Source organism: Dromaius novaehollandiae, chromosome 5, assembly GCF_036370855.1.
Source record: "Dromaius novaehollandiae isolate bDroNov1 chromosome 5, bDroNov1.hap1, whole genome shotgun sequence".
NCBI lineage: Eukaryota > Metazoa > Chordata > Aves > Casuariiformes > Dromaiidae > Dromaius > Dromaius novaehollandiae.
Window position 1 is genome coordinate 54,345,299 of NC_088102.1, and position 123,024 is coordinate 54,468,322.

General features: G+C 38.4%; 1 protein-coding gene and 2 long non-coding RNA genes across 10 annotated transcripts; 1 reads left to right on the plus strand and 2 right to left on the minus strand.

Annotated features, from left to right (window-relative positions):
• Positions 1-19,778: 19,778 nt before the first annotated feature.
• On the minus strand, positions 19,779-30,415 carry LOC112979962 (uncharacterized). Its single transcript, XR_010389445.1, has 3 exons — positions 30,166-30,415; positions 25,767-25,955; positions 19,779-22,757 (listed from the first exon to the last, which is right to left on the minus strand). It is a non-coding gene; the product is annotated as an uncharacterized LOC112979962 (long non-coding RNA).
• Positions 30,416-39,801: 9,386 nt separating this feature from the next.
• On the minus strand, positions 39,802-55,351 carry LOC135328659 (uncharacterized). Its single transcript, XR_010389620.1, has 3 exons — positions 55,161-55,351; positions 53,385-53,545; positions 39,802-41,686 (listed from the first exon to the last, which is right to left on the minus strand). It is a non-coding gene; the product is annotated as an uncharacterized LOC135328659 (long non-coding RNA).
• Positions 55,352-55,541: 190 nt separating this feature from the next.
• On the plus strand, positions 55,542-115,025 carry ANO5 (anoctamin 5). 8 transcript variants are annotated; one of them, XM_064512853.1, is made up of 22 exons: positions 55,542-55,802; positions 65,956-66,000; positions 68,189-68,259; positions 75,605-75,652; positions 82,491-82,604; positions 88,887-88,955; positions 90,170-90,454; positions 90,804-90,917; positions 92,100-92,215; positions 93,089-93,223; positions 94,582-94,687; positions 94,775-94,835; positions 96,527-96,678; positions 100,800-100,874; positions 101,530-101,752; positions 104,211-104,380; positions 105,511-105,608; positions 105,881-106,011; positions 107,692-107,897; positions 109,092-109,273; positions 110,360-110,465; positions 111,326-115,025. In XM_064512853.1, exons 1-22 carry the CDS (start codon positions 55,742-55,744, stop codon positions 111,545-111,547), a joined length of 2,790 nt encoding a protein of 929 aa, XP_064368923.1. In that variant the 5' UTR covers positions 55,542-55,741; the 3' UTR covers positions 111,548-115,025. The 8 variants fall into 8 exon arrangements, with proteins under 8 accessions (XP_064368923.1, XP_064368924.1, XP_064368926.1 ...); XM_064512854.1 differs by lacking the exon at positions 75,605-75,652 and adding an exon at positions 81,252-81,296; XM_064512856.1 differs by lacking the exon at positions 75,605-75,652.
• The last annotated feature ends 7,999 nt before the right edge of the window (positions 115,026-123,024 follow it).

The following is a 123,024-nucleotide window of genomic DNA, read 5'->3' on the forward strand; positions in this document are numbered from 1 at the left end:
AAACTAAATATAAGGGTTGCTAGCATTCCCTATAATAAAGTTCCATGAGGATCAATATTACTTTGCAAAGAAGAAGAATACCTGAAACAAGCTGAATTTTGAACAAAATTGTACAATTTTAACAATATGAATAGTTGTTTTGCGTTTACATTCCACAAACAAAGCTTCATTCTTTTCATTCCAGAGAAGTTACAATTCTTTACAAACCTAAAAAGAATAACTACAGTACAGTACCAAAAAAGATGCTGACAACAAATATGAACTGCTCAATGCAGCTGCTCTTTTATAATAAATATTGTGTCACGATCATGCTACATCCAACCCACGGAAATCTGGATGAGTTTCAAGCTGGTATAGACGAACACTAAAAAAGCAGGGGGGAAGTCCCAGAAAAGTCTGGAATTGTTTTCATTATGAAAGTTTCCACTTTACACTTCTGGAACATGACCTTGTAAGACAGAGGAGGTACCTTGCAGGTCTGGGCTAGAAATGCACAATATTATATATTGCTTTGCCTGCAATAATGGATTTCTATGGTAACTCCAATAATTGCAGCAGAGATAGTCCATTTTTACAATTGCCTGTAGTGTGGCAAGTGGCATTTCTTCATTAACTATCACTTTTTTAAAAAGCTTATTGCTTCTGCAATTCAGTTGAGCTGATCACAACAACATGGTCCTCTACACTGAATAATATAGGATGTAAGAAATGATTTGGAGAAGTAGATACTTGTCAAACAGGTTACTAAAATGGACAAGCTGAAATTAGATCATTTTCCCCACATGCAGATAGCTTTGAAAGCTTTTTTTCTAATCTAGATTGCCTCAGTCAATCTGTTCTTCACAGTCTTTCAGAATCATAGTTATTAAAAGTCAGTTTCCCTCCCAAAGGCTAGATCTGTAGAACACAACATATTTTTGTAAGCCTGGCTATGTAGCTGGCTGCTTTTCACTCCTATTTTTCCCTGCAGAAAAACGCTGCAAATCACTGTCTCTCTTTGCCACCTAGTGGGAAGCTTGATTTTACAATTGTCTGAGCTACTTCCCATTAAAAATATGATCATGGAATCCTATGTCAATGTAGATCTTGGAAATGGAAAAGATCTTTGATGGGCCTTCTGGAAGGATGGTTAATATATGAAATATGGCTATGGTCTACATTGTAGGGAAAGTTAGACAAAGAAGGCTTTGAGTTATTGCATTTTCCAGGCTATTGTTGCTCCAAGGGTAAATGTAGCCTTTGAAATAAATCATGGGATCTTCCAAACCCTTACAAAGCACACAGTGCCAAAGCGTGATCCATCTCTGAAAGAATCATAGCATGGTCCTGGCATACTTGTTAGCATTGTTACTGAATGTTTGGTTATTGCTTCCCTCTTCCGAAGTTATTCTGGAATACCCTCAAGACTGTCCATCTTAGAATTTTATTTGCATGCAAAACTGGATATGAATAAAGATGAGGAAAGTTGTCAGAATTCAAATTAAATTTCTTGGCCATATTAGCAATATGGAAATTACAATGCTTGCTGATCTACCTATTTAAAGAAAACAAAACCTAATTCAATTCTTTCCATGTATCTGTAAATTGAAGTCTTTAAAGAAAGCTAAACTTCTATCTAAGGTCTGAAAACACTCGGCCAACACTTGAGACCAAATCCTGGCAACACCCCACAGTGTTGTGAGGATGCAAACAGTCAGAACTCAAGTCCTGAGCACTTGTGTTTCCTGTCTGCTTTGTTCAGGCACAAGTCAGTCACGCCAAAGGCCATTTCTGTTTCTCATATGCAGCAAATTAAACTTCTTGCAAAAAGTCCAGCCTCGCACCAGCTGAATCCATGTTTTTATCAGTGCTACAGACTTTTTTCCTTATTTTTTAAAGCTTTTCCTATACATGCTATCTTTTTTAAGATGTTACCAAATTATTGTGGAGCTAGAAATACAGACTGTTAACAGCGGAGCATCTCCTTCTAGATGGGCTAAACGTACAACGCAACATGAGATAGGGACACAGACTTGTGAAGCTTAGCACTGGAGGTTGGCCTCAATTGCTTCAAGACATATGTGTACTAGCTTGGCCAATAAGGACGTGCGAATGCAGCAGAACAGCAGGAAGTTGCTTCATGTGAGCTACAGATCCAAAACTACAAACATCAATAGAGTGAGGAGATCTTTTTTGGGCCAGAGGATATAACTACTGGAAGAGGTTGACTGACTTCAGGGATAAGAAAAAGTATTAATCAGAAACTGTAAGATTTGCAAATAGTCCTTGACCCTGCAGTATATCAGTAAAGAACAACTTTAGATATTTACAGGAACTCTCCAGTACACAAAACATATAATCCTAGTTTGTGCAAAAGTTTACAGATACAAGCTGAATAAAAGCAACCACCTACTGTCAAGTGGTGAATATCCAATGGAGCCTAAGTTAAATGCCTTATATATTTTTACTCCCTACTATTCATAAGAAATGTCAAAACCTTAGCCATTTGTAACCAGTCTCCTTAAATCAAGTCAATAGAGTTTGGCATATTCTGTAAGACATATTCATATGTGCTGTGTTATTGCTTGTACTATTAACAGGGTAAACAGGATGACACAGCTCTCTCATCTGCTAGCTAACATGAAGCATCATGACATTTTTCAGGCTGTTAAACAGAAAGAAAATTACTCATGTCCTTGTGTCCCCCTCCTACAGAACAGATTTACTAAAACAGAAGTCTCTTCTCCAAGTTTCCATCCTGACTCACTATCCTTCTGAAGCTGCATTTTCTCTAGAAGGAGGATTCAAGCAGTCATCATTAATTCTTAAAATTTGATAGAGATAGAAAGGGTGATTCATTAGTTTGTCAGCTCTGTATCAGCTCTTCTTTTTGGTCTCTTTCCAGTGTTTCAGTGAAGTTAAAAACAAGGGAAATCAAAGAAAGTCCTTAATCATGTTCCAGAATATCACAGTTATTCTCAGCTTGGCATTCATTGAAATATTACTGGCATGAAGTCATTGCCTGAAGATGCAACTTGCAAGTGAAAATGGGTCAAGGAAGGCCCACACTTGATTTGCCAAAGGACTGCTTTGATGAAAAGGCAGAAAATGCGTTTGATTCAACTTTCATTTCCCCAATGTCAATTCAAGTCACAGAGTTACATAAAGGTGAGCAATTAGAAAAAAAGCCCTAACAGCTTTCTGTGTTTCTGCTGAGCTCAAGACATGTCTGTACTCCACATTATGGTACTAAATTTTGGAGAGTTTCCATCCACTGAAGACTGTGTTTCAAAAGCTCTTTGACACTTGTAATAATTTTGCCATTCCCTAGCTTGTTTCCATTCTTCAGGCAGATACCTAGAAAAAATGCTGCACTAGAAAAGCATTTTCCATATTTAGTTTACGCATACCATAAAATATAGCAATCAAAATGTGGACTCAAATGTGATTTTTAAAAATGCTAAGCAAATACTTTTTTTGATCTCTGCAACATTGTCCTATACCATTTTTATGGAACATGTCAGCTTCCAATTACATAAAGCAAATTCTAACTATGGACAAGGAGGAACTATGCAGTTGTTAGTGCGATTTATGATGGACGCCTCCAAATAATAACAACTCAGCTATGTCAGTTAAATACGAGGCTTATTATCACAAGTGGCAAACTGGGATAACATGAATAAGGAGGCTGCTATAAGACAATCAGGCTAAGCCTACATCTACATAATAGAGGCTCTCATCATTGCCTGCAATGTAATCATCAAATTAGTGCTACTATGAAATTATATAAAGTCATCTTCTTCTCTTCTTTTTTTTTTTTAACTTCTCCATCAGGCAAACAGTTTTACATATGTGCCTCAGTAATTAATTTCTACATGCCAACTACCATTTCTGTATTAAGTCTTTTAACTGTTTATGGCCATTTCCATACCATACATGACAACTTCTTATGCAGCCCTGAAGGAAGAGGTGGTAGACTGTCAGAATGAAATTGCAACTGCTGGCAGTTAGGCTAAGGCCTAATGAAATAACAACAAACTGGTGAAGGAAGTCCTGAGGACATCATGGCCTCCATAGTTCCTAATAGATTTTGTCCAGTGGGCTAAGCCTTAAAGGCTTCCTTGCTTAAGCATGTCATATTATAAGTTTCCAGAAGAAGTGAACCTGTTAGATTCATGGCCCTGTTTCTAATGTACCTTAGTTTCTACACTATGCTTTCTGGTGTTTACTAACAGCTGAGTAATGAAAGTCAGAAATGAGGAGCCTCATGAGTTTTATCATCTATTTCCTCACCACTAGACTAGATCATAGTCTAAAGAACCACTTTCAGTTTAGTTTTCCAAACTATTCAAAGGACTGGTGTGCCAGTCACTGCAATCTATCAAAGCTAAAGCAAAAAAAGAATACTTCTTCCAAAAGACAAGCTTTATACCCTTGAGTGACAAAAAGCTATCTGGAATGTAGTTTGGAACTGACAAATTGTTAAATAGATCTTGAATGCATTAATGTAAGAATATCAAGAAATGACAAGACCGTAAAGAAAACAGTAATTGAATGGACAAATCATGATAATAAACAAAGATACTCAATGGCACAACCTTGACCTAGCCATAAAATTCAAATGTATTTTCAATTTATTCTTGTGTTCAACAGATTATTGATGATAAATTTGTATCCACAACAATAAAAAGTTCTTAAGAAACTGGGATCAATGCGGAACATATAATCATAACATTCAAGAATTTCAGGACTAATGATAACATTGCCAAAAAAGAACAGTTGCCACTGAGGTCAAGAATTGAAATCATGACAAAGAATGGACAGCCACACCAGAACTTTAAAAAGCTATAATGTTGTAACATTATCTTGTAGCAAATTTAAAAAACATTATTCTTACAGTTATGTTTATGTTTTGGAATCAGACAGCTCCTGTTCCCCTGTAATTCAGCATCTCAGCTAATATAGATTCAGTACCCTGCTACTATTACTCATTCAGACACTCAGAAAGCCTAGCAGATATTATCACCTATACAAAAAGAATTCTAAAAGACAGTAAAATGAGGTATATATCTCGCAAAAATTTCCCCAATAAGCAACTAGCAACATATATGACCGGAGTTCCTACACTAAATCATAACGGACCATTTTCTTGAAGAGCCTCCACTTACATTTTCTTTTCTGTTTGTGCAACAATTAGAGAGCCAACATATGCCATTTCAGACTTTCAAGTTTTATCTCCACAGCAAGCACTAAACGTGAATGCTGAAAACATGCACGTAAACTTACCACAAGCACTACCATAATAAATGACAAGCAGAATGGAACCACAACAGAAGTTACACTTAAAGCTAGTATGGTATAATAGAGAAAGAATACTTACAAAGTAATAATGAAAAATACCCACAGATTATTAGAGTACATTATTGTTGATGAGGAACAGGGACAAAGCATTGGTTTTGAAAGGCAAGAAAAAAAAGTGGGCTGAAGGAAGCTGACCAGCAGATTTTTTCATGTATTATCAACTTAAATGTCAGCTGCCAGAAGGAAGCAGCAGGCATGGAAGGAACTAGATTTGATAAGGAGTCTAATACAGGGAGAAATAGTCAATACAGAGCAGGAGGGCAATAACATTTGGAATGGCTTGAATTGACTTGAAGCATGGGCAGACTAACCAGTTCAGTGTTGAGAAACACAAGGTAATGAGCCTGTGGGGAAAAAAATTGGATGAGAAATTTTTTCTTAATGGCCATATGCTCTAAAACTTCGAGCAGGAGTGGAATGTAGCATGGTGGTGGATAAAACTAAAAACTCTTGGCACAGTGCTTTAGACTGCTAAGAAGAATATTGAAAGAAATACACAAGATCAAATTTCAGATGATACTGGAGCAAATTCAGATCTGGAATGAAATGGTGAAACTTCCCCTAGGAATAGTTCTCTAGTACAACAGAACATAATGCAGCTAAATATAGGCCTAAGAAGATTTAGGAAACATTTCAGGACCTTTGAGAGGCTGGAATGTTATACAAATTACCCGCATGTGTCTATATAAAGATTGTGATTTTCACCATTTTACTCATGATTTAGTGCTATTCATCAAGATTTCATGGGAAATTCTTGGCCTAGACCGGGCAATTCATTAATTCACTGATCACATAACTTACGCATAGGTTTCCATTTTCTAACTAGAACATAATTTTTAGAATCAAGTGTTAAAAACCTGCCTTCAGTGAGCTTTTAATGTGCTTTTCGCAGTTCCAAAATTGTCTCCATGACTATTTGTACCAATGGGCTTACTATTTAATGAAAACATTTTTTTTTTTTAAAGGAGAGAGTCTTGGCTGTTTTTCACGTACAGACCTTTCATACTCCCTCGTATAAATCCTACAAGGCCTGAAGATGGAACAGGAGGTTTAGGAAAGCACTAGTTTTATTCTTTCTTTCCTTTTCTCCTTCTTTTGGAACCTAGAAAAATCGATTCCCATATGGCATTTTAAAAGAATGTTGGTGGCCCTGTTCTACATCTAGCTCAGATATACCAATGGGAGGTGTCAATTTAATTTAATCCGGCCTGCCTCTTTTCACCTCCGTCCTCCATGGCTGCAGCTATATGGTTCTAAGTATCAGAAGTTTACAACTGGTCAAAGGACAAGATGTGCTCCTGTTGCTTCTGTTATCGCTATTACTTTGGTAGCAGTGTGGGCCCTGATCTTTAAAATATTCAACCTTAGTTATTATTTTGGCTGCTGCCACAATCTTCTTGAGAGGTATAGGCAAGAAAAAGAAATAGGCATTTCTAATAATCAGTAACACAGCAAAACTGCCACGGAATTCCATGTGACAATATAAAAGGCACATCTTTATTTCTGCAGTACTACCCCTATTAGGTTTCGAAGAGCCGACATAAATAAAGGTAACAAAGCTTACCAAAGGGATCGCAACAGTCATTATAATGGAAGTAACAGGATAACTAAATAAGATCCGCTACCAACTTCCATATTTTATATCATATCATTTTGTTTATATTTCCTTTTACACACTGCCAATAGTAATTAGATTTTTATCTAACACTAGCCCCAAATAATACTCCTATTTAATTTAATGGAGCATATGGTCATTACAGATATACAGAACTTTCTTAGCTTTGTTCTGCATTTTCCTCAGTTTCTTTTATATGCTGTAAATATCTGAATACAAAGACATTAAACTGAGACTACAATAACAAATCAGAGTTCTTGTTATTGTTTCTAAGCCTCATTGCCACTTTATTTAATTTCTATTCTGTTTTAGGTAACAAAGATTCTATATGGGACCATTTGTGAATATTGTAATAAAGTAACATCAAAGAAACGGTTGAGATTTTCTTCTGATATAAGATTTTCTGTATTTTAAGTAATAAAAATACTACACATTGACACAATGCATCATACTTTGGAGCACTCTGAATGTCTCACAGCAATAAAAGGTATTATGCATTTTCCCATGAGGAATGGCAAGCACAAAGTTGGTAATGTAATAGTATTTACCGAATCTACAAATAAATCACCATATACAAGCTCTCAGGACAAAGTGATGTCTTTATCACATGTGCCCCTATACTGAATAATATGAAATGGGATATTATCGTTTAAATAATAATGAATATAGACAAAAGGCAAATGCCAGATATTCCTGGAGAAGTCTTTGCTACTATTCAAATGGAGATTATAAAAGTCCAAAATGAAAAAAATATGAGATTTATAAAGTTAGGATAAATGGCCATCCTCTTTGCATTTCTCCATATTAAGAAAAATGTATCATAGGGCAAACAGAACACCTTTTTTACAAATTTTCATAGAAGAAACACAATAGGACAATTTCTACTATGAACTGTGGATACTGGAAGAGTTCCACTGAAATATTGTGGATTTTGGCTTAACCATTTTGATGGATTTAGAGATTACTGAAATAGAAATATATTCAAACCCCAAAGTTTCAGTTTAAGACAACCTGAATGAATCTAAAAGTACAGAAATGATAATTTTGATTATTTGAAATATATTTAAAATCCACTACTTTTAAAGTGAATTTTCACTTATTGATCATAAGTAATCAAATATCGCCAATAGAATCTGCTGTTTACAGGGAGCTTATCTCTTTGGATAAATTAGCAACATTTGGGTAGATTTTAGGCTGATGTAACTTATATCTATCTGATCTATGTTTTTGTTGCTCATTTCATCCATTTATTTTGTACACGAGTATTATTATATTCACCTCAACGAAGCGCACAGGAGATTCAGAGAGTTGTCCATTCACCACATCTTGTCTTAATCTTGTGGTGCTCATTTTATCCTTCTAGACACTTCTTCCTTAAAAGTTAATGTAGGGATGCTCTCCAATTCGCTCACCTATCTTACGAGCTTATTTCATTATTGAAAGAGGTTTCCCCTGTCTTTTTTTTTTATTTCTTTTTTTGCCAGGGAATAGAGGAGAGAAGACTATCTGGTAGCCTAATTTACATGCACTGGAAAATGAGCAAGTCAGGTTTTTCAGTAACCTTCTATTTCATTATTAAGATGAGCTACATTTTAACTCATTATCAGACATGGTTCCCTAACTGCCCTTTTATATCCACATACAGCTTCCTTATTTTTCCCCATTTTCATACCTTATGCTGCTTCTACTTATTATGCCCTTTCTTTTCCTAAGCTTATGCTAATTCTGAGCCACAATTCAGTTTTATACCTCTGCCATGACTGTTAATTCAAACTATATAGAAAAATACAGACTTTGTAGTTCCCTTGTATATTCTTGAATGGAATCATTTGCAAATGCTAGTCATGCTTTTTTTTTTCTTTTTTAATACATATATAGCACCACATTTGTTTTCATTGATTAGTTAGTAAGGTACATTGACTTATTGTAAACATCGATTTAAAATAACCCTAGGGTAAACATAATCTTTTGCTGATTAAGAAGGTTGCAAGTTTCCTTTGAGGTGAAGGGTACATCAAACTAGATACATTGTTCACTGATGATTTCATAAAATGTGATATAATAGTTTGTTAATAACAATAAATAATACATAACGTTCTGGGCTACTCACGCATTTCTTCTGAAAATGCTGCACAAATACTATAGTACTTTGCTCAACAAAATCTTTTCTGTAGTTAGCACTGTTGTACCAAAGGTGTTTAGGTCCATGTTTTCAAAATGATTTTTTCATGTCTTGGGTGCAATCTGAAGTGTGTTTACACTACCTTTCAGGAATAATTGGTGTGAACAGATCCATTTAAAGACAATGAATGTCAATGAATGGCAGTTATCAAAAACTTACGTCCCTAGAGTATTCTAATAAGAGATGCCGAATACTTACTTGTCCAAATACGACCCAATAAAGGACTACATGCCTGAAAACATGTCTGCTTTCCAACTCTATCAGTTAGTCTGTTGAAAATACTACATTTTCTTAAACATTTTGCCACTCTAAAACAGCTTATGTTGCCTATAGTAATTACCTTATAAGAAAGAGATCTTCAACACTAAAATAGAGGCTTCTACTCATAAAGCAAAAGAGATAGTAGCTTTTTATGTACCAGCTTTACGCCAAACTGGTGAGGTTCCACTGAGGAGAAAGATTTAACACACAGGGTACCTCTACACTAGCATTTTAGTGCAGATCAGACTATATTTGATGTCAATCTGATGTCAAATAAAACTTCCTGAAATTCATACAGCATGGACATCAGCTCCTTCATTCCACAGAGCTGCTCACTGTAGTCTGCTCTGCTTGCTAAGTAGACATAGCCATAGTAAACAAATGGTTATTTTTAATACTTCTGAAAATCTTATAATCCTATAAGACTCTTGTTAGGTGTCCAGCAGCAGAAGACATTTAAAAACTTCGTCTTAAATGGTTTGACTTAAATGTCTGTAGAAAAGCTGGAATAGATCTGTACAATCATCTTTCCCAGTAATATACTCTACCTATTGAGTAGCATCTCACTTCATATTTGAAGACAGCAAAAACTAATTGCCAGTGCCAAATTTTGAGAAAAATATAGCCATTCTTCAACAGCATTATCAGCAGGGAAAAATCACTACTATTAATGAACGAGTGATCAAAACAAGTCCTGTTTACTGAAGTAAAGCAGCATAGGGAGGTCATAGTGAAAGAAGCAATGAAGTCATAATGTCCCATCCTTTCCTCCAGGCATTGTTTGTGAATTATTGCTATAGAATATACTCCAGGTAATAGCCATGATTCAAGATAATTAAAAAACATTCAGTTTCTTCCCTCAAATTAATTTTAATCAAGCTAAAGCATGATGTAGAGGAAGAACTGGCTGAATATATGTAATCATTATATTTTGAAATACTTTATTAAGGAGGAGGCTTTCAATCTATTAATTAGTGTATTGTCACAAGCAATTGGAAAGCACAGGTCTTAATCCAAACGGAGTAATATACAAATGGAGAAATACTGGATTATCATTTGCGCAGACATTTTGATGTTGACTGACGGTATTGTTTCCTAAATTCAATGATGTATTGGAAGAAACTACTATTTGAAAATTAAAATGAACATATTTCATTATAATGTGATACTGATGCTCCCTTTGACAGAGACATTATTGGTAATAGCCTCGAGCCAGTATTTGGCTGTTATCTTATTTGTACAAGGCTGCACTTGAAAATCAGAAACAATAGCTCTGAAAGCATTATTTTATTCAGTTTAATCATTTTGGTTCCTTCTCCAACATTGGATTTGTGCAGTGGATGCTCGATATGCTTACTGTGGAATTCACAAGGCCAATATAACAACGTAAATCCCATTAAGCCTTTGCATTGGGACTTCAGTGGTGCATCAGCCTTTTACACATGAGCAACTTTCACCTTAAATAATGACCCTTTCGGAACAAGGTTTTCAACTCTAATTAGAAAACATTTTTGTCACAGTCCAAGTGAAAAGCTTCACAGTGTCTCAGTGGTATATCCTTTTCTCTGCCCAGGACGGCAGTGGCTCTGAAGCATGGACACCTGGTTTCAGCCACATTGTAGAGATGGATTGAGATATAATACACGGTACATTTTAAGGTCCTCACTTGAAGAAAGAAATGCATGTTGTTTATCATTTGCATGGACAATATTCTATCAAAGGCATTTTTTTTCTTGTACCAGGCAAGCTTCACTGTAAGCTGTGTAAGTGTTTATGAGACTGGCTGATTTTTCAGCATCTGTTTTCTGTGCTTCATCCATTCTTAGTGGCTTTGCCCCCATATTCACTTTTCAGGATAATCTCTACATTATGTTCATTCTCTCTCACTTCAAATCAATTGGCAAGACTAAGGGGACATTTTAAGAAATTTTAAGCTTTACTTGGCATTTGGCTTATAACAGGAAAAGCCCAAGAGTCTACATGGCATTCCTGGACCTGCTTGATGACCAGCTCCCTGACTGAGAAAGATTAGCCTTTCACTTACATAGTCGAAATGAACTCTGTATAAGCCTCTTCTAGCAAAGCTATAATATCCTTTTCCAGCCACCCCAACCGCCCTCTGTACCAAGTGCTGTAAAAGAGCAAGCAATTATATTGGAAATGAACCAGTAATATATTGAGAAATTCAATCCAAGAAAGCATGTAGACATGTAGGTAGCACATATACAGCAACTGAATAATCACAATGTTTGAAGCCTTACCAGTTTCTTGTACTTCTGTCTCAACTTTAGGCCTCCAAACTGCAAAGGAACAAGAGTAGGAATAATTTTAAATTAGGAGGCCAGTTTTTCTAGGTGAGGAGTAATTTATCCTTAGGCAGCTATGTGTAAATAGAAGGAATGATGATGACACCATGTAGTGTGCCTATAATTGAAGCGAAAGGCATATTCTTGCTACAAAACTTCAGCTTCTGGTCTTTATTAGATTACATTTCTTGTTTATTGTGAAATTCAGATATATACTCTTCAACACAGGGGAATTCTGGAGAAATTCTTAGAAAGCTGGAGTAGCAACTAACTGCTGCTTTTTTTGGTCAAGATTTCTATTCCAACAGACCTTTAAAATTACTAGTACAATTGCCAGATTTCCAGCTTGTCCCAGCTTGTTTGGGGCTGGACAAGGGGCTCTCTGCAGGAGTAATAACTCTGCATTTCTGGAGAGAATTATTTAATAAGCAGAATTTTTTTCATGTGACAGGAACACCTTTCGCTATAAAGTTCTTCTCTGTTTGCACTTGACCCTTGACTTTCAGCAACGCAGAGATAAGTAAGTTCAACATTTATGTCTTCTCTACTTTTGCTCTGCATAGCTTACTATATGCATTTCCTTAAGCAACAATTCAAAAAAATAAGATCTATGTATATGAAGCAGAAGAAATTCAATGCTTCTGTTTTGGAACCCTTCTCATTCAAGTCTTTGTCTTCTAAACAGGCCTTTCAGACTCTGTCCAGGGTTACATGATGTACATGAAAGGAACTGAAAGGTTCATTGAAAAAGAGGGTAGAGAGTAGGGTGAGCAGAATCAGCCTAAAAAATCTACTGTTCTCATAAAAAAGGGCAAAATTACTCTATTACAACGAAAAAAGCTACAAGATTTCAGTCTATAAAATAAGGAGAGATTGTTACCATGGTACCAGCAAAATTTCTCCTTCACTTATATGCACACACATGAACCTTTCCTGTCAGAAGAAAATTATAAATACACAAGGTTAAATATTTTCTATTACATTCTTCATAATATTTTTAAATGGATGCTTGCACTATATTTAGATTAAATCCTACAGGTAATCATCTCTTGCAGATCTCTACCAAAGCAAGGCAACAAATATTGTGTTGACAGGGAAACATATGCCTTCAGCAGCCGCTAACTCAAGGCATTCAGAAAGGTGTATGTTAACTTTTGAGCTATTCTCCAACAAATACAGCTTTCTTAGGAATGTGAAAGTCTTTTAACGTGGTCAAAGTCATATTGAATAAGATCCAATTGGCTTCAAGTTGTTTCCTGGGATGACTGGAGTCAGGTTCTTTGGGTTCTGTTCCTAATGTTCCTAACCCTTACTTCGTGGCCTAAAATAGCTCATAATTCTATGTTCCAGTTTATTTGTCTTTATAGCACATATCATAATTTTGCCCATTTTCCCAAGAGTTCTCAGCACTCAGCTGAAGAAAAACATTATTACCTGATAGGTGGGACCATGGTAGACAGATTTTGGAGAAATACTGGTTTTGCTTAAAAATTTCTACAGATAGCTATTCATTGGCCTAATGTGAAATGGCATTGATAGATTTTAATTACATTTAAATAAGTTGGTGTCTATTTCACATACAAAAATTTCACACTAGTCCTTAATGTCAGTGCAAGCACTGATTTTGCACAATGTTATACCATATTGCACCTACAACTGGTCCTTGCAGATAACAAGTATAGTAAATTTACAGCCAGAAATTTTGAATGGGGACCACCTATTAGCACTCAAAATCCTCTATGTTCTTCCATAACACATGCCATGAGATTGTCCCTTATGCTAATTTCTGGCTAAGGAAGAAATGCATATTTTCAAAAAGATCACTGATTCATTAAAGATCTCAGTTCACTAGAGAATCACCAATCCTTGAATAAGTTTTTTCAGTATTTTTTTTTTGAGGTTTATAAACTCATTTACAAATGTGAATGTAATTTCTACCTGAGTTTTGTCTGACATCAAATTCTAGCCATTAGATTGTGCTGCATTTGCAATCACCTAAAGTCTTCTTCCCACGTAACACACAGAAGTGATCAAGTCACCTTTTAATCTTCTCTTTGATAGATAGACTGTGCTTCTTCAGGTTTCACTGAAGCAATTTTTGCATCCTTCTGAGCAGCAGAAATGGACATAATAAATACTCTAGCAGTAATTTCACTAATGCCATACACACAGGTTACAGCATTTCCTAATTCCCAAAGGAAAGTTCCTTCTTCAGAAACCCTCCAAACACAGTAGTTCTCATACCAGAGCTTTGCAAAGCTGTTCACGGGTCGTTGATTATCCAGCATGACCTGAAAGTCTTTTCCAGAGGCAATATTCTCTTGAACACAGTCCCTCAGCCTGACAATTTGACCTACGTTTTCTGTTCCTAGACATATAATGTTGCATTTGGTTACACTGAGGTTGAAGTTGGACTTATCCGAATGGCAAACCAAAGCAGATTATTCTGTATAACTGGCCTGTCCTTGTGTTGGCAATATTTGAAGCTTTACATTCCCTCTGCAGGATCTGTAGTCAGTGGATAAAGAAAGGCTTCATCCTCCGTTGCCCTCTACTTGGCATTTTTCATGAGCATGACACTCTTACAAAATGTAATGAGGGGGGAAAAAAGACTGCAACTGCCAATAGTGATATGCTGAACACTTTGTTTTGTCAGCTGTCAATCCACACCCCTCCCTTTCATCTCCCCAGGACTAAAGCTGCCCACTTTGCATGTATGAATCATGCTGAACACAGACCTAGAACACACATTCACTGCAGTGCCCTTCCCCTTTTTCTTCCAAGTATCTGTGTGCTCTTAATGCAGGGACAACTGTAAGAAGCAACAGTGAAAACAGATGTAGTATTGTGCCTTGCTGCTTTCTTTTCAAAGATGCTGTATGTTTCAAGCTGGCAAGAAAGCTTATAAATAGAACAGAGCTTCTTTCTCATTACAGTGATTGTAATGAGAATGATAAATGAGTTCAAATAAAACCATTCAGGCTCCAGTGATAAGATTGCTATCTCTTCCAATGCTGTATCTAACCCAATTTCATGATGTCATTATCTTCTCTGAAATGTAATGGAATTTATGGCAATTTAAAGGATCAATCCTAGTATATTTTCTATATGCTGCAATTTCCCTGGCACAGGAAAACTCCCCTCACTTGATCTTGATTATGTGACTATACTTGCAGGTGTTTATGCTCACAATGGTAAAATAGCTAGCTATGGATTAACACGCACGTTGATCTGTGCACACTTAAGAAACTGTTGCCACTTGGTTGCTGTTACTCCTGAAAGACCAGAGATCATCTGTATGACTTGTATGGAGATGAGTAATGTAATTAAACAACACCCAGGAGAGAGAGAAAAAAAAATGCGTGAAGAACAAACTCATTTGTTTTTCAGATTTGTTTTTTTGATAAAAGACCGCCAAACTCACTACCTCAGAAAAAGCACATGTCAGTGACACAGAGCTTGCAAGTGATAAATAGATAAATAAACCTGAAATTGTATCATGAAAATTTTTCTATCAGCAGCTTAGAGAGAGCTAGAAGTTCACGAAGTTACGTTATTAATACAGAGAAGGCATAAATCAAGGTAAAGAATAGCAGGTTAAACTTCAGTGATGACAAGGTCAAGGCAAGGATTTTTGCCACAATAAGATTAAAAGTTATTGTTCATTTTCATCATCCTCCTAGAAACTGTCTGTGTTGCTTTACATTTTTGTTGGTCCCAAGTAAGAGAAGAGGTATGGTAGATCTGCAAGACTATGTTGTCATGTTTAATAACCACAGTATTCATAAATCTTTGAGAATTCTTGAGATTATCATGATATTTGCTGTATTTGATGTTTTCACTCACAGCTCCCAGTGCAAATTCTTATTTGAGAATGTATAAGCACTCTGAGAAGTCACAAAATATATCTTATTTTTTATGCCACTTTCAGGGAGCCTGATTCATGATTCTTTCTTAAACAGGCTGGCTATGCTGTATGGCTGCTATAATGTTGTTTCACAGAGGATTCGTACAGCACCCTTGCAGTCTTGGTAAATGCCAGCACTTGCACAGAAAGTAAACAGAGCCTTCCAGAATTTGATTGAAACTAGCAGTGAATAAATGCTACTGCTATCAACAAAATCATCTCAGTATTTTACTTAGAAAGTTCTGTGTCATCACTAAAGCCTAATAAGGGAGCTAGAATATCTTTTTGTCCTCTCCTTCTCTCTTCCTGTGTGGTTTTTTGAGGCTTTAAATTTTCCTGCTGAAAATCTTAAATTGGTTTAAGGTGACGTAAGTATATTGTTTCTTGTTGTATACACGGAAGATTGGAGGACAAACCGGACCTTCCCAGACGTACCATCTTATCTACTGTTGCCTGTTATTAGAGACAAGGAGACTCAGCAACATAGTTGTCTCCGTAGTCCTCTATTCTTTTGATCATATGAGCTACTAGGGCTCTCAAACCTTGAACTAATCATTGTATCTTAACTCTCATGTGACAGTAAAGTTTTCCAGCACTACTGCAGCTCTGTGTACTAACACTTGAGATGACTTTGACATACTAATGACTGACATACACTTTGTATTCCTCCATTCTTCTTCCTGTTCAGTTTGTAAATCTCTCATTAGTCAAAACACACAGGATGACATACAGTAATACATGCCCATTTTCTCTGGTCTTGTGAGCTAAATGCTAGTTGAGCTTTTATGGAAACATAGCCTGAATGTTTACTGCAATATTTACACAGCTCTTCATGCTTTTCAGAATGATGAAGTTGGTACTGTGCAGAATGACTTTTGGATGAGAATCCCCCCCACTGACTTTTCTAAATATAAAATAAGAAAATAAACAGCACTAACAAAACCCTACCGATCTGAGCCTCCGTTAAGCACCAGGTTGTCAAAAGCCCTCCCTTTAAGTCAAAAATGTCAGAGCCTTTTTCTGAAAGGGCTGAAATTATGGAATGAAAATATCTCCTCTTCTCTGCACTCCAGGAAGGCCCTCAATCACCTCTCCATTCCAGAAATGGCTAATAACTCCTGCATGCATCGTGTATTCATGAAAGTGCTTCAGGATGAAAAGTGCTATATAAATGAAAGCTGCTATTAATTATGGCACTCGAAGGAACATTCAGATAGCTTAGTTTTCAAACTGAACCTATATTAAAGTTGCTGTATGTTCTAAATTTAATTTTTTCAACACCTTTTAATTTGCTACTCTGTCATCAAAGAATCCGACACACCTCTAAACCTGGATATACTCTCCTGCTGATTCAACTGAGCAACGGACTAATAAATATTACTCCTTGAGCTCAGCTGAGACTGATGTGAGGCAAAGATGCAGAAAGGAAAAAGAGAAAAAACTTTTATATGTGTGTATATATAAATATATACATACATATATATATATATTACAACACAGGAGCAAGAGTAGAGAGGAGAAAGAACAAGACTGAAGTTGCTATACAGAGGTTTTGCTCAGGTTTTCAAGAGATTACACTGAAATGTAGCAATTAAAAGGGAAGCAGAAGATGATACGGATTATAATCAAACTTTGTTTTTCTGTAATGTCTTTAATCCAGCGATCTCAAAGCCCTTCATCAAAGAATCACATTTTACATGACATGACATAAGGTTGCTAAGGAACAGAAATGGGTTTTCCCAAATCACCAGGATGATCACCACACTAACAGTTAAACACTGTAAATAAATAAATACTCAGTTACCACGGGACAATAAAAAATACTGAGAAGTCAGTCTTTGGAAAAAATTAAAGGCAAGAATTCATTAATAGGATTGAACTGGCCAAGGCAGCAGTCCCAACATCCCTAGTGCTGTAGTAAGTGCCATGGGGCTTTTACCCAAAAGAGGTGACAAAAGTCATATTAGCCCCTTTGAGTGCAGGAGAATATGGACCTGATTAGTTTCTAAAATGCACAGCGGAGAAATGATTTTGACTTTTGACAATCATAATGTAGCAGTATCCTCATCATTTGATGGCCTACATCTCTCTCTGACATTGTAAATTCTCTCTTTGCATGCAGCTCTTATCACTCTCATGTTCAAAATTAGGTTACTGAAATATATTTAGTATGGGACTATCCTTTAAGCCCTTTGTAGGCAAATCTGAACAAGAACTCAATTTATTACCTTGAGCATCTTGCTAGAAGCATGTGACCACTATGAACATTTATATGACCTACAACCATACCGAGTATAAACATCTTTATGCCAAATTTCCATTCAGCAGGAAACCTGTTCAATCTGGACTTACATGTCACAAACAGCGGGCTGCTGGCAGAAAGTTTTTTTGCAAGACCTCGCTCCCTTCTTGAACTGGGCCAAGTGAAAATTGTATCAGGTCAGAAGGCTTTCAGACTGCATAGATTCTTCTCACACGCTGAGAAAAGAAGCAATTTTGTATATGGTTGAATGATTGATTACATTGATGCTTCAGAGATTTAAATTGCATAGTTAAAGTGCATCACCGTGTTAGGAATCCTGGCTGAGGAAATTTTCAATTACCTCTGCGGTCAGGATCCACTTGCCCCCTAAGAAGCTCTTCCACACAGTGTTTATCTCAGAGAGGTAAGAAAGAGAGAAGAAGGAAATCATCACCTATTGAATTAACAGTGGCATACCCCACTACCTGCAGGTCTTGCTGTCTTCACTCTGAATAAGGAAGCAATCTGATTTTCTCAGATCGAAAGATACGACAGGCTTCTAAAGCAAGGTGCTATGGTGGAAATCACACAGTCTCTGTAACTCACTCTTCCACATCAAATGCTGGGGAAGATGCCTTGGTATACAAAATTTCTGGGTTTAAATGTTTTGTATTAAAGGACACCAAAATATCTCTATGAAGATGAACAGAACAGTTAAAATGAGTGAATGCGCAGTCACAGGCTACCTGTAAAATTACCTACAGAGACTGGAAGTATCAAAACACAGAATCCCACGTGATGTCTCTTTACTAGATAACAGTGGCATATTGGGACTCCTTTAAGCCCCATTTGCCACCCCCTGGTCAAAAAGAGAGAGAAAAGTGTTTCATTTCAGAGCCGACAAAACAGTGAGGATTGTGTTGCAACAACCCAGAGCTGCCCTTTCAGAATGCGAGTCTGAAGGTAAATATAAAGCACCCTGAAATCACAAAAGCACACAGACACACAGAGATAAGCTGGAGAACCGCCGGGAGAGTCCTGGAGGGTGGCAGAGGGTAGAGAGTTGATTCCCTCCTGTGCATATTACCTAAAGCGAACTATCCGAGGAATTACACCCAGCTTTCTTCTCAGGCAGTTACTTTGCCTGAGAGTGAACAACAAACAGGACATGTAGGCCATTAGGACTAGGAGCAAACTAGGATCCACATTATTGACACTAGAAATACTCAAAGTCCTTACCTGGGGCAGGATCTGTAAGTACACAGGGCTTCTCCAGCACAGAGAAAAGCACTGGATAGGGGCAGGGCAGACCATCATGGAGCAAACATCTCTCAACTTCTCTGAGAACTACTGCTTCTCTGGCAATTCCCTTTTCTAAAATGGATGGGAATGCCTCCCCTCTTCTACACATCTTTTTGGAGAAGGCACCTCATGCAACTACAGACTTTCCTTCCTAATACGTATCAAGGCAATGCAAGAGAAAACAATGGGAAAGTATTTTGTATCTCATACCAGTTCAGTGGAATCATGATGTCCTTCATGATCTTTTCAAAACAAATGGACCCCTCTCCTTCCTTCCTTGTTTTGTGTTGCTGCTACAATGACTGAACTGTTATTTTTCATATTATTACAGTGACTGTTACGTGTTATTTTTCATGTGCTGTCTTACAAGTTACACCTTGGTTTTAGATTGATGGATATTTCATTCTACGAAAGAAAGGAATTTCAAACTGGCAATTTGAAACCAAATGCTGGCAAGGCCATACAGGTCCAACTTCTGGACCAACCCCTGCCCAGCAGAGTCACATGCCTGCCCACTGCCATTGCCCACAAGTCGCCCCTGCCCAAGCCCCATCCCAGCGGCTGAGAGCATGTGCCTGCCCTTTAAACATTTGGCATTGGAATTGCAGGGTACAGAGGGAAAGAACCAACAAATCCATTGCTTGTGATTTAACAAATGGCAAATGTTTCTTTTTTAATTTTTGTCCTCTAATATTTTCCAAATTCACTTGAAGCAAATCAAAAATTCACATTAATTATTGGCCTCCAGATTCTCTTATTTTCAACTAATACAAAATGCAGAGAGAATATTATTGACTCATAATTATTTCTTAATGGGATGAAAAACAGTGGACTTCTGAAAGTATAGCAGTATAGAAAGTATAGTTCAGAAAATTTCTTCCCTGAACACTTATGTTAAGAATAAATGATTTCCTTCAGGTTTCTGTTTGGCAAAAGAAAGAATTTATTACTATTGTCAATTCTCACTCATCCAGAAATATTTACGGGGCAATTCATTTTGAAACCTAAACTAGTAGGCCTTTTAATTTGCTTGGTAGCAGCCTATGCTTTTACAGCCAGAGTATGTGCTTCATTTCTTCCCTTTTGGCCAATATTGGTGAAGCAAGAAAATCACCTTCTTATCTGTGTAAATCCGCTCTCACACAAAATTATGATTTAGGCATGTACAGCATTGTCTAGATGAAAAGCTTCTGCAAGTCGGGATGTAGTCTGTTCCTCTTGACAGACAGAAGACATTGTGTACTCACTTAATCTAAATAACATAGGTGATTCAGGTCCAGTTCTGATTAGAGCTGTGGATTGGAAGCTGTAGATAAAGACTAGGAAACAGAGGTAAAAACTGAGTTTTACTATGTGCATAGTGTGTGTGGTCACAGCTGTTAAATAACTTAGCAAAAGTCTGACAGTGAGTGAGGAACAGTTGTAGTCCAGAGGAACTCCCATAATAACAGTTCTATAGTATAATTGTTGGCCAAGTCTTACCTAAACCTGAATTATGCCACCCAAATCTGTGGCTCTTTGTTGTTCTACCAGTAGCTGCTGCATTAAACAGTATAATTCCATCATACTGGCATTCCCTGCTTTAATTTGCATAGGATTAGATTGTTTTTTCTTCCTAGAACTCTCACTGATTTTATAGGGCTTTAATGGGTAACTAAAAAGGATGCAGACTTGGTAAGCCTCTGACAGATGTTGTTTAATAATATCATCATTCTTAGTCTTTTCAGAGACTAGACGATTGGGATTATATTTTGTGTTCTGCTACGTGATCTTTTTAAAAATTGAACTATATCATTAGTTTGCCTTATGAAGATGCCATGCTGACAGCAGCTATTCCAACTTAACTGTTGCTGATTATTTTTTTCATTCCTTCCATATTTACAAACATATCCACACTGGGTGTATCCAGCATATCACCTGTGTTTACTTTTTAAGGAGATAATAAGGCTTACAGAACAGTCCTGATAATACTTGTCATTTTGTAGATGATATGCTGTCACCCAGTAGGCGTTTATAGTTGTATACACTTCGCTAACATAATGTCCTTTGGATATATCAACTATCTTCACTTCTTTTTCCTTCACACTAGCATATTGTTTTGTTATCTGCTCAGAAATAGGATTAATTTCTTTTTCTGATGGCACAAGTATCACATCCAGTTCTATCTCACAAGGATGTGTATATAAATTTGGGGAGGAAGTGTGGCAGAAAAGGTAAGAGAAACATGGTAGACCCAAGCATGCCAGGGTGGAAAAGGTGAAAAGGCATCTCACTAGATAGCCTACTCTGATATTTTTAACAGAATCCCAAATCTCTTTTCACAGGAAGAAAACCAATGCGTTTGAGATTGCTTTAAGGAAATGAAGACAGTGTAAATACCTAAAGTTCTCTTCCTGCCAGGCAAAGTAACCAAACACTCTGGCCACACTTGGAGTAACTCATGTAAATCACAGAGCCCTACCAGCTGGACACAAAATGGATCCTTTAGCGTGAGCTAAACTTCAGATATTAACTCCAGTTGTCTAGGTACTGACTTTGCTGGCTCCTAGAACTAACAGCATTATGGCATGTTTCAAAAAAAAAGTGATTTGCAGACAGCAGAGTAAAGTTATCTAGTAGATAAATGCTCTATAATGCTATTAGCTGAAGTACCCCATGTTGCTTACCTGACCACATAGATTCCTTGGCAATTGCTTGTAAAGGTGTCTCTCACATCACTGCCCTTGCATCCCAGATCTCTTACAGATTTCCTTCTCTAGAGTCCCCTGGGTTTTTTTGCATTCTGAATAGTGAAAATTTTTCTCTAATAGCAGTTAAGAATTTTTTGAAAAAATTAACGTCCCTTTGTTCAGCTACGTTAGCAAAGTTAAATGAGCCATAAAACTTTAATTACTGATAAACAGAGCTCATCTGACATACTTCGTTTAAGTAGTTTACTGAAATGCCTAGTGTTTTGTTTGCTTTTAATGTTTTCATTAAAGCTCAATACTAACTTTCCAGCCAGTTTTTGCAATATTTGCAGTTGACTCAAAGCTATTCCTTTTAAGGTCCACCAGGAGGCTATTTCCCATCTCAGAATCCAGTCGGGTTTTCTCATTAATTAAACTGCTTGAGAGCTGGATGTTTCCTGTTTCCTAATTACATCTGCAAATGCTGCAACAGGAAACCTTTTTTGCCAGCTCCAGCCACTTCTTCTCTGAAGTGCAATGAAAACAGCAATATTTAATGATGTATTCTTTACAGGGTTTAAGTTCAGTTTCATGGAAGGACAAAATAGATTGTCTTCCTACTTCCCTTTGTATTTATATTTCTCTCTCTTCTCCCTGTTCTTCTGAGGTGGTCATATAACCACGTCCTTAACCATGTCTTTAACTTCCTCAGTCAGCGGCATTTGTTCCACTAAGTGTTATTTGTTTCTTATTTCCATATTTTTCTGCCATCTTTCATTTTCTTTTCTTTCTTTCTTTCTTTCCTCCTCCTCAGGTTTCTTCATTCCTCCTCCTCAGGTTTCTTCAGTAGAGATGAATGAGGTAGAAGAGTGCCAAAGCTCAGTCTAAGGCTATGTTTACATTTACAAGCCGTGCAACACAATAGTAATAGATCTGTAGAGTGAAACAAATGGAGAGAAATGGTGATGGAGAACCAACATCCACACTACAAAAGTTTCAGGAGTTTTACTTCAGAGTTACTCTAACCTCAATGCCCAGCCCTCAGTGGCTGGAATACATTAGATGCAATACTTGAATACATCTATCAGTTTAGTCTCATCTGAAAGGGAATGTAGTCTGTGTGCTCAAAGACTACCCCATGATTCACACGGCATCGTAAAAGAAGGGATGATTGGGAGGACTGCTTTAGAAACAGACTCCTGAGCCAAGTTATCCATGTAAACGTACCCTAAGTCACCAGCAGGCACATGAAAAATATACTTAACCACATGGACAGTACTGAATCCAAAGTAATGCAAATCAAGAAGTTACAATTGTCAAAAAGCCAACTTCATGTAAAAGATAGTGGACCCCAGTTTTTGAATAATACCATAGAGCATTTACCCAGGACATAAGAAACCTGAGTACACTGGCCACTTCAATAGGAGGGACTTAGATCCATATTTACTGGCTCACATACTCATAATCACTATGTAAAGCAGCATGAAAGGAGAAAGTACACTTGACCCCTTGTATACATGCTGGACTACTATGCAGCCAAAAATGCAAGATTCTGACAGGTCAGTCAGCTAGGAAGAAAATCAAAAGGCTTGCATTTTTTTTCCACAATGGATTATACACTTTACATTGCCCAGTCACCACATAAAGAAAACACAAAGCCTACTGTGAGCAAGCCCACACTCGAGTAAAGTATACAATTCCCTGTCTGACATAAAGTAATGAGCTGTATGCCAGACTTCAAGCAAACCTGCACTGAAAGGACACTTAGGCATGCTACTCAGAGTCTTAAGACCGAATCTAGGCATTTCTGCGCCTTGCCTTGGGAACACAGCAGAGCAAACCAGACTGCTGCAAACATATAGATGTTTATGTTCAAAACCCTCAGGAATGCTGCACTTCAAAAAGTAGGTATTTCTAGAGTTTTACAGGTACTGGAAAATGAGCTGTACGGACTGCTTCCTGGACCTGGCTTCGAACTAGCTGCTGGTGGTAATGGAATATGGAGCTATCCTTTGTTGTGCTATTTCAGACTTGAACTAGAAGGCAAGAGACTGAAAATAGTTTGGGTTTTTTTGACTTTCTGTGGTCTGTGTGAGTGGAGTTTGAGTTCTCCTTTAATATGGGAGAAAATCCGGTGAAGTATCACCATCTGCCCTATCTTTTATACTCTCCCCTGGATATCCATTGTTGGCTACTGTCAGAGACAAAATACTGTGCCAGATGGATCTGACAGTGGCTGCTCTTAAGTTCTTATCCATGTTTGAGGTTTTCGTGGATCATAGCTACCTCTTGTTACACATTCACCCTTAAATTATATCTTTGGTTTGTCTCGGTAGAAAGGCCAAAGCCCAGTCTTCTTCCCCCCATAAACAATGTAATTTTTCTTGTTGGTTTAAATGAAAGTTGCATTAGGTTTTAACTCAGCAAATGGGAGAGAACCTGAAGTGTCTTCTCTGCCTGCAAGGTTATCTTTTGGATCACATTGAGACTTTTCAGAATACAATAATCTCCTTTTGTTTTCAATGACCCAAGAGGAACAGAAAAAAAAATGGTGCTAGTCATATGAGCAACAATTCCTCATGTAACAATATTATTCCTGAGAGAGTGGCACAGAGACTACACATAGCTTCTAGGTCTGCTACACTACCCTAAGACATGGGCATCTAAAAGACCTCCAGGAATACATATGTTGTGTAAGAAAAAAGTATCTTGAATCATCTCTTATCCTTAGATCTATATACAGAAATTATATTGCCATCAGTGAGACTTATGCATATAGATCCAAGGGAAGAATATAGATGCTCATGTTTTTCTATAGGAGTTGTAATTATTCACACTGTTTTTCTCAAAATAATTTTAAATTAATATTCTGTAAAACTGTTTAGTGAATAGGGTAAGTTCTACTTTCCAGCTGGAACAATTCCAGACTCAGATGTATCTGGATGAATACGTACGCTACCTTTTGAATCAATGAAACTATGACATGATGTTGAAATACCATTCCAGAGTCTTGTGGACAGCACACAGAGGAAATGCAACGGGTTATTTGCTTGGTGTTCAATATTCTTTTGTTATAGAGCAGTCATTTTGTATTGCTTTCCAATTAGAGGGAAAGGTTCACACGAAGTCCAATCTGTGTTTAAATTACATCAGCTACATGTTCTCAGGCATTTTTTGCCATTTATGATATTAATTGCAGATGTCAAGGATCCAAGGCTCTGTCGTTCATTGTGAGTCAGCACACAAGAGACTAGTTTCTAAACTCAGCTGAACAGTACAAATCCACAGGCATACTGCTACCTTTCTCAAAAGCAAAACTTTTCCATAATACGGAATCAGACACTGTTCAATGGTCTTTCACAGAAATCTGTTAATCTAGGGCTCAAAATGATCAGCTGGTGGAAACCTGAATAAATCCAGTGGTGTACACAAAATATCAGCTGGGGTTGGGGCAAATCCTGGTCTTAATGAAATTAATGGCAGACTTCCCACTGAATGCAATTGGACCTAAGACAGAAAGTGACAGCTGCATATGAACTGGGGCAGACTGGTAACAGCCTTTCAGCTCATTGTACTTCTTTGGAAACACACAGAGGCTTTCATAAGTCCTTTTGTCCACTCCAGCAACTCAAAGGAGACTTAAAATTACCTTGAAGCTCAGGCTGAGCAGTGCAGAAACAACTGATTTTTACTTCACTGCAGTGTAAGAAAAATAAAAATGAAATATTGTTTCAGGACCATCTCAGATGAACATTTCATTAACTTTTCATATAAATAAAAATTGCAAAAATTCCTAATCAGGTAAAAATTTGTTCAAATTAAAATGTTTTCTGCTGCAGTTTAAAAATAAAGAAAAATAATATTTTGCTTATTCACTTAAACAAAAAAGTAATTCTGATTTTAAAAATAAAGTATTTCAGGTTTTTTTATAAAAGCACTTACCTTAATTTTAGCACGAGCTAATTGGAACAATACTTAAAAATTGCTGAAATTTCACTTCCTCCAAAATAGTGTTGGTCAAAAAATCCTAGCTCATTTGTTGAAGATTTGACCTTCAGATGGTATGAGGCTAGCAGAATGGGTCACAAGCTGCTTCTGGACCCCTTCCCAAAAGAAGTGGCTTGCAGTAGTCTAAAAACACGTCAAGACAAAAGAGAAGCAGGTTTAGTAATCCTGGTTGACAGAATTGCTCCTACTGTCATATGGCTATTCTACTCAAAACTGAGGGGCCGTTCAGTCTCCTGGCTGTCCCAGGAGAGGCAAAGTGGACTTTCTTTCCTTTACCTAGATTTGTTAAGTGCTCACTCCTCTATTGCACTTGCAATAGAGCAAAGTTCACAATTTCCTCCTTGTCCTTTGATTTGCTCTCCTAACAAACTGTTTGATAATGCTGTACTGAGCATTATTATGTACTGAGCCACCTACTCTGTAGGTTTACCTGATTATGCCTAGGAAAAATGCATTTTACCTTCTCCTTCTCCTACTGTGTCTGTGCCTTTATACTTTACATCATTGAAGTGTTTATTCAGCAAGAAGAATACAGCCAGGGTCTTCTATTTTTCTTTGAAGAGCAGAGCACAAAGCTTTCCTGTTTTTCTCTTGAGTTGGTGACCTATTCCGTGAGGAAAGCTCTCACAGAGGTTATCACTATTATTTTTTCTTTCAGTTGTTACTCGGGGGCATTGTATTGTCTGTTCCAAATATGCCCCCAGGCAGTATTGGCCTGCTGAGATCTTTTTTGACACCCTGAGAACCACTGATGAGTTTTCATACCCCTGCGGCAATGCAACCTGTCTCCTTGGCAGATAAAAATGACTCTGCGCTGGTTGGACTGCTCTCAGGCACGGTTCATGTATTCTTTTCTTGGCACATAATTTTCAACAGGTGTAATCATGCTCTAAGAGGCTCATGGTACCAGCCTGTACTACAGTAATTGCTTAAAGGAGCTGTTCTTTTAGAAGAAACGACACTTGCATTGTTATGCAGGCTGCTGATCGTTGCCTGCCATCTCTGTCCTCAAGGCAAGAGTCCAAACAACTTGTGAGAAGGCACTTTGCCATCTCAGCAGATGGACATGAGCATAAGCAGCTTAGGGACTATGTCTGTGCATCAAGCATAGGCATTGAGGGCATGATTCCTAGCCAAGAATGCTGCAACTGCTGTTTATCTTCTGCTTACCAACCAAGAGTTGTTTATCTTCTGCTTACCAACCAAGAGTTCAGGGAATACGTCATTGCTAATTAAGACCCGGGCTGGATTCACTTTCAAAAGTATAAAATATGACAGTGCAAGTCAAGTGTCTATCTGGCTTGAATCAGAAAAAGTCCTAAGAGGGGCCAAGGGAGTTGTCAGGATGAAATCTGCACTGGAGCTGACCAAATTGTTCTGCCCAGGAAACAATGCCAGAAAAGGCTGCCATTTCATCAGATTCGGGAAAAGACTAGGAGATGGACAAACAGTGAAATCAGTGTTATTATGTGGGTGAATTTATTTTTACTCAGAAGAAAAAGGGAAACTTGGCAGAATGCAGGTATGTAATTGAAATGGGTAAAAATTTAGGTTCAATATGAGAAAAAAATCTGACCATAAGTTGCATGAATTTATGGAATAATCTCTGAAAGGAAGCATTAGAAGCATTTTTGCTCGGCAATTCTAATGCTTAAAAGACTTCTTGTAAGGAAGAAAGCAATACTGTATTCACTGTGAGAAAAGACAGATGACCTAATGCATCTTTTCCTCTCTCAATTTCGTGAGTCAGGTAAGATGACATTCACCTTATGTACAGTGGTACTACAAGTCCTATAGTAGTTTTGAAAGACTGAGTTAGAATTAAGTGCTTCAGAGGCCTTGTCCTTGCGCAGGAAGAAAATGAAGTAGAGGATCAGACAATAAATTATCTAAACTATGATGTGACATGCTTCTGCTGATTGGAGCCAACTGCATTATCAAAGCACAGGATCAAGGACATGCTGAGTTCATATTGGGAATCTCTTAAAACTAGATTCTGATCTTGCTATTGTGATCTGAAGTTCAGGCCAAATATTCATGAAGTACAGTAAAATCTGGCACTCCCTTTACCATTTTAGTACCAAAAATGGTTAGTAAATAGGGTAAGAAAAGAGGCCAAGTATTTCCCTTTCTGATACAAAAAGGAATTATAAATAGACAGAAGGAAATCAAGTGAATAAATGATATCTGCAAAACTAAAACTGAATGGGTTTCACTGTGTGATATTTTAGTGAATAATTGAAACACAGCATCCTAATAGAAAAAATGGCCTCAAGTAAAAAGACAGATAAATAAATAAAGTCATGACCTGGCATAGTAGATTGCAGAGCTGATGTTCTCTCACTTAGGAGATTATCCATGCAGTATAAATGTTAGGACTATGTATTTAACATGGTTTCACTTCATATATTTTTATTTATGTAGATGAAGCTATATTCATCAAGCCGAATTTGGAAGACTGTTCCCTGTTCAAAGACAGGGACACAGGAAACTCAAATTCTCCTCAAATCTTTACAAATACGTATATTCAGAGAGCGAAGTTTCTGCATAGTGTGTCCCTAAACTGTGTACAGATACTAAGGACTTGGTACGTCTAGCTTTTTTTCCCACCGTCCTTCCCTTTTCCTTCCCTCCAATATAGTGGCAAGAACCTACAAGGGAGCAAAACTGAGGACAAGCACAACTCCCTCAAACCTATGCAACATGTGCCAGCACCCTTCTCTACTTACACAGCTAGAAAAATTACATTGCTTCAGACTGTTCTCCATCCATAGGCCAAAAGGAAGGCAGGAGTTAGCTGTCACTACCAAAGTGTCTTTCCAGAGTTCTATCAGTTTTCAAAGACAGCACAGTCTACTTTGGCATCACCACTTTGACATCACCACACTTGTATCTATAGCAATATTTGAATGTATATATTTATACTTCTATGCAAGGATCAAAACCTTCATATATAAGAAGGAAATTTATCAAACAATATTTTTGGTGGTATAAGAAAAATATTTCAAGGCCATCACATGCCCTTGCATTGTTTTGTGTGATAAAGCATGTATTTTAGGATAACAAAGTAAATTAGAAGAAACATGCAGTTCTGCCCTTCACTGTTGGTTACTGTACCACTTTTCCTGCCATTAATATTTAAAGTCTAACACAAAGCACAGTGAAGTTAGAATATCCTCACTGAAATAACCTTTTTTTATTTATCACACTTCAAGTCATTCAGCTTTCATTTGAATATCCTAATCACCTTCACAGTCACACATGTATGTCAGTTGAACTGGTAAAACTCATTTTCTCAGAGTGCTTTGTGGTGTAGCCAGAGCCCCTCAACACACTTACAAGGTCAATTAAATTGATATTCTCTGTTTACTTACACATTGTAGGTCAGCCATAGGGTTGAAGCTGATGCGTTAGCCTTATCCTCTCTGCTTGCTGGCAGAATGTCTGATTTAGAGGGGGAAGATTTGGAAGAATGTAGAAAAAAGATGCTCTCCTTCATCTAACACAACTACAAGGTAGTGTGACTGGGTTTTGTAAGGCTGGAGGGTAAGCACTGAGCAGCACTTGACGAGCATCAGAGAAAATGAGTATCTGAAGAAAGTAACCAGTAGCTCAACAGCAACTCGTACTAGATGGCACACAGACAATGACAATGTGCATTAACAAAGCTGGGAAGGGCTTTTGTTTTACCTTTAGCTTATCAAAGCCAAGGCTAAAAAGGAGAGCAAGCATCTGCAAGTCAGGCACTCCACAGTCAAACTTGCACTTACAAGTGTCCAGCTTTCCAGAAGGAATCCAGATACCTGCCATCGCTCTACACACAGTGCACAGGGAGTGTAAAGTACCTCAAAACAAGTATCCAGAGAAGCTTAAAATGTGTAGGTGGTACTAAAGCTAGACACTAGGCTTCTGGTGGTTCTCAAGGTACTTCAGCCCTAAAGTAAAATACTTCTTGTTTTCTTCAGAAATGTTCCACTGTCCACCCTCTCACGAACTCACACGTTTCCCCTCTGAGGCTTGCTGCAGCTATCCACCTCATCTTCCATTCCACTAGCTGTCCTCCAGCATACCCATCCAGACCCTCTATTTTCCTTCCTGCATAAAAATCCTTACACCTCCTCCTTCAGTTGAGCAGATCTTGCACCGAGCTTTCATCTGGGAGATGCATGCCTGCCTAGGGATTAAGGGAGCTAAATCCCTGCCAAACTTGCACTAAAGAGGACTAGTATGGCCTCCCATCACCCACCTCAGTCCTTGCGTCCCCATCCACACAGAGCTGTCTTGGAAAACTGCCTTTCTGTTCTCTCACAGCCCAGCTTCATTGCAATCTTACCTTAACCAGTGAGCTCAGACCTGCTGGTGGTGCTGATGCTGCCAGTGCACAGACAGACAGACCGGAGAGGGGCAGGAGAGATGCCTGCACTCACCCAACTGCTGCACGGGTAGAGCATGCTGAAGCCTTGGGTCCTGCTCATGCCCTGTTCCTCCAGAATGATTAGCCCTCAGTGAATAGTATATGCTTTTCACATGGTTGCCATGGGAAAAGACAGAGGAAAAAGGGAAAAGAAGAGTCAGTGATCGGATGGTCTTTCCCCAGGCCTTCTCACATTCCCGAGAATATATTTCAAGAATTTATTCTGTCCTAGGGGGGAAGGAGAGGGAGGAAGCGCTTTTTGAAAGCTGCTGTTTCAGGAAACACCAAGCACAATGATGTGTTTGAAAGGTGACCCTGACCTATTCTGTGCTTCACATTTTGCAGGAAAATGCTTTTATCTACAGCAGATCCACAGCTTTTCACCCTTTCCTGAAAGAAGGGGTCTATGACCTGTCTTCAAAACAGCTAAGCAGGGACCATTCTTTTTTCTTTTAAAATACAGCTGAAAGGGGAGATGATGAAACAGCACTGAATAAAATATGAATCCTTAGAGCAGAACTCAAGCTATCCATCTATCATGTAGTGCCCTACCCATGAAACTACATTCATATTCCTATTATCTTACTGGCCCAGTGAATCTTGAATTCATTTCTGTAGAACAGTGCAGATTAAACAGGACGGCTGGACAGCACTGCCTATGCATATACCCAGGTTAACCACAGGCAAGAAAACTGGGCCAGGAAATGCAAGATGTGGGTTTGAATTCAGTAAGAGAGGGAGTGGTGGAGAACAGGTGAACCTAGCTCTTTTACAATTATAGGCTATTACATATAAGAGAAAGGGTAGAGTGAAACTACCTTCCTTTTTAAGGATAGTGACATCGCCTACTGCATTTTGTCCAATATTTCCCATTCTCAAGACCCTTACCAGATGGAATCCCTTTTGAGATTTAATCACAGGATCACCTAAATTCTGAATGTTGAATGTAAAGCCCATGAAACCGAAGTTATCAACCCATTGTTACTTTAGCTTGGTATGTGGGCAAGGCTGACTAAATCTGAACTCTAGAAAAAGGGAACAGAAACATACTGAAGCACAATCAGTTGCAGCTACCTTCCGAAAGCCAACAGCAGCCAAGGGGCCAGTGTTCAGACCCTGAAACACAGAAGGAAAAGTAAAGAAGCTCATGGCATATTTAAGCTCACCAAAAAAAGGGAACTGAAAAAGGGAAAATACATAATAGAAATGGCATGAGTAGCAAACTTCTAAATTTCCTATTAAATAAGTGTGATCCAGCAAAGCAAGTATAATCTGAAGTACTGGTTCACTAGTTAATATGTTAGGTAAATCTTGGCTCAAAATTCTGCTGGGAAAAATAGTCATTAGGCACTCTCACCTACTGTAGATGGTTATGAAGGATCTTAATAGAGAAAGAAGCTATTAAACATTTTATCTTAATAATACCTACCTGCTGTCTCATGGTCTACAAAAAGAGACACATGATAAATGTATTTCATAGAAAATGAAGAACTGCTGCTTGCTACAGACTTTTGGCTGAATTTTTCCACTTGTCTTCCCTGCCATTTCACTCCATATGCTCTGGAAGCATTTGCTGCTGAAGGAGAGAAAAGTGTTCTTTTCTGAACCAAACCAGCAATTCATGTAGTTTTATGTCCTACCCTTGCTAGCGGTCAATGAGTTAGTTCTCACACAATCGGATGGATGAGGTACAAGAAATTCTAGTAACAAAAGTTCTGAATAGCAGGATCAGTAAAAAAAATTCTTCTCCAAACTTAGGATTAATACACCTTGAAACATCATGATTTATAATCTTTTAAATATTGTACTCCATTAATATTTGTCAGTTCTTTCTAATTTTAGTTCTAGTAGTTTGATAATACTGGGACCATTTCAATTCACATATTTCTAAGCAACATTTCACTCCTGCGTTGCTCTCTCCCAGCTCATCAGCATCTGACACACACATGCCCAGCACATGTTTTGCTTGGGAAACAGGCTCTCTTTCCATCTGCTACCAACAAATGTAATCTAATACATTAATTATATTAAAAATTATCCAAACTATCATCAAAGAGGTTTCTTTAAAAAAGAGCTGGAGAACCATTATCATCAATTTTTCGAGTTAAACATATTTTGTCTAATATTCCAAACCACAGTAACTACAGTCTACATTCAAAGAGCAAGTTGTTGGCTTTCAGTTTAACACCTGTCTGTCCTTCTTGATTTTGATCCCCAAAGTCAGATGCAAATCCCTTGCATTGCCTCCTTTCCTCTTCGCTGTTCTGCTCAGATAAATTCCCTCACCCCCCCATTACGCTTTCTAAAGCAGAAATGAAGCACGGATTTGCAACATAAGTAGTAGGTCTTCTTACTGGTTAGCCAAACATAGTCATGCAAATGAATTTTTGCATCTTGTCCAACATTAGTTTTTTGGAGAACTGATTTCTCTCCACACTTACTTCCATTCTTTTGGAACTGTGAAATCACTGGCCTTGATTAGCTGTTTTGTCAAATAGATTTTGATGAGATGAGTAGCTGGAAGGATATTTGACTAGTTCTGCATCTGTGCTCTTCAGCAGAAACAGCTCATCAGTTTAGCTGATATATTTCAGCAGAAAGAGCAGGAGGAAATGCCATGAGGCTGTACTGGATTACTTGAAAGGTTTCCTGACCTAATTCACCTTAATTTTCCTTCCCCCCTGCCGCCTAGTGCAGTATGCCTCAGTAAACCTAATATCTGACTTCCATAACTATTTTGAAAATTATAAATATCTCTTTTATGAAGCACTATGAAAATTCATGGTATCACAAGCCTTATAAAGAGATGTTTGAAAAAAATCTTTCATTAAAAGTGTGTTAGGTGCTAAATGAATCCACAAAACCACACTCACAGATCCATCTATTGCCCGTATGGGGAATAAGACATATAAAGTTTGTGGCTGGCAATCTGTTATTTAAATGGAACATTAATGTAATAGAAAGCATTTGCTTGTATCAGCAAGACTACCATCATAAACTTTGCAGAGTAATCTCTTGCTGTTAATAGCATTTCACAGGAATCACTACAGACAGCACTATAGTGCTACAGTATAGCAATATACAGCAATATCCAACAGACAGTCCTTTCTCTTCAAGAAATTTGATGCGAAATTAGAGAGGGGATTTTTTTTTAATTTCAAAATCCGAATCTGATTCTGGATCTTAGATCTTCAAAATATGAGTGTAGTGTACCAATCTGATTCAGGTTTTTGATTTTATCTACAAAAAATAGAGAACTCACTGACATTGAAATCTGGTGCTAGATTACAAGGAATGAAGAAATGTGCTCAGGCGTGGAGTTTGGTTTCTCCCCTTTATGTTAATGATATAGAACTTCAATTATACTGAATGGATTCAAGTGTGTAAATTCATGTCTCAAGCCAAATTCTTAACTGGTAAAACTCATACAACACCACTCTAACAATATGAGCTCCCAGTGAATAAAAACAATCACAGTGAGAAAGAACAAATAACTTAACTATGTCATTTCACTGAATAAATAAAATACCAAGTTCCAAGAATTTTAGCAATCACAAGGCTTCAAGTGGCATTTAGCAAGCCGTTTCTTCAAAAAATACTATTTTTATTCTCTTACATTCTGGCATAATTAAACATTCTCTGTCTTGACGCTTTGTTTCATTTTCTATCACTGCAACTGAAAAAATATGAGATGTCTAAAGGTTGGACTCCATTTAGACTTGACAAAGAAATGGCACATGGAGGCTTTCCTGACCTCTCTGACGTTGGAATTCCTTTCCACTTTCCTGTTTCTATGTTCCAGTACAATTCTATGATACTTCATGCTTAAAAACCACTGTGATTCACAGCACTGACATTCACATTTCTTTCTCACTGATAGAGCCTAAAGGATATGTTCTGAGCATGTTCAACTCCATACGAAAGAGAGGAGAAGCACTCTCTATAAACCTGTTAAAAGATGCATTTGGGTATTGGAAAATCCAGCTTAAAAAACTTCATCACATTAGAACACTTTAACCTGTCAACCATACTGGTAGGACAGTAACCCACTGGAAACTGCAAGACAAGCAGTTCTCAGTCCTTCCTTGTGAAGCTCTTTCTTTTGCATAGAAAAAATAAGTAATTGTCATTAGTTTGAGACAGATGCTTGGAATTCATATAGGATAAAGGCAAAATGAATTGGAGTCCCTGAGAAAAATAATATTTCTTAAAAGGTAGGGCAGTTTTGCCAGGGAAGCTAAGGAGGGCTATGAGAGACAGGGAGTTCACCAAAGGCACTGACAAGAAATTTAAGTCTGGGCACTCCACTCTACTAGCCTTTCCCAATCAGCTAGTTGTTCTGCTGTTTCTGCATGCTGACTTTTATAAAACCTATTTTTAGGTGAATATTAGATCCAAGCATTGGATGACAGAATTTATATATTTACTTCAGGGCTGTGAATTCCTCTAGCCCTCTGGGTATGAAGAGTTCAGAATTATGTAGGTTAGTACTGCACTGATGGGAATCCCCTTGAGAATCTACCCTCAATGTCTCAGCTATGTGTTGCCTGAAGAAGGGTATAGAGGTCAGGTTATTCTACAGGACAAAATATTGTAATAAAAACAGGGGTTTTTGTGATTTAAATTACCATTGCCTGAGACAAGAAGCAAACTGTAATCTCTAATTGCAGGCTGTCAGAACCAAGTATTTTTCACAGTTCAACGTAATTGGGAACAGTACCGCCAAACTGATCCCACTGCTAAAAATATGACTTACTGTCTCCTTTTTCTGACTTTGAAAAATACTGAAAAGCTTTTGGCTTATTAATAGGGCATATTTTTCTTTCTAGAATTACAAACTACATATTTTTCAGAATATTTCTATATTAAATTCCAGGACAGTTATAAATCCACCTTAGAAAACACTTTGACTAGCAGTTAAGCTATGATTATATGGAATGTCTCAGAGTAATATTTATCAGATTATGCTGCAAAATTTTAAAGGCTAAAATCAAATGTAATATAATCAAATGTAATTTAACTGAACTTCCTGGAGGAAAAGATACACAGGTGGTCCACTTCTACGACATCTTTAATTTTTCCAGGATTTTCAGATATATGGATGCAACTTAGAGACACTCACATTCCAGAACCACTGAGCTCCTGGAAAAGCCATTTACAGTAAAATTTTAATGAGCACATTAATGACTTAGGAACATAAATTTCCTTTTCAAAAATGAGGTAGGCGCTTACAAGCTTAATTCTTCTAAAATATATATGTACCTCAACATAGTAAATCTCCAATTCTCATGCACAAAACCAAGGTAAATTAAGCTTTTTTATTAGAAACAAAAAAACACAGAATTCTTGGAAATGGAACCATTTTTCTGCTGGTATTCAAGTGAATAAAGAGACTACATATATTTCTACAAACTATATTTTTATGTTATCTAATTTATGAATATAAATTACACAAAATTAATCTTTAGGACTGAAATTATATCTGCTCGGAGTTTGATAGAAGGCAGCTGTTTTTCCCTCTTATTTAGAATAATTTGAGCAAGGTCATTTCCACTGCCATGGGCAGTTTGCAGTAGACTTTTCAAAGAGCATCAAAAATCATCCAGAAAATACAAATCTGTATTTGAAAAATGTTTCTATTTAGAATATGGGAAAATAGTTAAAAAATGTGAACTATTTCCACAGGAAGGGATTGCCAGCAAAGGAGGAAAGTGGAAATACCTGTGTTCTCACCCTCCAGCTGGCTGGGAAAGAAAGAATGGTAAGTTCAGTTTCTTCCTACAGAACCTTGGTAGTTTGGCAAAATCTTAGCATACAAGCCCCACTCCCTTTCTGCCAGGTAACAGGCTGCAAGGGAAGCGGAGAGCCAACGCACTCAATCAAAAACCCTTCCTTCCTTCCCTTGCCCTGCTGCTCAGAAAGAGGCCAGACTCACTGCTTCCTCGGCCTGAACGTAGGGGCTTTCCTTTCTATTCTGCTCTTCCCTTGCAGCCAGAAGTATCTTCAGTGCCTTGAATTTCTCCTCTAGAAAAGAGGATTTTCCATCAGCTAACCATTCCGAAAAATGTTCCCAGACATCTTCTAACATTCAGCAATCTGCTGAGTTCTGGAGCAGATGATTGCTTATCTGAGCAGAGACTTTCTTTTGCTTTCGTACAGCACAATAGGGGTCTAATTACATTAATGGTCCCTTGACTCTGAAGTCTGGAGCTTTAAAATGTCATTTCAGAGACTTGGGCATTTCCATCTGTACCGAGTCTTTAACAACCTGTTATTCTGAAAAAATCCTCCACAGCAGAACAGGATTTAAGGATCTAGCAGATCCCTAAAGATCCAGTTGACACAATAATACAAATGTATTAGCTCACAGAAAGTGACACCAATCTGGTTCTATGAATTCATAACTTTATTTTCAAATAGTATTGGGTTCCTCATCTAAGTGAGCTGCACTCATCTAATCTGTTGAAGAACCACCTTTCCCCATTTCATATAATGAATATATTGTGATAAACTAATACCACGAATCATATCTGAATTTGGAAAACAGAAACTTAGGACACAATGTTTGCAAATCCAGCAGGATCACTTAAAGCATTAAGTAACGCACCCACGCATAAAAATACACATTATGGGATCCTGAGCTTGCAAATGTATCTTATTGAAGAATACTCCCAAGAGTACATGTGAAAACAACTGATTGCCAACAGTACAGTTTAAATCAATAAGCACTGCTGCGGTATTGGAACTTAATGATGCTTGTACCCTTTCTGACATTACAGCATACGCCCTCCCTGCTTTGTCTGATCAGAGCGTGTAAGCTTCGCTGTTGCTATTTCTCAAGCTGTTGATGAAGACTGGAAATACCTCTTTGAAATGCACAGCAAGATTTCTCAAAAATAAACAAAACTTAACAAAACTCTGCTGCAGGACCAAAAGCAAGAGAACACCGTGAGATTACAAACATAAATATATTTTAAAATCTGGGAAATGCTCAGATATGATTAAAATGGGGGCCAAATAATTGCCTAACAAAAATCATCAGATACGGACAGGAGAGGCAAGAACCTCTGCACAGGTATAGGATTCCCCCAACTAAACGTAAATATTTGTCCTTGATTACTTTCTTTTTCCCCTCATATGTGTCTAGCTTCTACAATAAGAGAAGAGCAATTAACCCTGATTCTTTGCCCTTTTCTACATTAGGAGATCTAGGAGTCACTTTAACTTGTTCTAATAGCAGAGAATCACTTGGTTATATTACACTGAGAAATTTTTTTCAGCCAAAGGCTAGAGTTTAGAGGAACAGAAACTGATGAGCACCTATAGCTGATGATTTCATGGGAAGGAGACAAACAGGAGGTCTTCAGCAGCATCATGCTGCTTGAAAATTAGGACATTCTTTCGCACAAGCTTTTGCTGATATTTGATTACTGGTGATATTTGTATAAAGATGCTGCAGGCAAAAGAGGGAGTACTGTACTATAGAGTCTGTCAGGAGAAGCCATTCCAACCAGTGTTGATGCTGTTTTAAAGCTAACAGCATAGGAGTAAAAGACTAAGAAGAAACCCATTGTCTCCTTTGCTACATTCAGAATTTCCATTATAGAAATTTCTTGCCAAGAACAGTGCTCTAGAAGAAGTGTTTTTGCTCTTTTTATTTTTGCTACACCTGTGAAAGAAGATGGCTACCAGCATGCAGAAATCAGTACAACTTTGTAAAACAGATGATAAAACAAAGCTGCTTGTAGCTGGATGTAGCTGGGACCAATGATGTAGGAACTCTTCTCCAGTCCTGCATTCCTGTAAAGGGTCACAGTGTATTCAGAAAGGAAGCCTGTCATTTAACTCTTTTACTTACTTTTACATTCACCTAAACAGAAGCTCTTTAAAGTTTCAAGCCTTGTAAGCACTATCAAGAAAGCCTTCAATAATGAAACAGTGGAAGAACTTGTACATCCTGAAAGACTTATATCACTAGTAGTAAATTACAGCTTACCGCCTCAGGGTAATGTTGTGCAAAGACAGTATTTTGTCAGTGATACCTACAGACAAACTGAACAACAAAGCACCTGCGACAGTACCTGCAACACACCGCTCTGAGAGCTGGCAGTTACCCGGGGACATAGCGCTTTTGGCAAGAAGACACTTGTAAGCTCACTGTGGCCGAGACCATCTTCTTGTTCTGCATGTGATTATTATGCAACACGGAACAGAAAGCAGTCTTGCTTCGTGATTGAGACTCTGGGTTTCTGTGGGGCGAATATTAACAAAACAAAAATGAACACAGCTCTGACATTTCTCATAGTTTTCTTCCCCTGGAAAGAATAATCAACTCTGCAGATGATTATCAATGTTCAGTCTTTCTACAGACAGTCTGAGAAATCACGTGGCAGGATTAGAGGGTTTCTGTTTGAATCAGAAGTAGTCATACGCCTTGAGCCGCCTCGAGCCTCTGAGAAAATGTTAAATGAATGGCAGTGTTTAGTTCTGCCTTGCAAAGCATAAACATTACATGCACCGCATTAACACCTAAAAATGACCCGCAATCTAATGGTTAACAAGTACGGGGTAATGTTGAAGTGCATTCGTCTGAAACTGGGGCTGCTGCTGCGGCGGGGGCTGCTGCTGCGGCGGCGGCGGGGGCTGCGGGCGCCTCCTCCCGCCCGGCCGTGTGCGGGCGGCGGGGGCGAGCGCGGGCTGCCGGCGCCCCCTGCTGCCCCCGCGCCGCTGCGCCAGGAAGGAGCCCGGTGCACCAAGGTTTCCATGGGTGTGCGTATACGTACACGGTGTGTCGGCCTCGGGTATGCACAGCCGCCTATGCTGGCACATGTTCTACGGTTCCTAAATATTCACCGGCCAGAAGAGCCCTGCTGGTGCGGCGTGCCTGTCAGTCGGTGCCTGCATTAACGGGATAATCTGTAAGAGCAACCGTAACCGGTGCTCGAGAGACCCCGGTTAATTCCCAGATGCTACCGACATCCCTGCAGATTTACAGCGTGTCCTTGCTCCAGTCTGCTGCCTCTGAAACGGGGGCTCTAACCGCTGCCTGCCCCAGCTGCAGCGGGCACTGGGCACATGGCGAGGCCGCTGCACCCTCCCGAGCTCTTTGCTGTCGTTTTAGCAGCGCAATCTGCTTGGAGGCTGCAGGCGCGTGGACATCCCGGTGAGAGGACGCACTCCGCAGATATGTGCGTGCAGGCCGCTGCGCGCACACAGGTCACGGCCTCTGCCCCGCACCGCAGTGTGCCGCATGAGTACATGGAGTAGGCATGCAACTGGGACTTTGGGAAATAGTCCCTTAGTTACGTTATAAGGGTATCAAGTACCTGAGAAATACTACACTCAACAAAACAGAGATCAAAGGCATGGGAAGCTTTGGGCTCTGGCAGGACCACTTTCACGTATTATAACTGAACAAATTTCCCACAATGTTTAATGCCAGTACTTGCAGTTCCACTTCCACAACAGTAAGAGGAAAAAGTTGCCTAAAGCCCAAAAATGACATGTCACAAAAAAAATCTGTGCTAAAAAGGATGAAAAGAACATCTAGTACAATTTATTCACAGAGATGCCTTTAATAGACTAAATTTACACCATAAAAGCCGTATTCTATCCAGTCCGTATAATAGAGAAAATTGTATTATTGATACTAATACTATCCTAAACACAGGGATACATTTCTGTTACATGCTAGGGACTGTACCAGCCATCTGAGAAAGCCTTATCTGCACATTTATCACTGTCATCTAACTCCTATTTAAGGGCATCACTAAAATCAGTAGCTGAGATTTAGAAGGTGCAGAAATAACTCAGACCACCAGAGCACTGTTTTGTGCACAGCCCATGGGAAACAGCCCTTTCTGCAGATCAGAAACTGTTGCGGCAGGCAGACAGCAGCAGACTGAACGCAAGTAGCAGCCATCTTCCCAGAGCAGCACTTGAAATTTCAGTTGAGGAGGCACGCAGCAGAGTCAACAAAATTAACGTTTGCACCATTATTGACACTCCAAGATTTATTACTCCCTGTTCAATTTAAAAAGATTCCCTAGGGAAATTTTTAGGGGGTGCTTGCTTTATTAGTTGTTATTGAGTTGGACCATTTGACGGCTTCGGTGGAATGTGTGAATAACAAAATCCTTGCTAGGAAGAGATCAAGTGACCCCTGGTGACTGATATGGAGGACACTGATTTGATTGTAGCTTGATGCATTTAGTTTCCATTGAATTGTATACACAAAGGAGTCTGTCTTGAGCTGCTGCTGGAACCTATAGTCTCATAGTGCATATGGCTGTCACCCCCAGGAGGCACTACATTTCAGTAAGATTACTATATAGAGCTGGATTATTTATTAGAGCTCGATTACCACGGGGAGGAAGCATCATGCCTGGACCCTAAAAACTCTGTTTGATATTTGTAATATTACTCCATCAATGTATTATTGTGCCCGTGGGGAGGGGGGAGAAGGAGAGGCAGGAGAGGAAGAGTTTTGTCTTCTTAAAGCTAATGAATGTAAGAGATATCTTTCTTCCAGGACAAATACAAAGAAACCATGAAACATTCTTGTATAAGCAGGACATTCAAACAATAGAAGCACTACTGAGAATACAAACACAGGATGAATTAGTCATGCAGCTATGCAGTCTAAGAGGCATTCTTGGGACTAAAGTACAAAACACAAGGCTACCTAACAAGTAACAAAACACAAGGTTAAGCAGTGATAAGATTGTAATTGTGTTTTCTGGGTGATTATGAGAAAAAACAGAAACAGACTAGGAAAGCTGAGAGAGGAGAGACCACAGGTCTAATGAATTCATCCAGACACCAAAGCACTTACAGAACTATGTGCAAGGACACAAGATTCCTCTAGTATTCTGGTGAAAAGAACTTTTTACACTACTGTTAGAAAAGCAGGAGTGCGTCAAGTTTATCTGTTTACATCACCAACATCTTTTGCTAATTGCAGGAATCCATAAATCCCCCATTTTAGATAGTCACCGTAGTGTAAAGTAGTATTCCTGGTATCAGACTGGCATCCAGTCTCCAAAGAAAGGGTTTGCTAGGATCTGTAAAGCCAGTACCGAAGAGAGAAATGGCTGGTGAATATTCCTGTTAAACCAAAAAACTGTAAGTAGTGGAGGGATGTAATGAACTCAAAAATCAACTTAACCCAAAAGCTTAAAGCAAAAGCTGAAGATTTTGTAAAAGCAATTAAAACATGTCCTTAAAAAAACTACCTCAGAAAGTCTGAGGTGTTTCAATCACAGATGATGTCTCTGCTGGAGGGGCACCACTGCACAGATTCTAGAGCAGGAAACTCCCCCACGGTTCCAAGCTTGCCAGAAATTCCCGAGCTGCACATATTTATCCTCCTGCCCCTCAGCAAATGTGTCGTCTTAGTGAGCTGCTTGATCATTGCTACTGGGACCACTGAAAAATTACCCTGTGAAGGAAACAAACAGCTTTATTCAGTCTGTGAGCATTTTGGGGCATATCAGATCTGAATTGCCTTACGTTAGAGCTCATTCAAGGCTCAGTTTAAATTTATCATGATTAGTATTAACCCCACATCTGTGCTACATACTGGCCTTTGGCAAAACAGTAACTGAGGTTAGGAAAACATTCAGATTATACAAACCAAAGGAAGCCTGGAATCTCTTTCTCCAAGCAAACCAAGGTTACCCAGCAGGAATAGCTGTTGCCCCACTATTTTCCTACCAGTCTATACTTTGCTGTGTACAGCTACCATAATTATACTCAATCCTCTCTGTGTTATATATGCTAATGTAATTTTCTGTACTGTGGCTGAGTCATCCATAATTCATGCTTTCCTTTCTAACGGCATTATGCCTGTGGGGCTGGAATGTAGAACTGGTTTTCCAATATGCCAGATGACTGCCCAAAATGGTGGAGTACAGTCAGTTTCCTTCTCCTTGACTGTGCCATCAATAAGTCTGTAAAATTAAACAGTTTTAATAGTAAGAGAGTCCATGGGATGGGAGAAAGTCACAAGCAATAGCTCTAAGTCATGTTTCTCCATTGCCCAGTTAGTATCCTGATCACTGGCCTATTCAACTACATTGTGGTAATTTTCTCTTATTTTGACCAGAACCAGAGAAATCTTTCTAGAACAAAAGAAGTCATAAGAATCACAAATTTTTTGATAAAATCATTAGTTTTAAATGTTTAACAGTTGCTGAAGAAAATCAACATTCAAATCTCCTTGTCCAATTTGAGTGATATGCCTGTGGTGCCAGATATGAGACCAAAATATCAGCGAGTGACTGTGAATCTCTAAAAGGTAACTAAAATAGGCAGACACATTATTGCAGTTTGCTCCCCAAATGAGAGCTTTGCACATCTTCCTAACAAAACCCGTGGCTAGTCCACTTACAGGAAGAAAAATTCAAGAGACTTCCTTGGGGTAATGCAATGCAATTACACTATTCTGTTCATTACACAGTACAATACCTGTGTGAAGGAGAGACAAAGCAGGGATACTTCTTGAAAAACATTTAACAATGAAGCAAGGGAAAAACACACTTCTTCCAATTAAGCCGAATCAAAATACTGTGTTCAAGAACCTAGCTACAGATGACTACATCCAGCAAACTGGATAATCATATTATGGAAAGCTACAGTCACGGGTATCACACAGCAAGAAGTATTCTGAACCCAAAAAGCAGCACATAAGATCACCCTCACTGAAAGAATGATTGATTGCAAGCAAAGAAGAAAGAAATTACACAGGATAGCTTTTCTGAGGACAGTATTCTCACTTGTGCTTTTTAAACCCAAGACAAAGCCCCTGGGAATGTAAGATACTAATTTAAAAGAAATGAAAATGATTTCTAACTTGCCATATCAAAACCTTATATAAAAGCATTTTCATTCACTGTGTAGTGCCTGTAATGCCTAAAAACCTTCTCAATTATATTTGTTTTCTGGTTGATTCTCCTTTCTCACTGAAGAAAGAGAAATATTGCTATCTAAAAATGAATGATATTATAACAGCAAAAATCCTGAGCCATTAACTTTAATAGGAATTTTTAAATGGACAAACTAATCATTTCAGGATTAGGTCCATAGAAATAAACCATCGTTAGATTCAAGGAGTTAAATATTTATTCACTGTGAATGATATCTTAATATTTCCAAAAGGACTGTTCTGGGAACAAAGGACAGCAAAATCACAAACCGGCCCATAATAGTCTGATGCTGAAACACTTTATATATTCCAATGTAAAATGTCAAAATACTTGTAGACAAATAGACAAGGATGCATTCAAAGGTGACATAAGCTATTTGCTACCCAAGGGTAACTGCTGGACACCAGGAGAGCACCTACCCCTTGAACCAGAAATCTTCAGCTTCAGATAGTAGAAAATTGACTTTTGCTAAGAAGAGGGAAGGAGAATATGTGGCTATGGAGGAGAAGCATAAGGCCAGCCATGGAAGCAGGAAGTATTTCTACTATCCATAATCTTTCATATTATACAATATTTCTACCTTGCTCTTTGATCCCCTTGTTTGGCTGTATGTGAGTCTTCCTACACAATTACAGCAGCCTGAGAAAATTGTTTGGAACATTGTGAAATATGTTTTCATGTGTTTTTCCTGTTCTTTTTGATCAACTTTTTGCAATTTGTAAAAATCCCATTACCCCTGCTATTAATAACTGTTAATTAGAAGCAGCTGTGAATGTAGATTTGTGATATAAAGCAAAATTTTCAAACTTCTAGCACAGAGGTATCCTGGCTCAGGACTGTGGTTCTAATGTACTACCGCTATTCATGTTATGTGTGGCTATTACTACTACTAATGCTGCAATGAAAATTGATGAAACTCAGCTTCTGCACAGCTGTATTTGCTTCAGAAAGTGGGCTTTATGTCTTGAATTCTGTGGGAAATTAAAAAGAGTATGTTAGGTTCCTGCCTTAGTATTATTTTACAAATGAACGTTCTGTTAATAGATGACAACACCTATTTCTCTCAAAGTATCACAGCACTATGGAAAGCCTGTGCATAACTTGAACTTGGATTCATCTACCTTCAGTTAGCTGTCTAGAGCTGTTTTATGCAAATACATCTTGCTCTGTGATTTGTCTTACCTGTTCCTTCTCCTTCTTCCAACTACTCCTTCAACATCTAAATCTATATTTTAGATGTATATGCCTAATGATCCCTAACTATTGAGTATACCTGTCATGTATATAAGACCCACCTCCCTGCCAACTCTGGTATCTAAGTCTCACTCAGGCTGTGTACTGGGAGATGTCTAAATATCACTTACCACCAGAAAAGCTCTTATTTCTAGTCATGCCTGCAACACAGCAGGTCCACTGGAAGGTAGGCTGCAATTAAAGCTCCCAAAGGGACAAGGCTCACTAAGCCATAAAAAAAGCACTGTCTTTTGGATTAGCATGAGTGGAAAATCACAAAAGAATTAGCAAGAGAATAGGTTAGGTTTTTATATATGGCAATCATGAGATTGTACATGAGGCAGTTCAGGTTTCAGGATATTCTAGATAGGTATGAGCTGACAGATAAATGTAGAAATTTAGGTAGGAGAGAGGAACCAAGCTGCAGTCCGGTTACTCTGACAGCAGAAACTACAGTGCTACTATGGATCGTAACACTGACGCAGTTGTGAACCCCATTACCTCCTTGTGATTCCCGATGGTTACTTTCCGTTTTGAAATAGTAGAACTGGGCTCCAGCCAAGCCATTTGTTTGGATTTAGCTCAGATATGTTTATGTTCTGCTGAACCAACCCATTTCACTGGCAAATTGGCAGTATCTCAAAATGAAACCTATCACTGGAAAATATTAGTAATACATTGCTCAAAGCCAAGTTCAGTTGACATCCCTTAGTATAGGTGTGATAGAACTAAGGAAAGTCCCTGTCATATTTCTCCTGCAACTCACACAGGACCCTGCTTCCTGACGCACCAGTTAACTGCTAGCTAAACAACTTCTGAGCTGTATAGTGTAAAAACATGGAGCAATGTTCCTGATGTTAATAATTTTATCATTCAAACTTTAGCTTGAATCCAGAAACAGATTATCACTGGGCTGTTTCTATGAAAAGTAATGATTAGCTAGCGACAAGGAGAACTGTTTTTGCACACCACTGAAGAGAGTGCTTATGCCATCACTGTCTGGGCCCATTTTTGATCTGAATGAAAATTGGCAGTGAAATGGGCAGTTTGGGATCCACGCATGGAAAGTTTCAAATCCAGTTTCTCATATAGTATGCAGTCATGGTGGTCATATTCAATGCACCACATAATCATGGTGGGACACCTAATTGTCTCTTAGTATTTCTTATGAGAGAAAAGCAATAGAAAGAATCAGAGCATTGTTCGTCCCAGCTCCAAGAGCAATGGATGACACCAAAAGGAAAAATTAGTGAATGCTTATGAGAGAGATGTGAAACAGGTTTGTCAGCCTCTCGTAACCCAGAAGAAGAGCTCACAGGCAGTTATGGAACGCTGACTATACTGGACGCTGAGGTAAATTTCAGGAAAGAACTGTATAGAAGTTGCCGGTCTTCGGGGGAGGAAGTTTTAAGAATTTGCTAAGAAGTACCACGGCAAATAAATTCTTTACTATCAGAAACATCACCAGACAGGTTAGCATTAAAGACAGTAAGTAAGATTGATTAAAGCAAGTGCTATAACTGATTTTGACCCTGACAATACATGTAATCGTGCTGAATTAGAGAGTATGACCACCAATTTAGTGACAAAGCATGATCTTGAAAATGAATCCAGAACAAGGATTATTAGATACCTGGATGACAACATGATAACAGAAGAATAGTGTGAGATTTTCAGCATGAATCCTGTGGTATGCAGAGAGAAAAACAATGATGGACTCTTAGAACATTAGCATTTCTTAATACTAAATACTGAACCATAAGCAGACATTCAGAAATATTAAAAAAAAAATAGTGTGGATGCTTATAAGTGCAAGGAAAAGAGAAATGCCCTACCTGTTTCAGTTTTAGTTTGAGCATGACAGGAAGAATGTGAGGAGGTTATCAATTTTACAAACAGAAATGGAGGGATGAAGCTTAATACATTGAAAGAGGTGATTAAAAATACAAAGGAAATGAAGAAAAGAGCTGCTGCAGGCCAAGCCCAAGTTAGCTGATACAGATAGTGCCTCACAGGCTAATGACTGAAAAGAGCAGTGATTACTGACAGTTTTAAAAATTGTCATTCTATTTTAATTCTCAAGATGTTAGATGCAGAAAAATTAAATCACATCAGAAACCACAGACCTATTACTAAATGGCCAAGTTTTATTAAACTTTTTCTCCAGAATTTTAACAGAGGCATTAACTAAAGCTGCCTCTGTTAGCTTGAGACAGACTAGTTTTATCATAATGTTGGGCAAAAATGGACTAAGAACTGTTGTATTTACAGATACTGCACATGTATTTGATTCTCTTTCCAAAGATCACTTGGAAATTAAAAAGTAAAGGACCTTGATATTCATGTTAATAAAATCATTGAAGACGGCTATTGAAACATGCAGATGTGCTCTGAACTGAAGAAGGAAGTAGCATCACTTGACTTAATTAATGTAGGAAGGGATCAGGGAAAGCCAATGCTACCCCTCCTATATAAAGTCAAATCCACTCCTCTAATGTGCAAATTAGAACTGATGGGGCAGGGTATGAGGCAATTCAAAGAAAGATCACTACACTGGCATGTGCTGATCATGCAGCTTCCTTCAGTAACTCGTGGAAAGGCATGAAGGAAAATATTATGATCAGTGAGTCTTTGTGTAATTGACTGGCTTGAAAAGGCAGGTCAAAAAGTGCCATGGATTTTATACTAGCCCAGTTCTTGATTCATGCACAATTTAAAATTGTTATGCGTGGACTGTGCCTCTGAAAAGCTAAGTATGATTGTGCTGGAAAAGCATGAGAAAATCTAGGATCAGGTTTGATCTATCAAATAGAAAGGTTATTCCAGACTTAAAGGTCTGGTTTGAAAAAAACATGGGAGTTCTTAAAATATTTTAAAAATAGATCTACTAATATATATTTGCAGTGCCTAAATATATATATCAGATAACAAATATTAAGCAATCTATTTTTCTCTCCCTGACTCTGAAATACAGAGAGCTATCAATGAATGGCTTCATTTCCCTCTTTTATGTTTGATGACTTGCTCAGAATAAAAATAGTGGTCTTTTTGGCCTGTGGTTTCCCACTGATTCAGGTAAAGCAAGTGAGTACTATCAAAATTATGAAAGGATTCTTCAGAGCTTTTGGGACAGGGACACTGAATAATAATTCAGGAAACAATATATGACAGTTTCCCAATATTTTCATGCATTTTACAGATATGCTATTATCAGGCATCTTAGAGGACCTAACTTGAAGACCTAACTTTAAGGGAATCATCCAAAACTACATGTTGTACATTGATTAATAAGAGAAGTAATGAATTTAAAAATTGGGAAAAATGTTCACAATTAAGACAGTAAGTTTTGTGGATTTTATAAGCGATCTGATTAGTAATTACCAGAGAAGTAATATCTTCTTGCCTCTTTTCAAGTTTGAGCTAATGTATGAAACAGCAGAATTTTTCAAGTGAGGAAAACAAGAAATGACAGATGAGACTCCCCCTCATATATTAGATACTCGGTTGGTTATCCAAGAGGCTATAGGTAGAAGGCACAACTATTTTGTCTTCTGATAAACCATGCAATATACGATTTATAAGAAGACCTATATTATAGACAACAGCAATGATCTCAAGAAAACATATTTGATTTTTTGTTAAAGATGGCATTGCTCCTGTTATGAATTTAACAGTTTGACAAGAAAGTAAAAGGAACAGTCTTAGAGGTAGCCACAGAAAGTGTTCAAATACCAGATTTACTGTACAGAAATTACAGAATTAGGCCCTGGCCTATTTGTGTTACACTTTGGTTTTCCCACTTGGAACCAGAGGTAAATGGCACGAAAAAGAATTTGTATTGCTGGCACTCCTATGCCTCTTTGAAGCCAGATGAAACAAAGTAGCAACTGGCAGTCTGAGGGCTTTCCTCCATTCCACTGGAATTTTATATATACTTTCCAGGCAAGGAAAGTTTTAATTAGATATTACATTTTTCATATTTATTGTTTCTAACTTTTTTTTCACTTCTTTCCCTCACAGGCTTTGATTTTTCCTGCTTAGAATGTGTATATATTTTATTAGTTTATATAGATTTCATTGTACTATTTATACTTCTATCTTATTTATACATTACTGATTTTTAGATACATCTTTTCTGCTTAAATTTCTCAATTTACTTTTTACCTGATCCTCCCAATTATGTTCGATGTGGCTGAGGGTGCCCATGTGTTTCACCAGTCCTGCTTCTCCCAGATGCTTATCATGTTCACAGAGCTCACACAACTGATCTATCACTGATCTAGTACGAACAGTGACGGGGATGGACAGGCCAGTTGCGGCAACCCTGACAATTTTACACAAGGTTCCTGTGCAGGGGAAGGCAAGTTAATTATTTAGACAGGAACTTGGGATCAACTAGGGCTGGAAAATGGGAATGGTAAACACAGACTGGGGAAAGTCTGGAAACATTTTGCCATACTATCACTATATCTCACACAGTCTCATGGAACAGCTGCGAAAATGGGTCCAAAAGGAAACTGAAGGGCTCCTACAACCAAGAACTATCAGCTCACTTTCCACTTTTATTAGAATTAAAAATATGGCAGTATCCATTAGCACTGGATCAATGCTGGTGTCATCTGCTATTTAATTCATCTCTTTTGAGAAAGGCTCCCTTCCAGCATATATTAATGTACATCCATCAGGGTACGGGCCAGCACAGACATCAACATCTCCTGCCAACAGCAGCTTCAAACACACAGTTGGGTTGTGAGATAGTATCAGGCAGCCCAGAGCTCTAGGAATCTGGGAAAACCTGTGTGCGCTTGGGTATGGTTGGTTATTGCACAAACACCCTGGAGCAACCTTCTTTCCCGTCTACAGCCATCACACAGGCATCTTTCCTAAGGCAGACAGCCCTACACACCCTCATCTGGCTTGCTCCTGTAAACGCTAGTTTCTAACTTCTTCTTGTTCTCTCCTGCCTTTTCTATCTTGATGGGAAACTACGTGTTTTATTCTTTCTGGGCCCATCTGTCTTCACTCATTTCTGCTTAGAAGTGCTGCCTCCAGCTCTACACCTAGACCACTAGGTAAGATAGTATGCCTTTGCAGCTATCTCTATCCACTTTTGCAGGGAAGGTGGAAAATGAGATTGCTGGCAAAGAAGGGCACAGTAGGAAGCTGGATGATCTTGTGAAGGATGGAAATCCTCAGCCAAGGCATTGGAACTAACCTGCAGAGCCTACCCAAGGAGATGGGCTGAAAAGGATGATGCGGGTTGATGATCTGATGTCAGAGAAGCCGACATCCAAAGATGCTTCCTTTGTATCAGCTGTTTCTAGGGGTGCTGTGCATGCGCACTGCACTGAATGGAAGTGTGAGGCTACTAAATGGGCAGAATCAATGATATTTTATAATAATGAATGTGAAATGTTTCTTAATGCTCTATTATAACAACTGTTATTCTTCATTAAGAATCTTATAAACAGCAGAGAGCACATTCAACAGTATGCAAAGGACTAGATAATCACTTGTGTTATTATCATTCTCACCAGCCTGTCAGCTAAATAAATTGTGCTTGAACCTCTTGCCTTATTAGTACGTGTATTGAAGGTTTTATATTTTTCTAGATTTTCTTGACAAAGCTACTAATCTTTTTATATCATTTTAATACTCTGCAATAAAATAGGTAACGAGGACAGTTACAAATCTTCATGTACAAGAGATGAACATGTCATTAAAAAGGTGTGTACAAAGTTTTGTGGGAGGCTACACTTTATCTCATACATAGCTATACTGTTTTGCTCTCTTGTAGCTTTACAGTGTCCCTTTTAAGTTCAGTTCTGCTCTACTGTCTAAGCTGATTAATACACACACTGAAGTTTTTTATATTTTTGTTAGAGCTATTTACCACCCCACATCATTGTAATGCTCTGGCTTTCACACACCAGCCTCATTTACTCACTCCATAGCCCTCTGTGTTTAAAAACCCAATATAATGCCACTTTATTTTATCCATTTATCACTCTGGGATAATCAACAGATACAGGTTAAAAATACAAAGCATGATGTGTCAGCATGACCTAGTTTCACTATTACCACCAGAGGGCACTAAGCCCTGACAAACTAAATTGTCTATAAAAGGAGAACTGAGAAAATGGATGATTGTACTAGAAAGCCTGGGCAGCAGACGAATTTACTAAAATAGTGCAACTTCTTATCTTAAGATGGCATTTTCCATCGTCTTTTAAGTGCCAGAACTGATGAAGTAGCCTTTCCCCATCCCTACTGCATTAAGCAGCCTTTTATGAGAATGTAACTATCAGTGCACTACCTCTCAGAGTTAAATACCAATCTTCACTCATACTATTTAGGGACAGTTTAGAGAAATCATATCCATGGAGACATGATGAGAGAGAATAATCATGACTCAGTCATAGTTAGTTAAAGATTTTGTATATAAATTTGTCCTAATTAAGGTATTTAAGAATTTCTCTAGCAGGGTGGAAGAGGCAGATTCTCTCAGCTCCTGATACATACCAAAATCATTTTTTCTTGTGGTCTTTCTTGTGGTTTCTTCAGATTCTTTTAAGAAGGCTTTGATGACAGCTGTAAACTTGGAAATCCAGCTATTGGAGTGTAACTGCAGGACTACAGAACTAAAACGTATGCTTGGGTTTGAAAAGAGATACAGGCTTCTGTTAAGATTAACTTGATCTCTAGCAGGTTTTTCAAAGCCTGTTACTCACACCGAAGAAACAAAACTGATGTTTCTGTCTTGTGCTTTCTTCCTCTAGCAGTCAGTACCCTACAGAGGTGTGGTTCAGTTTAGCTGGGACCACCCCCATGTAGTTTCCTTGCCCTAGGGAAGAGTGCAAACCAGGATGTTGATTTTAGCTCTACTGTTGTAAATCTGTAGTAACTAGGGCCAAGAAAAAAGCAGACTATAATCTGTAAAATCATCTGTTTAAGTGTCATAGGTATTCTTTTTGCCCAGACCACTTACTGAAAACAGCAGATAAACTGAAAAGTGATGCTGTAGAAAAAAACGCAGTGAATAATTACGAGCTTTTACCTACTAAGTAAAACTTTTTACTTCCTTTGAGAATGGTTTGCATTCTGCCACCTCGTTACACCGGAACTGTTTATGGCACTCTGTCATCATTTTCATTTCCTGTAGGTTTTAGGACTGTACAGCAGTACTGAAATAGAATCAGCTCTCTTAATATACAAATTCAAATGCCCATCCCATCAACGAGCATTGCTGTACACCTTAGGTGCTTGATCCTAGGGTGGTATTTGAGTAGCTATGTCTAGCCATTTTAACTCTATAGCGCAAGCGGAGAGTCAGATGTCAAACAGTTGCAGAGTAAAATTGAGAAACAGTTTAGGGAGCCCAGACTGAATCTCCAGGCAGTTATAATCTCCCTCGGGCTTTCTCTCTGATCAGTGGCTATTACCTTCTTTTCTTTACAGTAGCGACTTTAACAAGCAAGTGCGCAGTACTTCCCCTGTCATGCCCTGTCTCCTCATTCATTCACTGTACCCAGCACTGCGTAAAGGTTGCAGGTTACAGCGTTACATTGGGAGAGGCTGAATTCCCTTCAGTCGCAATCACTGGTCTTGGATCTCCCACATTCCAGACGAGTGTTTAAACTTCAGTTGATGTTATTGCCTGAGAAACAGATACTGCGCTTCCTTGCTGGTCTGCATTTTAAAAACGCCTGTGGAAGTTCCAAGATTATGTGGTAACTGAATGGATTTTGAGTATCGTGTTAGACTTAGGCACATAACTTCCACATGAGTCCCGCTTCAGCTTTTTAAGCCTGTTTAGTATCTAGCTCTACTGGTCTCTAAATGATTATTTTCTTTCCAAATTATTATTTATATTCTAAAGAGCTAATTCAAAGACAGAGAAAGAAACTGATCAGCTCTTCAGCTGGAAAGCCTCAACGACCTTTAACCAGTTGATAAGAACACCCTCACAAAGTGGTGCGAGGCAGCAACATTTGCTTCTGGGCTCCAGTTATGTCCCCTGAAATCTCACAGCAAAGCAACCATCTGCGTGGCTGTTTAGCCACCAAGGAAAAAAAAAACAGAGACTGAAAAGGAGATCCACTGTTCTCCCTTCGTTACATCTACATCCATTTCAAACTTGTGCTCACAGTCAGATTTGAAAACTTACTGTAACTGTGAACATATATACTGAAAGAGTGATTAAGCAAATTATTCCTTAGAGGAAACAAATGAAGTCCAAACTGTTTTTTTAAAGGAAAGGGGTATACATATACACATATTTTCAAGAGCAGAAGGTACCTGCTTCTTCTGAGACTATGACAAGGATGTAATAGCTGATATAGGCACAGTGTATGGAATCCTGAACGCGTATGTGTCTTAACTGCTTACAGGTCCCCAAGTGGTAAATGCAGAAGCTGCACATACTAGATCCCTTCCCAGTGGATAGATAGATAAATAACGGAGAATTAAATTCTCCAAAGCATCTAAATGATACACACATAAGCTCAATTTTCAACATGATTTAGGACTTGTAATCCTATTTTCAAAGATGCTTCGGTGCCTAAAGATGCAGACAGTCCTCTGACGGGATTTCCAAAAGTTCAGGATCTTGGAACATAAGCTGCAATTTTTTGAACAGATCATAGTGTGCCTATCAGAGACACAGATGGGTGCAGAGGTATCTTTGAAATCTGGCTCCCAAACTCCACCAATTTTCTGTGCTTAAATAATTTTTGAAAATATGACGGCTACTAAATCACTTCCATGCTTTTTAAAATGCCCATTAACAGAGAATAAGACCTTATTAGGGCTACCAACTATCTGTTCTTTAACACACATGAAGATTATGTTTTGCTTATGTTTTGTTGCTGCCCTAAGTATAATTACTGCTAGTAATTCCTGGTGATGCCATTACCTACACCTACAACCTTTTAGGTACTTTAACTTTTTAAAAATAAATGTATACACTGCATTAGATACCGTGTTTGAACTCCAGGCCACTAGAAGCAGAAAAACACCAGCATTCCAGGTTGTTGTATAGGTACTTAAGCAATAAAATGATCCTGCCCTTCCTTCCACTCCACGTTCCCCGTTCCCTTCTTTGTTTTGGCAGTAGCTGTTGCTTGCAGTCAGTCATGGAACTGAAAATCCAGGAAAAAAAATTATCAGTCTGTTTAAAAGGTTGACCTCAGTCACTGTACAGCTTTATGATCACCAACAAAAAGACAAGGTAGGAGGAAGAAAGGTTTGTGCCTTTTAAAGGAAGCATGGTCCTGGATCGCTTAAGCACATTGTGAAACCGCAGCATGAGACAATAGCTGTTTAAACTCTGAATATACAAGAAACCGAAAAGCTGGGTTATGTGTGCCTGCTAAGGGCACAAGGCCTTCATGGCTCTTTCTGGGAGAGCAGATTTCTGTCCTGTCTCTAACATTGGCTGGTGTGTAATTTACACAAATTCAGTGCCTCGACAAACCATGAGCCTGTCCAATTACAGAGATTTGCAAAAGCATCTTTGGCAGTCTAGATATAGTACTTACAGCTTTAGATATGGTCAACTTCCCTGCTACACATGCAGGGTGGAGCTGGGAAGGGCGAGCATGTAATTAGAAGGCAAAACCCAGCCTTGGCCACTGAAATCCTTGCTATTCCTGGCTCTTACTGAATACTGGCTGCTAACTGCATCTTCTATGGGCATAAAAGCTTTTATCCTATAATATAAAGCTGTGATAAAATTAAAGGCTTAGAAAATGCAGCTTTTAAAGTAATCATTGTGACCAAGTGAATTGTATGCACTTTCAAGTTCTTAAATGATTCCTTTGGTATGTCATTTCTGTACTTTTTGTTCCCACTAACCTGTATCTTCGGATTAAAATCCAAGCTAAGCATTTCAGACTTTGGAAAGCAACCAAATATGTTGTTAGTCTCGCTTTTGACTAAAAATACATTTCTAGAAGCAGTTACATGATGCATGAAAAATAAAGGCCTAATACTACATGTAGACCTGAACACAACCCCAAAGTAACTTTGACTCACTGTACTTTACTTCGTGCTTGAGAAATCCCATCATGATACTGCTGTTGTGCATCAGGTGCCCAGGTAGCAGGACTGCAAATCAGCTTGTTGCATGAAGCTGTTTTTTAGTCAGTAAAAGGTGCACATGCAAAGCTGATCTGAGAAAAGGCCTCAGGGTCTGCCCTGAAATGATGTTAGCGAACAGAACGTATGTGAAATAAATGGAGAGAGTATTGGAAACGACCCCTAGCTGCTGAAGATGATGATGATAAAGTGAGGCTGCTTCACGCATGGAAAAGCTGCCATCAGGACAGCTAATAGCAACTTCCCACTTTGCCTGACACCTGCACAAATCAGCCCTCGGAGCATGCGAGAGGCCTGTGCGCTGCGCCGGTCGTCCTCGCAGTGCGATCAAAGCAAGCTCAAGTTGGTCCTCAGTAAAGAAAAGTGAGACTAACGAAGGGAATATTATTCTCTCCCACTTCCTTAACTTCTTCTCTTTGCTCTATTATTACAAAAACCCCGCCCAAAAGCAAGACAACCCCTTCGCTGCAGCCAGCGGGACCAGTAACGCTGCCAAAGGGGGCTGCTCTGCTGAAACTCTTAGGCAGTGCTGAAAGTCTCATTTTTAAAACCGGGGTTCTGTGTAACATTCGGGTTTCAGATGCTTCCCCAGCTTGTTTTTGGTAGTTATTTCAGTGTCCTCAGTACAAACCTAACAGTTTTTAACAGAGTCCTTACCCAGCGACTGCATCAACCAAAAAGTCCTCGAGACTCTGGACAACACGAAACCGCAGAGACACGGATCGTCTCGACACAACTCTGCTTAGGGGGGGCATTTTCCTTCAGAAAGGCACAAAAACGGTACGAGAGGGGCACAGAAGGGCCCTCGGTGCTGCAGCCCCGCTCGGCTCCCGCCCAGGGCCCCGCGGCTCCCCGTGCCGTTGGCGGCACCGCCCCCCCCGCCCATCCGCGGGGCCAAGCGGCCGGGAGGAGGCTCCCCCCAACCCGCCCCCCCGGCCGCCCCTCACGCCGCGCCGCACCGCCCCGCCTGAGGCGCAACGGCGCCACCCCGCTTCCCGCCGCGCCAACGGCCGCGCGACGGGGCGGGGCGGGGCGGGGCGGGGCTGGGCGGCGGCCGCCCCCACCGCCGCCGGGGCGGGCAGTGCGCATGCACGCGCGGGTGCCCAGCGCCGCCGTGGAGGCGCGCGGCCCCTCAGTCGCCCCCCCGCGCCGCCGCTTAAGGAGGGGCAGCCGCGTCGCGTCGCGCCGCGCCGGGCTGAGCCGAGCCGAGGCCGCCGGGGGAGGGGGCGGCAGCCGCCATGAGCCGCCTGGGCAGGAAGGCGGACGAGACCCTCATAGAGATGGCGCTGACCTCCGACGGTAGGTGCCGCCGGGGGCGGCTGGGCGCGGCGCGGGGGCCGCGGGGCCCGGCGCGGCGCCGCTTCCCGCCCGGCGGTGGCGGCGGGGCTTTCGGCACCGTGGCGCGGGGCCGGCGGCGGTCAGCGGAGCGGTTTGAAGCAGGGTCTGTTGGTCGTCGCCTCCGGAGCGGGTGGCCGCGGCCGCCCTGGCCAGGCTGGCGCAGCCCCCGCCGGCGGGGCGGTGTTAGGCGGGGCTCTGTGCGTGCGGGGCGCCGCGGGGCCTGCGCTTGGCGGTAGCCGCGGTGGCTTCCAGCCCGCGTCGCTGCCTAACGTAATTTTTGATAATTAATGAGGTAACGTTATGATTTCGTAAAGTGAGTTGGCGTAAATGCCGGGCGTGCGTTGCCTGGCGATGCAAAACAACGGTCGGATATGAGACTGTACATGGATATTTTTGGACAGATCCTTCAGTCTTTACAAAAAGAAAACGGGAGAGGAAAACATCGAGCTGGAAAAACTTCCTTGCGTCATGCTTCTTCACATCAGTCCTAGAAGTAAAGGCTCAAAACGAGGGAAGGGACCGCCAGCAGCATCTAGAGAGGTGTCTTGGGTTCACAGGCTCCTGATTTTCCCTCACAAGCCTGATTGCTGTGTCTTTTAGAAAAATACATATTGCTATTTTAAACACTCTAAGCAGTAGCATAAAGTCGTGTTTTTTCAAAGTATTTGACAGTATTGTTTTAGAGAAATAGGACTGCAAGTAATGCCTGTGAAAACTATCCAAAGGAAGCTATTTGCAATGACAAGCACAAGCGTAGCATAGTGCAGCTCCTCGAGAGGCAGGAGGTCGCAGCTGGTGTCAGACAGACATTTGCTGTCTCCGTGAAAGCATCTTGCAGTTGGCAGACTGAACTGAAGCAGATGGGGATATTACAGCCTCTTGGCCAGCAACGCGTTTCCAAAGCCTTGTGGGGAGACCTGAGTCATTGCCCTTCCCACTGCACATAAGCACAGAAATGTGCTTAAAACTGTCTCACTGTCCTAAGCAGTAGTTGTTTTCTTCTGAAGTAGCTTGAGGCTAAATATTCGTCATGATTAACAGGAAATTAAATGTTTGCAAAATATACAATAACCATTCAGGGAACGGTGTTGGGAAGTCAGGTTTGTAAACATGATTCCCTAACATCCAGTTTTCCCATGTAAATTTTGTGGTTCATTAGTCATAAACATTGAACATAAGGAGGTTTGAGGGGTTTCAGTGAACAAGGATGATTTATTAGATTTTACAGTACCATAACACATTACTGTGTGTGCAAAATCTTCTTCTTTTTTTTTTTTTTTTTTTTTTTATCTTATCACTTTGCTGAAGCAGAAATTGGACTGTAGTAGATAGAGGAGAAAACGTCTATGTTAATATGTTGTTCAAGAATTTCTTAGGGTAAAAAAGTCTTTGATTAAATAATCTTCCATCAGTAGCGGTCTATGAAAGTTAACAATATGCACATAAGATCTCCACTAGGACTTCTAGTAGATCTAAACACGTGCTTTGTGCTTCTGAGAAAAACGTAGCCTCTTAAGGAGACTCAACGCTGTAGATATCTGACGTGCAGAAGGAGGGTCTGTGTGAGTCGGTAGGAACAAGGCAGGAGGAAGGGCAACTGCTGCATATTTTCCTTAAAGACATGCTCTTATTTGGCGAGTGAACGTGCATTTAATTCTGTTTTACTACTGCATTTCAATAGTAAATCCTGAAGAATAGGTTATGTAAATGAAAACCTACCTACCAGCAGCAGAAAGTTCAGCTTGCGGTCTGCACGTAGAGGCCATATGCCGAGCCTTCTACCTTGAAGGAAGCTTTCTTGCTTCCTGTTGAATTATAGCAGAATGAGGTAATAGTTTCCATTTGCATTTGTGTGGTTTCGCTTTTTGTTGAAGATGTGATATTTACCTAAATATTAAAAACTAAGAAAAATGAACTTGTGAAATCTGAATATAAATATCACAGGAAGAAGACCATAATATGTTGTTAGGCGTATTTCCTTAGGTCTGTGCTGTCTTTCAGTGTTATTACAAATTTTTTTTTTTTTTTAGCCTGAAATATTAGTACTACACTAGCTGTGTTGTGGGATATGTCCTGAGGCTGTGAATCTTCCGGAAACTAGTAATTGGCTCAGTGTCATGTTTTGAAATGGGCCACCTGTGTATTGGGGGTTCTTTTTGCAAAACTTCTGAAAGTGTGGTTTGAACCCAGCGTATTGTAGCAGATGGTAAGAGATTATACAGCATTTGCCTTCAGTAGCAGGAGACTGGTCTCTGCTATGGATCGTGTTTCTAAGATTTACCTTGATTGCTCTAATTTCAAATGCTGGCTTCTGTTGTTTGGCATCTTGCTCATCTTCCATCATCTGAGAAAGTAGGTAGCAAAATATCAAGAAAAGCTGATGTGGTGACTTCTGAACAGCATTTATTCCAGTTTATTGCATTCTAATAATGCATCAGCATTCTGGGCCAAATTTTAATATCATTTGATAGTGTTACTGCACATACATAATTGGAACTATTATGATTAATACCAATAATAAAAATTAAATATGGGGCTCTTTTCAAAGCCACATCTGTCATTAATTATTGAAGAAATGTATGTAATAATTTCTGGTCCATTTGTAGAAATGGAGATATAATGTAGAATGGGATATCATGTTCCCACAGGACTAAACTGGAAGATTTGTGAACCAGAAAACAATTTGAAAGACTATTCCTAGACAATGAAATAAAAACTGCAACAAATGTAAACACATATTCAGAATATGAAAGATAAGTGAGAAACTGTTCCATTAGATTAACCAACATGTAACTCCTGAACGGAATTTCTTTACTGGCTGAGATGCATCACTGTCCAGGCACAGTTCAGGTATGTGCTGGTTATCCAAAAGGTAAACCTTGTTTTAACAGAAAACTGCAGTTTGTGGTAGGAAAGTGTGTGTTTTGGAACTGATTCTTACAGCTTGGCATAATAGTGCTTTATATCTCTGCCATGCATATGCTGTGGTGTTTTTAATGAAAAACTGAAAACTTCAACCCCATTCCACCGCACTTCTTAAATATGAATTCTATCCAAAGACTGTGTCAATAAAAAAATAAAAAAGGCCCTAGATTGGTGACTGAGACCTATAATACTTTTAGATGAGGACCCTGCATATGAGGTTAAAGTCACTCTTACATACTCTCTCCGCAGCCCAGTGACTAGCAAAGTAGTGCAGCTCCAAAGAGGAAATTTAAGAGTTTCACACATGCCTTATCCCACATAATTGCTATTGGGTTAATGTTTAGGCCACTCTTCTGAGAGCTCGGAAATAGAGCTGAATCCCTCAGGTAGAATAAAGAACAGAACAGCCATCTCTCACAGCTCAGGTGAATGCTGTCTAGCCTGTGTCTTGAGAAAGGGTTTTACAATCTCACCTTTTTGCTCATAAATTAGAAGAAAAAACTCCACCATTATTTCTCCCTTGCACCAGTCCTTAAAGGAAGGGTTTCCAACCTTCAGGCAACGATTTCAGATTTTGAATTGTTTCAGATTAGATTTTTTTTTAAGTATACATGGATCACTCATTCACCAACGGTAAGATATAAGCACTTCATTGTTTCATCTTGTGTGTTTGTAGATCTTCTGGTACAGTCAGAACCGTTGTTCTCTGGTTATTGGTGACAACCAGTAGAGACAGTGGAGTTAGATGTTCCAAGTGCACTTTTTTAGCAGGAGAGAATATTTTTCAGTAAAGTACAGTTTAAAACTGGAAATCTTGTGTGATCATCTTCTCCTTAGCAGGCTCCCAAGGGTAAATGTGAAACCGGGCCTTTGGCAAGATAACAGAACACAGCAGGCCCTGTGGGTAGGGCTCAGGATCCCAACAGTTGGTCTTTAATTTTCTGCCCTGGCCCTAAATTACAAAGGGCCGTGTGGTTTGTTATTCCAAAGGGATTTTCTTAGCTCTTGGGTAGGAAATCATAAAGCCTATGTTTGCCTAATTTGTGGTGTGCTAGAAATACATCATGCTGATGAGTAATGACTAGCAGACATGCATTTTTGAGGCTGTTGGCAAGTTAGATACCTTTCTTTATATCAGCCCTGTTAACAAACTGGTGCTCACATCAGAAATGAAGTGATGGGAGCCATGGCCCCATTTTCTTGATTGATGGGAAACATTTCTCTCCGGGGCTTATATTTGACTTCTGCGGTTACTCCATCTTTTCTTAAAGTAATTTGGACAGAAAAAGTTAGTCTTGCAAACTTGTAGTTCAGGAAATTTTTTTTTGTTTGTTTTTTTTCTGGGATTCATTTGAAGTCTTTTTATGTTGGTATACTCTTATGTTGTTTAACATAAGAAAATAAAATCTTTATTCTGTGGAATATGGTAGCAAAATTCTCAGTGACCCCAGTAGTGCAGGCATTGCTCCCACATTTCACTGGAAGCAAAACCAAAATAATTTTGAACTAGAGCATGAGGACGAGAAAACAAAAAATTGCAGGTGAAATTGGCCATCTGAAATTAAATGTCCTGGTAACATGAAATTCAGGACTATTACCAGTGGACAGTAAATGCAAGGTGTGGTTCTCCATATAGTGCTTGTCACTGTCTTAAGAAGAGTACAAGTCACGTATTTTCTTAGCTTATGCTACAGCCCTGCTGCTCCCCCCTCCTTTTTTTTTTCTTTGGTGCTTTTTCCTCATCTTCTTATTTCGCTGTTCATATATTGCTTTTCTCTTGCAGTGTCTAGAGAAAACATGTCATACACAGATGGATCTTTTATCTATGTCCCTTGAATGAATAGTACATTGGGTCTCCCAGTATTCCGAAGAACTAATGCAACACAAATACAAATGGTGAAGAATAATAAAATGGGAGATTGTGTTGCATCAGTGTTTTCAGAGGAAGCTGGAGAAATGCATTAATGAATAATGGGCTTCAGCGAACACTAGGAAGAGAAGTCTGTATTACACTTTTTGAAGTACTTGTAATTCCCTTGAGCTGTGAAATAGTTCCCCTTTCTTCCACTTTTCGTACATGATATTTGAATACACCTGGCATTTTTATAAATGTGCAAGGAAAATGAATTGCTTGGGCTGTTTTGTCTGCTTCTGCGGTCATATAACGCTGATTGCAGTCTGGCCCTGAGCATGTGAATAGTCTAAGTGAAAGCCATCATGGCCATACTGCTTCATAAATTGTCAGGATTATTTCTGAACTCTGGTATTTACCATCCTGCTTTTCTGAGATTTATTTGCCATCCTATTCCCCTTTACTTACACACGCTTAAATGTTACACAATTTAAGATTTCCTCAGTTTCTATGATATCGTTGATTTGGGTTTTCTTTTTTTATTTGTTTGTACCTGTTACATGTGTCACTCTGTAAAATGATGGTACCTGAAAGGTATAAATGCTGACTTCAGTGCCCACAGTAAATTGTAGCACACGCTGTGTCCCAGGGTAGACAAGACTGACAATATGGTCGTGGTTATTGCCTAAACCACATTAAAATGCTGTTCAAGTTATATGTTAGAAAACTCTGCCTGTGGTTTTTTTGCTAAGAACAGATTTACGCAATTTCTTTTTTTAGACCCAGTGCCCCCTAATCAAAATGGGAAGTTTTATGATTCTTTAAAAGGAAGGCAGCTAGAAGCAAAGCACAAATTCTGGGTTTAAGCTACCCATTTACTGTACTAGAGATTAAAAGTGAGTAAAAATTAGGTCAGTATGTTGTACGTGGTTGGCACTCTGTAAGGTGATAACACTCACTGATTCCTCCTTTCTGACTTGTTACCCTAGATGATGTTTTAGCATGTAGGAGCTATCCTTCCTATCTTTTGTAAATAGTAAATGAGACTTTCTTTATTGCTAGGACTAGATTTCTCTCCCATATATTTGTCTGTTAAAATACGAGGTTTTCTTCATTTACTTTCTATATATTGATAAATTCCTGTTCTCTGGAGTCACTTATTTAATAATAAAGCACATGTTATAAATTAATGTCTGTGAAGCAGATTAATGCATTCAGTTTTAACTTAATTCTGATTTCTGGAGATGGAGGTGCACAGAATTCACAGGGTATATAAATAGCTATGCTTATGTAAACTGTTTTAGTGAGCACATGGCAACTTGTTCATATGTGCTCAGAAGTTTCTAGCTAGAACAGGTTTGTATATGCGCCTTAACATCTTCAGATGAGAAGTATGAGATCATTCAGCTTTCTATAGCAAGTTTTATTTATTGCTACTCATTTGGAATATTACACTTTCTTTGTATAAATAAAAGTCAAAATGAAAATTCAGCCTGTTATGAGAACAGAGTTTTCTCAGGTGACTGAGAAATGTTAAGTCTCTGCAAATTCTGAAGAGAGATTATGAAAATAAGAGTAGTATTTGCTTCCAAAGAAATCTGTTGTTTCTGCACGTTAATATCCTAAACATAGAAAAGAAGTTATACTGGGGGTTTTGTATCTGTTAATTTGAAGATGTGTCCCTCCCTTTCAGTAATACTGATTGTTGCTAGATTGTGTGCAGTGTCTAGTAAAAAAAAAAAAAAAAGAAAAGTCAGCTTTTCTAAATCTTTTGATGTGTGGTAGATTTTATGTCTCTCTTCTTTGTGTCCATGTGTATGTGTAATGGAATTAAAAATGCACAACTAGCTTGGTATGACTTGTTAACGTCAGTATGATTAGTTCTTAAAGTGAGTCATAAAGTACTTTTAAAAAGTTCCTACTAAGTTATCTTGGATTTACTGGAAACTTAATGTTTTAATTGCTAAGGAATAGATTTAAATTTTTAGCAGCTCTGAATGTGTGTAAACCACCACTTCAGGAATAATCTTGAGATTGAATCTTTGGTTGAGGAGTACAGACGCTACTCTTGCTACTTCTCCTGGCGTCATTGCAACTGTACTGATAAGAAGTAGTAACATGTACTGGCTCAGGAGCCAGTGTACTAGGTGGGTCCTCAGTTTCCCCAGGCAACCTAGTCATCCAGGGCAGGAATTTAGTCAGTGTACCGTGGTTCCCTTCCGGTCCCAGGAAGCAATCCCAGGAAACCAGGGCGCAGCAACTTGTATCACTGTGGAGCAGGGGTGTGTACATTATGTGAGTTGGGAGGTTATGATCAATAGGCATATAAATAGAGTTAATAAGTCATTTTAAAGTCATATTTTTTTAGATATGCAAGCACTTAAAATGCTAACTTTTAAAGATTACTTGGAATTAGTGGCTTTATTCTGGAGAAGTATTTGTTGAGTATGCATTTTTGTTAATGACTCAGTGCTGAATTGAACTCCTAGATCAGAGATAGTAATCAGTAAGTACCCGTTGATAAGTACAAACTGCAATCCTACAGTGATAATTTTTTTTCACTGCTTCCTAATGACAAATATTAGCAAATGTCATTGTAGTATGAAGCAGCTGCTTCATAATAGCTGGAATATAAATTTGATTTTGTTAGTTTTGTTTCACCTGAAACATCAAAACATTGGGTGTGTGTATATATATATAATGTGCATAAACTGATGTGCCAGAAGTGTCTGATGAATGCAGAGCAATCTGACAAGTCCAAAAGTTTTTTTTTTTTTCCTGCTAGTTTTTGTTGACTGAAAGGGACGTTGTGGCTATGTGTGGAAAAAATCATGGAAGTATATAGAAGCAATATTTTTGAAATAATACTAAAAATAATAATGGTGCTAGTAATAATGCTGTCTTCTGCTAAGCAATAAACAATTTGTTAGCTTCTGTCTAAGAATTCTGGCTCTGACTTTTCCTTTAGGATAGATCTACTAGCCGTCCTAAGTGTGCAAGTGTAGATGACATTCTCATTTTAGCAGCAAAATGGAAAGTTTGATCCTTAAAGTATCTGTTTGACTGCCACTGGGCCCTGGAAGCACCTAATATGTTTACATTTTTACTGGTAGAAGCATACCCAGCATCTGCCAGTATGTTCCTCAATGTGGCTATCAGTAACGCTTTAGTCTTACCTGCCTTGTCTTCTGAATTGCCGGGGCATTTCAACTGCATTATTTATTTCACGCTCTGATATTCATTCTGACCGTTATAGGTGCTCCTGAGTAAAGGTTGATTGAGCCACAGTGAGTGTGTACCCTTACTTCCATGTGTAAGGTGTTGGTGTTGGAAGGGAGAGACCTGGGAGCTGTCACTGTTCCAGTGTCTGTTTAAGGCATCTGTGAATACTGAGTGAAAGAGCTTTGCTTTTCCCTGCCAGGGAGGGGGGGAAGGATGATGCAAGACACTTCCGCCCTCAGCGTTTTGGCTTGCTGCCTTAATTGGCTTTCTGCTCGTTTGCTGTCTTCTGCAAATTCGGTTCTAAATATCGGACTGTGCGTGCATTGTCTAGGCCCTGTCTCAGAGCTCAGGCCTCTGCTTTGGTAGAAGATGGCAAAAAATTGCTGAAGAAAGCATGAGGATTCATTTAAAAAATTGAGGCCTAGTGGAAGATAGGGAAGTTTCTAAAAATCCTGGCAGGTTTCCTATTGTACCAGAGGGAGGTATAAACCTTTTAAGGACTCATTACAATAGGGGGAGTGAGATGCAGCTGTGAGAGTTTTTAGCTGATTTGTCATCTGTGCAAGAGCTCTACTTGGTGTGGATGAGTCAGGGCGCTAGAAGTTGAAAGAAAGAGAAACTTTAAAATGCCTAATCTTACTCTGTATTCTGACACAGAGTTGCTCTAAACTATGCCAGACTGCAGTAACTACATACCAGCTGCTCAGCACCCAAGTGTATTTTGAGTGTAGCATCGTTGGCCATGCTTTTTTTTCCCTCCCATCGGCCCCTATACCCCAGCTCTCCCTGAGGATGCTGGAGTGTCACAGATCATCATTGTCCAGGGAAATTGCCAGTTGGGTGCTGTTAAAGATGTTAGAGTCTTACTGGCTGGGCTGGATGTGCAATTAAATTCCTGTTATCACTTTTGCCATGCTGAAAAAGAAGTATTTTTCAGGAAAAGTGGTTCACGCAGTTAGAACAAACTTACTAGTCTAGAATGCCTAATCATTGCATTACACAAGAAGCCTTGTTTTTTGTGCTTGTTACACAAATCATAAGACTGTACTAGTAAAAGTACCTTTTTGTGTGGAGGAAATGACATGTATTCTGAAAGACCCAATCAGTCCCGATTATCTTTGCCAGTCTTCCATTCTGAATGTTGATTTCTCTGAACTGGTTTGGATCACTGTTGCTCTCATCTTCCAGGTCTGTAATTGAAAGAGAAAAGTTCTGTAATCCTTGTGGGTGACATACTGAATGTTTATAAGTAGGTTGCCCTTTAGTAGGATGTAGTTTGGGGCAATGAGGGTTAATAATACTACAGAATCATAGGCCATGTGAAGCTCAGTCATTGCCAATAGTGTGCAAACTTCCAAGATTCCTGTATTTAAGGAATTACAGATAGCTTTGTGCAGAACTGTAAGGCTGCTGGAGGTAATGGCTACATTGGGAAAGAGGTGCTTTTTTACTCATATGACATGTGTATGCCTATGAAAGGGCAATAACTTGAAACAAAATTATTTATACTTGAAGCTACTTAAATGGATTCTGATAGTTACAGTGTTGTTCTGTGCTTAATTTTGAACAAAAAAAGTCACAGGAAGTGACTGCAACTTTTGTGCAAATGAATTTTGCATTGAAGGGCCATTTATGTTCAGTGGATGTCCTCATTCATTCTTCTTTGGTGTGCAGACATTTTTAGAACATCTTACATACTATAAAGCACGTAGTGTAGAAGAGCAAGGTGGTTCCCTTAACTATGATGATTAACTAACTCTCTCTAGACATGAAGATGGAATTTCTTGAAGTGTTTTTTAAAAGCGTTTTCTTGGCTAGCGGAAACCTCTACAGCCCTCCCTGCTGTTGTATGGGCAAATGACATCCTTGTGTATGTTGCTGAATATGGTGCCTTACAGTACCTGGACAGAAAGGTGAATGTTGTTATTTCAAGGGGAACCTGCACCATGCTTTTTGTGTAGCTCGTAATCTTTGGGTTTAATGCTTGTTCTTTTTTTTGGATATAGTGGTCTTATAGTAAAGGAGAGAGGAAATTTATTTAATGGGTTAATGTTCAAAGTGGACTTTGCTTCAGAAGACTTTTGGTTTTTACTGAAGTATTTTTTTCCTTTCAAGATGACATTGTGACTCTCACCAACTTCAAGCCGTGGCGGTCAGAAGGTATTGTACTAACTAGTTTTCGTCTGTCTTGTGTGTCCTCTGTTAGTTTCTGTTTGCTGACAGCCTCTGGGAATCAGGCTTTAGCTTGAGTCCTTCATATTGCATACAATCAAGGTTTTTTGCAGTGTAATTTACAGTCAGTTCTTATTTATCTGTGGGCTGCTGTCATGGTTAAGAACTTACCAGGCATCTCTGTTGCTGGTGCGGTACATGTTGTGATTCTGTGTTGTGGCTCCTTTACACCCTCCCACATGACATGGACATACATTTCTTATACTCCTGCTGTTTAGGAACATGTTTATGTGCTTTTCAAGGAGTGAACCTTTTGAGTATGTTGTACTTCTCATTTATTATATGTTTCATGTTCTCTTTTTTGTCATCTTGTGTGCTTTACTTGGATTGTTCTGTTTTATTCCCCTAGATCAGAGGTGCCAGGAAAGCAGTAATGGATTTCTTTTCACAGGTTGCATAAGTTATCAACTTTCTTATTGAAGAGCGTTAAAGTAAAACTCTGAATTGTGCTTGTTCCTGAAGTTAAAATTTCTGGATTACCATTCCTACAGTTATCAAAATAATATAAGACTGAAGGCTGCTGTTCTAGGCTGCAGAGTCTTAGTTCCCTCAGCAGCATAGGCAAAATTGAGTATTTCTGCCCCAGAAATGAAGTGTCAGGCTGTTTCTGGCACAGAGGATTATGTGACAGAACTTTTGATGAAGATCCCCAGAACCTGAGGTTATGGCTCCTGGGCCCTGGGCTTGCTACCTTCTCTAAAGCAGCAGCAAGTAACCTGATTTCCAGCAGTACAGGGCAAGTAGGCATTGAGCGTGAACTTTATGCTTCTTCTCTTTCATCAGCCAGCAGTCTGCTGTCCTAGGCAACTGCCTAGTTGGCTTATGTTTAGAGCCAGCCTTGTCTGAAGGTACAGCCTCTTGCAGGAATGTTCTTGCACAAACAGTTTCTGAAGTAAATTAATTTGAATATTTTGATAGTCATTTTTCAGGTAGACTTCCATGTTCTTATTGTGATACTCTCCTGTTACGTGCCATTCGTTTATCTTGGATATTAAATGTTTGTGTTGGGGGGGGGGGGGGGCGGGCGGGCCGTGAACTGAATTCTGTTCCATGCTGCAGCTTTCTCTTTAAACCTTTTCAGTGTTTGGTGTTCTGTTTTAGAAAGGGCATAGTCCCTGAAGCTGTCACGGTATTGTTGGGTAGGAAGAATGAGCCTAAATCAGTTACTTCTGCACTAACTCTTTAGAGATGACTTAACACGAGTCTCCACATGTGTATCAGCATGTGCAAATACCTTTCTACAGGTGCATAAATAAAACTTCTGTGTTCAAATTGTGAGATATCTAATACAGACTTCTGCAGGCATATTTTGCTTTGACAGAATAACATGCAACAACTTTAAACATGCTATAATGAAGGTGCTTCTGAATGCTGTATTATATCATTGACCAGTTTCTTTTGGCATCAGATGGACACTTTTAAATTACAAGGACCATTGCTCAATGTGATTTCCCGTGTAATGTTAACATTTAGTATTTGGTGGACTAACTCTTTGTGGGGAAGTCATTCCAGAAATAGTGCTGCTGTTAAAATTAAGGACTTTGTTTTAAACAGTGGGAAGCCTAGTAATTTAAGCTGATGTTACTGTTCTTGATTCTCTTGTCGTACCTCCATTACATGGGCATCTATAATATGTAGGGCCCCAGTGTGACCTCTCACGGTTATACACCGTTGATCCCTTAGCCACAAAAAAGGTGACTTCGCTTTCTGGCAAACAACCCCAGAGATAATTGAACTTTCAGAATTCAGGCAACGAAGTTCCCAGTGTGTGACTCTTGTATATATTAATCAATTAGACATTTGAAGCAAGAAAAAACATTATCTTCTCAAATACATGATACTAATATATTTTGTTTGACTGTCAGAGTTAAAAATTTGTTTCTATGACTGCAAGGTTACAACTAGCCTGGGCAGATTGCAGATATTGTGTCTCACAGCATTCTTTTTCCCTTCAAAGATTCATTCTTTAAGACTTTGTGTCTGAGTATTATTTTCCAGCTGTTGCTTTTGGTTGGTTGTTGTATGGTGCCTTGAACTTTTACGTCATTTTTCAAATACAAGAATATTTTAAAAGGAGGAATGTATGCATATGATTTTTTCTTTCAATGTTCTCTAGGAGAAGAATGCAATGGACCTCTATGTGAAACTGTTTCAACAACAGGATCTGAAATCCCAAGCAGCTCTGAGGTAAGGTATAGCGCACTCAGTGTTAACATTGCAAATCTGTAAATACTAATGGTAGAAAGAGGAATGATGCTATGAAAGACAGTATTAGTTCTGAAAAACATTTCTTTTAGATTCTCTGGTACATACATATTTATCTGTGTACAAGTTTTCTTTCTCTAGTGTTTTTAAGGAGCGAAGTCATGGAAGTAACACTGCTACACAGTCTCTTACAAAAGACTTTACAGAGCATCAGTACTGTCAATAGTGGAAAACAGCATGGGCTTAGCAGTATTTCTAATACCAAGCTGAGTAAGAATCACATGATAATACAATGTTTTGGCAACTGGAAAAACATAATGCTCCTGCACAAACTCAACACTTCTTTTTATGCTGTGTGTTACATTACTGGCTTGATGGGGAAATCAGGGCACTGTTGCATGCCTTTGCTCTAGGAACTTTTTAAGAGTGCAGCAAGATTTATGAGAAGCTAAATGAAGGTGTGGTTGTAGGAATTACATATGCAATCTAAAAAACATAATCAGCCATTCATTTCTCATGGTACCTCATTGCTTAATACACACAGTACACTATCTTAGATGGAGGTATATGTTTACTATATGTTTCAGTTAAAAACAGATATGAACATAGCATGGAAATATACATGGTCTTGAAATCAGTGTTTTATTTTAATGTCTTCATTATCATATAATTTTGTTATTATGGTTATTATGTTTTTAGAGGAAGATAGGGAAGGTTGCTCCATTGACATGCAGTCTTGTACTGTGAGTGCTCTGTTGAACTGAGTGTTGGCAAACTGGTTGCTCTGTTGAACTTTTTAAGTGTAAGACGTTTCATCACCTACCTCTAGGAAGCAAAAGGAGAGGTGGTCCTGTGAAACTCAGAAGTGTTTCCTAGATTACACAGATCTATGTCTTGCTATCGCATGCAACCAAATCATATAAATATTTTTATAGGTCTACCAAATTCTATCTTTAAAAATACTTAGTATTTTGATTTTGCTACTTCTCAGTCTATTGGAGGACTCTAGTACTAATCTTTTTCTTAGGGAAAACTTTCACTAAGCAGCCATATCAAATGCTTCACTGAAACCTGGGCAGATAAGATCTCAAATTATGACATGAAGCATCATACCATGATATGCAGCAGAGTCTCAAGCTGATTCTGAGTTCCTTTTGAGCATCTATGTGCAGGTGGAGATGACCTATTTCACCAAAATCTGAAAGGATTCATGTGAGAAGAGAGGGAGCATAGGAAAAAGGATGTGAGGCATGTCTTATATCTGTGGAGGCATAGGATTTGGACCTTGTTTAAGGGTGGAAGATGCATGATGGAGCAGAAAAGGAGGAGATGCTTTGATCTTCTCAGCACTTTCTTGTCTGGGAAATGAGCCTCCTTATGAAAAGTACATCTGGTTGTCTTTGCACAATTTATCTTTGGTAAATTTGTGCTGCTTTTTCTCTCATTTTCTACTGGGTATGTTCCTTATTTTTTTCTTTTTAATTTGTTGTGAGGTAGCACAAAGTATTGTCACATTGGTACGTCTGTAGTTGACCAGATGACTGATTTCATGCCTTCCCCACCAGGAAGACATAGCACGTTTGTTCTACTAATTTTTTCAGTATTCCGAAATGGAGCTTATTTAGTTATCCCTCTAGAGTTCAGTAAGCGGTTGAGTCTTGTTTCCATCTCAATTATGGTAATTTCAGTTTCTAAAAAATGATTCTCTGCTATCTTGCATTTGTATCTTTGTTTTGCCTAATGAAAGACAAAACAAAGTATTTGTGGGATCTGTGGCTTAGGTTTAGAACACACCTTGTTTTGAACACATTGTCATCGCATGTCAGCCTCCAGTCCTTTTGCTTTTTGTGCTCTTTTTATTTATAAAATTAAAGGACCTTTTGATATTTCTTTTAGTTCTACTTATATTTGGCAGTTTCTCCTTTCTAGCAAACTTAGCTTCAGTTTTCTGGGACTTTAGCTTTCTCTTTTATATATATATTTTTTTAACCATATAGATACTCTGATTTTTGTTTTCCTTTTAAAATCATATTTCTCTCAATAATTCTTTTCCAGTAAAGATTGCTCTTCTAGCATGTTTGTGGTACCTGTTTGGTTTCACTTTCTGCACACACAGTTCAGTTTTCTCTGTTTGGTAGCCCAGACTGCAACTGAGGTCTTTCTCTTGGACCTGACCCAAATTTCTAATGGCTTTACATACAGTTTGTTTCTCCAGCTGAGCTGGTTATCTAATGCTTGCTTACATTTGAGTTAGTACTGTCTCCTGTGCTCTGCATCATCCTACCCCATATCCCTTGCAATGGTCTCATTTACCTGATTTTTCACTTCCTGTGCATTAACCAGACATAGAAGTTACATAGCTTCTTTTAATCTTCTTTCCCAGTTTAACGTTCTTATCAGCTGAGAAAGCCTTGGCTCTAGGAGATTTATGTCCTAGATATTCAGGTGAAATCAGTGAAGTCTGTCTTCATGAATTCGTTCCAACAGTAACATAGTCCAAATGTTTTGTATAATGCTAATCCTTTTTCTTCATCTTTTGTCACAAATTCAATTTAATTCTCTACAAACCAGAAGAGTCTCCTTTATTTCAGTTCTTCCCTAGCCTGCCTTCATCATCCTTAATGCACTACAGGGAGGTTTAGTAGGGTAAACACTCCTGGCATAGAAGTCAGTCTGTGGCTTTTCCTCTTTCCACCAAGACCCTTTTGAGCCCAGGTCAACATATTGTGTTCTTGTTCTTGGCAGATAGTGTATTTCTCTGTTTATGAATGTACGTCTGTGATGGGCCTGTTAATAGGGCTTGCCAAGGAGTCTGTAGTCATATACACCTAACTTGTTCTTATGTACCATTTTCTTTGGTACTTCACTGAAAACTATGCTGCAGTAGAAAAATGTTAACACTTAAAGTCTTAAGACCATTTAATTAATTAACTAAAGGAATTTAAAAACAGAAATTTAATTGATTAATAAAAGGGACAGTCGCAGGACTTAAGTGAATTTACATGTCACAGCTTCATTATGTTTGGCCTGTCTTTTCTTTTGAAAAAGAAAAAAAACATGTAAAACAATAGCATGCTTCTCAGCAGTAGGGAGAACAAGTTATGGCTTGTACTGTTGATTTAGCAAAGGAGGGAAAGAAGATTCTGGATTTAAATACAGGGAACAGAAAGCATTACCTAGCTGTAAATCAGTGCAATACTTTTTCAACTTTGCTTTCATTTGACTTAAATCATTCCTTGTTCAGAAACATTATACAAATTACAAAAGGAAAAATTAAGTGAAGTGTGCCAGAAATATATACAAAACAGCAGTCAGACGAACTCTGGTCCTAAAAAAGCAATAGTGGTTACCATGAGTGATGCATTTGGTCCTTCCTCATGGTTTTGTATTTGTGCCTTCATCTTGTTTCCTATTTTTTACCTTCTTGTTTTCTTTTATCTGCTTCTTGTTGAGTCTCTGTATTTTACTTCAGTCAGTCTCCCAGAAGGATAAAAGAAACAGGATTACTTAGAGTTCAGCAGACCTTCATATTAGAAGCTTTAAATCATGAGTCATCTCATGCTTTTGTTGTAGGGAGGCATGGAGAGCTTTTCAGCAAACAGGAGAGGAAAGAGAGGAGTTACGATAGGGATACTTTTAAATAGAAGCTACAAAGGGGACTGTGCTTCAAATTATGACTGTTAAAGCAGTGGTTCATGGACAACCACCCCTAACAGGGATAGGCAGCCCTCCTAATTGATTCTGTAAAGAATCTAGCGGAACTGGGTTTTATGGAGTTCCTGTTTCAAGGAATATATAAATGCCTCTGATAGTCTTCTTGAGCAGTTTTGAAAATGAATGAAATAAAAGCTGAGAATCTAATTTTCTACTGTACTTTCTGTTTATGCGGAGATAGAGCTAGAAAATATATAATGGTACAAATATATTTTGATAGCATGTTGCATCTTTTTTCAGTGATCTAATTAGTTGATGAAGTTTCCAAGTAAGTGAGAATGATGGCTACTGACAAAACAGAGTTCCAGTTCTCAGGAGGGAAGAAGCTTAATTAAGTGTTTTGTTTAAGGATTAGAAGAAAGGTTAAAAATTAGAATTCATATGTAATTTCCTGACAGTAAAATTTTAGGCCTTTCAAGTGGGATAATCTCAAGACTACTCAGATATTGTGGGAGATTGAGTCACTAACTAGTTTGTAATTTCTCAACTTCTGTAAGATGCATATACTTAGGAATATTTATCTGTCTCCTATTCCAATTAAGAAGTTTAAAATCACTTACAGTATTTGCTGTGTATATCTGCTGCATATATCTTAAGTTTGTCAGCCTCATAAAGGGCAGTCGCACTGTTCTCTGAGTGAAGCTGCAGGATTGTGCCCCATTCTAGCTGTGAGAAACTAAAATTGTTTTTTGCAGAATAATGTATTAAACTTTCACCTTTTGTAGTAATTTCCCACCAAAGAAATGCTCACTGGAAGTTTGTTAAATCAGTATTTCTGTTAATGGGGATTTTCCTGTATTGTGGCATCGACTTGAGTCTGAGAAGAGCTGAGAACCAGCAGCCTTTACTTAAACGAGGCTGTGGGCAGAAGTAAGTTGTTGTAGCTCCGTCAAATGTATAAAGCAATGCATTTTACCAACATTAGCAGTATGGGCCATCAGTTTTTTATGAGAGCAAGCAGGTGCTCAAGATCTTTACCTCTCTATCTCAAATGAATTGTTTTCTTCTCTCTGAAAAAACACTGTCATAATGCTCATTACTTTCTTGCTTGTTCATGTTTCAATTTAGAGCAGTGTTTTCATGTAGAAAGGAACATAAAACACAATATTGTGAAAACAGACCAAATTAATTTCAGCATCTAGAAAGAAATAGGAAAAGGCTTTAAGTGTAACAATGAAACATAGCCTGAGGCGTATTTAGTAGGGTAAACACTCTTGGCATAGAAGTCAGTCAAAGGTGTAGGAGCTAGGATTCCAAGTGCTAAGGACCAGCTGAACTCTGCTGCCGCCAGTGCCAAACTTCTCTTCTTGACTTTCATCTAAACGAAGTTAGACTATCTGAGTGTTTCTGAAAGGACTGTTCAGTTTTCATTTCGGGGTTGTGTTTTATCAGGATTGAAGTCTGCTGTGCTGTACACGCTTTGTCGTATAATCAAAAAGTGGCATCACTGCAAAAGTTTTCACATTTTAAATGTTCGGGAAAAGGTATGTTGGATATCAGCAGTTCTACAGTACTTAAACCTTGTGGCTTTAGTTAATTAATTGCAGAGCAGGGTAAGTTCCCTGGATTCACAGGAAAGCATTTTACAGAAAGCATAGGAATGCACAAAGGGTTTTCCATAGCTAGACTGTGCCTGCTGTATGTCTTCACCCCTCACTTTAGATTTTTGCTGAATGTATTAAAATACCATCTCCAAGTGGAGCAGTGTGGGTAGCATCTGAAGGCCAGTAGGTGGCTAAAGCCTATATTTACATCTATCTAATCGTGGATATGGAAAGCTGTGAGTGGAAGGAGTATGAGGAGGAGACTTGGCAGCAGGGGAGAAGAGGAGAGAGAAGGGTGTCAGCTTGCACAGGGAGGGCCTGTGTGAAATGGAGAGGTCATTAATCCTCTGGGGAACAAGGAAAAGTGAGACTGCACTCTGTTCACAAATTTGTACAGTACTTTACAGGGCAGATATTTTCAGAATATAGTTGGGGAAAACTTCCCACTTAAGTGTCTCAACCTCTATTTCTCCACAAATAGCACAGGTTTTTCCATTAGCATCAGTGACAAGAGGGTTAGTGAGTTCAGACTACCCTGGGATAAGAGCACAATGTGATTATTTGTGCTTGCAGTGCTTCTCTTCTCTGTGTGGATTCCCTGGAAAAAGACAGGTAGATTGATCTTCCTGTGTTTGACTAAATTATGAAAAAGACTCTTTTTATTATTTAAATAAGCAAACATTCAAATGGCCTCATCAGCAAAGAATGGAGAGACATATATTTGTTCCCTCACAGTGTAAGCAGGAACAAAAATAGCATGTTTGTTTTACAAAACTATGCAAATGAACTGTTGTGGTTTCTCTAAAGTAAAACTTTAATAGAAGAGAAAAAGTGAGCAGGATTGAATAAAAAAGAAAATTTGTCATTTAATTTTAATTTTGAAATTAATGCACAATATTTTGTGAAAAGTGGATTTTGGGAAATGGTCTTTTTGAAGTACTACAGCCCCAATCCAATAAATAATGGTACAGTCATGCAGTGATGTCAGTGTTCTGTTACTGCTGAAGGTTAGTTCCATTGCATAGAGAATCGCTGTATTTTCTTACCGCGTTCCTGCTGTTCAGTTGCACTGCCTACACCTGTCTGTCTCAAGTCATTTTCAGAAGCAGATATGAAACAACGCTGTGAGAAATTACTAACTAATAGAATTAGATATTGCAAACCATTATCCTTTCTATTAGTAAAGCTTGATGCCAAAATCCCTTGTTCATGCAACTAATCCTAGAGTGGTAGGGCGAGCACCCCAAATAGTTAACAGATGCGTGTTCACAGGATAGCTCTGCTTTGCAGAGTTCCCTGATGTGCTGGTTGCCCACGCATCCAGTTGTGGAATCCGGCCGGAGGACGTTGCAGCTCCCCCCAGGCCCACACTCACCAAAATAACGTGCACCCAGATCTTGTACGGTTAAAGTCAGGCTAGGGCCTCGCCTGGCATGCATCGGAATTAGAAGCTGGGAAGTGCTCCCAAGTCTCATTAGGCATGACCAATATAAAGACTGATAAGAATTTGCCCTGTCTACGTTAGGAGACTAATTTCATCATATTTGTTCCCATTCAGTGTGCGTGGTATAATTTCCATTTGCTTTGAAAAGATAGCTAAATAAGTGGCATCACACATGTACTGAGTGCAACCACAACAGTCCTTGCTCTGTATGTTTTCTCTTTTGAAATTAAAACACACAAAATATTTTTGATCAGTTGTTCTTTAGCATCTTGTAAACTTGTAATCTGTGCCAAGTTGTTTACAGGCTGTAACATTCGTAATGGAAATGCTGAGGAATACTGTATAGCTTGTCTTAAAAGTTGTTCTTGATCATTAAAATTCAATATGGGCCATGTAAAAGTCAGTGGCAGTAGTTTGGAGAGCCAGTTGATCTGTGAGGAGGGAGAGATTTGTTTAAACTTATATCTGGGCTGCAAATCCAACTAAGAAGAGCTTTTCACCAACTTAAACCAGAAGCTACATTGTTTCTTCTGAAATAGCTTTTTTTCCTTTTTTTAAAAAAAATAAAAACATTCTTTGAGTCATCACTAACAACATTATGTTTTTCCTGCAATAACACTGGCAGGGCCTAAACAGCACTGAGACTACTTTACTCATCCCTGATCATCAAGTGGTAAGCAGTAAAAAAATATTCATGCTTCCTTGCATGAATTTGTGTGGCGTCTTCTATTACTGTGTGCCAAAAGGTCCCTTACCAAAAAATTTTCCAGTTTTGAGGCCGTCCTTCTAAAAATAATTGTGTTTTTCAAGCAGATAAAAATGAATGTGGTTTTAAAGTTTATTCCTAGTAAATGGCCCCATGAGCACATAACGTGATGGCTTAATTGATAAACTCAAGCAAATTGAAAGGGTTCACGCAGCAAATAGGCAAAATTGAGAAATTAACTATTGGTGGAAAAAACTGGAAAGTTTTGCTTTTTTATTATTGTTTTGGTTTGATGGGATATAGAATATATTCTGCTTATGGTGTTATTAACGTATGCAGGATTCCTTTTTTTATAATAATCTGCAGGTCTCAGTCAGCATGATACTTTAAAAAGTTTCAAAGAGAAGAAATAAACACTGATATTATTTGATATGTGATACATTTCTTATTTCAGTAAATAATAAGGAAAGGCTTAAAATATCCTCTCACTGAAATTATCAAACATGGTAATTGTATTAATTACCATATATACCAGAAAACTTAAATACCCATTATTCTTTCGTGGGGGGGGGGGGGAAATAAAAAAAAAAAATTAAAATAACTGGAGAAGTACATGCTGAGGTAGATTAAAGTTGTCTGCTTGCTTACATTGGGCTCTGGTGTCTTACATTAACACATTCTCTTAGCATAGTTTTTATTTTTTCTTCTTTGGTTCTTTTTTAATGTCTTTTATCCAGAGAGATTTCCTCTGCGCATTTAAATTTTAGTGCGAACATCTTGGTATCTTAAGAAAACAGCCTCAAAATGCATGTTTCCAAGCTTTTGGATTTTAATGTAGTTCAAAGTTGTAAGACAAATGTAGCGAAGGTGCAAAAATACTTATAAAATTCAGCTCCAACCAACTCACGTTTTCTTTTTTAATGGAATATTTTTTGTCTATAACTTTGTAGCCTGCATGAAGCATAACTGGAAATTGGGACATGTATGGTGTTAAGAGTTGTTTTATGCACTTCTTTGAAGTGCATAAGCATTTCAGTTACATGGACTCCTCTAAGGAAGAATATTGACGGAAACAAATGGATCTCCGGTATAATAAGAACTGAAGTTCTTGTTGATAAACAAGAGTGGAATTTGCCTGTTCGATTTTCAGTGGCATGCCTATATATTTGCATATGTTGTATGAATACATTTATGGGAGTGTTTTTTGCTCTTGGAAATAAATTTTATTGAACGGTACATTTAGCACAGCAGAACTTTAATCAGTGTTTCATTCGGTGTAAAGATTTATGTAATACTCTGTGCAAACTTGGAATCTGATGGATGATGATAACTCTGTTTTTAAGTCATGGAGTATTTCTTGTCCTTTCAATTATTTGGATATTTTATTTTGATTCAGCTTTCAAACCCCTTACATTTTCATGCATTTCAGTATTCTGGAAATATTTCTGCAGTGGATTGTTAATTTATGAAGAATTAACTAATTGCTTTGTAATACAGTCATTTTTGGTTTGTCACCTTGTCTGTAACAAAAACAAATTAGCGCTGTGATTATCGAAGGTAATTAAAAGTAAGTAAATATTTGGTTTGTAAACCGTACCAGGTAAGCATGCAAAATTTTGCAGAATGATTTTTTTTTTCCTCTTTTTTTGTAACTTAAGCGACTTTTCACTTTTCTGGCATTGTAGAGCTATGATTGTAGACTTCTTAGATGTGCTGATGGGGATAATATTATTGATATAACCCTCTAGCCTACCAGTTATACTAATTATACTTATAGCTAGAGATTCTTCATTATGCTATAACTCTACTGAATGTAATTTATCAGGTTCCTTGGTCTTAGGTTAGTATTGGTTACTGCTTTAAAGGATCTTTTCACTCTGAGATGGAAAAAGCAGCAGCTGAAGGAAGCTGACTGCTGAACCTGCAGTCCCAGTTATGCAGGGTTGGATGTTTGTGTCATTTTACACTCTGGAGGGAGAGAATTGAATTTGGGAAGTGTTTTTCTGAATGCAGTCCCCTAAGAACCTTGCAGTTTTCTGATTGAACGCTAATCTGGAAAGTATTGCTCCAAGCAAAAATGCTCTGTCTTCTAACATGCAGGCATGGAGATGGCTAGGATACTTGGTAGCAAGGTGAGTTTGGAGGAAACTTGGTTGCCTGCAAGGAGAGAGCTGTGCTAAGCAGTGTGTGAGGTTATGTGGATGGCCAGAAATAGCTTTTCTTTGAATCCTGTGAGAAGGTACAGGATTAAATCATTCATACCTGATATAATGGCACCTGCAAAATATATTTGCTGTTCAGGTACTCTCCTGCAGTCAGACCCCTGAAGGATAGCTGGCTGAATTAACCAAGGTCAGACGTCTGTGCATTCTGGTGGGCGAGTGAGGCTAAGGAAATGTTTACCACAGTCTGTCACTCAGCAGCAATCCAAAGTCATTTCTCTGAAGCACTTTCTGTTACGATGTTTAGTGGTTGATGCCACATCCAGCAGTTTGCTTTCCCCACTCCCGCTAGTGGTGACTGGCTTGTTTGCTTTGGATCTGGAGAAGCATAGTTAAAGCCCCTGTGGGGATGAGGTGGTGAAGACCTGTTCATAAAGTATTTAGTGGTGTGACAGAGTTTAAAGGATTGGATTTTTGAGTGCAGGTAAAGGGTGGCAACCACTGGCCACCACTTACTTTACCCAAATCAGTTTGGGCAAAACTGAACATGGTGTGTTGGAACTTTTACTTTGTCTTGGACTAGGCTTTATTTATTTTGATACTGATATTTTAGTCTTTCTTGTAGCCTCTCTCCTGGTCAGACATTCCTACCTGGGACTTCAGTTTGTATCTATTATGAGGATTGCAGTACACTTGCTTTTAGTGGTATTTGGATTGCTGCTTAGCTGAACATAGTCCAACATGCTAAGCTCAGGTGGATGTCTAGGTAGAAGTTAACAATATGGGATAAACTGTGAATGTTAATGTAACTTCATATGAATCCAGTAAGTTTGCACTTATGTAACTACATAAAAGGAAAATTCAGCCGTGTACGGTAGGTAGTTGCAGGGTTCAGTTAGCCGATCTGTCCAGATGCTATGAAGTCACTTAGTTCTTGCAGAGATGATTAGACTTTTAAAACTGGTGTTACTACAGGAAAATAGGAGGACACTTTCCATTTTTTTGAAAATGTTTTTTGAACATGTTTTTGAACTATAAATTTACTTTGTAGCAGATGGATTTGTAGAACTCTTGGAAGCACTGGTAAATATTGAACACATGCAGTATTATCCTTTCATAGAATCGTATAATAACTTAGGTTGGAAGGGAGCTCTGGAGGTCCTTTAGTCCAACCTCCTGCTCAAGGCCAGGCTGACCTCACAGTTCGATCAGCTTGCTGAGGACCTTGCTTGGTCAAGTTTTGAAAATCTCTAAGCATGGAGATGCCACTGTCTTCTTGGGAAGCCTATTCCACCTGTTCAACCGCTCCCTTTTATCGAGCAGGAATATCCCTTGTTGGGACTTGTGACCGTTGCCTCTTCTCTTTTTGCTGTGTGCCTCTGAAGAGTCTGGCTTCACCTTTGCTGTAATTCCTCATTGGGTAGTTGAGGACAGCAATTATTCAAAAGCTTCTACTTGCTGTATGTATCACTTTGGGAAATTTTAATTCAGATACTTGTATTCTAGAAGATACACAAGTAACATAACGGGGTATCTGCTAACTGTGGTGAGGTGTGGCTTAATACCTGTAGGTTGTCTTAAGGTCAGGTATTCTGATCACAGTTCTGTGAAAAGCTATTAAAAAGTAAAATTTAATAATCCATCATGTTTTATGGCTCAGCTATGCAACTAGTGCAACTTACCAATGTTTTTTATATATATACATTTTTAGGCCTATAAGTTCACATTTATGCGCAAAATTGCATGAATATGCAAGACTGATCTTGTTGTGAAATCCAAGAGCAGCAAAATGGGAAGGAATAATTTATGAGTTTAATAACTAGGCCTGTCACTTTTCTGTGATGAATAATTATGTTTAGAAGGAGAAAGATTTGAGGAGTACTCTCCTTCTCAAATCAGTTCCAAAGATAACTATTGTATCTTCACATACCTAAATTAATAATCAAAACTTCAATGACAGCAAACTTGATTGTGATACATTTTTAGAAAACCAGCAGACTTTTACAGTAAAGAGAAAATATTACTTTAACTGTATGGAATGAGCTAATTATAACTATGCTACCTGAAGAATTTGGGAAACTTGACTTTGGCAGGAGCTTTAAGTAAATATTGCTGAACTCATTTTATTTTTCTTTGTGTTTATGGCTTTTGATAGTTCACTAGGACAAAGCCTTTGTCCTCTTAAGTTGGTGGTTGTGTTGGTGTGATTTTTAGGCAGATTCCCAATTTTATAAGTTGCTGCATAAAGTGCATTTTAACATTTAAATAACTGAACCCTAATTACAGTACTACTAGTGCTGTGTAGATTTCTGTGTGGTTCTATATACTAACCAAATTCACATCTAAACAATTGCAAGTTGTCTGTCAGTTAGTTGTACAAACAGAACTGTAGGCATAAAATAAAAAGAACTTAGAAAATGTTAACTTTCTCTTCTTTCCATGGATTCCATTATTTTTGTGAGCCTCTTAATTGTACATGATCATGTACTGTATAGGGAAGCAAAAGCATTTTCTGAGGTACTGTCCTGATTTCAGTTCTTACGAAGTAGTCTACATTGATCCATCTGCTCTAAGTATTTCACAAGGAAAAAACAGAATTACCAGATAGTGAAGACAAAGAGGATTGCAGTGCTTTCAGGGAATGAATAATTATAGTTTTTTGTTTTTGTTTTTTTTCTGTTTCATGTGCAAAATAGTGTTTTGTATCTCCCAAAGATAGTATAACTACAGAAATGCAGAAGTTCATCAGAATGTGTGGATAGTCCAAACAGGCTGGCGTTCTGTTTCAGCAGTTGTCAGTGTATCTGGGAAAGATGCATAAAGTTGTGCAAAACTATTCAACAAGAAGGGTGTGTTTTGTGTTTTTTCTTTTTTTAAACTTGAGCCTGTTTGAAAATAAATACGTGTTCTGTAATATGTGGATATTATTGCGTATAATTTTGCCAGCTCTGGAATTACATGGTTGTCGTTTTTATGTTCCACAGGATCCAACAAAACATGAGCATAAGAGAAATATGTATGCTCTATTCATTAGTCGGTGCTTGTTTTTTGTTGTCACACTTGTATTGCATACAAAAAAGCTTTTTATTTTTTTTCCCTTTTTAACCTGTTTAATTAGTGAAATAATGGCAATTAGCAGTAGGGGGGTCTTTATTTTAAAATGCCTGAGATTATTGGCTCAGTGAATGCCAGTGCTGCTTTTTTTTTTTTTTTTTTAATATAAGATATATTATAGTCAGACTGTGGATGGTTGTTTTTTCTAATAATTTGAGGTTTTTCTTGGCTTTAAGCACACAGGTTTCTAACTAAGTTTAGTTGGGGGTGGAGTGTGGGCTTGAAGCAGTTGCAGTGTGGGGCTCGGCGAGGAGCAGTGGGGCTTGCTAACGACTTGTTGGTTATTCCAGCAGAGTGGAAGGAGATATAATCTGTTCCTGAAGCGACGTCTCAGGGTAAAACAGTGATGAATGATATTGCAAGTGGCTTGGATGGCTGCAGTAATAACATGCTTCACTGTGTGATGCCTTTTGTTAATTGGGAGCCAAGTTCACAGTTAAAATACTTTGTGCTTTCTCAGAGAAACTTTTTCACTTGCATCTCTATAAAGTTTAAGAGGGAGGAGACTGACATATCCCTGTGTAAATTATTTGGTTCTTGTTCCTAATCTAATAAAATGAGAACCAAATTCACATGCCACTTTTGTTGATGGGTGTGACTGGAAAAAAAAATTTCCTCAGCACAGAGTTAAATTTAGACTAGAGTGTTGGCCTCTACAGAGAGCACTTTGTTGTATGAAGCTGAAATCTTGTCAACAATTGGAAGAGATAAATACCAGCACAATAATAAATAATATGCCTAATACGATGTTAACTTTACTAGGGCAATGAGATAATATTCTTTACTGACATAACATTAATTGTTGTAGCCTAACTCAATGAAAAAGATATGTTATTAATACAACATTCTGGCATGCTGATAAATGAAACTATCAACTTAGTGGATCGGTTGGAATACTAATTTCCCTGTTGAATTGGTACATTTTATTAGTCGTCTTCCCCCTGCCCTCCCCCAAGGAAGCAAGTACTCAATTTTGAATCCTATGAAATGTAACCTGTGTATAGTTTGTGTACTAATTCTGTATGCGATCACCTCAGTATCACTGCTGGGACACATTTCTCTCTGGTGGCTGGTTGGACCTTGTTATGGAGATGAAAATGCATGGATTTTACTTTCTGCTACCTGCTTGAAGTTTAACTGTCCCTGATCTGCTTTTGGGTAGAGTGGCATTTCTACTAACTTTGCAGAAAAAAAATCATACTGTCAGATACCATTTGTCTTGATCATTTCTGATGTATTCTAAAATCTGTGAAAGAATAAATGATAGCGTTGTTCACAGGCACTCCCACACTAACATATAAACAACTGCTATAAGAAGAAATATATTTAGCGTGTGTGTGTGTATGGGCAATTAATTTTGAAGTTATTTTTAACTGGATGAAGCCATTGTTAAATCTTGCCCAAGTACATCTCCAACTATGAAGAAACTGAAAAACTGAAGCAATTTGGGGAAACTGTTCTATGTTCTGTTGTTTTTTTAGAGCAACAGCAATACTTGAGTTGTAATCGGAGCCCTGTATTTTCCACAGATTGACAAAAGACATGAAAGCAAAGATTCTATTTTCTTCAGGGATGGTATCCGTCGAATCGATTTTGTTCTCTCCTATGTGGACGATCTTAATAAAGAATGGGAAAAAAAGTTGGTAAGCTGCTGCTTATGGTATCTTTGTAATTCTTGTCTATCATAACCTGAATATCCTTTACCAAGCCTTTCAAATCACTGTACTGGGTAGGAATTGAACTTTGCAAACATTTATAGCTCTGTTAAAAGCCATTCTGTATACAGAAATTCCTGCGCATGTTTCTCTTGTTCATTTTGGACCTAATTTTACTAAATGTTTAGGGTTTCATTACTGAATTGATCCCTCTGCATTATTTAAGCTGGTCAGTATCTTGTACAAACAGCTTAATGCCAAGTAATGCAAGTGATTTTACTGTTTTCTTTTAACTTTCAGTTGTATTGTTGCTGAAACCACGTCTGTAAACAGTGGTAAATGAAGGAGGTTTCTTCTAAATGAGTAAAATGCTATCCAAATAAGATGTAAAAATAATTTATATCGTTTTATATAAATGGACAGTGTTTTGATTTTCCTTCCTTTGGCTTCAGTTAGAGCAGAAACTGATTCTTAGATGCAACACTGAATCCATGCAATTTAATTTTTTTATACTGAGTAAAACAAAGAAAATCTCAGCATCTCTCCTCTGAGGTTTTGGCAGTGTTTGGCCTCCTCACTATGTAAGTGTCCTCATTCTTTTAGAAGGATATTTAAAGTGTCTTTGAGAAGAGACCTTCTATGCAGCAGAGCACAAAGTACAGGCTTTCTCCACAGTGCCAGTTAATGATCGTCCTGGAGGTTCCCAGCAAGACCCAGTTGCCTGAATGGTAACAATAGGTCAGAAGGAATCAATAAATGACATGTATTTTTTCCTTGCTCACGCTGACTTCTTAGGTCTAACTTGGGCAATATGTAAATTCAAGCTATCTGTCCATGCTGTAAAATCCAATATTCTGAGCTGCAGTCAAGACAAGTAGCAAACCTATATAAAGCATAAGGTTTAAAAAAAAAAGTAGGCATTTTAATTCTTTTATTTTTTTTCTTTTTCTACCTTCTTTCTGAGCCAGGAGAGGCTATGCTTACAAACTGGTCTTTGTAATAAATTCACAAAAGTTTGTTCTTAAAAATGGCAAAAAATTCTTCATTTGCATGTAATCCCATTCTGAAAGATAAGGTTTTCTGAAAAAGTGTAATTATACTGAGGTGTATAATAAAATCACAGTCAAAACTAAAACTCTGAAGTAAAGAATGCTTCTTGCCTATATGTTGTAGTACTAAAATGTTTCATAATTAGAAATTTCATTTGAACAAAGACTGGAAAATTGGGCTGTTCAGTAAAATTACTGATTACATTTCTATGTGAAAGAAATACTGATTTCATTAAACACTTATTTTCTCTATACATATACTCAAATACAATCTAGTGTAGAACATGACCACTGCATCCTATTATATCTTATTAAGCTATTTGTCTATATATTTATATATGGATATATACACATACGTATATATGTAATATATCTTTATAGCTATGGAACCATAGGTTTATTTAAAGGCATACACTTTCAATCCCACCCTGATTTTTTTGGCTGCTTCAGGTTGTAATCCTAGCCAGATTCTGTCTTTTACCATAAAGCAAAATAAATTTTAAAAAAGAAGGAAGAGGAGACCAGTCAGTGCAGAGAGAAGAAAGATACCCCCAGAAGAAACTCTTAAATAAGCTTTTCGCACAGCAAACAAACTTTTTCCATTAGTCATGTTCAGATTAACATGAGGAAAGAAAGGGAGGTGACTTAGCAAATACTTGAAGTGTGAAGAAAAAATGGACCAGAAGTTCGTCTGAGTCAGTCGTTCATATAGTGTGTAGCAGTTTTCTTACCTACTGCTTCATGGGTCATTGGGGGAGGCAGGGATCTTAGCCAGATGATAGAATATCTACCCATCTAGGGTGTCAATGACTAAAGGATTCGGGGGGGGAGGGCAAGAAATAGTAGCTAATTTTGTGGTTTCTGTTTGAGATAAAAAGTGAACATAGTTAGCCAGAAACATACATCTGTTGCAAAAGAGTAGAACATCTACAACAGGACTATGAGATTTAATTCTACATATGTCTGCTGCTAGCAAATGTATGTATGGCTCCATGGAGGAAGGCCTCTGGTCTGTGGCTCTGTAGGTTACCTCGCAATTGCAGAATTGACAGGCATGAAGGCATTAATTTAATTTTAGGCACACTAATTTTCACACAGAGTTCTTGAGAAATCTGCTGAAAAAATGAAATTTACCCTGTATTTATGTCCGGCATAAGCCTTTTTACAATGAGAATTCCACTTAATTAATACAGGCCATCTAGCATAGAAGTACTGTGCTGTCTCCTTTGTGGGGGCAAAATTTAAATATTGATGCAGTGCAGCCTTTGGAATTTGTTTGAGATATCATACTTGCTAATATACAGTTGCTGGAAAGAAATGTGCATTTCTTTTTCTTCAGTATAATGATTTGGCAGAATGTAAAAGCTAAGAATGAAACGTTCATAGAAAAAACTAATGGTTGTGACTAAGGGTTTTATTTCCTTGTCTCAAGGAAACAGCTTTATTCTGAATTTCTAAGAATGGGATGAATAACTTCTTTGTGCATTTCAGCACAGCCCTGATATGGATGCTTTGGGTAAGAGGCAGTATGTTCATCTTCTCTCTTAGCTTCGTGCAGAACAAATATGTTTATAAAGTTCTGTGATGTTCCCCAGGAACTCTTCAGCTTAAGCAGCTTAAATTCTCTTTTGAATTTGCCTTCTATGAGCTACATGCAAAAATCCTAACCACAAAGCCACTGCAGACAAAAAGTAGATTGTCTCACAAAAATATAATCTACTTTTTTCCTCAGTGCCTCTAGCAGACTGACTGAAATATTTTTTTTCCATCTGTGAAATACAGGAACATTTTTTTAAAAATTTTATTTATTTTTCCAATCTAACAAATTATATAGGCCCAAGACATGATCTTTATTGCCAAAAAGTGCATTTCTTCAGAGGGAACTGCAGAGCACTAGGACTCTGAAATCTCCATGCAGAGTAACTTGTGTTTGTTTTACTGGAAGCACACTCTGCCTGTCCCCAGTGGGGCATGGAGATGCAGAAAGCAGAAATTTTATCCAGGCCTTTCCCACTTTTTGTCATTTCAGACAGCACATTCTGCATTCTCCCAGATGCCAGATAGCCCAAAGCTAGGGAGCTAGGAGCAGCAAAAAATCAGATGCTTGGTGCTCCTGGTGCACGCTGTTTGCCTGCCAGCTGGGAGAAGCAGAGCAGCCAGCTCTGCACGGGGGGCTGAAGATAAGGCTTGGTCCAAATTTAGCACCTCCCCACACTGCTTCAGAACAACCTGGCTGGTACTTGCAAAAGGCAGGTGTTTGGTGTGTCTTGCACTACGCAGGACATGCTCACAAGCCCTGTGGGCAGCCCCTGGGGGGCTGTGGTGGGCACAGGTACCTTATCTGTGTGATCAACCTTGAGGTCTTGTGACTGAAGAAGGTGAGATGGCAGGTGGTCTCTCCTACATGTCTCTGGTGTGACCTGGAGATGTGTAGGCGGTCTGAACTCAAATTGAGTGCATCTGTGTAAGTCCTGTGAAGCTAATTGGTTTTCTCAGGGTACAAATAAGAGCAGAATTCATGTATGCCTTATGGTCCTGTAATGCTCCTAGAATTCATGTTCATGTCCCAGCGTCCTACTCAAGGCTCTAGTTGGAATACGTCAGAGCACTGTGATGTGTAAGAGTTGGAGCTTCTTGCCTAAAAAAGGGGGAAAAGTGAGGCAGAAGAGGCTTTCGATTAAAGATTAATATGTTGTAAACTTTGAAAATGATTTTATTCTTTTATTTACTGACTGCTGTTACTAGCAATAACAACGTTGTTATCAAAAGAACAGATTTATAACAGTTATCTATTTTCCTTGGGTAATTTATCATGCAGTGTTGCCTCTGCATTGGGCACATTAGTGCCATTGGACTTGGGATCTTGCTTTATTAATCTTATCAGGATGGTTCATAACCCTCAGGCAAACGTTAGATGGTAAAGTTATTGTTCACTAATATGTGGGATATCCCCAGTGGTGTGGTTGGAGAGGCAAATGCTCTATTGCACTATGTCCTATATATGCCACTGTGGTTTCAGAAAATGTGACTTATCTTTACAGAGGTTTAAGATTATTTTTTAAAACTATACTGAAAATGAGAGGAAGGGGATTAGAGAAGACTAGTATTAGACTAACATAACTGTTTATGTTACTTCTCTCTATCCTCTGTGACAGTGGAGTTATATAGTCTATTGTGGAATCCAGAGTATGTGCCCCAAGTGTAGCGTTTCAGGTTTATGAGACCGTGAACTTGTACCTATTAAACAAACAACATCAACAGCACTGGCCTACGGCTACATTTTGTCCTTTTTAAGCCTTAGGCAGAGGCATTACGAACAATTTCAGTATTTGGCAAGAAAGGGAGAACATTTTTTTTTTCCCCAGTAAGTTGATTCCTTTTAAAGATGGCTATTTCAAATGCCTGGAGAGTACATGAATGTACAGCATGTTCATGTGTGTTTCAGAGAAGATGACTTAGTGGGAAGAAGCAAACTGATAAAAGCAGCATAATTTCTATTACAGTTCAGCAGTTTATCACAAGTATACGGTAAGAAAAGATAAGTAAGATGGCTCTGTCTGTTACTGAGCTGCACAGGAAGAGGAGGAACTGGCATGTGAGTGTTTCTAGGGGCTGAAAGCCCTCTGTGCTCACTCACTTGGATCTCCCCCAGGATTGCTAGGGAAAGAATGCAAGGCAGTCTGCTTTGTTTGGAGAAAATGTAATCCAGAATAGTACATAGCTTGGGATACTAGACTAGAATGTCACCTTTTATATACCACCTTTGAATGTAATCGTAAATTACCTTTAAGTTATATTGGTTTTTGTAAGATCAGTGGGTCAGCAAACAATAGTTCTGTAGTGTGTTTATACAGGTGCATATATGCATGTTTGTGGGGTAGATGAATTAAAAAGTAATGCATGGAATTGTATTTGCCCCAGCGTGCATGAGAACTCAGAGTTTATCACATTTACTAAGTTTCTAGGCCAGTATCTAATCTAATATCCATTGGTATTCTGCAAAACCAAGTATTACAGATAATAATGCAAGGCTACTATCATTAAATATATCAACACATTTAGCATAGATTAGAGGACCTTTAAACCTGTTTTTTGGTCTCTATTAATTTGAGTAGTTAATGCAAACTCAAGTGCAAATGGGCTGCTTGCTCCTCACAGAAATACAGGAAAAGGAAATGGACTGAAAACTTTTTTCAAAGCTTGTTTGAAAAACGTTATGTAGGGCTGACTGTTCAGTCTAGAAAACACGTCTCACACAGTGTTGCAGGTGTTAGCTGGAAATCAATTGATAGTTTTGCTACTGCTTTCTAATGAGGCTAGGGCTCTATGTTTCACATCAATTGTTTTTCACCTGGCAGTTCTTCAGCAAATTTTATATAATTAAAAGAAAATTAACTGGATTTCCTAAAAACAGTAAAAATCGGTCTCATCCTATAGAGGAGGAGAGGAAGATAATGTTCTTGCCTAAAGCTGCTACCTGGGAATTACTTGACAAAATAAACAGTTCAAAGAAGTAAACCTCAGGGTCTCCAATTTATAACTTATGGCATCGTTAGCATTGACAAAGAGGCAGACATATCACACGCTGGGTTAGTGACCTCTGTGAAGTCCACGCTGGCTTTATGCAGGCTAAGCATAGGTAGGCTTACATGTCATGATTTGTTAGACTCTTACCGAGTTTTACAATTCAGTTGTTTATGAAGTGTATTATTTGTATTGTCTTTAGTCAGTATTTGAACATCTGCATCAGGAATGATTGTTAAACTGGTAACTAGCTATCCCTGCAAATAATAAATGATCATTCTCAAACTTCCAGAATTTTTGTTTGTCTAGTTTTTCCATTTTCTCTAAAAAAAATATATAGCTTTACTTGAACAGTTAAGTTCCCCCTGCCAAGACCCAGAAATGCTGAAGGCTTGTGACTTTATTTTGCTGCCTGGTTTACAAATTTGCCTAGTTTATGAGACTCTACCTAATAACAAGTGGCTCTCCCATTTTGAGCTGCAGTCACTCGTGTTGCTAGTGAACTAAATTCATGTTGTGTTACCACTGGGCTAGCCGTTACTCAGAAGTAGATCGGTATGCATCGGCCAATTTTTATCTGTTGTTCTGCTTTCTTTTACAAATTTCACATAGTATAAAGGGGTCTTCATCAGTGCAGTGTGAAGGAGTAGAACTAGCCCAGTTCATCAGTTGTTAAAGTCTGTTTGTTTATCCTCAGGAAAGAAGAAAAGAATTTGAGAACAATCTGCAAAAGGCTGGTTTGGAACTAGAAACAGAAGACAAGAAGGTAAAAACAAAAAAAAAGAATACAAAAAAGAAGAAAAATTAGGACTAAAGAAACAGATCTGCAAATTCCTAATTAATCTTTTTCCCCTGTGAGAAAAATTATTTTATAAGTGATTATGATAATGAAATCTAGCAGATGTCAGTAGTTTGACTAACTTAAGTGAAACCAGCTAAGTGTGTCTATCTGTGAGTTATTTTTCCAGATGTGTTCATAAGAGTTGTGAGAAGAAAGCCATTTTGTTTCAGGAAGAAGTGATTGCATTTGATTCTGTAACAAAAAGGAAGTGAAAAATAGTTGTGAACTAATTCAAACCCAAGCAAAAGGGAAGTACACTCACAGCTAGATTTAATCCATGTAAGCCTCTTCCAAGCTGAGTGAAGCAACTAGTATCATATTTTGACGTCATGACCACTGTAATTATTGTCTTGTAATTAGGGTGAGGAAGGACCCCAGTGTGACAACTTCAGGACATTTCATTAGTGATACTGTTTTGCTTAATGTGTGTGGAGGACACACAGTCCTGACAGTCATCATCCTCTTTTTCTTTTTTTCTCTCTGCCGGAGATTGTGTGGGGCAAAATAACTTCTGATGAAGTTTAGACTTTAACATCCACAGATAAGGATTCAGTGAGATAGATGTTAAAAATATTTATTTGATTGCTGTAGTCTCCTGCATATGACATATGCAGAAGAACAGTACATGACATAGGCTGTGGGGTGTGGGCTACGGTAAGATTATTTCTTATCATAGCTGCAAGGCTTGTAACAGTCTTCATAGGTCTTGTTGGTAATAAGCTTTTGCAAGAATTTTTTATGGTCTGCTCTGCTGTATGAAAACTGCCCCCTCTAGCAATTGGAAAAGCTTTACCATGCAGCACGGTGGCATGCAGGACGTGTGGGTCGTCAAGGGGCAAGTGCCCCACAGCAAACCATTCTATTGACATTGCAGAATGTAGTGAGAGTGTTGAGGCTTCAGCTTGCGAGATTAATGTAGTTTCAAAATCCTTCATGAGCTTTCAAATGCAACAATCATCTGTATCGCAAATTGACCCATGATCGGATAAGCTTTTCAGTAAAGATATCTCATCCCCCCCCCTTTATTTAAGATTTAAAAAATGTGCAAAAGGAAATAAATTTTATGTAACAACCATTCTCATAAATCTTGCAGTAAAATGCAGTTTAGTCTAATGTCAGATTTAACTCTTCTGGGGCAGGAGTCTGAAGATGGCAAAATTTATTTTGTGAAGATCCATGCCCCGTGGGAGGTTCTGATCACGTATGCAGAAGTGCTGAACATTAAAGTTCCCATCAAGGAAAATGATATTCCTTCGACGGTGGAGAACCCCTTGGATTGTATGCTTACGCCATTCAGGCTTCCTGAGAAGGTGATGCACCCTGAACCAGATTATTTCACTGCACCGTTCAGCAAGGAGAAGCAGGAGTTGTACCTCATTAATGATGAGAGCACTTTCTTCTCACCGTCCATGAGAAACAGAATAGTACGTATATGAAATTGTCTGTTTAGATTTACATGTAGGTTTACACTGACCCATAGGAGTATACGTGCAAGAAAGGAATATATATAATACAAAATCTCTGAGTAGACGTGCAGACACCTAGATGCCTGTGCATCTTTCTTAGAATCATAGAATAATATTGGTTGGAATGGATTGGGACCTTTACAGGAAGGCTAGCTTGCCTTCAGCAGCCTTGTACAGGGTATTCCTGGTAAGCAGAACTGGATAAATACGCAGTTCACGTATAGTGCTCTTTCCATCAGCCAGTACAGGACTCTGGTTAAATGGCTTTAAAACAAGAGAGGTCTGAAATGTGTGTGTTTGAATCTAGGTTTATTATATTTTAACACGTTGCCCATATGGAACAGAAGAAGGGAAGAAAAAGTTTGGGATTAAAAGACTGCTAAATAATGGCACCTATTCAGCTGCATATCCTCTTCATGATGTAAGTACTTTAGTTTTTTGCTCCTTTGAGCATTTCCTAATGTTTTTATCTTTACCTACAGTGACACTCCTGTTTCCAGCAGAAATGAAAACGTACTCAAACCCTTTAATTTCTCCCAGAAATTAATTCTGTTTTATAATACACAAGAAATATTTGCCAGCCTTGCTATTTGGTTATGTGCCAGAATGTTTCTGCTTATGGATGATTCTTATTTCAAATAATTTTTAAAAAATTAAAGATGTAACATATTAAAATATTTTTAAATGTGGATATTTAGTTTTTTAATTAATTTTTGATTTCTTAGATATGAATTTTCATTCTTCATAGCTAAGAGGCATTCAAAAAAAGTCCAACAGGATCACAAACTGAATTTTTAGCATAGCCAAATGTTTTGAAGAGACAGTTTTACAACACAGAACAAAATTACAAGAGCTGTTAGAAATGGTGCTTATTTTAACACATTTAATTTCTAGGAAACTGATAAAGTGGCAAAAGTTTTCTTAGTTTGGGCTGGTAGATACCTGATGGTGATGAACACCACGGAAGTTAGTTAGAGTCAGAATTCCATTTTGCACACACTCGTGTTACAACTTTAGAAACCACAGCACTGAGCACAGTATAGTGCAGTGTCTGGAGGCATGAAAACTTGAATTTATATCCCCAAGTTTACATCTTTCAGTGAAAGGCTTTTGGCTGTGAAGTTTTCAATGAGAGCCTGATTCTGAACTATAGAGAACAGGATTTAAATTTGCGTTATTTTTAATGAAGGGGGAGTAAAATAGGGGTTTCCTATTTTAGGAAAGTTTGAGCTTCTGCAAGTACATATGCTATAAAGGAACAAACTGTTTATTTCAATGATCTACTGGAGCAAATGAGTATCACAAAGTATGTGTTGTACTAGTGCAACATTAGTGTAACATCACGTAATATGATTACAGTACAGGTTGGCTAAATGTCTAAGATTGATGTTGTCTGAAAATGTGTATTATCTTAAAAAGCTACAAATATAGAGAAGGTTCTACTTATATAAAAGTGTTGAAGTACAGTGCTAACTTTGGATTCCAAGTTATTTTAATTGGCCCAAGCTTAAGAGGGGCACATCTTCATTAATGTTCATTTCTTTTGATGTAGTATTTGAGTCTGTTATTCAGATGTTTTGCCTTGCCTCTGATTTGCTCACAGTGCCAGTACTGGAAAAAGGCAAATGATCCGAACTGTGACAGTGAGAGATACACGCTGTACATGGAGTGGGCCCGTTTCTTACGATTCTACAAAGAACAGCCTTTGGATCTCATCAGGTAAAATACTGCCTGAGAAGCATTTGTTATGTTTGAATTTTTACTCTTTTTAAGGTTTGATGAGAAAGAGATGCTTAATTGGGCACTAGGTCTTTGGAGTACACAGCAAATGTTCTTATTAACAACTGGAAAAACGTTTTACCTCAAATGAAGCCCTGTTCAATCTAGCCAATGCTCTTGGGGTCAGATATTTTACAGATAATTCAATTGTAGATGAACACATATGAAGAATATCTAGCATATTACAATCAAGATGCTGTGGCAGATATTTTTAAAGATGGAGCTGAAATTCTGAGATTTCAACACAGACTTGAAAATATTTCGAGAACAGTCAGTTTGTGAAGTTTGACTCCTTGTTCAGTATTGAACCAATTATGAAATTTAAACTAAATTTATACAAGATCTCTTTGATTCAGCTCATATTCTTATATAACATATATTGCTTTATTCATGGGTTACCTTTGCTCCATTTTTAACAGAACCAATTGTGTTTCTATGGTAAATAGCCCATTCATTCCAACTATGTGATCAGAACTATTGAGCCAAATTTAATTTTGTATAACTACTTCGAAAATCAAAATTGTAAATCTTTATGTACGTTATCCTGTGGGCAGGGGAAAGAGTGATTGAAAGCTGGAGCTTCTGCCAGAAAGAAAGGGTCAGAAGAGGCAGTGTGTTTTGTGCATTCAACTTGTGTAACTCCTGCCTATGGCTGGATTCAAATCTCGTTTTTATCAGTGTACGTTAATGGATTTACTCTTCTGTTACGTGAGAATTTTGTGCAGTGTTTCACTTTGACTGTGACCATTTTTTTTCTGTTATAACTTCAAATATTGCTTTATATTCCTATTCAATTGCATTTTTTGTATTCAGGAAGTACTATGGCGAGAAGATTGGAATCTATTTTGCCTGGCTAGGATTTTACACTGAGATGTTATTCCTTGCAGCAGTTGTTGGGTTAATCTGTTTTCTCTACGGCTTGTTTACAATGGATGAAAATATGAGCAGGTGAGCATAATATTGAAAATCTGCTGCACTTGTGATGGTAAAAACTAAGACTTACCTAGCAAATCAAGCAATGCAAAAACTTTGTTCTTGTGGAAAAACAGATAACATGTTTTCAGTCTTGGGGCAGACCAGTTTGTTCTCCAGCTACATTTATTGACTGAAATGGTGGTGGACAGCTAGTGTGGAGCTGGTGACTATTAGTAAGAGCCAACTTGTAGGCAAGAGGTGGTATTTTTCTGCTGTCTGGCAGCAGTTTTTTATATTGGACTACCTGCAATATATAAGGTTTTAAGAATACTGCTGACATCTCTCAAAATAGTTTGTTTCAACTGCATATTGTTTCCTTAACCTTTTAAATTTTGATATATCTCACAGAGTAGTCTGTTGACCTTTTGTGGAGGTGAAGGAGGTGGGGGATCATTATTTTTACTAACTATCAAAAGCATGAGGACAATGTAGATCAGCAGTGTTTTCTCATCAGAGATGAGTCCATTATGTCATAATCCAGAGTTTGCTAAAGTTTCTTTTGTAATTAATTTTGTGTTTGTTCAAAGAATCCTGGGATTTACTATATTCAGGGATTTGTCGGGGAGGAGGGTTGGCATCATTTCACTGCTCCCAGTTTTAATGAAAAGGCTTCCAGGAACTTCCTTCATTTTTAACCGTAAAAGATAATATAACAAATTAAAAATGAGAAACTAGCATTTTACTTATATTTCTATACAGAATATAACTGCTGTCTGGCCCATTCTGTTGAATTATGTTATTTTGAGACTTGCATTATAGTTACCATATTCTGAATTCACCTGGATATACTGCTACGCATGTTCAAGTTTCTCTGGATATAAAGGAAGTATATATAGGATTGTAAACTTCACCCACTGTAGGAATTAAATTCAGTGTGGTTTAAAGTAGGAATTATTTAACAGATAGATTAGAAAGCTGTGTCACATTGAAGTAGCACGTTTTGGTATAGATAGCAAAGTTGAATTAATACTTTTGCTTTTAGAAAAGGTATGATGAGCACTTCACTAGTCTGATGAAAAATAACATGGTTGATATCTCACCTGAAAGCTGGGCATGTGCAGTTCAGCTTCTTATGGACCTCTGATCCGTTACTGAAAAAAAACCCCAAAGCATATACTAAGTGAATTGCTAGTTTTCCTGCTTGTAGCAGCTGCTTTTTCTTGTCCTGACCTGACCCACTGCAGGGTACATCAGTGGATATGACAACTGTGTGAAGCTGCAAATGTTGAGCTTTGAAGAAATGAAGCTCTGACATTTTTTTCTGACATAAATTCATGTAGTGGTTCTTAAGGTGCTATAAAACAGATACTGTAAAACATTTTCTTCTTTAGCAAAGAAATCTGTGACCCTGCAATTGGAGGAGAGATCATCATGTGCCCTCTATGTGACCGAGAGTGTGACTACTGGAAACTAAACACCACCTGTGCATCTTCAGAGGTCTGTATCTGGTTCCCCAGCCGTTGTCATTTTGTTCATGCTGAGAACTATTTTGTTACTGAACTCTTCCTGTATGTTCTGTTGCAGTATTCCCATTTGTTTGATAACGTGGCAACTCTTTTTTTTGCCATTTTCATGGGCATATGGGGTGAGTACCTTTGATAATAAGTTTATGTCAAGCCGTAAGGAGACCTTGGCCAAACTGCTGAGGGACACTGGAGTGGGAAGAAGGGAAAGAGAATGTCTTTATGTTTTAATATTCTGTCTCAGATACAGAAGTATCTACCTGATGAAAGAATAAAAATAATTTAAGGTTACGGAGGGATTGGACATAAAAAAACAAAACAATACAAACGAAAAAACAGCAGGTATGTAGGCTGTCTAGGATGTCATAAGCATTGTGTACTCCAAGTACTACCATCTGTTTCTCTCCTTAGTAGCCTAACATAGAGTGGTCCAACCACATGTAGTCCTTGTAAGAGTTCTTCCTACTGTGTCCTTCAAGTTATCAGTGCCCACATGAGGGAGTAGAGGGCTCCTGTGTCCTTTCACTGGAGCCCAGCACTACTGCATTACCAGCAGCACTTTTAGGACAAGAATGAGTTTGCTTCTACTCCAGTGAAGTTCGTACATTACATGTATGTTTTGATGATGCAGAAATGGGTAGATTTCTTGAGACTTTCTATAAGTGTGGGTTCACATGAACAGATATTTGTTCTAACTGTAAGATTGTGTTGTCCTGAATACACCTTCTTTTCTTGAATTCTATACATCTTTGTAGATTGAGGATAACATGGTTATTATTTCTCACTTCCTTAAATACCTTGTTTACTGTTTAGGGGGAACACCGTGTCAAATACCATAATTAAACAGCACTTCAATTTGGATACAGATCTGTTAACACACAAAGATTTGTTTGTCTATTTGTTATCAGAGCCACTAGCTTTTTCACAGAGCATTCTCAAAAAATCTTGAAATAAGATGTTGTGTGCCTGTTTCCTAAACCTTTCTTGGATTTAAGCACTAGCCTTTGAGTGACATAGATCGGTCATTCAGGAAGCACCAGCAAAAGATTGTAGAACTGCACAAGATAAAATTTCCTGTGTTTGTGTAAACCATAGTGTCTTGAGTTCAAATAAGAACAATCAGATTACCAAGGCTTACATTTTAAAATAGTTTCTAGAAGGCTTTTTTAACTTTGCATGATATTACCACCTTCATAGTTGTTTGTTTTATATAAAAACACATTTCCCCTTTGTATTTAAAAAAGGTTCTTAAGCCAGCCTCAGTCTCAGTCACTTGAAAAACATCAGACATTCACTGTCTTTAAAATGACCACAGTATCAAATAATTACAAAAAAGTAGCAGGTCTTTGAACTTAGTACTTTGAAACAGTTCTGCTTATCTGTAATATAGTTCATGTGTTAAACGTCTGTACACAATTAAGTGAATTATCTCTGTTCTTTTGTTAATCTGTATTGATATTTGTATTTGAAAAATAGTTAAAGTGTAATTGAACATGGTTGTCATAACTATGGAAATAATCTATATCCTGTCTTGATATCTTCCTTTTCATCCACTTTTGGACTTCAGATAATAAATACATTTAATCCATATTCTTGTTCTTAGCTATGAACTTTAATAGGTATTCAGTAAAAATAGATGGGTCACATTGTGAGAGCAAATAGTAGGCTGCAGAATAGGAGCCAGTGCAGAGACACTTGTTTAATAGTTTAATAGTGCAGAGACACTATTTAATATAGGTAATAAACTTGTTCACATCTCCTAAAAGTTTTTTTTTCTCCTTTTTAACTATTTCTTAACATTTTCAAATTGCAGTTACTCTTTTCTTGGAGTTCTGGAAGAGACGGCAAGCTAGACTGAAATATGAGTGGGACTTGGTTGATTTTGAAGAAGAACAGCAGCAGCTCCAGCTGAGGCCTGAGTATGAAGCCAAATGTACCCAAAAGAAGAAGAACCCTGTAACTCAGGTAATTAAACCTGCTGGATTGACATGCATGCAAATTCAGTTTTGTGCTGAAAGGTGTTAGGGGGAGGGGTTTATAATATATGAGCATCTAATTGCTAGATAAAGATTTGTGCAACACATAAGCAGTACAGCATGTATATCAGAGCAGGGCAGGCCCTCAGCTATTACATCTCCACACAAGTATGTGTATGATCACAAAGGTCTTGGCTTCAATATATAGAACATGGTGCCAACAACCCCCTGTTGCAGGCTAACTGAACACAATGGAATGCATTGGGTATCAAAGCAGAATTTGGTAACACTTACTGTTTTCTCGCTGAAGGCATCCAGTCGGTGAGAGCTGAGGTTTGCACTCTTTGGTTGACTAAAATCAGATATAAGCTCTTTAACTGGTGAAAGCAGTGTTGCAGTGATAGCACTGATTGGTACTGGAGCTAATAGCCCTGCCTTTGAGGGGTCTCTTTATCCTGGCACAATGCCACGGTGGTGCGGCTGTACCATTTTCCAGTCTGAAGTTAACTGTAACTGGCTCTTAGCACTTCGACCTGTTGCATGACAGGCATGCCCCACCTCTTAGATCATGGTTCTCTGTGTAGGTGTCTTAGCTAGGCTTCTTGAGCCAGAATAAATGAGAGTGTGGTTTTCTTCCACTGAGATGTGTTCATAATTATAATTAGATGTCCTTTAATGATTTTAATTTCCACAGGAAATTGATAGATTAAATGAGGAATACTGAGACACAGCTTATACCTTTCACTTTGCTAACACCATCTTTACAGTGTCATTCACATTTCAACATAGCAGTCTCTGAAATCTTTGTGCTCTCAGTAAAGCACTCTCTCTCATTCCCTACACAACATGGAAAGGAACAGTTGTCTTGATACAAAGATGCTTAAGTGTGACATAAGCTGTGGTTTCACTTATGATATCCAAATCCAGTTTGGGGAGCACTTGGAAGGTGAAGATTGCTGAAGTCCTTTGTCTGAAATCTAACTAAGATACAATTAACCATACTATTTAACTCTTAAACAAGTTAATCATCTTCATTAAAACTTAATTTAGGTAGAAGTTATTTGACAAATTTAGGGACCAGATGGTTACATTCCAGTACAATATCTACTGCCTCAATCAGAAGTATTTAAATCATCTTCCTTCTTCCTAGAATTGTATTGTATATAAATAATTTATTTTCACCAGTCATGAGTATACTAAGTAACACAGTCTTCAGAAAAGAAATAGAAACCTGGCTGTAGCATAGGAAGCACAATTATTATACAAACAGTAGCCTGTCTTTCAGGGCTGTCTGCTTAATTAGGGAATATATACACTAATCTCATTTCTCTTGAGTGTTTCTCTTGTTCCCTTTCAGCACATGCAGCATTGATGTTGTTGTTCTCATAACTGCAACTTGCACGCTCCAGTCACACAGAGATCTTTGAAGATCCTGCAGTATGATTTTGAGTGTAGCTCTGCAGAGGAATTACTTTCTGCAGGCTCAGGAAAACCAGTTTCAGGCAAATTGTAGTTTTTGACTAGCTTGTTCAGCTAATTGAAAACAGATGCCTGCCTGTTGCATGGTATTTGCTATTATGGGTCTTTCTGTATGCCTAGGCTCAAAACCTCCGTTTTCTTACGTAGCTGCGCAGTAACCAAAGCCAGCTGAACCGCTGTGGTTCTGCTGCAGTTGAAGGAAGGAACAGGGGTTCCATACAGGCACTGCATGGCCCTCGTGTTCTCTGGAGTAACATACTGCAGCAGAGCATAATGGGGTGAAGACAAGGAAGCAGTGGACTTGACTCACAGGCAGTAGTTATGTGCAGCATGGACCAAAACCCGTAGTCTCAGGGGGTGAGTCAGCCACAGCGGATTACAGCCAAAGACAGCATGGGCTAGTCCGTTTGTGTTAGTGCTCTGGAGGAGGAGATTGTTACCTCTGTAAGTGCACGCAGTGGACTTTATTCCCTAAATAAAGTGGACTTTATTTAGGAAATAAAGTGGACTTTATTTAGGAAATAAAAATGGGATCTTAATATATTTTTCTCATCTCAGACTGAGATACTGATTTATAATATAGGAGAGTCAGTTGTTCACAGCTGTTTAGTTTTGCTCCCTATGTACGGATTGACAATTGCCATAGAAATTCAATTATTGGATAATCCTTTATTTTATGAAACATCACATTTACTACCTTGGTGGATTTTCAGAAGCTATTGTGTGGCAGGGTTTTGCAGTGATGCTTGTCAATGCCCAGTTAAAGCAAACTACACAGGTTAGCCATGCTGTAGCCTAATTTCCTTTTGTTAGATAATGTGTAATACTGAACATGGGAAAGGAGAATGATTTAAAATAGATTAATTTTGTGGTCTGAAAAGATGTTACGGATACAGGTCACAGAGTTTACTGGGTCCCAGGAAACTTTACTTCAGTTAGAAAACTTATTTTCTCATTACTCTGCCATGATCCTGAGTTCTAGGTATGCTGAAATAGAAATCACCAACCTCAAGACTTAACTGGTACCTCATTTGCTGTTGATAAAGTATCGGCATCATACTTGTGATGCTGAAGTATTTAACTAGATGATAGCTAAATTTCATTTTTGCTGATTTCAGTAGAATCTTAATTTATATAAATAATGAAGCATTCCATTCAAAATAGGCCATGTCACTGCACAATGTTATTGCCTACATGTTGTTCTTAAGTAGAAAACTACTTGTTAAATAGCCTAGAATGTTGAAACATTTGTTCTTAATATAGTATATAGATACTATTTTTTAATACATAATAAGTATTAAATGTTACTGTGTAGAGTCCCCTGATATCTATGCCCATATCAACTTATCTTCAGCTTTTTTTATAGTACTATTAATAGAGCCTTTAATTGTTATCACCATCGAAAACCTTGTAGTAAGTCAAGACCCAAGTATTCATGATAGTGTTTAGTAACTATACTTCAGGCAGATGTAAGCACTATGTTTTACTTTCTCATGAGAGAACAGCACATTACGTTTAAAACAAAATTGCATTCATATGAACATACTACTGACTGATCTGGCTACAGAATATTGCCATCAAAAAGGAACATTTGTCAGGACAAATGATTGATACTACTTGATTGTCTCAAGGGGAAAGGTGCTGCTCAGCTGTGTGTCCATTGTATTCATAGTAATTATGCCATGTTACACCAGTGTGTTCAGCACACTCTGGACTTTCGTGTAACAGAAACTAAACTTGCTTCAGCAACATGTTACAGCTTAAATATCTTCCACTTTCAAAACAAGTATCTACAATTTCAAAATAGTTATTTGTAGCATACTTAAAATTGTGCTAGCCTGTAGTAATCGGGGCCCCTTTGTCCAAGAGTCATGTAAGCACAGTACAGTGCCTTGTCCCAAAGTTTTATCAACTTCAGATTTTTGTATATTAAGTTTTCTTCCCTTGGCATTAGTTCTTAAGTAATCTCTTCTTAATACATGTAATCTGATATTTTAGGAATTAGAACTGATTGCTGAAAAGAGAACTGTACACGAACATGGAAAACTGTTCTTGTGCTATATGGGAATAGTCTTTTGGGTAAGATCTAGCCGCCTGATACTGCAGCAGAGATTGGCAACTAATAAATGTAGCCATTTCTTCAATAAGAAAAAGAAATTGAAGGAGTGGAGGAAAATGCTTTCTGGCTGTGTGGAACAACATGGTGCATCCAAGTAGAGGAGGATTTTAAAAAACCTTCACATGCAGAATCTCTTAAGATTCAGTCCAATTTTGAATGCAGAGCTGTATGACAGCTGACCTAGCATTACAATAAATAATTCTGTCCTCTTCATGTGATTAAGAAGTGGGTCTTTGTCCTGCAGACACTGATTGATTTTGCCAAGGTTTAATTATTCTTTCTAGGTATTGCGTTTACTTTTAGCGTTGTTTATGGCGACTTCTGTCCTAAATATTTTTTTTATCCGAACATTCAAAATCATGTCATAGTTGCCCTTTTAGAGAGCGGGGTTATGAATGGTTTTCCTCGGATGTGGTCACTTTCACACAGCTGTTGAGAGCTCTCTGTGCTGCTTGATATTAAAATAAGATTATGGTTTTGTGAACTGTGCTGTGCTTGCTTGACTGTTTCAGGAGATGGAGCCTTATTTGCCTCTAACTAGCCAGGCTGTTCGGTTCTGCATCTCAGGAACTACAGTGTTGTTCTGGGTGAGCATTTTTTGCATCATCACTTTAACATGTATTAGAATTGCTGATTATCGCTAATCATCCCATTAACACGTACTAGTGCGTTTAAGCTTCCCTTCTACTATTGTCTTGTACATTTCCTGCTGTCATGCAAAGTGCACTTCGATTCAGATGAAAAAGATAAAAGACCTTAGAAATCTGTCATTAACTAGAAATGTGGTGAGCCTTTCTAGCATAGGGATAACTATGCTGTTACCAGATCATCTTGATAAAATGTAAAGGCAAAAGAACAATATTCGCTGCAATGAAATGTAATGCCAATTTAAGAGAAATAGCTATACAACGAATTTACCAGGAAGTGGGCAATATAATTTAATATGTCCTTTCTGTCTTCATTTCTGTGAGTCTGTATTCTTCTGCACTATTTATTTTTTGAATATTGGTATTAAATTGTCTTGCTTTTCTTGTGTTAACAAAATAATTTCAGTGGGTTTAATGTATCTAATAAAACAAGATGTCGCCCGTGTACTTTGCATTTCAGTGCTTCTGAACTCATGCCCTTAAAGAATGAAATAAAAAAGTATAAAGCATGATTCTTTATATGTTATTTCCAAAGTTGTGTGTATATAGCTATACTGAGCTGTAAATGTATTTTAAATCTCTGTCCTTTCCTTAGGTATCTCTGATTATAGCTAGCATGATAGCTGTGATTGTGTATCGTCTTGCAGTGTATGCTGCCTTTGCCAGCCTCATGGAGAATACTCAGACTTTAGAACCCATCAGTGGATTACTGACACCTCAGCTGGCAACTTCAGTCACAGCCTCATGCCTGAATTTTGTCATCATCATGATACTTAATTTCTTGTATGAGAGAATAGCTATCTGGATTACTGATATGGGTAAGCAGTGCACTTGAAGACAATACTCTCAAGGAGTCACTACAGATAGAATCTGTCTAGAGGTGCTTGACGTAGCCGTCCTCACCTTGGGCACGCTGGGAGCATTATGATGTTTGCAGCAGCTACTTGTTTGTATCCAGGGCTATATAGAACATGTTCCCTGCATTTGAAAAGTTATCACAAGCTGGTTTCTTTTAGTATAATGTTTGAATATATTAAAATTAGTCCAACAGAGAGGCAGTCATATTTCTGAACATGAATTAAAAATCATTTTGAGTTACATGAGATTCATCAAAGTGAGATGAAGCTGTCTTGATTTAGCAGTGTTTCATTTAGAAATCCTGAATGTGTATTAAGTAATACTCTTAAAAACAGATCACAGCTTTTCAACAGCCATCTTTACAAGAAAAAAGGCTAAATAATCATGTCTCTTACTTTGGAGGAAAAGATAGTAGAGTGGGGGATGGGATAGTGTATACATTTCAGGTGTTGTCTCAGTACTGCCTCCCTTAGCTATGGATTTACAGATCCAGAGTTGCACAGCTTGAAGGCAGAGACTGAGCGGGTCGAGAAGCAGTGAGGCCTGAGATATCTTGTGGCTATGGCCATCGGTAGCGTTGTCTTCAGCAGACTCCTTCCAGAGCTGCTGGCAGACAGGCAGAACCAGAAGGATCTGTTGGTTTAGTGGCCATTTCATACATGGTCTTGGGGTGAGAGCTTGAATGTTGGAAATATCCTTCCCTAGAACTGTTTCTGTGTATTTTGCTGTTTGCCCTTTATGATTTATACAGAGAAGTCCCTGGATGTGCTGTATAGAAAGAAATGAAGTTTGCAGAATATTTAGTTTAGGAGAGGGGGAAACTGAAAAATATTACGCACTTCTAGTTTGTACAGCTGACATAGAAGCAGTTGGATGATCTTTTTTATGAGTTCTGATAAGTTAACAATTGGAAGGTGTTTCTTGCAGAAACGTAATAGGATGTTGCACTGACTTTATTTTGATTGATCCTGGACCATCTCTTAACTCTGAGCTCTTTTATTATCTCACTAGACCAAATTTGACCCACAAAGGACAGAACAAGTAATAAGTAAAATTTCCGCTAGCAAAAAAAAAATAGAAAAAAAGCCATAAAAGATGATTTTCTATCTTTCTTGTTGATGGGCAAAAATAAGAGCATGAAGGCTCAGTCATGTTATTTTGCTGCTTGTAAATGTGGAGTATTATAAGTGTCAGTGCTGCTGTGTTTATCAGCTGCAGAAGGAAAACTGTTTACTTTTATGGGACTGCTGCCCTCCTATGGCAGCCACAGGAGGCTGCACTCAGCTGGGGTTTAGAGATACAGTCGAATATGGGAGTTTAAAATGCTGACTACATCTGTCAGGAGTGTCTGTTCTAACTCCCTTCACTCTTGAATTATTTAAAAAGGTTAGGCCAGGTTTTGCTTTCAGACAGGTACAGGCTACCTCTGGTGTTGTGGACATAGTGTTTGATGGAATCGTCTGAATGGCTCACTGAGAATAGAAAATACTTTAATGAACTCTTGCGTGATGGGAAGACCATACCTGACCTTTCTGAGTACTGCCTCCTGTATAGTACACTCTAATATCAAGTTCCTAGTAAATACCTTCAGTAGTGCAAACCTAGGCCAAATTCAGAAGCATTAATTTGCTCAAATATAAAATACCTTTAGCCTAAGGCAGGTCTGTTCAGCATGTCTGCCAGATTCTGACCACAGCAGAGGAGCTGGAATTCTTGTGATTTATTTTCTTCCCATCTCTTCCAATTTGAATTGGTTGTTTGGTATTATTTAACATGACATTTTACTAGTAATATGCTTAGGGCTTCCTACTACTGGAAAAAAGTAAGCAAAATGGAGAATGTGATTAGGAGAAGGTAGCAAAACCTTAAGCAAAGGATTGGTGATGTTCAGTATCACTGAAGTTCCTGTATACTTCCCTCATGTTCCCCTACTATGAGTCTTGTGTTTTGGAGGCATTGGGCTCATCCAGTTTCTGCTGATATCTACTGAAGTTGCACATATTCAGCACACTGAAAAAACAGTACTGTAATAGTCTTCTGCCACAAAGCAATATTTTTCTGTATTATGCGCATTGCCAAAATTAAAGCTTCCTATTCTGGGAGAGACTGCTAGTTGAGTTTTGAGATAGGCTATTTTTAGGAGCTGAAAGATGAGGGATTTTTGGAGTGGGACAAGTGCTAGTGGACAATATGAAGAAGGGGAAATTGAAGCTGATAAACATTTCAAGAATGAATTCCACTTGCCTGCCTACTCAGAACATTGCATTGTAAATAAAGAAGGTGTCTGAGAACAGGAATACCATTTGCTGAGTTCTTTTCCTTTGGGATGCAAGGGCACTGGGGGTGATGAGTATTTATGAATCTGTGTCCTTTCAAGGGCATAAAGGAAAATAAAATTATTATATTCTGGTTTCACAGAGATTCCCAGAACTCATCTGGAGTACGAGAACAGGCTCACTATGAAAATGTTTCTGTTCCAGTTTGTCAACTACTATTCATCCTGCTTCTACGTGGCCTTCTTCAAGGGGAAGTTTGTTGGTTATCCAGGTGCATACACATACATGTTTAATCGCTGGCGAAATGAAGAGGTAGGACTTTATTGATGAAAGTGGAATGAATGATAAACTAGTTAAACTGTTCATCCCCTGCAACCCATCGAGCCATAAATTGCCAACTGTACGTTTGGTCTGCAATGAGCTGGACCTTTATTGGGCATCCTGAGGCTAATGAAGGGGCTTCCAAGGGCTCTTCCTGCTGTTGCTATTTGTGGAAACACTGGTAGTGAAAACTTGTGGCACTAGGTCACAAAGGTGAAAGAATCTAAAAGTTCTTGTTGTTCTCACTTCTCCTGAAATACCAGTGGATCTAGCCATATGTTTGAAAAGTGACTCTGTAGGCTGAAGAAAGCTAGTATAAATGGAGATGGTCACTGGCTTCCAGTTATCTTCATTAGCTTTTTGAAGCACGTTTTCAGAGAAACCATTTGCTAAGAGGCACCTCTGTAAGTTTTTGCTTTTTTCTCGCATCATTCCTAAGTATGCTGCAGGTACAGAGATGAAATGCAATATTTAATGCTAAGTATTGCTTGAAAGTCAACAGCGAAGAAAAAGCTTGATGCAAAACAGAATGAAGTAATGCAGTGCAGTTAGTAACTGAGTATCTCCTAGTACTGGTCGGGCCACTAAATTATTAAAAAAGCCTCAATAAAGACTAGAAATGTTAAAGCTAGCATTATCAGCAAACAGCAGAGACCAAATACTAGCAGGTATTTAAATACCTCCAGCGTAGGGAAACAAATAAACGGAGCAGATGCTTGCCGTATCAGTGTTGGTCTGGGTGTTTTGAGCTAAACGGGCACCGTAGATTCACCTTGCTGGGGCAGTGGGGTTGCTGCTGCTGCACATGGTACTGCGCATCTTGTGCATCTGCACTCCGGTTAGCCTGAAGCACCTGAGTTACTCTTAAGCATTGGAGTTGCATCTTCAAATGGTCTCTCTGTTTTAATGCGTGTTTTATTGAGTACATTTATAGCCCTTCTGTAACAGCCTTCCTTAAGAGAAAATCTTAGCTGGCAGTCCAGATGTACATTAAGTATTGCTCTAAGGAGTTTATGAACTTTTCTTCTCTCCTTTCTCTCATGTATACAGGAGTAGAATATGTTTGACCTGGATAATGTCCGTTATGATGTTTCTATTAAATCCCAATCTGTCTTTATCAGTGTGATCCTGCAGGCTGCTTGATAGAATTGACGACACAGCTCACCATAGTCATGGCTGGCAAACAGATCTGGGGAAATATCCAAGAGGCCATTGTACCGTAAGTTATCCCCTCCACTGAGATGCCTGTTTTATAGACCTGTGAAATTATTGGAAGGAGTGATAATCAGTAGGCCATATGAAGAAGCTAAGGAAGATACTGCATGTAAATTAACCACATCAATTCTGAAAAGTAGACTTGCTTTATAGATCTTTTGGCTTTTTATTTGTGAAAGCCATGCTTGTAAAAGCACATTGCAGTAAGGAGCTTGCTTAGAGAGAAAGGAATACTTGATCTGCTTCCTCCATTGTTACCTTTTTCTGCAAATGTAGCTGGATTTGCAACTGGTGGGGACGCCGGAAAGCAAGAAGTAATCCAGAAAATTTATACAGTCGCTGGGAGCAGGACCATGATCTGCAAATATTTGGAGCCTTGGGCCTATTCTATGAATATCTAGAAATGGGTAAGTTAAAAATACGCTTTTGGAGCGAGGACAAGACACCTTTTACTGACACTTGCAAGACAATTGGTTTTCAGTTATTTTTTGAGGGGTGATGGCACCGCTTCCATCTGGTAAACAGCAGAGCGTGAATTGCTGGAAATCATGAAATAGCCCAGCCCAGTAAATAAAGCTGTCTTTACATCTTGTAATGCAGGGAATTTCATAGAAACATTGCAAGGACTGTTTGTTTCCCTCATTTGGCTTCTTAGTGCAGCCAGCTCTGTCACCGTGTATTCAGTTCTTGTTCCCAAGCATGTTTTCTGCTGATGTCACTGGACATTATGAGTGTGGAGTGAGTGCCAAATATGCTGTAAGACTCTGTACTGCAGATATGAGATCTATGAACTGGATCAGAGAGGATACGTTTGGTTTTAGTTTTGCACTGATTAGTGCTTTGATGCAATCCAGTAGACCAGCAGAGGGAGCATGAGTAACAAAAAAAGAGATTTTTCAAAAGTGTAACATGATCAGCATAGGAAATTTGTTTACCAAACCTGAGAAACTAAAACTGGAAATTGAAGCCAAACTAAATCTAAAATACACGGGGAAAAAAAAAGTCTACTAGAAGGACAAAATTTGTTGAAAAGGGCTCTCTTGTATTGTTTTATTTGCAGAGAAATAATTTTAAGTGTTAATAGATTGCCTAGAGCTATGCAGCTCTATTCCTGTCACGTAGCTAGTTCATACAGGGCTATGATCTGGTGCAGTTCGTACGGCAAGGACAATCCGTTTTGTCACTCGTGCCTGGTAATAGGTTTCCTTGCAGCTCCTGAATCGGAGCTAAGCCACTGCACTCCAGCATTGTTCTGGGGCTGCTGAGCTAGTAGGACTTCTTTTTGACTAAGATGAAAAAAATATCACTGAAGTCATGAAAGAGCAGATGACTGGTGTGGGGGGGGTTATTATCATCCACTGCCTAAACCAGACAAGATGTTCTGTTTCATTTCCTTTGTTTAAAATACTGTGGCAGCATTGGCTCTGCACTGAGGAATATCACAGAATGATACAGAATGTATCAAGAAACATTTTGTTTTGGTAGTGACTAAAGGGATCATTTCTGTATTCTATTTGCAGTTTAAATTAATGTTAAGACTCCCCACTAGGACTAATATGAACAAAATTAATATTAATAATATTTTGACTAAACCGATAACAGCAGGCAGTGGTAAGTGGTAAGTAAGGTTGTGATAAAAATTAAAATATTTTCCCTTTTTCATTAGGAGTGAATTGATAGCAAGTTTAAAAGGCCAAAGGGCAAATTGCAGGAGAGGAGAATCAGGTTTTTTTTACCTGCTCTCTCAGAAACTCAGAAATTTGGCATACGAGTACATTTCCTTGCAGTTGCTTTCCATTCACTGCAGGAAAAGTGCAGCTCCATGAAAAATATCCATCACTACTGGTCCTGTGACAGGACCCAAATGCCCCTTCCCCTTGGCTGCTGCTGAAGCAGCCATGGGAGACTAGAGAAGTCCACGGGCTGGGGCTGACTGGCATGTCGCTCTGGGCAGGGGTAGAGATGCTTTGTTGCGCAGCCTGGCAGAAATTTGCCATGTGTCCGGGAGTGGTATCTTAAATGTACCGTTGTCACCCTGAAGATTCTGTCCTCAGGGCAGATTTTGACACTTCTTTTTTCCCTTGCAGTAATTCAGTTTGGATTTATTACTCTCTTTGTGGCCTCCTTTCCTCTGGCTCCCCTTCTTGCTCTGATGAATAATATTTTGGAGATCCGAGTAGACTCCTGGAAGTTGACCACTCAGTACAGGAGACCTGTTGCTGCCAAAGCACACAGCATAGGAGTTTGGCAAGAAATCCTGAACGGAATGGCCATCTTGTCTGTTGTCACTAACGTAAGTTAACTGTGCTAAGTCAACTTTGCGTTCACGTTTTCAGAATTTACAGATTTCAAAATCAGCAGACACTTTTTCTGCTCCATCAACAATGCTCATTTTATCTCATGCTGCCCTAGGCGATACGGTCAAACTATTTGGGCAGTTGGGTTTGGCAGCGTGTTGATGATGTGCATCTCTCAATCCACATTTCATTGGACCATAATCTTTCATTTGCTTGTTTTTTCCACTATTTTGGAATGGTGTGAGCTAGTCCGATGAAGTCAGAAGCACCAGGTTGTTCAGAGGGAGCCATAGGAGATAGCAGAGGTGGATTAATTCCATCAGTCGGATGACATTTCTGTGTTGTCATTATAGGGCCTATGTTGTGGGAATTATGCTAGTTCAGCTGCTTCTGGATTCCCCTATGGGAGCAATGGCTCAGAATACTTCTAATAAACTGGAAACAAGATGCTACGTTTGGTATTCCATCTTTAGTATAATGCAAAACAGTCTGCTGAGCAAAATAGTTACTCTTTTTAATGCAAAATATTAAACAGCAGCAGATCTACAAATGTCTTAGGTAACAAAGCCACTTGCAGTTATTGTGAAACTAGCGGGATACCTGAGCATTTTGAGCGTTTCAGGTTTTTAGACAGAATGTGCTGGTAGCTGTTGTTTCCTTCTGAAATGCAGCTGGAGAAAATGGTTGCCCTTCTTTCATAAAATAATTTAGTAATCACACACCAGATTCAAGTTCATCCTTTCTCACAAGAATTCAAACCCACATCTCTTCCCCTCAGCAGTGCTGTAATCACTGATGGAAGATGGTTTGGTCTGAGCGTGGGAAAGTACAAGGAATCAGTTCTGTATTGCATAAAGTAATTCATAATTTATTAAATAAGAAGGGAAAGGGAGGAATGGCTTTGAAGTCAAAACACTCATCTGGGGAAGAAGTTTTTTGGGTTTCAGTGCCTCTTCTGAGGACTGTCGACATACTTTGTTCACTAAATGTTTAAAATCAGCTAGTCCTTACAGTAAAGGCTAGAGCCAGCTCCTTTACCAAGGCAAGTGCCCTAATCGCACTCACTCTTGCTCAGTGGATCCTGCTCTGTGGTTATGCCACAGAGTCACAGTACCAAAAGCCTTTTATTAATCTGCTCACAAGTTTTGTGTGGTACTTCCTCAATTTCTTTTTCCAATTTCTTTTTTCAGGCTTTTATTGTTGCATTCACATCAGATATGATTCCTCGTTTAGTTTACTACTATGCATATTCTGCAAACGAAGACTCACCTATGTCTGGATACATAAACAATAGTTTGTCAGTGTTTCAAATCTCAGATTTTCCTGACAGAAACAAGCCGAAAGTGAATCCAGATAATTTTGTCATATGCAGGTTTGTGTTGGTATAATAATAAGCATTTTGTCACTCTCTATTTAGAATACACCATAAAAAGTCAATGCAGATCTAAATAGTCCACTAGAAAAAAAATGACATAATTCTCAAGTGTAAAAGGTAGCGTTTAAGCTATTAATGAGACAGTGTTTGAGATAGTAAGAGATCCTGCCAGTAACCAACGAAAAGTGACCTTTTTATTGTTAAAGACAGTCTCATTTGCTAATATGAGAATTTGTTTCTTTCTTAATTATGCTATTCATTTTTGAGTGATAGAGGAGATTTATGTCCCTGAGGTTGCAACTGAAGCCTGTATTTTAGAGTGTATTTAGTTGCAATGTTTAAGTGGTCAAGGAAGCTTTATTAAGGGGCAATTTAGACTCCAAAGCACATGTACCACTACTAAAAATGAGATATGGTCTTTAAAGTCCAATATCACTGTGCTTAATATCATTGAGAATCTGGACCATTCATTTCCGTGGAAAAAAAAGTCCTTTCCCACTAGAAGAAAAATTGGAGGTTTCTAGAAGAATTGAGGGACAAGGCTAGAGAAATTCATGGTAAAGGAAAAACATTTCATACGATGCAGAGAGAAATCCTTTAAAAAGAAGCTACAGTTGTTTGATGTTTTAGCTTTAAAACTCCAGGAGTTCTACCTATAATGCCGGATGCTGAACACATACTCAAGACTGCCCTCTGATTAAACCTGGCATCTGTCCAATACATAATCTGTCAACTTCCATTGCATTTATTCAACATTTGTCCATTACTATGTGCTACGTTGCATCACTCTGTCCTGCCTTATTTGATCATGGCCTGAGAACAAAAGTAACCTATGTATAAAATTGCACTTCTTGCCATTTTTCATCCATACTCTATTGCTGTGAATGAGGGTGTTTAAGCAAACAGAAGATGGAAACAAATTATGAGAGTCAACCTTTTTCTGCAAAAGGAAGCAGACCATTTAAAACAAGATGAAAGGGTTTCTTAAATGACAGCTGTATTTGGATATAAGTGTCACTGAGCTTGTAGTCTGTCTCAGACTGAATATGACATTTCACCTTTACATGTCTTTCTACCTAACAGGTACAGAGACTATCGATATCCTCCAGATCATGAGAGGAAATATTTACACACTATGCAGTTCTGGCACATTCTTGCTGCAAAAATGGCCTTTATAATTATTATGGAGGTATGTTCCCCATGTAATTTCCTTCTGAAATTAGTATGGTAGATTCTGAAGATAGTTGTTAATATTACGGGAACTGGAACTGCTGAGAGTTCAAAGTAGTTTCTTTCCTAAGTAATACCAAATATTCCATGTCCAAAACAAATACTACGTCTTTTTAGCTTTAGGAATTTAATCTCAAAGTAGAAACAGTGAAAACAACTTAAGAGACTGCTTGCTAGATTTTATCCAAAGAAAACAGCAGAATAAAAAATACCTTTATGTAGATGGCAAGAGCCATGAACCAATAGGACTAGCACTTGAGCTCCTGCAGGTTTCCTTAGGGTGCTGTATGTGAGACAGCTGTTATACAGAATCCTAACAGCATTTTTGCAGTCATCTATATTGGATTAAAAATAGCTAAATCAACAATTTGGATAATTGGCATTTGAGTATTAAGCTGGTGTTTCCCAAGTTTTAAAGAGAAAATGAGACTGTTAAAGGGCTATGCTCATCACTTTTCCTACTGTATGTTATCAGTTCTCAAAAGCTGTGCATTATCAGCATGGGAATTTGAATTTTCTAAGAAACCACACAGAGGTATTAGAAGGCAATGCTGGGGGTTCAAAACCTGACACTTTCCTCTTGGATTTGCTAATTAATAAAATGGTGTGGAATTAAATTTTCTACATAAAAGAAAATGTTTTAATGTTTGTGCACATCTCAGATACACATTAGTTGATGTGATATATTGTTACAAGACAGCTGAATGGTAAATAGTCTGTATGAAGAAAAAAAGAAATGATCATTTTGGTATTAAATAAAATAGTAGTTCTTTCATCTGGTAATGAGTTGTTACATTTCCCCTGGCTTTTTTCTTGCAGCATGTTGTATTCATCGTCAAATTCTTTGTAGCATGGATGATTCCTGATGTCCCTGCAGACGTGAAAGCCAAAATAAAACGTGAAAAGTACTTAACACAGAAAATCCTACATGAGTATGAACTTGAAAAACTGAAGGAGAAGCTGTGTCGAGGTGATACACAAGCCACGGAAAAGGAGTTCATTGCCACAGAAGGGAAAGTGGAGTTATCCAGAGCAATGTAGTTGAAAAAACTACTGTATGGGATTTAGCTCATGGATCTGTTGGCCTGTTTTCTGTGATTTGCGCAGTATGCATCATCTTGGAAGCTATGGGATAGTTTTAACCCTTTGCTTTCAGTCCACAGATTTTGGACTTTTTTTAAAGAAGTATTAGCATTCTAAGTTTAGTAAATTAACTCCAATGACTTCAGCACTGTTTTCTATTTAACCATTACTTTGAATAATAATTGTAATCTTGTTATCCTAGAATTTGGGCTCCTGGGATAGGGGATGTTCCACTGTAAGGGCTCACAGGTTATCATGTGGTTATTATCACCAAGCCCTTCCCCCTGTTCCTAAATGCACAGTTCAGGCTGTGTCCCAGCCGAATGAGAAGGATATTATAAATAGCTCCTGCTTTGGAAAATGCTGAAAATTGTTATTTTTATGACATGATCGTTTGAATCAGATAATACTTCTGATGCAGGGATTGGATTGTGGTTTTTTTTTGAATCCACTACATATCTTATAAAACATTTGTTCACAACTTTGAACTTGTACACGTTTTTAGATGGAATGGGTTTTTAAAGATATATTGGCCTAATTCCACTTGGAATTATTTTAAGGCATAAAATCAGTTAATACATGATGAAGGAAAAAAGAACATAATTTATTTTCATAAAGATACCTGCCAAAGAGTTTGCTCTTTAGATGCTAATACTGTAGAATAATCTAATTTGTGTTTTTGAAAAGATGTAGACAGTTTGGAGAAATGCAGCCAATTTTTTTTTTCTCAGCCTCAAAAAACTACCATTAGAAAAATACGCTTGACATGAGTTTTGTCCAAAGCTGGTCCTTGGTTTGGTTTCTTTCCACCTCTGTGAAGGCCAACAGAGAGCTAAAGCAGTCTCTCTGTACTGGGTGTAGGCAATGGACTGTGACTTCTAAACAGCGTCCAGCAGGTTGGGAGCTGCACTGCCATACTGATTGATCTAGCTGTATGGTTGTACAGAGATGAGGATTACTATTCAAAACATTTTAACAATGTCAAGTAATGTATGTTTATGTTGCTATTGTCCTTATACATAGGAGCCTTGTTTTTTTGGTTTTTTGTAACTTTCAAGAAGGATTTTTTTTCCTGCTTTCTCATGGGGCTTTCCTACAAAGTTATCAGGTTGATGTATAATATCTACTTGTGCAAAATAGCTACCAGTTTATGAATGTGCCCTTGTTTTATAATTTTAAGCAGTTACACATTTTTATGATTTTTCTGGATATTTAAAACATATCAACACTTTGATGCTTAGTGCCTTGTTTATTTGCATTTGACAAAAGATGTGAAAATGATCACTATGTGGAAATGTGTATTTTGAAAGTGTGCTTGCAGGCATCATGATACTGTGAACCTGCACACGTAACTATGGTGTTAGCCAAACAATGCCTGCCTTGGCACACTTCTGTGTGTTAGCGCTATGCAAACTATTAGAGAGCAGTTCAAAACTGGACTGCTTAGATGAAATAGCGCCAGACTGTTGAGTTCTCTCATGCTGAAGTATGCTAGCTAGAGTTAGAAGTTTTAATAAATTTGCACTTTGAAAGTTATACTTCCTTGCAAGTATACAAAAAATCAGATTTGTATTCTGTATCAGCCAAATAACGTACTGTTTACTAGGTCCATGAGTTAGTTTCCAAATTTTATTTTAGCAGACCCAGCCTATGTCTTGGAACACTTGGCGAGTAACCTTATTATCGTAACAGAGTTTTAAATCGATGTCTTGGGTAGAACTGTCATTACTAGCAGAAGTTCTGACGTTGAAGTGCCTACCTCTAACAAACATTACGTGGTTTGGCTCCAGACAGGGAGCTGAAGCAGCTGTACATTTCTCTTTACTGTAAGTTATTCGTTTTCATTCTGTAAGTTTGCTTGATAAATCAAGCATACTGGCAATTCATGTTTATGATGAACTGACCATGTTCTTGAATGTTCACGTGCATTTGAAGTAATGGATTTACTGCAGGAATGCAGTAAATAAGATAGTTCTGCTGCTTAACATATAAGCCAAAGAGGAGTATCGGTCATCGTAATTATGCAACACCAGAGTTTAAATGATGCAAGCACTTTTCTGCTTCTTACATATATACTGCTAAGTAAGTTGCTTAATTTAGATTCCACAGTTTTGTTACTGTTAGCAATGGCAAAGAATTGCTTCAAATACTGAGGTGATGAGATGCAAAATAATATTAATATTTCTATGCAAAATGCACAGGCCTGAAGCTAAAAACAAATTTGAAAATTCCGCAGTAGATGGTTTCTGAAGACAGAACATGAATTTCCTCATGTCTTGTAATAAAGTGTCCTAATATACTACACTTGAAGAGATGTCAGCAAAATAGCTATATTGTGAATGAATGATGCTATTTGAAAGCAAGATGGAGGAAAACAAGGAGGAAACAAAGATTGGGATGCAGCATTAATGTGCAGAAGCCCCACATATAGACTCTGACTTTGATTGGATGTTTGGCCCCATTTCTTGCTTCTTTGAAGTTTGTTTCTTCACATTACTCCCTGTTTCATGCTATAGAAAAGATATTCTGCATATGTTGTATCCTATAATAAGTGAAAAACGGTGGCATTGACTTACTTAAATATGTATATAAATATATCATTACACTTCATAGCATTACTTCTTGGTATATAGAAACTGTTGAAGAGAGAATGTGTTGTCACATTAACAGGTCATGTCACATAAGACCAGAGTCTAACACACTCTTTATGTAATAGTTTGCCTTTACAAGTTATTAAGCAGTATTTTCACAAACAAAGGATTATTAGCATGATTAGGATTATAATGGTCTACATACATATATATTTACTGAAGTGTTCTTGAAAAGTGACAAAAATCAAAAAAAGGTCCAATCAGTTTGGGGATGTACTTTTTCTTACTGTTGGGATATTTGGTTTCGATGTTTAAAATAGTATCTAGAAGTGTCCTTTAACCAAAGTGAAGCTACTCCTGTGTTGAAACTACTGTAATTTAAGGAACAGTAGATTGCTTCATTAGAATTAGTTAGAAAACAAAATTGGCCTTTAAAGTGAAGTAACATCAGGGATTTTTTTTTCCAGTTGAAATGTAGTATTTATACCATAGGAAGATTTAGTACGGTATGATCTAAGCGAATGACTGCAAAATGAGAGTGCTACTACAAAACACTATACTGTTTTTCTAGATTTTCTTATTATGCTTTTACGTTTTTATGAAAACATGAATAATACCATCAATTTGAGATAATGGGAAGGAATGGAAATTGTTCTGTGTATTGCTTGTTTTGACTTGTACTGTCATGTAATTGGATTAGCATTCTTGTCTGGTAAGTATGATGCTGATATACATGATACACTAATGTTGGGATATTTTTTTTAAACATTGCATTCAGCTAACTTATATATGTACATTTAATAAGAATTAAATCTGTTGGCAAATAAAGCAGTGTTTATTTTTAATACGCTGTCAGCTTGTTTTTGGAGATTCCATGAATTCAAAGAATGGCTGAAGTATTAAAAGAAAAGTGGCCAGAGCACCTTATGGAGAAAAGTATTCATACAGATTTTTCCAACGCATTGCAGGGTATTTGTATGCTGTATATAGACTTCCTTTAATAGTAACCTCAATAATATGAGTAGGAAACTTATTACAAAAGTGTGCATCTGACTACCCTCTTCCACTTGAATGATGACCACATTGTGGAGCTGTTTTCTGTCTTTGTGTTTTCTTAGGAAAACAGTTACCAAGGGAAACCTGTACTAAGTTCTGCATATAGTTAGCATGAAAAACCTTCCTTCCTTGAACAGCTAGAAATAAGTAAAGAAAACATGTGCTCATTACCATATGAAAGATAACAAAATAATTTCCAGAATATTTGAATTACTTTGCAACCTCAGTAAGCTACAGCTGCTAGGGCTTGTGTTCCTGCATGCCCAGGATGGGCACAACAACCCACCAGCACAGTCTTGGCAGCTTGGAAAAGCCATAGCTAAATTAAATCTCGTGCTGGTTTTAAATAATCAGTCATCTCTACCTAACACTTGTATCACTCAGATGCAGCTCAGGAAGGTTTTTTTATATACATATATATATAAGCTTGTGTACTGAGAAATCTGCTGGGAGATGAGTAGGCTGTGAAATTCAGCAGCCATATCAATTTTTGGAAGCTGCATATGCATATTCCCCTGTGACAATTAGTGACTATGCTTTCTCAGTCAGAAATGAGTCAATCTAAAATATTTTTAAAGTGTATCTTTTTCTTAACTCCTGGACAAAACAGTGCTGTTAACTAACCAGAGATGTATTTTTATTTGAGATTACTAACTGACCTGGCTTTGTCCTTCGGTGTTCTAAACCTTCATAGCTATTGCTTAAAAACACTGTGCATTCACTGAGCAGTCTCTGCCGGAAATGAGTAGAAACCTCAATTATTCTGTCCAGAACATCTATCCAGTATAAACAAAAAGAGGAATACATGTTTAAACTGAAGTGACTTTTTAATACATTATGTGATTTAAATTGAACCATTGTAGGTAGCAATAAAGATATTAAACTAACAGCACCAGTGCTCTTATTTAAAATGGTAATGTTTATATGCATGACAGCTCTTTTTTTAGGATGATCTCACATCTCTGATGCAGATGTGCACAGCCCAAAGGCAGAGCAATTGCAGTAAAAGCTCATGAAATTATTTTAAATACAAACTCTTGTGAATGACACCTTTAGTCAGGCAAGTTTAAACTGCTGTGTTTAAAAGCCAAGTAGTAAATGATGGGATGGTCAAATCACAGCTGGTTAGCTATAGAAGAATAGCCAAAGAACTGTTAATGAGATCTCCAAGTCTAACGACTATAAGTGGTGCTGTAAATATATAAAGGACCTGATTCTATTTACATTACTGTAAAAATGGATAAAGTCTAGAAGAGTTACAGTAATATACAGGGTCTTTTTATTCATCTGTATTGAACTGCCTATACACTAATGCATCTATCAACCACACTCCAACCCTCTTCTACAAGTCCTTGCTCCCCCAGAACCAGGGCAATCCACCATCCCCAATACAAGCGGTGCGTCAGAGACTAGTCCCATTTACGCAAGGGCAAAGCTGAAGCAACCACAGTGAAACTGAACTGTTAGTAGTTTAGATAAGCTGTAGCCCTGAAGCATAGCTCCTCGCTGAATCCGTGCTCAGTTCCAGGCAATCCTTCCAGTCACCTGTCCTACTGACCCGGAGGGATCATAGCAAGAGTATCATCTGGGGGCCTTAAAGAAACGATAGCATCCCAGTGGCCTACCATTTTACAGTAAGATAAAGGGAATTTAGCAGAGTGTTTTGGTCCTGAGGTACTTAGGGGACACCATAACTATGTCCAAAGTCAAAAGGCATTAAATAAGTCTTTCTTTTATAAATTGACATGTTTTCCCTTCCATGCCCCAGCATATTTGAAACGCTTGCCATTGCCAGTATATCTGGACTCTGTCAGCCTCAGCAAAGGAAACCTGTGGTGGGCAAGTTCCAGATGAAATGGCCCCCTTATTCCAGGTCTCTCTCATGCTCGTGGTTTTTACCAATTTGTCTCAGCTAGTCCTTGGTGCAATGTAACAGGAAGCAAAGGTTCAGTAAGCTCGGGCTGCATGCTAGCTGGCTCTTTTAGTACATTTTCAAAGGAAGAATAAAAATACTCCAGAGAGAAGGTATTATTAGGAAAAATTGATAAGAAGGCTGGGGTCTATGTCATGTTACAACCTTATCACAACAGAAAGCTTTGCTATCAGATTCTCTCAAATAAACATTTCTGTTGGCATTATCCCATCAACAGAGTGTCAGCAAACACACTAATGCTACAGTTAAGCCTCATTTCTAGTTCTGCCATCTCCGTTACTCTTTAGATAAAATCCTGACTCCATCTATACTGATGGAGGTTTTGCTATTATCTTCAGCTGGGGCCAAGATTTCAATTCCTCTCTATCAGATCCAGGGGAAAAGCAGTTGAAATAGGTGGGCCAATGTATTTACATATGGCTAACCACCCAGTGACAATCGGTTATTTTTGTGACCACTAGCAGTACCAGCAGTTCAATACTACAAGGCATCTAGACATCATGCTGTTATAAGCAAGCTACTAGAGCACTGCAATCAGGAAAGAGTCCTCACTTTCCCCTTTCACACCACATTGCCTTCATGTCATGGTAGTTTTTCAGCATCCTCAGAAGTAGCTCAGGAGCCAGTGTGGCAGCACTGCGACACACCAAATCCTTGCTGCCACCTCACACTTCCACTCATCTGCTGAGAGGCTTCCTTGCCTGGTTGCCATTTCCCAAGGAGAAGCGAGACCCATGTGCCCCCCCGAGCACCCACCCAAGACACTGCAAAGGGCCACGCACATGTCAAGGCGATGGAGAGTTTTGCTAGGGAGAAGGGTAGGCATACTGGCCCCAAATTGCAATTCTCAGGAAATATCCCTTGTATCTCAGCCAAGAACTCAGAGCGCCCAGTGTTAATGATGTTTCCTGCCACTTCACCACCACCAAAGCTGCCGTGTGTAGGTTCAGGCCAGGCACGCAGTGAGAGACGATCCTGGGGGTGTGGCAGGGGGTTTTTTTGGGGGAACATTTCAGCCAGCAACTTTTTTCTAAATGAGACAGTCTGATATGCTGCCATACAGGGATTTTTTTTTTCACTAAGTTTTCTAAATAGAAAAGTCTCATGTTCTGACTGAGGGAACAACCAGATCCTGTGTGTTTTGTGGCACAGCAGTAAACGGATCGTTGCTTTTTCATTATACTCTTCTTGTTGTATGCTCATGTGAAAACAGCAAATTATTCTGAGGCTACAACCAGCCTGTCCTGATGTCTCATATTTTAATTAGAGGATGCCACAATGCGACAAGCCACCATGTACCAATGAACAACACTTAAAATTTTAATCATATTAAAGTATCCTCTCTGGGACTGGCAAAATGCTAAATCTATGGGGTCACTGCAGTGATTAGAGCTGAAGGAGGTGACATGGGTAGAGGAAATCAAAGCAGAAAGGAACCTGCTCCCTACTTTTGCTCCAAGTGCAAAGTGCTAGGGTTAGCCGCTGAACACGTGGTGGGACTGAACTTAGCAAGGAATTGTGAAGTTCTTCTTAATGAACGTATCATCTTCAAAAGGGGAGAGGTGAATAAAAGAAGTGTAATGGCTTAGGAAATGGAGAAGATAGAAAAACTGAAGCAACAGACAAGCTCAAAGCCAGACTAGGTCAAGAAACTGCTATGGAGACTTGCAAATATTCGGAAGTGTATAAGAAGCCTCTAAATGTGAACTCTAGTCTGTCAGCACATCTCCCTTGCCTAGGACAGAGGAGCCAGTTTTATTTGCAGTTAATACAAGAACTGAAATAGGGCATTTGAGAGGTTGATTTTTGAGGGGAAGGGAAAAGCAGGCTTTGCTCTACTTTCACAGCTGGAAGAAATCAAGCACAAAGAAAGCAGCTGGAGCAGTATCTTGCTTCATTTCCAGTGCGAGGATAAACTCTGTTTCAAATGTCTATTCAGTGTAATCAGACACCTCCCCATGCGCTGAGCAGCCTCCCCTTCTCCTGTGCATGCAACACCATTTATCAGTGACTTATTCATGCATGTGTCATTGCAGGGACCTGACTCATTCCTCCGCCCAGAAACAGTCACAGGAGCAAGGGCTTGCACAAAAGAGCGTAGTATGTGTGATAAGGATGTGGCAAATGCTGAGCAAGGCATGTAACTTCACTTTCTTTTGTGGGGAGGACAATTACAGCTTCCTCTAAGATACCTTGGTGGAGTTTCTTAATTCAGAAATAAATGCCAATTAGTACGCAAATACACAAAATTCTTAGTCATTCTGGAGCTTTATAATTGAATCTATCCTGCGAAAGAGTTGGTATTATTTAGCCTAAGAAAAGCAAGTGATACAGAATCAGTGTCTTCAAAGAATATGTTGTCACTTCTAAGAGCAAAGATTTATGCAACTTTTTCTGAATCTTTTTACTGCCATTGTTAGGCAAAACGGCAAATTCATTCCCATCTATGGTCCTATTTCAGGTGCTAAAGATAGAAACAGTGATTCTCAAAATCCTCTGCTCAGCCATGGCCCATCCTGAGGAGATGTAGTGAAGATCCCCATGTCTCCCCCCAAAACACAAACGTTTTCTGCATAGGTGCACAGGAATCTCCTGGCTAAACTACCACAAAATCCAGAAATGAGACATTTTCCTACTCCTGCCCCATGGGATTTGATGCAGAGGCATTCTTAGACTTGTCTAGTAGATCATGTCCACAGAAAAACTCACCTTAACAAGGAAAGTCCAATTTTGGTGCAAAACCTCGCATAAATGAGAAACATGAATACACAAATACTTTCCAATATTAATTTAAAAATTCCTACTTTAGGGAGCATTTCTACTACCTGACTACTTTGCTTAGAAATATATAGAAAGTTCAATAGCAGAACTATATGACATGGGCTCCAGGTGAATAGACAGAAACAAATAGTGTTTAGTGTGCTGGAGTAGCAACTGGACCCAGAATTGTTCTGATGGGGCCAATCCAAACCAGTAGGTAGTTTTTTCCTTTTGATTATAATGGGCTTTGATCAGACCAAACTGATTTGTCACTAAAATGTCAAACACCTAAAAAATGAGAACAGTCCAACCCTAAATCTGTCCTCGGAACGAGCAGTAATGATACAACCAATCACAGGGTGTTCACGTTAGCTGTAATGCAGAGAGCAGATTTCTGTCACATAGAGTGGAAACATTGTGTTTTATTTCTCTGCATCTGGACAGAAAACAGAGACAGATTTTTGTGGGAATGCAGATACCATCTTGGACACCGTTCAGCGGACTCTCCTTCCAGGGACTTTTTTCTTCATCCCATCTGTGGGGTGACTTTGAACATCCCTGTCATCCGGATTTTCAGCTTCCAGGGGAAACGCTGTGCAATCTTTTCCTTTGCTACCTGCTCTTAGCTGACATGTGGTCTTAACCCTTCAATTTCTGATCACCTACCACATGAACCAGCTGCGCTGCATCTTTGGAGCTGTCCTTTGCGAGAAAACTAGGACTGTTTACCACGTTTGCTGCTACTGCAGCCTTTGTTTTGTCACACGTCTGAGCATGGATCACTGTTTGGCCATAGTGTATCCACTGAAATCCTTGAGGGTGTTAAGCAAACAGCGGTGGGTACAGATTTGCCTCTCCACATGGACAGAGACTACCCTGACCCGTGTGCCAGTCACCTACATTGCCAGCACTGAGACATGCCTAAATTACTAAACTGTTTACATTCCCCCATGTATGTAGGACAGATACTGACACTGATGCTTTTATTCTAAAAGCTACTAATTTGGGCAGCTCACTCCTCGAATCATGCAAGATGGCTATGGGCAATAAAATTGTCGGTCTCCAACCCTGAATATTCTGTGATTTTGAAGTTAAGTAGGCGATGAGCAGAGCTGGCAGGAAAACTATACCCCTGAAAAAAATTATGCTTTCAAAATTTTCTTTTGAAGACTCACAACCAATCTCTCCATCAATATTTGTTTGTTTCTTTTATTCTTTTCGTACACCACATGCACTATTAAAAAGACTAATGAAATGAGTTAGCACATTTTGAACCCCCATTTTTGAAAAATGGAATGATTCCCTCAGTTTGCTTTCCTGGTTGTTAACCTCATTTTTTTTAAATAGAATTTTTCATGAAAAACAAAACTTCTCTTTTGACAGTTTTTTTTAACTGAAAAAGTTTTAAAATGTACAAAATTAAATCTCCTAAATGGGTGATAATGTATGCTTTGGGGAACATTTTCAAACACTAAGAACAGAAGATTGCATTATTTTTGGTTATTTCTTCTTCAAAGGCAAAAACAAGTTTTCCACGTTTTGAGCTTCTCAATCTTCTGCCTTGTTGTGCAAGGCTGAGTTACCAATTTCCACATCCAAGTTGCATTTCAGCTACTTGCATTTATGTGTTGCCATGTGGCTGTAACATCAGCAAGGTTATTATATGTGATTAGCAGCTTATTCCTCTTATCTGGAGAACAAATCTCAGGGCAATTCAGTCCTAAAGAATAAATAATACATGCTGAGAAGTACCAGGTATTTGAATGTAATCAAGAAGAAAATTGCACTTGCACAAGCTCAGTTTACTCAGTCCTCCCTCCTGATGCACAGAAAACAAAGAATTCCTGAGTCTGATTTCTCTTGGAGCAGCTAATAGCAGCTAAACTGATGAAGATACACCGGAGTCAAGCGTTTCTTAATGGAATCAGAATTGGGCCTGTATGTTTAGCAACATGATCAATGGTTTATTAATTCCTGTCAATTTGGAAGTGGTATTTTTCTACTTATGTCCCTCTGATCTTTCTGCAAAATAACAAGGTTTAAATTAAGAAAAAGCTTGGAGAAGAAAGTGAAGAATTCAGCTACCCTGCACATTGGCCATCCCACCTCTGCTGATACAAACATTCATACATATGTCGGGAACCACTGGGTCTGTAAACTGTTTGTTATCCTACTACAGGGAAATGGGGACTAGATGAGAAGATGAGGCATAAAGCATTTTGGAAAAAAGGGCTCTGTATGTGAAACAGAAATCCCTCTCTTCTCTGTCAAAAGGTGTAGTTATGGTTTACTTTCAGGCTGACAGCCTGTCTGTAGTGTGGGAAAGCAATACCAGACCTTGAATCTTGGTGAGATTTTTTCTGCAGAAATGCTAGAACTCATGAGACAGTCCCATTTTATTTAAGGTTATATTCCTGGAGACTGAGTTTGAGCAGAGAAACGTGGACTTTTTTAATACCACCTGACCTCCTCTGTGCCTCAGATAATCCTGCTCTCTCTCCTGCTCCATGGTCATGTTTTCCCATTGCCTTCAGGCTGTATGATAGGTCGCCCATCCTTTTAGTGGAGAAGGATTAGTGATAAGAGTCATTTTGAAACCTGTTAATACTGCTGGAGAGTATAGGGCAGCTTTTGAAAGACAAGCAATCAATTTATGAAGCCTTTTGGAAAATACCAGTCAAGGTACAACATATGAGCAAAGAAAAGATGCCCATGCAGACTTGGAAGGAGTGTGCTGCATGAAGCCCTTAGGTATAATGTTAACCAGATGCAAAAGTACCTCTCAGTGATTTATGATGTGCACTGATGGTGAAGCATGCACCATTCAGAGTGATTAATATTCTTGTCATAAATGGTAAGAAACTGGCAGCCCGCCATGGAAATTTGTCTGTGAGAGCAGAAGACCAACACAATTCACCAAGAGTGACTCAGTAATATGAGACTGATTGAACTCATGGATTCAGTGGAGATTTTTTTTAAAGATAAGCTACCTCCAGGGAAAGGTGTTTCGTTGAGCTGAGGGGCCTCGTAGTAGAAGAGGATTTGGAAGTGAAAAAGACATGACTGACAGAATGGCTGTTTAGGAAGTAGTTGCT

Bases quoted from the DNA above. Each gene is read 5' to 3' on its own strand.
- ANO5 (XM_064512853.1), top strand. From the start codon at position 55,742: ATGAGCCGCCTGGGCAGGAAGGCGGACGAGACCCTCATAGAGATGGCG. The intron at 93,224-94,581 runs GTGAGCATAATA...TTTCTTCTTTAG, and splicing joins ATGGATGAAAATATGAGCAG to CAAAGAAATCTGTGACCCTG. The intron at 106,012-107,691 runs GTAAGTTAAAAA...TTTCCCTTGCAG, and splicing joins CTATGAATATCTAGAAATGG to TAATTCAGTTTGGATTTATT.